At 40.1% G+C, this 133,309-nt stretch overlaps 6 protein-coding genes, 1 non-coding gene and 1 pseudogene across 11 annotated transcripts; 6 read left to right on the plus strand and 2 right to left on the minus strand.

The window, feature by feature from the left end:
• Positions 1–3,730: 3,730 nt before the first annotated feature.
• On the plus strand, positions 3,731–12,549 carry LOC120103952 (annotated as a pseudogene).
• Positions 12,550–14,984: 2,435 nt separating this feature from the next.
• On the plus strand, positions 14,985–20,543 carry LOC103701438. The gene is made up of 5 exons (XR_005512583.1): positions 14,985–15,263; positions 17,276–17,371; positions 18,002–18,135; positions 19,152–19,895; positions 20,407–20,543. It is a non-coding gene; the product is annotated as an uncharacterized LOC103701438 (transcript).
• A 2,556-nt stretch (positions 20,544–23,099) lies between these two features.
• Positions 23,100–34,215, plus strand: LOC103701439 (squamosa promoter-binding-like protein 12). 2 transcript variants are annotated; one of them, XM_026802353.2, is made up of 6 exons: positions 23,100–23,253; positions 24,380–25,179; positions 25,453–25,589; positions 31,569–31,826; positions 33,281–33,659; positions 33,828–34,215. In XM_026802353.2, exons 2-5 carry the CDS (start codon positions 24,512–24,514, stop codon positions 33,613–33,615), a joined length of 1,398 nt encoding a protein of 465 aa, XP_026658154.2. In that variant the 5' UTR covers positions 23,100–23,253; positions 24,380–24,511; the 3' UTR covers positions 33,616–33,659; positions 33,828–34,215. The 2 variants fall into 2 exon arrangements, with proteins under 2 accessions (XP_026658154.2, XP_008781704.2); XM_008783482.4 differs by lacking the exon at positions 23,100–23,253 and adding an exon at positions 23,526–24,289.
• A 4,175-nt stretch (positions 34,216–38,390) lies between these two features.
• Positions 38,391–46,670, plus strand: LOC103701440 (YTH domain-containing protein ECT2-like). Of its 2 annotated transcripts, XM_039128351.1 has the most exons (10): positions 38,393–38,666; positions 38,887–39,024; positions 41,210–41,286; positions 41,364–41,541; positions 42,060–42,136; positions 42,224–42,566; positions 42,654–42,772; positions 43,840–44,370; positions 44,497–44,709; positions 45,999–46,670. In XM_039128351.1, the coding sequence occupies exons 3-10, from the start codon at positions 41,215–41,217 to the stop codon at positions 46,353–46,355; spliced, it is 1,890 nt and encodes a 629-aa protein (XP_038984279.1). In that variant the 5' UTR covers positions 38,393–38,666; positions 38,887–39,024; positions 41,210–41,214; the 3' UTR covers positions 46,356–46,670. The 2 variants fall into 2 exon arrangements, with proteins under 2 accessions (XP_008781705.2, XP_038984279.1); XM_008783483.4 differs by lacking the exon at positions 38,887–39,024 and having other exon boundaries at positions 38,391–38,666.
• A 1,159-nt stretch (positions 46,671–47,829) lies between these two features.
• On the minus strand, positions 47,830–67,243 carry LOC103701441 (serine/threonine-protein kinase STY13). Its single transcript, XM_008783485.4, has 3 exons — positions 67,003–67,243; positions 65,566–66,556; positions 47,830–48,434 (listed from the first exon to the last, which is right to left on the minus strand). Exons 2-3 carry the CDS (start codon positions 66,471–66,473, stop codon positions 48,095–48,097), a joined length of 1,248 nt encoding a protein of 415 aa, XP_008781707.1. The 5' UTR covers positions 66,474–66,556; positions 67,003–67,243; the 3' UTR covers positions 47,830–48,094.
• A 2,647-nt stretch (positions 67,244–69,890) lies between these two features.
• LOC103701442 (protein STRUBBELIG-RECEPTOR FAMILY 5-like) lies at positions 69,891–83,415 on the plus strand. Of its 2 annotated transcripts, XR_003384560.2 has the most exons (17): positions 69,891–70,262; positions 71,973–72,105; positions 72,577–72,648; positions 72,731–72,796; positions 73,062–73,133; positions 73,221–73,292; positions 74,602–74,673; positions 74,757–74,822; positions 75,550–75,615; positions 75,718–75,980; positions 76,478–76,746; positions 79,795–80,069; positions 81,182–81,302; positions 81,390–81,526; positions 82,316–82,472; positions 82,641–82,793; positions 83,021–83,111. XR_003384560.2 is itself a non-coding variant. In XM_008783486.4 (16 exons), exons 1-16 carry the CDS (start codon positions 70,181–70,183, stop codon positions 83,156–83,158), a joined length of 2,061 nt encoding a protein of 686 aa, XP_008781708.1. In that variant the 5' UTR covers positions 69,893–70,180; the 3' UTR covers positions 83,159–83,415. The 2 variants fall into 2 exon arrangements, 1 of the variants encoding a protein (XP_008781708.1); XM_008783486.4 differs by lacking the exon at positions 82,641–82,793 and having other exon boundaries at positions 69,893–70,262; positions 83,021–83,415.
• A 4,387-nt stretch (positions 83,416–87,802) lies between these two features.
• On the plus strand, positions 87,803–97,519 carry LOC103701443 (probable serine/threonine-protein kinase PBL17). 2 transcript variants are annotated; one of them, XM_008783488.3, is made up of 7 exons: positions 87,803–88,132; positions 90,526–90,562; positions 90,685–90,980; positions 91,906–92,041; positions 92,633–92,769; positions 94,316–94,439; positions 96,785–97,519. In XM_008783488.3, the coding sequence occupies exons 3-7, from the start codon at positions 90,729–90,731 to the stop codon at positions 97,381–97,383; spliced, it is 1,248 nt and encodes a 415-aa protein (XP_008781710.1). In that variant the 5' UTR covers positions 87,803–88,132; positions 90,526–90,562; positions 90,685–90,728; the 3' UTR covers positions 97,384–97,519. The 2 variants fall into 2 exon arrangements, with proteins under 2 accessions (XP_008781710.1, XP_008781709.1); XM_008783487.3 differs by lacking the exon at positions 90,526–90,562.
• Positions 97,520–97,575: 56 nt separating this feature from the next.
• On the minus strand, positions 97,576–106,532 carry LOC103701566 (TORTIFOLIA1-like protein 2). Its single transcript, XM_039128358.1, has 6 exons — positions 105,175–106,532; positions 102,938–103,132; positions 102,754–102,856; positions 101,462–102,135; positions 99,057–100,144; positions 97,576–97,946 (listed from the first exon to the last, which is right to left on the minus strand). Exons 1-5 carry the CDS (start codon positions 105,853–105,855, stop codon positions 99,416–99,418), a joined length of 2,382 nt encoding a protein of 793 aa, XP_038984286.1. The 5' UTR covers positions 105,856–106,532; the 3' UTR covers positions 97,576–97,946; positions 99,057–99,415.
• Positions 106,533–133,309: the final 26,777 nt, after the last annotated feature.

Genomic DNA, 133,309 nt, shown 5'->3' on the forward strand with positions numbered 1-133,309 from the left:
AAAAAAAATGTGATATAGAATTCTTCGTAGATCTGTACATGGATCCTTAATTTTCTCCATTGACATTCAAATAATCTATAATTAACTTTAGCTTAGGCTTGTAATCATTTCTGTTAGAAAATATAAAATATATAAATAAATCTACTTCATTCTATCAGCTTAAGCTTTTGAGACAAGTGGTGATTTCAATATGGTATCAGAGCATTTTACATGTTGGGCTCGTCCATTAAGAAAAATCTAATCCACATATGAGGAGGAGTGTTAGAAAATATAAAAATATATAAATAAATCTACTTCATCCTATCAGTTTAAGCGTTTGGAATAAGTGGTGATTTCAACAATTTCCATAGCATTCATTTGAAGGTTATTGGCTTAATATTCAAATATTTTTAAGTCACTGGCTAAAAAAATCAAAAGCCGTCTATAGTTTATAGGCAAGTGGAGTTGATATAATAACTAATAAACTTCAAGCATGACAACCGTAGTTTGCATGGTTAGAACTTAGAACATGATAGGTGTCATTTGTTTAAAGAAAATCATGCAAGGAAAGTTAGCTAGTTGAAATAACTATAAATAAAAGTTATGCTTAAAAATAGCTGTTAAGGAAAGTTTTGCATGGAGTCGAACTAAAAGTCAAGCTTGAAGTATAATAGATTCTTTGACATAAATGTATTTTGGAGGTTGACAAAGATTGCTAGAATATTAATATACACACTTTCGGAAAAAGTCTAAAGTCTCTCTCTCTCTCTCACACACACACACACAGGCGGTTAAATACTCCTACCATATGAACCTTCTTAGGGGGTTGATAGTTTGTAAACTTTTTGCTTCTTAGTCTCGTGGTAATTTGTAGCTACATTCTTTTATTTCTTAAGAAAGGCTTTAATCTAATCCTTAATTATTTTAAAATTGGTATAATAATTATATTGAACATATAGTTACACGCATTCCAAAAAGTTGTCGTTTTTGTTGAGATGCCAACAAGGCATTATAATAGAATCAATTGTTCTCTAATTCTACTCAATCTTTTAGCAATGCCAGAATTTTGGTTTCTAAAGTCTATTAGAAAAACAACATATCAGGTATTTTTTTCAACTACCGATAATATTTTTAAGATAAAAACAATAAGCAAAGGTTGAATATGATCCTGTGTCTCTTTTGCCGCTTCCAAACACTTAAGAAAAATATTTTCTATACCCCGCGTCGACAAGCTTTTCATTTATGCATTCTAAGAGATAAATAAATTATATAAAACTCACAACATAGTTTATTTTAGATAAAATTAATAAAGTAATCTAGTATGCTCGTTTATGAATTTATGGACTATCCGATAATACCCAAATTGAGGGCGAAGCTGGCTTGATGCATCATACATGACTATCTATAATGTCCAAATTGAGGAGTAAAAATCATAAGGGATAGGCACTATAAAAAAAAAATATAGGATAGATTTTCTATTTTACCACCTTTTTTCTAGCATCCATCTTAAAGAAAAAATTTAAAAATTAAAAGGTTCCTCTAGCCAATGGAGTTGTAGGTCTCGTGCTTACAAAAAAAAAAAAAAAAAAAAACACGGCATCCTCTTTCTTCTTAGTATTACATATTACATGCCCAAGCTATACAAGCCAAATAAATTGATTATCTAGTAAGTTAATACACATATCTAGATAAATTTATATATAATTTCTAGAACATGATATTCGTCAGTACATAATATACGACTAAATGATACATATTTCGTAAAGTTGTCATGTAGTAACCAATACGTATCTCCACACAAATTGATACAGAGTTTCTGAAACATCATATTCATCAGTATATACTATATGGTTGGATGATACACTCACAACAATTTTCTGATATATACTGCAAACCTCTTTGATACACACATAGCAGTAATCCAATACATACCTTTAGGTAAATCGATACATAGTTTCTAGAACACAAGCTTTATTATTATACATTACATAGCCATATGATGTACATCAAACAAATTAGTCATTTAGCAAGCTAATACACATTTTTTTAGTAAATTGATGTATAGTTTCCAAAACATGATATTTACAGTACCAATACACAGTACATAGCTATCTAACTTCGTTTAATTTGCTACATATATATCACCTGACCGTGTACCGTGTACTAATAAACATCGTATTCTGAAAAATGTTTATCGATTTATCTAGAGATGTATATTGATCTGCTAAATAATTAATTTATTTAGTGTGTATTATCAAGTCATGTAGTATGTACCGATAAAAAATATATTCTGAAAATGAAGAAGAAAAAGGATACGGTATTTTTTTCTTAATTATAGAACTAATAACTTTGTTAGTAGGATGAGTCTTTAACTTTTAGATTTCTTTTTTAAAATAGATATTAGAGAAAATACAGCAAAGTAAAATGCCCATCTTTTTTTTCCTCCGGTGCCTGCTATATATAATTTTTATTAACAAAAATATAGCAAAGTATAATACCTGCCCTATCTTTTTTCTTTAGTATCTGTCCCATGTTCCAAATTGAGGGCCAAATTGGGCTGATGCATTACATGACTACTTTGGGGCTTCAATATCTATATTTGAACTCGGCGATCGGGGAAGAAACTCCAATCCGTGACCGTTGGATACACAAATCCATCATTCTTCAACCGGTTTTATCCACGGCCCGTGTGAATCGGCTATCCTCGACTGCGGTGACGTTGGCAGAAGCCTGAAGCCAAGCCCGTTGCCGTTACATTATCTATCTCCTCCCGCCCTCCCACGTCCTTCTGTTCCACGCTCAGCGAGAGCTCCAGGGAGAGAGCGAGAGAAATAGAGGAATCAAAGAAGAGTCTCAGATGAGGCAAGAGAACCCAAACCCCGCGTTCCCTTCTCTTTTATCTATCTCCTCGTCCATGTCCTTGTTTTCATGGCTTTTTCTAGGGTTACATGGAGTATAGAGATCCCCACCGTTGGAGGAAAAAACGGATTGCCCAAAATACGTGGGTACATTGCCGGCACATGATGACGAGTGCAGCGGCAGCAATTCTCAAAACGCCCGACCTCAATACGTCCGACCTCGAGGTACTCGATCTCAACGCGCCCGACCTCAGAGCTAGTGGCCTTGCGGCCTTGATCTCGGCTAAGCTGAGCCCAATCAACCTCAAGTCCGAAGAAGATTTAGTCAAAGGATGAAACAGACCTCTCCACTCAATAGGAAATCAAGCCCCTCTCCTCCTCATTCGAGATCCAATCCCGTGATCTCCGCCTGAGCGACTGTCAACAATTAAATGCGCACGATCTCAACAAACCTCCAGCGAGCCCAAAATCTCAGGTCATTCATGTTAACTCGTTGACTCATACGATCGCGTCCAGTCATCCACGGCAACTCATTAAGTCACACGATCATGTTCAATCATGATGTTAACTCATTAATTCGTACAGTCAGGTAACCCTGACACTCCTATAAAAAGGAGAACTTCTTCTTCTAAAAGAGAGGATTTTACGTGCAATCTCTATTTTTAAGTCAGCATCGGAGGGCCGGCGCCGGAAACTCCAACCATCGGCTTTTTGCAGGTCCCGAAGGCCGTCTGCCGATGCACCACCTGCCGGAGCTTCTGCTCCTCAGCCCGTGGTCGCCTTGGGTGGTCCAATGTCCAGCAACACCCACATTACTCTTCCCTGAAGGTACAGGATCCTCCGCTTGTTCTTTGTTGGCTTCTTGATGGGGTTAGGGTTCAAGATCAGCTGTTTTTTTTTTTTTTTGGAGGTAAAGGATTTCTGACGAGCAATCCGATTTTCCCCACGAGTTTTGGATTGCAGCAACTGCGCTCTTTGGAGATTCTTGCAGTGGAGTTCACCGGTGCCGAGTTCTAGCATGCGAATACTCTAGGAGTCTGGAAAAACTGAAGATGTGGCGTTTCGTTCATGATTTTGATGAGCACTTCAATGGTTTTGTGCCACGGGAGTGGTATCTGTTTCAAAAGGGGTGGACTTCGCCGGAAATCTTTTGTCTGTGACATGGTTGCCTTTGCTCCTGAGAGAAACCATGTTCTCCGCTTGGTTCCTTGTGCGAAACATGAACACACTAGGAAGAGAACCTGGTGGCAGAAGTTCTTTTCGGATGATGGTGATGACAGTTGGTTTGGCTGGAGCGCGGAGGATGTGCTTGGTGATGCTTATGGCTCCGATGGAGATGATGGGGAAGAAGAGATGTCAGAGGATGAAAAGTTTGAAGCGTGGAAGAGGAGAGCTGAGGCGATATCTGAGCTGCGTGAAGCACAAGGAGATGCAAGGAATGCAGAGGGACGGGCATCGGAAGTTTGGCTCGGGGGAAATGGGGCATCCAATCTAAATACATCATCTACGGATCAAGAATGGGATGCAGGAGCAGAAACATTCAGCGAGGTATCTGATGATCCAAATGTGATAATGCGGGAGAATGGTCTTGTTAAGGCCATCAAAGATTCAGTGGGTGAAAGTGATGATGAGTTGTTGTTTGAGGACATGGTCTTCCCAACATGCTTCAACAAGCTCGGTACGTAGATAAGCCATCTGAACCATGACACCTGCATTGAATTTCATTAGCACTTATTCTTAGATTAAACAGTTCTCCTCAGGTGACATTTTAATGCCCAAATAATTTAAATGGTTCCCCACATATGGGTGCTGCACTATCTTGAAGTCCTCTTTTTTGTTAGTTGAGAGGAGAAGTTAGAAATTAAGCAGGTAGAATTAGAGGGACAAATGAGTTTGCAACCATAAGATTTTTGAGATTTCATAAATCACCTTTTGAATGGATTGCGAATTTCTGTATACCAATGTGGTTGTAGACTCCCAGCTCCAACTAATTAATTATATAAACCTGATTTACCATTCTCAGATTCATTGCCCATTGATAATGATTTATTCCACACATATCTTACTCGGGCATCCAAAAGCCCCGTCTATCCACTTCATAGACTTTTCTTGATTTGTTATGCTTGAGCTGCCATTCTACAAATTATCATGGTTGTTACAAAATATTCATCTTTAAATAGGGGGATGTTACTATCTCATGTTAGCATGCGAACTAGTTAACTTCTTTTTGGGACTTTGAAAGGCTATCTTTGTTCTTTGGCAGCAATGGACTCATAATGTCTGTCTGAGCCTAATTAGCTTTTTTGCTTAACTCAAGCACCTATTGGCAACCTCATCCCTTCAACTGGTTTGATTTGATTTATTGTATATGATTCATAATTTAGGATGCGTGTAGCCATTAAATCATTCATATTTTCATGGGATGGAATTCAAACAGCAAATTACATCCTTATTGAACATCTGGATATAGTTGTTTCTTTTTTTGAAACTTGAAATGGTGAATTAGCGCTTGGCATTTCAAAATAAAGTTGCGTCTATTTTAGATGATGCAGATTAGTGTAAAGGAGTTCATTTACTTTGTTGGTCAAGTTTGGTGTTTGCAGATGTCATGCTTTGCATGAATTCTGGTCTTTGTCACTGCATGCACGAGTCTCAGCCTGCTATGATAAGCTGATACATGGTACTCTTTAGACTCATTGGGCATGCTTACACTCCCCTTCAATGTAAAGGTACATCAGTATGTCTGCCTGTGCTTGGGTTTTGCCATGTATGTCCAAACTTATATATGAAAGGGCCAGAGACATGCATTAATGACATGTCTGGGCTCTTACATATCTGAGTAGGTTCGCTCGAATATCTAGATATCTGAGCAGCTTGCTAGGGGCCCTCATAGTTGGAGCAAGTTTGCCCATTGGTCCCTGAAAGCGCAAATAGGTGGATGACTCAAGAATTTTAAATAACAAATATGATTTTCTGGTTAATGTAAGGACTGCTACATTGGTAGCTGAAATCCAAGCCTGCCTACAATGATAGATTCCTAGATATCTATCAGGCTCAGCCATTGCTTTACCGGGGGCATCTAGATATTGCCTCAGCACCATTGTTGTGAACAGTTGGCTGTGAGAACTGAGTGCAACTGTGCCTAGAGTGCAGTAACATGGATAAAAATATCAAAGACTTGTTCTCTACATAGATGCGCAGAAGAGAGAAACCTAAGAAGGAAAATAATGTGGGACAGCACAAAGTCTTTTAGATGCTTATAGCTGAACCTTTGGTTTGCATTTCAGGTTTGGACCAGAATTTTGAAAGAAGTCAATCAAGAGAGCTAATTTTTCTGCGAATCCAGTTCATGGATGTCTATTGTTTTTGTTCTAGGCTTTAAATGGGATTTGAAACTACTATTCGAGAAAAAGAAGAGGGGAACGGGGATTGTAGGTCTCCTACAATTAATTGCAATAAACTAAATTTAGATTTTAGGAAAGAAGAAGAATAAGAAAACCTCAAAGAACTAAGAGAAAAATCCAAGAACAGAAAAAATAAAGAAGAGGTATCTGGTGGCCTCAGGTCACTGTGAACCTTGGCCTTACATCCAAGGTTGCAAGCCACATGCTTATTATATGGCACCACACAGGAGAAAAGAAACTAAGAAGCTGATTTAATTTCTGCATACGACATTAACAAGCGACCATCTCCTTTACAAACTTCAAACCTATTCTTAACCTTTTAGCTTAGCTAAGTTCTTTGTGTAACAAATACAACCAAAATTTCAAAAATTCTAAAGTTCAGATTTCCATGGAATCTGAAATTTAAATATATCAATAATCTTTCGAAACATGTTGTTAATGATTTTAGACATTCCTAACCTTACTATACCTAATGTAAGGCTTGAATTCACTAATCCTATTCAAAACAAAACTTCTAAAAGAAGAAATAATCCTAAAGTTTAACGTGGAAATTACATTAAAATCAAAAATTATGTAAATTTTTTCCTAAGCTAATGCGGACTACAGTAAGAAAGACGAAATAAGAAGCATTGCTTCTTTGTTGAAATAAAACCTGTAGAATACTGGCAAAAAAAGATGCAGACCACGCACATGCATCCATACACTATGTCTCGTTTGGCACTTAATAATCATTTACTTATAAATATAACATAATTTATTAATTGGTTTCCTACCAAGAACTGTATGCATATTGTGCATTTTTCTTTAAATGAGAACAATTGCTACTTCAAAGACCGATATTTTTATCAAATTGCCATTTGGTTTGTTGTTGGACTAATTCTTCCTTCTATATATTATGCATATGAGTAGATTATTGATATGCCCATACAATTGTTGCAGTTATTCACTGATTGAAATAAACTATGTTCAGGCAAAATTTATTGTTTTGTTGATCCTTGTTCCATGGGCATTAGACTTTCTGGTGCACGACTATGTTCTCATGCCATTTTTGGACAGGTAATCGTTTACTTATTTCTTATGACTTAAATGTACCTACTTACACTATCCTCATATTCTTGCTGAATCTTCACAACATTGTAAATTATTAAGAAACGGAAAAACATTAAAACATAAAATCTAGAATCTATGATATGATCCATTTTCACAATCTTGTGTGGTATTAGATATCCTAAAAGTTTAAAAGGTCAACATTGTTCAGAACTGTGATAGAATCATTGCCACCATTCCTGAAGTGATGTTAGAAAGCACACACTGATGACATTCTAAGGTGCTATGCTCGTGAGGATGGTGCTTTCCAACATTATTGAACTGGGGATAACAAGTATGACCCTTACATGATGCTTGTAGCATATCAACAAAACCATTTATCAGACTGAGAATTATCTGCTTTTTCATGGACCCATTGAGGACCCATTTATAATCGCCAACATAGAAATGCTGGATGGTGGTTTTTATTCATGATCATTGCTTCCCTAGAATTCTTTCTTAGAAAATGATCTGATAACTGTTTGCATGGTTATCTGTTAGTCATACGAGACTCTAATGATTTTACAAGTTCTCTATTAGGAAAATAGAGCACAAGGGTAATACATTGTGCATTAGTAAAAAAATGTATTTTGATGTTCGCCGAGTCCAATACAAGTAGTTAAAATGAGGTAAAATGATAAGTTTCCGTATTTTGATAATGAAAGATAAGGAATTAATTTTTCCTTTCTTAATTCTAAAGAAAAAAGAAGTGAAATTCTGAAAGGCAAACTAAAGGACAACAAATAGATATATTGAGAAAATATTCAAAAAGATTGGTCTTTAAAAGAACCCATGGTATGCCATACCATACCAAACCGGATGGTACCGGGCATATCGTACTGCACCGGTTCGGAACCGATATCAGTACCGCTAGCATATCGACACTTGGTACGTCAAAAGAACCGCGTACCGTACCGTACCAAGACGGCGAACCTTGAAAGAACCTACTATACAATATTAGCATCATTCATATCCAAATTTCTTGTCCGCTTATCAGTTACTAAGAGATCTTGTCAAGAACCTACATCTTTCACTCTTGCCCATTGATCTTCTGATTACATTCCTTAAAGAAATCAAATGCTCAAATGTAAGATGCTGAGTTCAACCATGCACTTGCCTCTCGGTGGTATTAGATAGCTGGGAAAAATTGGGTCTCCCACTCTCCCTTTTAGTAGTTTTTGCGCCTTCAAGGATGATGTTCATCACCAGAGAGCCTCCACCACCTAGCTTCCTCAAGATCAACTCCGGTAGCAGCGTATTGGATGGTGGTGCTAATGGTGGGGTGGGGTTCGTTTTTCTGGCCGTAGCTCAAACTTAGTGGCAATTGGAGAATGTCATCTTTATGATTCCATGGTCCCTTTGGCAGAGCTGAGAGGGGCCTGGGAAGGATTTGCATTTGCCATCATGGTCCTCAAGGCACCCAACATTGTGTTAGAAGGAGATTCCGAGGTAGTAATTAATTAGTTATCTAGTCCGGTTGATATGGGTGATACTTCTCATCAAGGTTCGCCGTACCGGTACCGAACCCCGTACCGGTGCCGCATTAGTATAGGCGTACCGAGTGTCGGTACGGTACCGTACGCTCGGTACCGACCGTACCGACATTGGTGTATCGATACCGGTACCCATCGGTATGGGTACGGTACGCTCGGTACCGACCGGTACCGACCGGTACAGCGAACCTTGCTTCTCATCCTATTTTGGTGGATTTGAGGAAGATGATTTCTACGTTGGTAGCATTTGAAGCTTTTCATAATTATAGAAAAGCTAATAGCGCTGCAAATTGGATACTTCACATGTTGCCCATCATTCTGGATCGATGCTCTGGAGATATAGTGCATCCATGCCTCTTCAGCTTTGCAACATTTTGTATACCGATGCTAATGCATGTATCTATAAGGGCTATGTAATTTAGTTGTCTTACTTGAAAAGAAATTTCTACAAAATATTAGAAACAGAGGAGGCGCTACTTTCCCTGTCAATGGAAGTTCTCGCCAATATGTGAGCTGCAAATTGATTTTTGAAGGAGCATTCCATGTATCTCTAATTCTATTCAACATGGCTCGCTAAAAAAGAAAAAAAAATGAAGATTAAATAAGGGTAGTTCTGGTATGATGAGGGATGGGGTGACCTTCCAGGCCAAGCATGTATTCAGAGAAGCCAATGGGGCAGCCGACTAGGTGGCTGCCTATGTGGCCCACCACTCAGGGTACACCCTGTGGTCAGAGGAGGGGGAGCTGTCACTGGCACTCCGCGAGCTAGTGTATTTTAATTTTATTGGGTGTATTCGTACATGCACTGTATGAAGAACCCGCCTAAGCAAAAAAAATAAAAAAAATAAGGGTAGTTAAATCTCAAAGTTTATCGATGCTGATATATCTTGTAAGCTAATGCGTAGGAAATTCCAGAAAAGCTTTATGCATGTCTCTCTGTTCTCACATTCTAATATGCTCTGTTATCTACCAGAGTTGCATTTATAATGTCATGTCTCTGTTATAGCTATTTTCTCATCACACATTTGTAATCATGTCTCCATCATGGTGCAATTGTTATGTCATAGCATCTTATATGTAAGCCGGTCCACATTTTGATTTAAGTGAACATAAACTTACTCCTTGATCTTTTCTTTTTTATGAAAAAATAAGAAAATCTTTGCTCTCTTTTAGGAAAAACAGAAGAAAGTGAAATACTTGTCCAATTGTTAATTGGTGCAGCATTTCACTATGAATAGACTGCGATTTCTTTACCTTGTTCCCAAGATAGTACTTGAATTTCTATGAGCATGGTCAGCTTACGAGGATAATGTGATTGATGAACTTCTCCTTAATGCTGCAATTGGTTGATTGCATTTGGTCCATTGACAATGATGTAGATATGACCGCTGCTTTTGTTATGAGCTTTCAGATACCAATCTTTTATGTACAATAGGTATGTGAAGACTGTACTGCTTGCTGCTGAGTTGCTTGATGTACGAAGACATCAAAAACTTGAGATGAAAAATATTAAAGTAGAGAATGCAAGATTGTGCTTAGAAGTAGAGATTGGTAATTCTCCTCGACTTTCTGATGCAGAAGTCTGGTTGGAGTTGCGGCGCAAGGCGTAAGTTCCATCTTTTTTTTTTCTTTGTTCAGCTTGTCTATCATAATTTTAACATATTTCTATGTGTGCAAGCATGTGCATGAGTGCATATATGTTCCTCTATATTATGTCCTTACTCCCACCTTTGTTGTTAAAAGAATTACGTATAAGTCGTATTACTTTGCATCAGAAAATCACTCTTCTTGTTTGCATGATGGCTTTTGCTCTTTTCTTTAATTGCATAAAATTTGGATTCTTGGAATGTGTAGTCTTACAAAGTGAAAGATTTGGAGTTGGTCATATTAAGGAAATGTGAACATTTAAGTGAATGGCAATAGCATTACAGAAGCAAATAAACCTACTCATTACCAAAAGGATATTTCTACTTTTTCGTCGTTGAAGCATATGATATATAATCTAGAGTTAGTAGAAAAATTGTTGTGCTTGGCTCAACTTTTTTCTCAGAAATAATCGATAGGCAATATTATACACCTTATGGCTCTTCTATTCTTAACAAGCTCATTGTATGTCTCACCTTGAGTTGAGGGTAATTTGAGAAAGTAGTAGCCTATGGGTGATTTTGCGTGTGAGGGTGTGCATTTCAAGTTGATATTGGACCTGACTTGGTTATTGTTTACCTTTGTCTGCACACAGTAGGACTTGGTCATTTTGCCTTTGTTTGCACAGTAGGACTTGGTTAGAACTATGGATGGCGGAATCGGTGCTTGCAGGTGTGCCGGCTGGTGCTCATTACAGTATGGCACCGATAAGTGCTGTATCGAATTGTAGCGTACCAGAACCACGAGAAGGGAGAGTGAGGACCCAGAGAGGAAGGAGAGGGAGGGAGAGAGAGATTGGGGACTCATCTGTGAAGAAATCGGGGCCATCGTCCAGCTCCAGGCTCGAATTAGAGAGGCAAGGGTTTCGGGTCCATGCGGAAAAGGGAGGGGGGAGGGAGAGAGTGAGTGAGAGAGAGAGGCTAGAGGAGGCAAAGGGACCAAAAGAGCTTTCGAAGGGACATGGAGTCATGAAGAGGCTTCGATTCGGGGAGGGGGGGAGGGGGGGTGGAGGAGGAGGCAAAGGGGTCGTAGGAGTTTCCGAAACGGACAACGAGTCACAAAGAGGCTTCGATTCAAATGTGGGGCAGAGAGAGGGAGGGGAGTGGAGGAGGAGGTAAGGGAGTCGGAAGAGACAAACCCTTTAGAAGGATGTGAAGTCGTGAAGTCATGGAGGCTTTGATTCGATTGGGATTTCAGCGAATAGGGGGGGGTGATTGAACGTTTCGAAAAAGAGGCTCTGAATTGTGTTGGTAACCGATCCGTCCAGTTTGGTATCCCGAACAAGCTAGTTTGGCACATTGGTATCCCGAACTAGCCGGTTTGGCATGGTTTAGTATCCCGAACTAGCTAGTTTAGCGATCTATGGTTAGAACCTTGCAAACTATGTGTGGGACCCAACCCAGCTATAGATTTCCAAACCTGACCTGCCCTAAGTTGTTCCTCTTTATTATGTCATATGTGTTCTAACTTAGTGCAGTGTGTCAAAACCATTATAAAGGTTGACTATAACAGTTACTCTAAATTTGGTTTAAATGTCATTTGATATTCTACGATGTTAAAGCTTCCATGATTAACTCCTTCATGGATTATTCTAAAATATTTAAAATGACTTAGAAGATGGTTTTAGACAAGTTACAAAACAAAATTCTTTCCAAATCTACTATAATCTTGGTGCTTCTATTGTGCTGCTTTATCAGGATAGAATTAAGAGATGAATGGAGATTGGAGAACCGGAAAACATTTGCAAATATCTGGTCAGATATGGTGTATGGGATTGCATTATTTATTCTTATCTATTTTAATAAGTGCAAAGTGAGTTTGCTATCTAATACCTTACTAATCTATTCTTTATTTGCTTTCAGAAAATTTGTATATTCTATTATATCAATAATTTGCATTCATTGTATTTGAATTTTTATGGTCTTTAGATGATCCTATCTTATTCTTGCTTTAAATATTTAATACAATCTCATATTATAAGAAGATATTTCTTAACAAATGTTTTCTTATTGGTTTTAGGGTTTCAGTAGTTTACATGTGGATGCAAAACCTATGATGGGTTTATCCTTGTTTCTCATTATTTGACTTGGGATCACATATTTTATTAACACTTGTTTAACCTTTTTTATAATAACTAAATCATTATAATTGATGGAAGAATTCTTCTCTTATGGTGGAAAAATTGACAAAATGATGAAGAGAATCAAGTAATAGCTTTGGATGGGAAATATGGAATTAATGTGTTAAACTATGTTGCTTTGCCTAATCTTTCTGTTATGACAAATAAGTATTTAATGAATCCTTTGGCAGAAACAACTAGAATCAGGTACCAGAACAGTGCAAATTTTGTCCTGCAAAAATTTCTAATCTTATATATGATAATATATGGAGTGATGGACAAGTAAGGATCTGAGACCTAAAATTACAGATGATGTGTTCTGTGCACAGTTCAGGTCTTGACACTCTAAGCATTATGTGTTTTCTCTATGTCATGATGCTGTTGACTGCATCCTGCTACCAAAGTAAAGTAAGGTGGTAAAACTTGACATACCTTTTTAAATGCATTTTTTGTTTCGCATGTATCACTAAATGACTGTTTATTGCACCAATCATGGGTACCCTGTTAAGTTCATCACCACATGATCTTCATGTATTTGATACATGATCCCTTGTGGATGCGATAAGATAATTGCAACTACAACCTCTATGTATTCTTTGAATTCCTCACACTCAGATGCTCGATGATTGTCATGGAACTGCGGACTGTAGAGATCCTCATTGTCTATGCGATCCTCATTATCGATCTTCATTGTCCATTGGGTTGATTAGCCCTCTTCTATGTCTTGATTGACAATGAAAGAAATTTGCAATTCCCATTTTATTTGGGGGTTTTTATTGGGAAAGACATTTTCTATGATGCAATCATCATGTTAAATTTTGCTTCTTTTTGTCAAATCTCACCCTCCTCCTTCTCTCCGTGTGTGCATGTGCGCACGCAAACGTGTTCATGTGCATCATATCAAGCCCAGAATTTGTGCATGCTATTCTGTTGGTTCATGCTTGCTAATTTTTCTGCATGTGATGCCAAGTAACATGGGTCAAGTATCACATAATGTGTAGGAGTGATTAGCATGCAGGAAATATAGATTAACAGATAGGAAGAGTTAGAAAAACATTTTTGATGGAATTCATCATAAAATGATGATAACCAATAACCATGTTCATGAACTTTAATAACTCCACTTACTAACATATGAAGAAACTGGAACACAATTTAATTTTGATCATAACTCCTGAAATTGATATGGACCCTGCAGAAGGGGATTTTATAATGGATATCTGAATTATGTAAACTTCATGAACTCAAATTTGAGGAGACAGCCAAAATATATAGTGCAAGTTGAGAACCTGGTAGAGTATAGAATTCAGTTATACATCCAAACTTATTGGAATGACAAACATTATGCCCATGAAATCAGTATTCAAGTAAAGATAGTGGCTGAATCTAAAACTTTTGATCTGAATTGAACTTGACACCCTGATTGGTTGACAACCTTATGTCTTTGGCCAACAACTATCGAGCTGAGGTCACAGCAAGCTAACCCCACCCTTGCTTCAGTAATTGATCATTGGTTACTGGTATGTTGGATAACTTTGCTCTATTTCCGTGCTCTTGTAACTAGGTATAGATTAACAATAAATTTTAAACGATAATTTCTTGAGGTTACGGTGCTCTTGTAACTGGTTGGGTACATTGACTATAAGTTGTAAAAGATAATTTCTCCAGGTTCCCATGCCTTATGCCAATAGAGTTCACAATCTTCTTGATGGCAACTTTGTATGCCTATTTTTATATTGTAATGCAAGAGTTTGCAAGTAATTGTCTTAGATGCATATTTTGTGTTGACTGCTTTTTGTGTCCAAGAATCATCCTCTTCTCTAATGATACCTCAGACACTGGGAGGGCATTTCTTGTTATTCTAGTTTGCAAGTAATTGTCTTAGGTTGCATTGCTGAAGTTTACAGGATATAAGTTATTAAATGATACCTCAGACACTGGGAGGGCATTTCTTGTTATTCTAGTTACAGATATTTTCTTGGGGTAAGATATTTCAATTATCTGTACTATCTTAAATTTCACTTTTTTACATATGATTGGAAATAGAATAATGCACGTTTTGTTGCTATTGTTTTTTGTATGCTTGGAAATGATGAGACTTGTGCACCAAGAATCATCCTCTTCTCTAATGATGAGTCTGCTATCACATTCATGGTTTTTAAAAAAAACCCTGATAAGCTAGAATTGGAAATGAAAAGTTACTTTATATGTTGGAATTTTATCCCATAGATGATATCCATTAGAGATTATTTGTTATTTGATTCTTTTGTCTTCTATTTAAATACATTTATTGATTATAGAAGTTTTCTTCTATTCATGCAAGATTGCAAATTGATTGACTACTTTGGGACTTGTTACTCTGGTGTGGATTTGGTTGGTTTTCTTATTCAAATGTTACAGTCTATTTACATATTTTGCATAATGCACATTTAACTATTTATGCAAATTTCTTGGTGCAAGGTGCAAACCATGCTAACTGATAATAAGAATCTCATAGTTAATATGTCATATATTTGAGATGCTCATCATTTTATTGAAGTGCAGGTATCATTCTGAATCAGGCTGGCAGGCTTTGATAGAAATAATTCTTGAACATTATGGGCTTGAAGTTGACCAAGCTGCAATAACTATTTTTATCTGCTCCTTTCCGGTAGCTGTTGATGCTTGTGTGAAGCTTTGGGTAGGTCGCAGTGTCTATATTTTTCATACTTTTCTCTAACAGAAATGAAATTATATCATACTGTAAAGGCAATTGTTACGCCAAAACCTAAAGGATGTTAGTCCTATAGGTAACTTGCTGGACAAAAGAAATAAAATCCATCAAAGGGAGATAAAAGACTCTATAGAGAGGATACACAATGCAATGATTTTCCCTCATTGAACAGGATGCTGAAGTGATGCAAATTGCAATGCATGAAACTTACAATTTATATCCTCGAAATTGTTTACCGTATCACATTAGGGTGATTCTCCACATAGTTAAACTTTGGACAGCATCCAACATTCCACCTTCTCAATTGAAGAGAGGGACTTGCCTAAGATACTGAAATTGGATGTTTAGGTGTACATATAATGAAGCATGAGATGCAGAACATCTTTTCTAAAAGAACAGGCACCTGTTGTCAAAGCTGAGCCCCTTGTCAAGATTTGCCGCAACTAACTTGTAAAGCTTGAACATCCAAAGGGAATAAATAGGTTCAGTATTCTCTTATTCAATGCGTACAGTTTCTTATATTCAGTTGTTCTAATCCCTGCATGATTCAATTAGAGTTTCGCCTTAATTTTCTTATTATCTGCATTCCTTTTAATAGTTTGTCAACCCTTGATCATCCAATGATCACTCCTGTATTAAGCATCAAGGCTCTATATACTTGTCTCTCACTACAAATTCCCTGTCATTAGTCTTTCAAGAATCAGACTGTGGTCTTACTCTCAGCCTTATATCCATGGTGTACCTCAACAGAAGCACCAATTTCAGCAGTATTTTTTTGTAACTGCATAGACATTAGAAATCCTCTACCAATTTTCTCATCTTTTCCCTGATAGCAACTTTATTTAATAGTCTTTTTTGCAAGGCCTCAAAATTATGTTTTTTTTTTTTCTGTGCTAGCAGGCAAGTGTTTAGCCATAAGAATTATATGTCTCCTTTAACACATCCTACTTCTCTTTTGAGTCATGTAGTGATTAAACTTTTACTTCTCCCTCCCATGCCACTCCTCAACAAGAAAGCTTTTTTATATACTTTAGGATTATCTAATACAAATGTCAGAGCACTGATTACTAACATATACCTTGGAAACTTGGAAGAATTCAACAATCTCAAGCAAGGTCTGTCGTACCAACCCATACCACCCTGTACTTGACTGCACCCTACTGTGCCAGTAAGGCACTGGTACAATACCGAGGTTTGGTTTTGCATATGAGCCGAACCAATCCATACAGATTTGAAACAAGCAAAATTGCTCCGCACAGCCTGGGACCGACCCATACCACCCGGTTTCTGGCAGTACCCGGTGTATGATACCAATCCTACTGTACCAAACCAGTAACGTGTTGGTATGGTTCCCCATATCGGTTTTGCAGATCTTGATCCCAAGAAACTTCCCCCAGAGTTCTTTCTCACTTCCTCCATGCTAGGCATTCATCAAAACTCTCCTCCATGTGGAATATGAGATCTGCTCTTGTCTAATCTTAACTTAATTAGAAGAGTTCATTTGCTGGCCCTAAAAACTAACCTGCTCTCTCCAATTTTGTTTCAAGCAAATCAAATAATTAGACCTTAACTTATAAGTTGTCAAATGAATTTCGAAACTTTTCAACTTCAGTGGACTGTTCTCATAAATCAAAAGTTTGTCTACATACACTGGTGTCGTTCAGTCTGATTTTTTTTTTTTTTTGCCTTGCTCTTCTATTTGTGCCACAACTTGATCCTTGCCTTCATTGAAAGTCCCAAGTCCATATTGCAACCAAGAAATGTTATATAATAACCGTCAACTAATACAGAAAGCTAATAATTTGTAGCTTGCAGCAGCGTGAAGAAGGAATTCAGGTGTGAGAGTGGGGTAGCAGTTCTCTTGGTCACTCTGGGAAGCTAGAGTGCTAGGAAATGATCTGTAATATATAATTGAGCACCAGATCTGATGAGGTAATGAAAATATTGAAATTTTCTTCTCTTTTTTTCATGTTATACAGATGAAATATTCAGAAATCAGAACTTGATCTTGAAAGCACGCAGAAATAACAGAAGTTCCTTCGTGTGAGATGTTGCTGGAAGTATGACATAAGCAGGTATAGTAGCAGGAGAAGGATTCCTTGGGAGTTGTATGCTTTATGTAGATGGTTTGGGTTACTACCGCTGACCTTATTCCCTAGTATCTTCTTTAGCCTTTCTTTGTCAAGCCTGTTCAATTCTCAAACTTTCCAAGAACAACAAAAAAGGAAAAAAAAAAGAAGAAAGAAATGATATTCACTGATTGCCTCCCTTCCCTCCCCCACCTGCTCAACAAAAATGCATTTGCAATCATCCAGTAAAAGGATCATTTAGAGGATTTCTCTTGGTATCTCTCATTACTCTTGCACAAAATTGTACAACTCCATAGCATCAAGTTTTTGAAGTCCTAATTGCTCTCGTATTAAGTGAAAGTGCCAAAAACTCCTTGATATCAATAATTGTAACCACAATGCAATCTAGCTGGACATTTCTACTTTCACAACGGGATCCCCTTTTGTTATGATTTAAGTTTGTTAGTGACAAAATAATCCATCAAGGCTCTATGGTCAAAGACATGGTACTTTAAAATTCCTTGATACTGGTCTAGGGAGTCACTTTCTGACATTTCAGTGCTATCTGCAATATCATGATCAGTACGAGTCTTAATTATAATATTATTTATCCTCACAGTTTTCTTTGTTTTGCAGTTATTCAAATTCCTTCCAAAGCTGTCTCCAAATGTAACAAATATCTTACAGGAAATGAAGCGGCACTAGTGAAGCTTTTCATGGAACATTTTTCCTCATCTTGGGAATTACTGGATGGGGATCATGCTTCAATTGTATGATTATCTTTCCTTTGCACTTCTACTTTCTACTGCATAGGTTCTGCAAGGCTGATAAATGCAAAAAAATCATGCAACTGAGAAATCAAACTCAATCCAGATAAAACAGCCTATTGTCTTCATTAACTTTCTATGGGTGTTTAGGAATAACTTAGCTTAAGGTAAAAGTAAGGTCAAGACTGTTTGGAGAAACATGTGTTATTATCTCATGCATTGTTTGGTTAAATAATTGATAGATAGTTTCTTTGTGTGTAAAAATGACATTGTATGCTCTTCCTATTATGAGCATATCAAGTTTATCCTAGCCTACCTATGTTTTAGAGTAAATGTTAGTAAATTCTTTTTCTCTTTCTGTTAAAGAACATCTTAAATCACTTTCGTGCCAATTATTTTAGCTTTTACTACCAATCAACACTTAATCCCTTTTGTATGTGCGTGTGCCTGTATGCATATACCTACGCATGCTCAACATCTCAGTAGATCACCGAGAGCGAACCTTAGGCTGGTTGGATTAAAATGAATTTTGTGGGTTTGCAGCATTAACATTGGCAAATCCAGTCATTGTAAAATATAAATGCCTCTCTCGCAAATTCTGTAGGTCTTGAAAGAGTTTCCTTGGCAAAGGGTAGATTTAGGTGTACCTGTGTTAAAATCACCATTTGTCCTAAAAGCTTAAGCTTATAGGATGAGGTAGATTTATCTGTATATTTTATATTTTCTAACACTCTCACTCACATGTGGGCCGGACTTTTTTTTTTTTAATGGGCGAGCCCAACATGTGAAATTTTTAATAATGGGGTTAAAGAGTGCGGAGACAAGGTTCGAACTCAGGACCTCTGCTCTGATACCATGTTAAAATCACCACTTATCCTAAAAGCTTAAGCTTATAGGATGAGGTAGATTTATTTGTATATTTTATATTTTCTAACAACCTGTATCTTAGAATTCTTGATTATAATGTATTTTTTTACGGCGATAAACCCGTTCCCTTTGTGCTTGATTTGTGAGTGCAGGTCGCACCTTGAAGCCGCATTTGCCAAACACTGTACATGCTGCACCGGATTGAACCCTAAAGGCAGCGTCGCTCTGAAGTACTCAGTTCTGTAAAGTTAATGATTTTTTTTTTCCAGCCCTCTTAGCAAACCTTCTTTGGTCCTTAAAATTCATTTCAACATTGTTAATCTTTTTAACCCAGTGGTTCAAAAAACTTTTGCCCTCATTGTTGCTAGTCAGAAGAAGAGCTTTTTGTCGACCGTAAACGAGATGAGCAACCCACCAGATTTGTGCCATTTGGGTCCTACATAAAGCCAATATCTTGGAAGTGATATGCGTGCGCCATGAGCTTCACTGGTGTCAATCTGCGACAGGGGAAACTCGCAAGAATCATGTCGAAGCGAGCACCAAACACTTGCACTCTCTCTCTTGCGTTGGTTCTTCGCTTTAGTAATTATCATCATTTAATGTACTGCATCCAACAGGCTACCTATTTCAGGAAGTTAAAGAAGTCACACTTCTAAAAAGAATAGATCTCATTACGCAGAAGAGCTGCAAAATTTGGAAAAGGTTTGTGAAAGCGATCTCATGTGAGATTTACGAGTACCACGTGATGCAGGGTCTGGACTCTAGAGGACCCATCTCTCTCGTTCTCTCTCTAGTCGCTTTCACAAGGCCCCATAACGGATTTCTTTCAGCCACCATCACGCCAAATCATGAAGCATGCATGGGCGGCGAAAGGCAAGATCGACCCTCTTTTTAAGGTAAAATCCAGGATATCCTCTCCTGATTGCTCCTAATAATCATAGACACCACATGCCTTTGCGTTTGTACAGTAAGCTAGTTAAAGGTTCCCCTACTTCTGTTTGGTAGCGACAGGGTCTTCTCGAAAGTGAAGACATCTCGGGCGAGGAGCTTCACTTAAGATGAGCCCTTTTCAGCTTTTGCTTCTTGGTCCAAGCCTAATCCATTATCCCAGGAGTCGAACCATTTGAGTAGTATCCCATTTGCCCACCTTTTACTGTACTTCGAAGAGTCACATGCACGCTTGGCCTATACAGCTATGGCTTATTGAATAATTTAATTCTGGTCGTGTCATTTTTTTTTATTTTTTTTTTTTTCTGGGGAGGTGGTTCATGTTATAATACCACAAAGCAGGTTTCTTGGGATAATTTATTTGCCACGAATTTAGCATACTCTGCGCTCATTTGAAATTAAGTAGGTACAAATCTCATGCAAAGAGTTACACATATGTGATCGACTCGTTCATTGCAGCTTTTGCCGGCAACTGGAATATGGCGTCGTACAAGTTGTCATTGAGGGAAGAAACGTAAATGCTACATGTGGTACGAGATTTTTGTGTCGCATTAGTATTTCTCATCTATTCGTTGTACATAAAGTAGGCTGGTACTCTCTTTATCCTTTTTTTTTTTTTTTTTTTTGGTTGAAAAATAGAAGAGGGGGGAGAGGAGAGACTAGCCCACCCGCGTAGCAGCTTCCACTGGGCCTTCTTTCTATCAGAAAATGTTCGATACAGGTCGCAGGTTTCGCATGTCTTCCCCGACCCGTGGGCTCACCCCACTGGGCTCATCGTCTTCATGTGTGGGTACGTCATCCCAGCGCCACCTTGGTATAAGTGGAAGGAAAGTATAACCGCCAACGAGCTATTCGGGTGTGGGGCATCCGGTCCTCTAATTTAATCAACGCCCGTATTTCGAATTCGGGCAACTTGGGCGGAATTATCGCCCTCTTATCATCAGGCTACTACTTTGGTGACTACTTTTCTTATCCTTATGGAGAAGCCTCATGTGTCTGATCTCTTTGTTTGAAGCCTGCCTGAGTATAATTTTTTGCAAGCTCCGGCTTATGCAAACGACCGTTATCCACTTTATGTCACCTTGAAGCAATATCAGTCAATATCTTCTTTTGCGTGCATTGTAGATAGTAGTTTATATAAGTAATCGCACGTGTTCTCCTATGATGCACTTACATGCTACATATTTTTATGTATAAACTATAAACATATTTTGTTGGAGGAAGTTGAGTCCTAAATTGAAAATAAAAATGAAAATGGGTGACTTCATTTCAGCCATTTGGTTAAAAATAATTTCATTCATACTCCGACTTCAAAAAAAAAAAAAAAAAAAAAGAAAGAGATGGTGGTGTGGTGTCTCAGTCTTGTAAAATTTAATTCTAATTTTCTATTAGTATTTAATTTTTTTTCGATTCTGATTTCACGAACCAGATATATGATCACTTCGATTTTCATTCCAGTCATCCTATATTTTCTCTTGCGGGCTCCCATGAAAGTTCTTGGACCTATTTATGCTAACTTGAAAATTTAACATTCAATCACTTTCGTGTGTTTGACAATTACTGCTGCAAATATATATCCGTCCTCTCGTATCTTTAACTTTTTCCAAGCATACAATGAGCTCTTCATATGGCATTACTTTATAACAAAATTACATAGATAGCAGTACAAGTATGGATGGCGCGGCAAGAGCATTAGTTTCCCCTAGCGTTCAGAAACCAGAAAGGAAGGTGACATCCGATTCAGAGGTGGTAGAGACTTCGGTACCTCCTTGGTACTTAGTTAGGGGATGAACCCGGTTTTCAAAGTCTAGGGGAACGCGTAGGTGACATCCGATTCAGAGGCGGCAGAGATTTCGGCACCTCCTTGGTACTTAGTTAGGGGAGGAACCCGGTTTTCAAAAGGTAGGGGAACGGCTAGGTGACATCCGATTCAGAGGTGGTCCTTAGTACTTCGTTAGGGGATGAACCCGGTTTTCAACTTTACGGGGAATGTTTGGGGCGGCGGAGGATCGCTCTCTACTCCACAAATGCCAATCATAGGCGAGTCCACGGAAGCGAATGCAGAGTAGGAGTCCCCACTGCCTCCGCACGGCCCGCCCCGACCGCCCCGCCCCCATACGGACGAATCGAGTGGGTGGCAATTTCGCAGTTCAATCAAACGCCAGGTCGAAAGTCGAAACCCACCGAAACCCCAGCACGGCAGCACCCGGGGTAGTTCTATATACACCCCCCCTATTGCTCAGGACACCCCCCAAAAACCAAAAAAAAAATACCCAAACTAACCTTTAGTGTAATTACCATATTGCCCTTGAAATTTTCTCATACACCCCCTTCTTCCTCCTCCGTTTCGTTTTGAAAAGAAAAAAAAAAAACACCCCTCAAACCCCCCTTAAACCCCTCCTCCCCCGTTCCCCCTTCTCCCTCTCGTCGCCGGCATTCTCCCGATCTCCGACCACCTCGCCGGCTTCTCCCGAATTTTTTTTTTCACGGTTCGTGCTCCGTTCGGCACTGGATCGCCGAACAAAAGGCTTCTGTTCGGCTGAACAGTGCCGAACAGAAGCCTTCTGTTCGGCAATCCTCAACCGAACAGATCTGTTCGGCTGCACAGTGCCGAACAGAAGGCTTCTGTCCGGCACTGTTCAGTCGAACGAAGCCTTTTGTTCGGCGATCCAGTGCCGAACGGAGCACGAACCGTGAAAAAAAAAAAATTTCGGAAGAAGCCGGCGAGGTGGTTCCGGGAAAAGCCGGCGAGGTGGTCGGAGATCGGGAGAATGCCGGCGACGAGAGGGAGAAGGGGGAACGGGGGGGTTTTAGGCGTTGGCGAGGTGTTTTGGAGGGGAAGAGCGGGGTGGGGGGTTTGGGGGGTGTAGAGAGCAATTTAGGTGAGGGGGTGGGGAGGGTGGGGGGTAATTTAGGAATTTTTAATTTTTTAGGGGTGTCCTTAGCAAATGGGGGGGGGGTTGTAGAGAGTATTTAATTTTTTTTTAATTTTTGGGGGGTGTCCTGAGCAATAGGGGGGGTGTATATAGAACCACCCCAAATCAACCCCTCCCTCTCTTCCCATTCTACCCTCGACCCCTTTATATCCACTCATCGCGCGCTGGCCATTTAATCCCGGCCGTCGGATGTGTCTGCCGCGTCCCCCAGCGCTCGTCTCCCCCCAGAGAGAAAAAGGGGCTCGGAGGTAGGAGTGGAACGGAGACGGCTTTTTTACTTGTTCGGGGAAAAGTTCGGAAAGCACAAATACAGGGGACGGCCATTCTTTCCGGACCGAGCTGGGGAGCTCCCAAAAGGCAAAAGACCACGGTAAAATCGCCGCCTTCTCCGTCCTTTTTCGTCTCCTTCTAATGCATACACACTGTGATAGACCCCGCTTCCACCCCCACCTTCCCCTCCACCTCGGGGTCAAAGATTCTCCTGTCTCTTTCTTTTCGTTTTTTCTTTTGTTCCCATTTAATTTTCCGCATGAGTTTGCCTCACAGTGATGGGAAAGAAACTATTATAGTATTTATTAAAATATTTATTTGAACGATGCAAAAAAAAAAAAGAGTTTTTTTTTTTATATATATATGTTTTCGTAGGGGGATAGAGAGCTATCAATCAGTGTTCCCTGTTTTCCACTGTTTTCGTGTCAGAAATCCATGTGTTTGGTTGCTGTAACAAAGAGAGAAATTTTTTCCTTTCTTTCGGGACAGCAAAGAAACGAAGGGAAAAAAAAAGGGAAAACGCGGTTTCCTATGATTGATTGCGGATCCGGAATAACTACTGCACCGTGCTGCAGTGGTGATTTAGGAAAGGATCAGAGTTTACTCGCACATATCGAGTTCTTTCTCTAATACGCTCTCTTGGTCTGGGCGCAGATTTAGTCGATTAGGATAACATATCCAAGAAGTGGAGGGTTAGGGTTTGTAATCCTGCCCAAGTAAAACCGTAAAATCTCTTCCTGGTGAAAAGAAATAATAATATAGAGAAAAGGGTGACTTGTGGATGTGAGAGAAAGGGGGGATGATTTTATCGGAAAGTGTAGCTTGATCTCCAGTATCTCTCTCACTGTTTGGGTTCTTGGTTCACTGTCAGGAGACAGGAGGAGGAGGAGGAGGAGGAGGAGGAGAATTGGAGAGAGGTTTGGGTCTGGATAGGTTCATGGGCTTTATGGTCTTGGGATGGGATATCCCCGAATCTCGCGATCTCTTATGATTCGTGATCTAGCTAGGTTTCATCTGCTGCCCTCCTCCCATCTCCATCACTGAGTCTCTTTGCTCTCCGGCCGATCCATTGTCTGTTTAGTCTTTCCTTTGAGTTTCTTGGCTGGGAACAAGGGACTGCTGGTGTTGTTCTTGAGGTAAAGAAAAGTTCTTTTACTTTTTCTCCGTGTAAGATTTGGGGCTGGCTTTCCATGTCTCTGTGATTTTTACCTGCTCGATCTGCTTAGGTGCATCGCTCGACCACTTACAAGTCAACCGGGGGGATTTCTTATGAATTCCTCTGCGATCTCGTTGGAGGCCGGTCGTGGAGGCGAGGAGTAGGTGAAGTGCTTCATCCGAAGGAAGGGCTCTACTTTGAGATGGAGTGGAATACCAAGTCTTGCTCTCTCTGGGACTGGGATAATCTGGCGCTGTTTGGTGGGAATTCCAAGCAGGAGCTGCAGACTAACTGGAAGGTTGAAGTCAAAGCCGCTGGAGGGATTGACAACGGCTTGGTGTATTCATCTGTTGGCGGAGGCAGTGGCGGAGGTGGTGCCTGCTCTGGCTCTGATTTGGGGAATGGCTCCTCGTCTAAGAGCTCCATCTCAGCCTCCATTGATTCTTCGTCAAAGGCGGGGGTAAAAATATCGGAGTTCAACTTTGATGGAGTGAACAAGGATTCGATGAGAGTGCAGGATGGTGGATCATCTGCGGCGGTGGTGACGGCGGCCATGTCCCAGGAGTCTTTGATTGGTCTGAAGCTTGGCAAGAGGACTTACTTTGAAGATGTTTGCGCGGGGAGCAATGTTAAGAACCTGCCATCATCTTCTTCTTCAGTATCTGCGGTGCTGCCTGCAGGTGTGGTTAAGAAGCCTAGGGTGACTCAGCAGACTGTGCAAAGTACTTGCTGCCAGGTTGAAGGTTGTAACGTTGACCTGAGTGGAGCTAAAGATTATCACCGCAAGCACAGGGTCTGTGAAAACCATTCCAAATCCCCCAGGGTCATTGTTGCTGGTCAGGAGCGTCGGTTTTGTCAGCAATGTAGCAGGTGAATCTCTTGTAGAGACTCTGTGCTTAATCAACTTAACCAATTTTATAATGCAGGAATTACCATTCTCATAGGACCCTCTGCCGGGGCATTTATCTGGTCGGCAGTGGCCTAGCAAGAATGGTAGTTTTTTTTTTTTGTTGTTGCTGGTGATGAGTTATAGATACACTTGTTCCACTGATGCATATTCTTGCCTTTTTAAATTATACCAGTCATTATGCCTTTCAGTTTCATAATTTGTATTTAATAATATCCTTGTTGATGATGTTGAAGGTTCCATGATTTGTCCGAGTTTGATCAGAAGAAACGAAGCTGCCGTAGACGCCTTTCTGATCACAATGCACGTCGTCGCAAGCCACAGCCAGACACAATCTCATTTAACTCCACAAGGCTTTCTTCACCATTTTATGGTAATTTCACTTAAGAGTTTTTGTTGATTCCCTGCTCAAGTGTTCTGTCCTAGTGAGCCCTTTGATCAATCACTTATGTAGCATGCTTCTTATAGACATTTTTCATGTGAGCTAGTTATCCTGAAAATATGGTGATCTAGATTCACCTGAGGGAATTGCTTGATTTTAAATATTTATGCTTAACCAGGACAATGCATATCTTCCTAGAAACATACACTTAAGCTACTATGAGGGTTCTCCATTTTTTTCATTTGTTTTATTGGATAACTAAATTAGCCTTTCTTGGAGGAGCACATACAATTATTTATGAACCTATCAAAATGGTTCAAGTTGCAAGACTGGTGTTTCGAAGTTTCTTGCTTGTGCTATATGGCTTATATACCTTAACATGCACATTTTGGCTTTGTTCATTTTATTTTCTACTGAAAACTACTATTCTTATTTTAATTTAATCCTTTCCATGTCTTAATAAAATATGGTTGTCGCATGGCATTATTAAAGTGTCATCCAAAAAAAATTACCTAATCTTTCTCAAAAAAATCCATCTTTTAAAGCTTTAGCTGAAATAGAGAATTGCCAATTGGACCTGAAACCAACCCTAGTCTAGGAAGTTTCAGTTGTTTATGGCAATCCGGGGTCCTAAAAGGTGCAAACTGGGGACAGACCTACCCTTCGGCATTTTTGCACAAAATGGCTGCCCCAGGACTCAAACCACGTCATGGCTTGTCAGTCCAAGCTTTTTACCATTGCACCAAGTAACGGCCCCTTTCTAGTTGGCTATGGTCAAACTCATAAAGCAAGCTTTCTTTACCAAGTTTTGATTGTAATCGACTAGTTCCAATCATCATTTATCTGCTTTATGCCTGATTAGCCTTTTTAAATTATTTTTTTAGATATCATGAAGCAAAATCTTATTTATGGGTGATACATCAAGCATACATGAATTATTCACATTATCCAAGTGAGAATCTTTGAGTTTTTCTGGAGCATTTTAAGCATTTGGTTTTGAGTTGTGAAAACCTAAATGAAAGAGAAAAGTGATTTTTCAACTATTTTCTATATCTAATTTAGAGTGAAACGTCAAGATATAATACACTTGAAGACAGGCTTCTGTTCAAGATTCAACTACAATGGCATTTAGTTTCCCGCCCAAAACCATGATCAAGGTAGGCAATGGAGAACTTAGTAGAAGATGAAACAAGTTAGGGTATTTGTTTGTTTACCACCATTTATGAAAAGTTAAAATTGGAAGAGAGAGATGAATTGTAGGTATTTCTTCCTGGGCTAACTCCTGATATGGCACATCTGTAGATAGATTATTGGGAATTTTGTACTTGCAGTATTCAAAATAAAATAAAATGACTTGAAAAAAATGAATGCCATGAATAGATACTCTGGAATAGGGTGTAAATGAGCTGGACAACGAGTGAACTCAAGCCAACTTGAGTTTGGCTCAGTGTTGTAAGCAGCTAGGTCGAGCTGGAAGCACCATAGGCCAAGTTCAGCTCATGTAAAGCTGAGCTAGCATGAGCTTGGCTTACAAGGATTGAAATAAACAGAGTCCAAATCATGGAGATGCGGAGGCATGCTTCATTGTCGCTGCTAGTGAGAAGATGAGGGGGAAGAAGATAAGATGGGGCAAGGATTTCATGGTGAAGAAGGAGACGTCACAGAGAAGAAATTGATTGTTTCTTTTTTGGCTGCCATTGGTAGAGGAGAATGAGAGGAGTGGAAGGCTAGGGCAACAAAATTGGGACTTCAAGGCAAGCTTTTAGATGCTTATCTAATGATAAGTATAAAATTAGTTATTAGTAATATCTTATATTATTTATTATTTTTATTTATTTTGAGCTATATAAAGCTGAGCATGAGAAGCTGGGCTGAGTGTTCTGCTTATTTGTATATCAGGCTCAAATTTCTGGCTCGTGTTCAGCTTCTTTGCAAGTTGAGTGAGCCAAGATTGGGCTAAATTTCAAGCTAAACATGAGCTGCTTAGGGTTATCTCATTTGTTTGACAGCTTTACTTTGGAATGAAAAATCAATGTCGTGGGAGATCAGTTTGTTGTGTGGGTGTGGGTGGGGAAGCTTGTATACACCTTGGATCCTCACATGCCCAATTCCTAAGGTAACCTAGAAATCTTTGAAGTCTTCGTCTGCTATCCAGAGTTATATCATCAGCTATCACATATTTAAGCTTTTAGAGTACATTCTTGTTTGATGCACCCAGCTGGAAGCTGATAAGCCTCAACCATAACTACTCAAGGAGTGGTCAAACACAGTAGTCGGACACGTACCAATCATGTCTCCAAGGAGGCAGGGAAGTTAAAAGATGGGGATTTCTTTGCATTTATCACTTTATCTTTTTGGAGCTTATTCTCAATCTTAACTTGCAAATGGATCCTAGAATTGCAACATCATATCAAAAAGAGGAGAAAAAGAAATTTTAAACTAAATGGTTGTACAACATATTTTTGCGATAAAATGGCCTTAGTGTCTTATTGATTTATTGCTTTAGTGATCTTGCATGTTGTACAAGCAAATTGGTCAACGACCCATCCCTTTAGACATTTGTTTGGAAGGATTACAACCTTCACTGATCATTTGATGTTTATGATAGCATAGATTCCATATTCATAAGAAAAGATATTTGCATGCTTCATGATCCGATCGAGGAGAAGAAAAATTTTTCTCAACCCTCTCAGCTTGAATCTCTTAAAAGAAATTTAGAAGAAGATGGAAAAATTGCGAAAGTACAGCTTAATTTTTCTTTTGATTGATCTAAAACTGAGGTAAACACCTCTATTTATAATGGCAAGGTCCGCCCTTACACAATTCGGGTTGGATTCTTCTTTCTAATTCTAATAGGACTTTCTTTTCTAAAATAGATATAACTAGTTGAAATAGATTCGAAAAAGTTAAAATTCTTTATGAGATAGATTTTGACTTCTACATCAACTTTATGTTCTGTCACTTCATCTAATTCTTACTGGGATTGGAAGATAGGCCCAGTTAAAGCCTTACTCGAAAAGAAAACTTTTGATTTGGCCGGTCCGTTTCAGGGCCCAAATGATGGAATTTGGGTTGATTACTAGAGGTGTTGCCTCCTAAAAGGTGCGGTGTCACACGTAGATTTCGGAAAATTATCCTTTTTTTTAAAAAAAAAGATCATCTCAATTGGACATTGTATGACCAAGTTATAGGCTCCGAAAGTTTGGTTCGTGACTCGGCTTCCCGATATAGTGGATCTTGCTCCGAGACCTTGTCTAGCCAAATTTATAGTAGCCAGAGTGGTCAACGGCAAGTCTAGAGATCCTCCTGGATCGCTTCATAAGTGGACAAGTAGATAGGACGGGTTCCGCAACATAAGCCAGAATCCTTCAGAACCCTTTCCATTAGGTGCTTCATGATCATCATGAATTTAATAACCACCATAACACCATCAAGCCTTGTACCAGCTGTTTGGTAACAGCTTTATGAGTCCTTATTCACCAAACATCCTATTTAGGGCTACATGTGATGTTCTTTTTTTGCTGCTCTAGCATTGGCAAATAGTTTTGGATCCATTTAATAATTAGACATGCTTATGAAAACTGTCTGTCAACCTAACATTGACCTTCCATCTTTTTCATTGAACTTGGGACTGACATTTTCATAGAATTTCTTTTCAACTGTTAGGGAAGATTAGTTGGCATCTTTGCTATATTGTGCAGGAGGACACTAACAACTAAGATGAAGAGGAAAAGAAAGACTTACATCTTTACTACTCAATTTTGGTAGTATTAATGGTGAAGGAAGAAACATGTTAGGTGTCATCATCACATCCATCATTACATGCATTCTCACCACCTTACAATTATCTTCATGCCTTACTTTGACAGCACTAATATGACATGGAAATGTGTGGAAGTGTTCGCCATTAAAGAACTAAATTTTCAAGAAAAAAAAAAAGTATGCTGAAACTGCAATACAAGTTCGGGCATGTAGAGAAGGAAGGGTAAGGCAATAAAGAGAATGATTGAAACTGAGAACTCTTTGACTGACACCTAGGGTCCTACATTTTGGGATGCGATTTATCACCTTCAAAATGGCTTTTGACCCTAATCACTCCCCCCCCCCCCCCTCCCCCCTCCCCCCTACTGTCAAAACAAAGACAAACACACATAAACATGGTCACTAGGAAAAAAAACTTCATCTGAATCAGGAGGGATGGTCTGATTTTTACATCTTTGTAGGTGATAAGCCCGGATTATAAGGAAGAAGTAAATACATGGGGAGAGAGTGAGATATGATGACGTCCTTGGAGGAATTAAACTAAAATAAATGGTAAATTAGAATTTTCGTGTTGTGTCATCATGAACCTGTCGGTGGGCTAACCCTAATGCAAGGCCACTTGAACAAATCTTAGCAACTTGAATTCTTCAAGAACCAAGGTGCCAATGGAAGACCCATTGCGACCTTCATATCAACTCAGACCTTTAAAACCCATCCTAATTAGAATGAAGCTCTTGTAACCTATTACATGATCAAAACTACCAGTCTAATTTTGGGATAGACTTAAGGCTACTAATGTTCAACTCTCTCAAAATTTAACTATTGGGACTGGAAACTTGATAATTGTGAGGCTCACTGTTAACTTTCCAAGGAGTGCTCACGTACATTATGTATGAATGTTTGCTGGTGTCTCCAAATAATGGAAGATTGGAGAAATTTGAAATTTTCATACCAAATGTGCCTAAATTTTGTTGAGAATACCATCTGTTATGAGGCCTTGCCTATAGAAGCCATGAATTCATATATTATACATGAGAAGAAATAAGGGCTCATTCACCTTTAACTGAAGGCTCATATATATTTACTACAACCCACTCCTAAACCTGTAACTTTTACTCTATAAGTCATTTTTAATGTTCTCAATAAAAAGACATACTGATGCAGTACCCTCCAAATTAGCTCTAGTGGTGCAACAAAAGCAGCCAATTGTTACATCATTAAGATGCGTTCGACTCCACAGTATGATGCTAAATCATTGACTCCAAAAAAGGATTATGCAGATTGATGACCAATTTTCACCTTCAACCCTCCAGTTCTTGTGCCAAAATTCCATCTCAAGCTAATTAGCCAACGGGAGGTGAATTAGTTAAATAACAATATAATAAAAATGTTCTAAAATACTATGAAGGTTAATGAGTGAAACAAGTAAGATGCACCTTTGCTGCTGTATCCCCACTCCTAAACTAGTTAGGCTATCCATGTATCACATCTCTTTGCACCATATTAAAAGCATAACTGCATGCACCATTCTCCAGAGATGTGATCCCAGTCACTTGTCGAAGACGAGATCCATTATCAAATAAACTATCGATTGTTCCATCAATTCTTTCTGTACACTTGTAGAAATCAAGGGTAAACTTGCTATCGGTTTCTTTCCTCTAGGTGGATACAAGAGCTCATCATCATTTTCCTATGTTTGTATTCTTCCACAATTCCCACCACTATGCATGATGAGGGAATACTAGAGACTTATTCTCTCGGTGCTCCGCTAATTGGTATCTTTCTAAGAGGCATACTGTGTATACTTGACTGGTGGCAGAAGAGTTCACAACCTTGTCTTCAGTGTTCCTCATAGAGTCTAAGCTTTTGTAGTAAATTGGCCTTTATTGAATCTTTATAAGTGATCGACTTTTGATATATTAGTTGCCAGTTGCCTGCTTGGCCTGCAGGCCTGCCCAGTTGCCTAAGCACATATATTGGCAACTTGCCTATCTTGCAGTCTGGTGTCTCAAATTTTGGTCATTGTATCAGTCTGTAAACAAATTGGTGCTGGTTGATTTTTCTCACAACCTTACATGTCTTCGAACGAATTCTGGATTTAAGTTACAGTGTATACTCCATAAAAGACCATATGTTTTGTATTTTATGCATTGATCTTTCTGCAATTTAATAGTTTTCGTGCTTTTGGTCTTTTGATGATCTATCCAGATGATCGGCAAAATTTTCTCTGGAATCAACCTCCATTTGGTCAAATGAGGCCCACAGTAAGTTCCACATGGGAAGGCTCATGTGACTTTAAAGTGTTGCAAATGAAGGGGTCTTTGATGAAGTCGACAAAAGTAGGGGGCATTGATGGACAGCTGCATCTGCCTAACTCCCAGCGATCAAATACCTTTTCAACACTTTCTCAAGAAGTAGACAGGCTCTTGCCACTCAAGGGCACCCCTGCCGAAGTCCTCAATCATGGTAATGTTTCATGGCTGTTCTTTTATTTGAGAGGTTCCATGAATTTGCTTCCTCCACCCAATAGCTTACAAATACTACTCTTTATCGTAACATAACTTCATTGAACTTTGTATTGTTACTGTATTATGTGATTATCTCAATGTGCTCATGCACTTTTATTTATTAATTGGCAGATTGTAGATATTATTCTTCTGAGTGTAAGATTTTTAGATATTTCAGAACAATGCTTAGTTTAGGATAATGGTGGAACCAGAAGGGGGAAAATATGTGCTATGAAAATACCCCTTACATACTACTCTGGTTTCTTCTCTCGCTTTAGCATTTTAATTGATCATTTTATAAGCATCCTTATGAACATGAGTGGAAAAGATAACACCACCTTTTCGAACATAATGGATGCAAGTTACACTAGAAGTGTTTCACCTCTGACAAGATATATGGCATTAAGGAATACTCTTCAATAACTATTTATTGTAAATTTGCATGCATTACAGGTAAAACCACCCAGTGACCTTGCTTCCCTGGCTATGTTGAATCGACCTGGCTTTCCACTGTATTTCCTGAGAAGTGAGCTTAAAGTTATTGATAAATAAAACGTGTCATTCTCATTTTATTGCATAGCATAATTTTCAAAACTCAATGGCGGTCATAATAAAAAAAGTTCGAACAGTCTCTGTTTCCCTTCATGTCTCACATCAATACCTTTGAGTCAATTTTTATTTCTTCCATGTTCTCTTTTCTGAGTAGTTTCCTATTCCGCCTGATAAAAAGCATCAATAACTTGCAGGCCTAAATCTAAAATATATTGTGCAATTATATAACATGATTGCCTATTTGTTTCATGATGAAGTAGATCACTTGCATATTTTTCATCCTTTTAGTTCATAAGTTCGATTATGATTTTTTTTTTTAATTTATTGTAAATGAAGAATAGAGTGTTGTTGTGTTATAATAACGTAGTCTTTGGAAGTAATTTGCAGTACAGGCTAGTCTGAGACTAGCTAAGAAAATATTGCTACCAACGAATGCTGGTTTCTTACATACTAATATAATCTGTTAATATTGTTTATGTATGTGTGCAATACTTACTGTTGTCAAGTCGGTATTTTCTTTAAAGAGATCTCTGCATCCTTCTTATCACATCTGGTTTGCCAAGTCTGCTGCAGCATGCCTTTAGGCAAATTAGTTTTTCTTCAATAGTCCTGGCATATACTTTCCTTCAATTTTGTCATTTACCTCAAGGCAGTCATCGTTCCATATCATGGACAAAACGCAGGTGGTGGTTGGTATACATGAAAAGCCCATAACTTAGCAGATAGTTGTCAATAAGCTTTGTACCATCCTGGTTGTAGCCAAAATCAGTTTTGGAAAAGGGACGGAGTAATTATTTTTGCTGTAGAATGGTAAGAATAAAATATTCGACTATACTGGTAGATGTTTGTTATCTGTTACAGGTCCGGAAGTGTCTTTAACTGCTTCAAACTTAGATGGAGCACTGGATCTTCGGCGTGCTCTCTCTCTTCTGTCAACCAATTCGTGGGGTTCAGCTGACCCTGGAACAACATCTTCTCTCGTCCAACTTGGCCACGCTAACCACACCGGCACAGCTCAGCCTGCAGTTCATGTAATGAGTTCAACCTCAGAGTATTGGCAGGATGAACATGCCCTTGCTCAGCATGGGCGGGTGCTTCCAATTGCTGCACATAGGAGTGGTAGCCAGTTCCAGGAGTTTCAGCTGCTTAGGTCTCCCTATGAGACTACGTTCTTTGACTCTAATCAGATCCATTGATGCCCAAAATCACATTAACTGCTTTCTGGATGGTAGAACCTGAGGTATGTTTTCTTCTCCTGGCCTTGATTTTTCCTTCTTGAATTTCCATAATTCCTTGATACTAGTTCGTTTTTGCCATTGAATTATGAACGTTTAATTTGATATCAGCTCTATACTCAGACAACTCTTTATCTTTTCCTCACTGATAAATGACTTCGTTCAAATGCCAGACCTTCATCCTTTTGCATCACCAAAATTCCTGAGGCTGGAGTTCCGCATTGCAGCAGTGGAAACTGGATCTCAAAGGACGGCTTCATGTTCTAATTGTGCATCAAGAGTGGTAAATTAGAGGGCGTACAATCTGTATTGATATGTCTATTGTCAGACGATGAACCTTGATTTAAGTTTGGGTCAGGGAAGCTTTTGCAAGACTTCAAAGGGGTACACCTTTGGAAGGGAAGTAGTTCTCGAGTGCTTTTACCTTTTGTATGATAATCATAAATTGCAGGCATTTCTTGTAAAACCATTGCATTGCGTTGGTCAGTTGCCTTGGCTCTGTTTCAGATGAAACTTGATCTTTGTGCTAATAATGGTCAAACCTCAGGTATTGGTTTTTATCATGGACTAGCTTGGATGTGAGGATGGTAAGGATCCTTAAGATCCTCTTGGTTGGCAATACACTTTCTGCTCCATTCAGACTATGGACCATAAGAAAATTGGTTCAGTGCCTGAATGGTCTCTGAGTTTAATTACTTCTGCTAGCTTTCAGTGTGAAATATTGTAGTCTGTGCTCTCAGCTTATGAAACCACAGTAAATTTCCACAGTATAGAATGGAAATGGAAAAGGACCAGGGGAAAAGAAAAATACTGATCATCTATCTTCCCCGTTCCCTATCATTCTCAGCTGATGTTGTGATGCAAGTTTTCCCTGGCTTTCTCAGCATTTATGCAGGAAAAAAAAAGATTAATGGGAAAATAATGGAGGATTTACATCAATGATTTGAGTTGTTGGATATGATTTATTATATATGTAATTTGGAAACTTCTAGCTTATACATTAAGCGGTCAAAAAATTATATAATTTTATTTTATTTAGACTGCTCAAATTTTTGACCATGCATGGGTTAGAAGTTTGTAATCATACAATTTTTTTTTATATGTAAGCAGTTAAAAGTAGTAGATCACATGCAATAGTTTGGATCATCGATATGGAACTTCTATTGTCGATCTAAGTCTGATCGTATCTAAGTAGAGATTCACTTGGGTGCAGTGAAGTCTATCTTTCTCTCTCTATCTCTATATATATAGGCTATATATATATATATATATATAGGAAAAAAGTTCAGAGAGAGAGAGAGAGAGCAGCAAAGCTGGATCGGACACGCTAAGCTGGATGGTTTTTAACATCCATGTGGGTCCTAAAAGCATAGTTAGCTAGGTCAGCTAGATAGTGAGATATAATAGAACTAAACCAACCTAGACAGAAGGGTATATCCCCATATAGTAAATAAACCTTAATGTCTTGACTTCAATCACGACTTCACGATTCCACTCCCCAAATCAGAAACATATTACCAGGCACTCTTGGACCAATCAGGGAACTCTGGCTTGCTCACAAATAATGAACAATCTGTGGAGGCTTTCGATCTTCACCCACATTCTGTTTCGAGGATTGAGCCGGAACTCCTTAAAGCATTCCATTTTGTCTTCACCACCTTCCCAAGGGTGATATCCTAGCAAGATGACATGAGGTATCCATCCAATTGCAAGCATCACGTAAAGCAAGGATGTTAAAGATGCTGCAGCTAGTATTATTCCTCAGCAAAGGTCATCCCATCTTTATCTATGTCTATCTTCCTGATGCTGACTCATCACTCAAATAGGGCTTCAATTGAGCTAAGCCAAGCCGAGTAGTTAGAGGCTCGAGCTTGACTCGATTTAAAATATCCGGGCTTGAAACTCAACTTGAGATTGATCGAGCTTTAATATCCAAGCTCGAACTCGACTTGATTAAAAAAAAAAAAAAGCAATACTCGAGATCGACTTGACTTGGACATCAACCAAGCCATACTCGAGCTCGAGTTCAAGCCTTGGTCCTAGCTAAAAAAATATAGCTAAAACAAAACATAAAGGAATGGAGTAGTCTATATATTGTATTTTAAAAATATGGTTAAATTTTATATTTTCAAATAATAAATTTGAGCTTGATAATAATCGAGTCGAGCTCGAGCAGTTCGCAAGTTGCTCGGCTCATTTGCATATTTACATTAAAATCCCAGAATTCCTCCATGTTTGTGACTTGGAACAAGCTCCAGGTGTTTTCCACCATTATCAAGGAATATGCATGCTACTGTATTTAGGGCTACAATGGATTGGATTGACCCACTTTGGGTCTAGAATCAATTTGAGATAATATGATTTAACTCTTATTTGGATTAGAGTCGGATTCAAAAATATAATCTATTTCGAGTATGGGTTGGATTTGAATCACTAAATTACTAATCCGAACCGGAACCAACCTAAATCGGTCCAAAACTAGCATATTATATATTCTAAATCCTTCTCAAATGTAAGACTTAAGTTTCTTTTCATAATATAGTTTATCAACAATCTATGCTGTTGGTTATTATTATATATAGTTATCAATCAAATTTTATATATGTGTTCTTGATGATGCCTACATATTGCCTATTATTATTTTATTGTATAATATGTTTGATGTAATATATGTTTAGAGTGTTCTTGACATGATTGATTTGATTGATTGATAAAATTGTACTAAATCTAATCGGATTCAACTTGAAGCGAATCGGATTGGGTTAGGATTCAATTTTTCAATCCAGTTTAAATATGAATCGAATAAGGGTGGCGTCCATCTCTGACATAACCCGGCATGCTTGAAGCCCTTATCATTTGTAAGGGGAGCTATTTGAGGTTAACCTTTTCTTATGATTACTAGCAGTTATGATGCACGTGCAAGGATAAAAATTTTATATAAAATAATTTTTATTTTAAGAAATATATATTAATTTACATTTTCAATTCATGAATCTCTTTAATTCTATAAGCTTAGTTCTAATTAAAAAAGGACAAGTAAAGATATATCCGTAAAATTTTAAAACAGATATGCTTGTTCCATAGAAGGGTCAGGGAAGAAGAGTCCAATTAGTTTGAAATTCATGACAATTTTTTCACAATATTTTAAAATTTTTCATGAATTCAAAGGCACTTTATTTATATATATATATATAGAAAATTAGAGTTTGTCTTGTTTAAAACTACAAAAGAACAATAACAACAACAACAACAACAATAATAATAATAATCAACTCCTTTATGTGCCCAAGTCATTGACCCAAACCCATGATTTTATAGATCATCTTGAAATGCTTAATTTATATATAAATTTCTTGGGGAAAAATCAACAAAGTTTAAATTTAATCTTATTAAACCCAATAGACGGTGAGAGATGGAGTGGCTTTTTAGATTAAGTATGAATTTAGAGTGGCCAACGAGGCTACGGACTAGGTAGTTTCATATGTGGCCTGCCACTCCGGAGGCATTTTATGGATTGGGGAGGAGGAGTTCTTTAGGACACATCGAGACTTATTGTTTTCTAATTTTATTGGATATGTCCGTACTAATAATGCATGAATTGCTTATTTTAGGGGGAAAAAAAAAACCAACGACCCATAGTGCGCCCACACTAAAACAAGCAAAGTGCTTTTGCTGAAGTTCTTTGTTTCTAGCTTTGGAAAATCAGGGCAACATCAAGCACCCCCAATTGGTGCACTTTCCAACACCGAATCTAATGCGTGTTGAATCTTATCGAAATTTACAAATTTAGCATTGGGCCGACATACAACCGCATGACCTTACAAAGCATAGCCTCCCGGTCAGCGGTCAATCAATATTCTATACACATAAATTTTGAATTATTCTACTTCGCCACTAAAGAATCGGCACGAACCGGGATTTCTCCTCAGCCGGCCTCTTTCCCTCTCCACGGCAGACAGCTGGCGCGGCCACATTGGTGCGTCCAAGATCCCTATTCAGCATTCGAAAAAATCCCCCCTTATCCCCCCTTCCAATTCCACCTCTTCGATGCTATTCCGAATAATTAAATGAATATTCCGAATAATTAAATCAAGTACTTAATTTTGTCTCAGATCTCTCCCACACTTTACACGCAGAAGGATTCCACCCACCTTTACACCACGCTCCCCACCACTGCCACGTCATGATACCATTTTCACCGCCTCCGACAGGTGTGTGTGTTTTTTTTTTTTTTAAGTACATCGACTGCTCTCATACTAATTTCACATAAGCATAGAATTATTAGAAAGTAGACTATATAATAGCGGAGGAACAAAAGCATGTTCAGTAGAGTATCTCTTTAGAATGATGGATGATAAAAAAAACGATTCAATCAACAACTCTGTTGTCTCGCAAAACATATCCAGAGTCCGAAAAACATACTACTCACTCAGAAGCCGCTCATCCTTTTGGAAAGGATTAATGTCCATCCTCTGCGGCCAACATCCCGCGGGCCCTCGACCAATCAGCGCGCAGCCACACAAGTTCCGAACCCTTTTAAACCTCACATTGGAGCGAAGCTCCGCGGGCCCGACGGTCGGGTCTCGTTCCAGTAGAATATGAAGTCCATTTTAGATGTTGGACGTCCAAATCCCAACTGCGCCTTTCCTCCCCTCTTTCCCCCCTCGGGAAGGAAAAGAGGAGCTTGTATTTTTTTTTTTTTTAATTTTAACTCCCTCCGATCCCCGTTATTTATAAATAAAAGCCCATCAGTTGCCTCTCTCTCTCTCTCTCCCCTCTCTCCCGACTCGCATCTACCTCTCTATCGAGAAGAAGGAGAATAAGAAAAGACTTCTAGAACCCTCGCCGAGTCGGCCTCTGAGTTAATCGCGACAGGGGGATCGAAGGAGAACGGGAGGGGGAGAAGGGAGTAGAAGAGCGAAATCCACTACGGATTCCGATCCTTTGGAGGCGGACACTCGAGATCTAGGTCCAAATGGCGACGGCGACTCGGCAAGGGCCGGATCGAATCGGTATGACGAGTGTTTCTCTCTCTTCTTTCTCTGGTTCACTGTTCTTGAAAATATATATGACTTGCGGTTCTGGGAAATATATAATTCGTGATTACTTTGTGATGGTCGGATCGGAGGGGTGTGTTGTTTATGCGGTGTGGTTCGATTCTTTCGATCTGGGCTTTGCCTGAGTCGTGAATTCTTGGAGAAGAAACGGTCGTTATTTCTATTCTTATTCCAGGAGAGATGTATTTGATTCGGTTGGCGTGCGTCGTTCCTTTTGGATTCTTGGATCTTGGGGAAGGAATTTGATATGCTTTCTTGGTGGACTAACTTAGTGGCTCTCGTGGATTCACCATTTTGTCAGGCGTAATTGATGGTGAATTTTCTTAGATCTCCCCGTACATATATCCTATTTTTGATCAAGTAATAACTAATCAGCCCTTTCTACGTGTGAGATATCATGAAATTGTCATTACTTTGTATGTTGTATAGATTGCGACTGTTGTGTGACTTGCTTTGATCCAAAACTGCAGTACGAGTTGAGTGATGCCATGAATTCCGAGAAACCCTAGATATTTCTTTAATGCAGGCTGCATAATTTTTTTTTTTCATTTTATCTGTAGATAAGTTATTTGTCACTAGAAAGCTGGAGTTTTCTTATGCGGTCCATGTTATCTGGCTTTTTTTTAACAAAAATACCTAAATATCTTAATGTGAGAAGTCTGACCTTCAAGGAGTGCAATTTGAATTCATGTTGTGAAGTTCAGCAATATGAAGTTTCAGAGCAGAGAGATTTGACTAATGATCTGAACTGAATTTTTCTCAGTAACAGTTGGGTTCGTTCTTGGATCCTGATTACATGCTTAGTCACATGGGATTGTGCATGTTCCTTCCGAGCATCCTTTTGCTTATAAGGTTAATTGTGTCTAATAGTGTTATTTAGGGTGTAAATGATACATTGAAACCCGATAACCTGACTCGATTATTTTATAATAATTGGTATACATCCAAATTAGGTTGTTGATAACCTTATCGGATCAAAGTTGGATTCTATGTAGGATCTGGTTTCGTATTGGATTGAACTTGGATGCAGCTATGTTCGAACTGAAAAACCAGAAAACCCGAGTATATATACACAAATAAAGGAATATAAAGAGAGTTGGCTACATGTCTTGTGTCAATTCCTTTTCTTTATATTTGGATTTATGCCTTTTTTTCATGTATGTTCTCTTTCCCACTGCAATTTCAGTCTCAAAATCTCAGCTGATACTTAGAGATTCTAATTATGTTTCAATAAAACTAAACATAAACATAAATTTATATCTGTCTCAAAGTTACTGGTTTTTTTTTTTTTTTTTACAATTTAAATTTTTCAGTTGCTCTACCGTGCTCCTTTCCTGTTGCAATCTGCCACAAGGCTATGTATGGAGGACTATTGTGATAGGGATCCTTTTTAATTTTGGCCCACTAAAATCATGTCTAAACTGAACGTAAAAAAAATAACTCATCAAGGTTACTAATCGAGTTTGGCTGTGAGTTCAAATCTTACTCAATTTGATGGATCCGAACCCAAACTGAAATTCGATTTTCTTATCAAGTTCGGTTGTGAATATAGCATGAATCCAACTTGAATCCAACCCGTTTACTGCCTTAAGATTATGCTTGTTATCAATATTTCTTAAGGTCGCATATGCTGATATGAGTGCTTATTTTGTGTTAGGATTTTGCTCATTTGGCAAGAAGAGAAACATGTTTGTATATATTTTCTCTGATAGGCAAAGTTTAAAATGTTTCACTAGACATGTAACGCAAATTCCAATAATAACTATGATAGCAAGAATGTGTCTCTGTTATGATTATTCTACACACCCCAATTCTCAAAGGGTGCAATAAAGTATCATCAGGGAATAACAGATCTTACGTTGTGACTTGTGAGAATGTTAAGGCAAAAGGAAAATCAGATCTGCCTTTTTTATGGTATTGGGCTTTATAATATTTTTGCTTTTCAACCTTTAGCACTCTGATTTTGTCACCTCATGATATTTCTTCTGATGAAGGTTGTTTCTAGATCATGCCTCCATGCATTCAATTCTGGTCGTGGCTGAGGGGGCTGTGTTGGAGGAAGTTTTTGGTGGTGGATTGTTTCAGAGAACTTTGGTAGTGGTGGAATATTGTGAAGTAGAATTGGCCACTGCTGGACTGGTCTTATTTGATTATTGCAGAAATTGAAGGGGTTTTCTAACATAAGTCAAAAAGTAAAAGGGCATTATACAAAAATTTCCCCAAGCAGTTTTGTGACCCAGAAAATGTGTTAGGGTTTACAGATGTCCCACATGGAAAGCTGTTCTTTTGTTAGTAATAAACTTTGATTACAATGTCTATGTTTGAGTTCTTTTAGGTCCTTCCCTTTCTGGTTCAGAACAGACCCTACTCCCTCACGTGACTAAACTTTAAGAGATATTAACATAGAGTTTTCTTCGTACACATACAATTTTTTCTACGCCATATTTTTATTGTTTAGTGATAGCAAACTTAGTTTGTTCATTTTTCTCTCGTATTAGACTCAATGGAGCCTGTGGAATCATCAAAAGTAGAAGCTGAGCAGAAAACACTTTGTGCTGACGATTCAGATGGACAGGTAATTTCTCTATCAACATATCTTTGATTTTGATGTTAATAAATTCCATGCTGATGCTGACTATTGTTTACTGACAGCCACTCTCTGCTAAAGATGAGAAAGCAGTATCACCTAATGTTTCACATGACTCAAACACCATGAATCTATCAAAAGATGCCCCAGGCCAGCTGGGTTCTTTGGATGCAGGTGGAGACCACAGTGCTGCTTATCCAACCAATATCTATGCTCCTCAGGCACAAACATTCTTCTCTGGAGGTTAGTTTCCGTTATTAAACCCTTATTGGTATTTTTATGAAATTATATCTTTGTGTTGAGATTTATTTGTCTCAAATCTAATATTTGTACATGTCTCGATATAGAAGTATGAAGTGCATGTATAAATGGCATAAGGGGATTGCATAAGCTAGACATTGTTTAACAAATTATTGAAAATAGATACACTGTCCTTGAACATTCTCGAATCATAGCATGACATATACTATTTTACTTATTTTCACTTCTGTAATGAATTTGATGAAGCATAATATACATCTGCAATCTGCTATAATGTATGAATTTGTGAAATGTAAATAGTTAATTGGAATCAAATTTTGTATTCTTCCTCTCCTTTTTTTTTTCTTCTACTCACAAAAAATTGTATGTGGTTCTTTTGCATTCAAACAAAGCAAAATGACTTGAAAAACGGGTTAAGGTTTATGTTTTCAAGAACATTCTTTTGCCTATTGTTTCAAATTTGAGCTAACATGGAGAATTAATTCTGTGCTTGTCTTTAGCGTATGGAAATACTGCTAGTGAGTTTGAAGAATATCCTCGGTTTTTAAATGTCGAGGGCTTGGAAGTTGGACCAACTGTAAGTATAATTCTTCATTGTTGGTATTGCACCTTTTTCCTTATTTAGGTCGTACAAGATGGTTTTCTTTGTCTTATTCTCTTGAAGGGTGTCTACAATGAGAATCCCTCTCTCATGTACCATACTGGATACGGGTACAGTCCTCAGATGCCTTATGGACCGTATTCTCCGGTTACAACACCTTTACCTCCTGCCAGTGGAGATGGCCATCTCTACACTCCTCAGCATTTCCCATTCTCGGGCCCTTACTACCAGCAACCAGTTCCTCCTAGCATGCCGTTTCTTACTTCTCCTACTCCGGTTTCACAAGCTGAGTTAACAATGCCAGTTGATCAACGAGGAGCTTTTCTTGCTGATGCTTCGAATTCCAGTGGCATGCTGTTTGGACCAGGACCTCGTTATCATGTTTCATACGGCTCTTTCGGTAGAGGTAGCTTTGCTGGAAATTTTGGTAATCCTGGTTTCTTTGATTTAAGGCAAGGGCTTGATGGTTTTGGCTTTGGCGGCTTTTGGTCAGATTGGTTGAAACCTCCAGATGGGACAGGGCCGTTGACTCCATTGTTGCCAGCAGCTTCACCTCAGCCGATTGGTGCACTTGGGCCTTTTGGGCAAAGCACGATGCCTTTAGCTGGAACGGTATTGTATTTCTTCCTGTTCCTTTTCTTATTGTTATACCACTTGCTGCAAACATCTGAGACTGTGTGATATATACTTTGTTCCCCTCCCCAAAAATCTAAAAGTTACATAATTTGTATATTGTTCTAAGGCATGTGTTTGTGAAAATTATTGTCTGCTTACAGTAAGATGCCAATAAATATCATCATATCTATGATTTTGTTTTTTCATATTTTGTTAAAAAAGTTGGATTGATTATTTGGTTAGCACTGTGGACACATAATTAATGGTATTATGCCATGTAGAAGGAAAGGAAAAAGAAAGCAAATAAAGTTAATTTGAAGAAAAGAAAAGTTTACTATGCTAACATTAAGATCTCTTAGAATTACTTATTGCATTTTTGTTAAGCTGGTCATGGACTGGGTTGAAGCTAGGACTGTGATATTGGTATCTCATTCTTTTTTTTTTTTGGACGACGAGCAAGCTATATTTGTTTTCAAGATTGCAAAGTTGCTAGTGTCTCGTTGTCAATCTACTAAGCTAAAAAATTATGCCCCCACATCCTTCTGTTTTACAGAATTTATATTGGCATGCCTCCTTGTATAGTAGTGTTTTGTTGTGTTTCTTACACTTTTGCATGCAGATATCTGTAACTTTAACTAAAAAGCTTATCTTTCATCTTTTTGAAAGTTCAGTCAAAGCAAACTGTCATGGAGGGAATATAGTTGCATTTACAGGAAAAAATGATGTCATATTGTATGATTATTTCCTTTCCCTTTCAAGATGAGATCTTTTTTGGCATTGCTCTGTTTTGGCAATTTATTGTTGAATATAGGTGTCATTTGATATCTTAATTTTATAGATTAATCTATTTTAGTATTCTGTCTTACAATGAAAAATGCCAGAATTTTATACCATTGGGTTGCAAGCTATTTTTTTAAAATTTTTTTTAAAAGAATCAACTGAGTCTATCACTAAATCTATTTATTAGTTGAAACTTCGATTTGTTTGGCTGTTCTTTTGGGAATTCATCACATTACTGACTTAGCTTCTATAATGTATTCATTTTTGTTGCTAATAACGTTCAGGCTCCACAGCAACAAAAGCCCTTTTACGGTTTTGGATCCTCACTTAGCTCCCGTGACAGAGGGTACTCTCGTGGTGGGATTTATCCTCAGGGCAGTAATATTGGGGGGTCCCTTCCCAGATTGGGCATTAATGTTCGGAGTTTGAGTGCAGTTGACAATGGCAAAAGGCAAGGAAAGGGTAGTCCTTCATTGTGTAGTTGCTATGGCACTCCAGACTTTCTCTGCGAGCAAAATCGAGGGCCACGGGCCACTAGGGCAAAGAGTCCAGCAGTGGAACAGAACTCATCACAGGATGGTAAAAATGACAATTCTACTGCAAAAAATCATGAGTTATATAACAGTCCAGACTTTGTTACGGAGTACAAGGCTGCCAAGTTCTTCATAATAAAATCTTACAGTGAGGATAATGTCCATAAGAGTATCAAGTATGGTGTTTGGGCCAGTACTGTGAATGGGAACAGGAAGTTAGATTCAGCTTATCATGAGGCAAAAGAGAAGGACAATCCCAGTCCGGTTTTCTTATTTTTCTCGGTAACTTCAGAATTCTGTCCCTTTTACTGTTTCAATTTCAGGATTTTATAGAAAATATAATTATGATATATCAATGTGCATATGTCAGTTGGGTTGATGTCAGTTGTTTTGTTATACCAAGTACAGGTAAATGCCAGTGCACAGTTTTGTGGGGTTGCTGAGATGATTGGACCTGTAAATTTTGAGAAGAGTGTAGATTATTGGCAGCAAGACAAGTGGAGCGGTCAGTTCCCTGTCAAGTGGCATATTGTGAAAGATGTCCCGAACAATCTATGCCGCCATATCATCCTTGAAAACAATGACAATAAGCCAGTAACCAATAGCAGAGACACTCAGGAGGTAAGATTTTTCTTCTTGGTCTGTTATTCTTCCAATCCAGGCTTTTCTTTTGGAATTTCTTTTGTTCCTGATTTACTTCCCAAGAATGATTTCTTTAATCCTCTAAAACATGAGAAGCGGATGTAGCTGGTTGACTGTGTGAATAAATATCCTTCAGTTTAGCACTTGTGGTGATCTTCCTCCATGCATCTATCTTTTTGCTACATTTCCCCTCTCATTTTTTGGAATTAACCCATCCCAGTTTGGCCTAACTCATCAGTAATCTTATGTTTGCTTAAAGTTAGTGGCTGAACTCAGATGCTTTTTCTTTTTTAAAAACCCATTTCCCCTGTATTATTGGAAACCGTGTATTCAAATATTAGATTTGCATCTTTGCATTTTGCTTTAACATGCCTGCATTTGTATGGTGTGACCAGGAAAAGGCCAAAATAGTGAGAAAGATGCTAACATATGAATGACAACACACTGTATGTTATATAGTTACACCAAACCATTTGTTATTATTTTTGGTGGGAGTTTTCCTGTATGATCTTTTCACATATATGTCTGCACATTAAGCTGTGTGCGCATGACTTGTTCATACATACGCATATAGGTTGCAAAGGTTGTCAGTCCAGGGTATGGACCAGATTGGAGTAATTCTTTATGAAATTTGAATGCAGTTTAGAGTAGGCAGTATCCTTGCTGATTTAGGAGCCAACTTGTTGATTTCTTGGCTTGGTTCAATACAGTGCTGATGGCATAGAGGTGGCACATCTGTACTCCTATAATGTTGCATTCGTTTTTTTAATAATTTTTTTGTGATCATTTTTAGATCATGGTTGAACCTAGTGAGCATGAAACATTATTGAAACTGCTACTAACTGCTACTTGGGTTTCATGAGAGATTTGGAATTCACATTGATGCTCTCCACAGTCCAACCTTTCCTTTTTGACTATCTTGCTGACGTAATTCCTCCTATCAATAATTAGCTAAGCTTCCATTATTATGTGAGACATTAGTTGGTTTAATTCTTTGGTCACCTTTTCAATGATGTTTATTAGATAGTTTTTTTTTTTTTTTTTTTTTTTTTTTTTGCTAATACGGGTGGATCATACCTGACGGGTACGAATACACCCAATAAAGTCAAAAAACTTTATTAGATAGTTTTCAATGTTCAATTGCAGCAATCCAACTGTACAATGAATAGATATATCAGTTTTTGAACTCTCTCCTCACGTGCTCTCTTTGGGTGGGCTTACATTGTTTACTGTTTGGGGGGGGGGGGGGGGGGGGGGTGAACCTTCAGGTGAAACTGGAACAGGGTTTGGAGATACTAGGCATTTTCAAAAATCATGAGGCTGACACGTCAATTCTTGATGACTTTGACTTCTATGAGGAGCGGGAGAAAGCAATGCAGGAGAGGAAGGCTTGGCAGCTGCAGCATCAGCAGCAGCTATCGAACTCTAGAGTGACCTCTTCAGCAGTTGTCAGCAACGATCAAAGGAACCCAGCAGTCATCTCTGGTGATGTCATAAAACAAATTTCAAAGAGTTTTGCTCAAGCTGTCCAGTTGGAGGAAGGTAAGATTGCAGACCCACCTGGAGCAATTAACAGCTCCGCCAATGCTACTGCTGCTCGGATAAGCGAGCAACTGCAACTGTGACACAGCAGGTAGATTCTGCCCGGAGATCTTTCATGTCTCCTGCCAAAAGGTGTCTTTATTTGTGATCTGGCATCTAAAGCTTGGAAGCGGCAATGGATAGCTTCTCGATCATATGTACAATACATAGGCCTCACCAACAGCAATGGGTAGCTTCTCCACCTCCCTTTTCTTTTTTTTCCTCTTCATGTTATTTTCCTTTAGTTGTCTGGTGGCAAGCCTTAAGCAGGGCTGGAGTTTTCTGCAAGCCTTTGTAAAGTTTCCAGTTTGGATGCCAGATGAATAAGCTATCCTTTTCTAGTCTTACCTTATCTTTTATATTGCCTCATACCGTCAGCTGAGATTTGAATCAATCGCCTGCACAAGCATAACTTTCCCAAACAACTATTCTGTTAACTGACCAAGTGGGTTATGCTTCCTTTGGCATCGTGTGCTTAATGTTGTTCGATGGGTCCTGCATATTGTTACCAGATACAGTGCTTGGCCATATGCATTTGATTTCCCTTGCAAGCTAATTAAAATTTCATAAATTTCACGGTCGGTTGTAATCCTAAGATTCACAGATTTCCAAATTTGATGGGGGTGGTGATTTGATTCCTTAAAACCAACTTAACAGGCTATAATGCGGATTAATTAGCTGCCATTACCTTTTATGAAAGTCTATTTCCAAAACTCTATCATAGTTTGATTTTATAATCTTTATGGAAGGGGCTTGTTGGCATGGGCTGTATCATATGTCGTATGATATTAGGGTCACGCTGCGACTTAGGTATCAGATGACAAGACGGGGTTCCTGAAGAATTGATGCCTCCTGGTGGGGATCGAAATCGACCTTTTATGCACATGCCTCAAAAGCCCCTGAATTAGGCAAAGACGTACTTGAAGAGGTAGCACTTTTGACTACGGCAAATCAAACAGTAATTTGCATCAGAGTTGTGCCGGTCAAAGAGGATGTGATTATGTAATACACTGGAATTACACCGAGGCATTTCCTGGAGAGGTAGCACTTAAGACTGTCGAAGAGTGAGTCACTTGCAACAGAAAGGCATGCTGGTCAAAGAGAATCCGATCATAAAGAACGTGGCCGGGGTGGCGATGGGTTGGAGGGATTATCCCAGCACAGCATTTTCAATATGAAAGATTATCCATCGTGCCTGCTCAGGTTGGATAAACATTCGACACGTTTGCCTCCTCTTTTCTTGGCAATAACCTCTTAAGACAGCCAGAAATTCCAGTATGCCATCCCACAGTAGGCAATCACATGTTATTCATTCAGGTCTCAGAAAAAGTAACAGGCACCAATTCCTGATGATTAATCTTAGTCTGCTCAACTTGGTTGACCTACAACTTCATAAACAGCTCTCCTTCATGTCACATTTATAATTGCAAGAAGATTAAAAGGGTGTTGGGCATGTCATGCGGGGATGCCAACAGAGTTCGCACATGACAAGCAGGCAATATTATGCAGCCGTACCAATCAAACGAATCTTTCTTCCGTGTGTACCTGTAAGAAGATGGGAGCACCCAGGTTTAACCAAGACGAAATAAACTATGGAACTTAATACAACAGAGCATCCAACAAGAAAGAAACTGAAGTAAATATAAAGGGTAACCTTTTGTAAAGGTAAAACAACTAAAACCCACATACACAACAAATTTCCTACTTTCCGCGATCAGTCATTTAATATGCTAAATACACTGAGGCTGCCTCGCCTTCTCTGCCTCTCAACATCCATCCGGCTTCAGTCCATGGTCATCGGCTGGGAAATGCAGCAACGGAAGCGGGCCTTGCGGACAGAGTTGACAATCTCCATCTCGGCACTCTCCAGCATTCTGACAACCTCAGCAAAAGTGGGGCGTACGTCAGGGTTTGCATCCCAGCAGCGGGTCATTATCTCAGCGAGTGCAGGGAGGCAATCTTGCGGTATGATTGGACGCACACCCTTGTTGACAACAGCAAATGCTGCCTGAACAGCTGTCATGTTCTGGAAGGGAAGCATACCAGTTATAAGCTCCCACAGGACGATACCAAAGCTATAGACATCAACTTTTTGATTGTAAGGTCTGTGCTGGATCATTTCCCTGCGGAACAAGTGGAGAAGCCCTCACAAGCAGTCCAATTAGGCAGTAAATGGAAGTATAGAAATCGGAAGAAAAGGAACCATTACTTGGACAAACAGTGTGCCAATAATATTAGCAGACAGAAAAATAGAGAATACAATTAAGCTAGTACTGGGCAATCATTAGAAATGATTTTCTTTTCAGGGACCAGTTAAATTGCCCCAGCAAGTCAATAAACTACATATGCTAATGTGCCTTAAGCCACGGATGCATCTCTGCATCAGAAAACCCTTTTTTCAATAAAATCATGTCCTACAAATTGCAACATGCGATATGCTTAATGCCAAGCCACATTATTCAGTACCAGGGTTGAAATACAAGGTACACTATTGAACAATCACACAGCTAATTGCCCATTCTTTAAGAGTTGTATAAATCTGATTGCATTACCAAATGGATTAATGCCTATATATTCAGGTGGGGTGGGAGAGAAACCAGGTCATAATGCAGCAGCAAAGAAGGAAAGAATCCAGGAATGTTCGTTTTGCAAGACTACAAAGAGGAAGATATTCAAGCAAATCAGCTAAAATCAAATGTATCATAAAATCCTTCTAGTAGTGCTATCTCATAACAAGCATGCAGAAACTGCATTATTATTTAACAATAGCTGGATACAAGAAAATCAGACAGTAAAATGGAACAAGAAGAACTAAATTTCTCGCAAGACCATTATACAGATCCAATAATCCACAACCTCAAGACCTTGTGAATTAAATAAATGCTGCAAGGCTTATTACGCTTTATGTTGCATACCATTTCTTCAAATGTTTGGACCGAATATACAAACAAGGTCTACAAAAATTGGTATATCAAGTTTGTGCATAACATACCATCTGCAATGAGAAGTTAAAAACACACATCTTCAAGATGATTGCTTCAATTTTACAAACCATCAGTCATTTATGGACTATTTGTTAAGAAAAAATGTCAGCAAAAATATGCAAAAATAAACCCTGCGCACAACCCCAAAATAAACAGACTTCAAAACATGCAAAAATAATTTTAAACTACCAGCTATACATGCAATTTTTGTCCTATAGTTAATTCAAATCAAGACTGACTTTCATAGACATATAGAGAGAATATAAAGAGTCACTTCTTTAGAATTTGCCTTGCTAATGTCACTATGATCGATACTGAACATGAACATGCCAGAAGAAAAGCTCTTAAAGTTATTTCGTGTTGATCAGTAGGACAGGTGTTCAGTAATCAATCAATAAAGATTCCTCTGGAACCAATTCACTGCTAATGATTTTTAAGCAACAAAAAGCAAACCATGTAAAGACACAGAATGGAACTATACACAAACAAGAGGATAAGCACTTTCCGGAAATAAGCAAAGTTTGCAGGGATAGTGATGAGTAGGCAAGGCAGCAATTCTGCCACATCTGAGCTGAATCTAACAATCACACAGTCTAAATAATTAAAGAACGCACAGGAACAGTGAAGAAGAGATAAATCTTACACTGCATGTGATGCTAAATCTGACAAATAATATGATCTGGTAGGTTTCCTGAGAGGGAGTAATATGAGATTTGTGGCATTTGATGATGAATCTAATTATCATGAACCTGACAGCGTCTTTGACAAGAACTTTCTAATTAAAGAACTCGTGCATAAGAATAGAAAGTCTTTTCCAATTGCCCTTTTGCAAGCTAGCAAAATCTTATTTGCATTTAATAGCATTGAACTGTTACAAAATTAAAGCAGTTATGCCACACAGCTTCCTCGAAGTGGTACATGCAGAGTATTCTCATGTGCAGATCCAAATGTATTATAGAAGGACATTGATGTATAGATATGTTAGACCAAAGAAGGAAACAAACAGGATGAAAGCTCTCATCTTACAGATTAAAGCATAAAGAAATGTATGCAAAGGGCTTGAAAGCAATCTCCCTAATACAAGGACTAGAACCTTCCCTTCAATAAAAACATCATGGGAAAATATTTGAAAGCTATGGACATCCTGGGCCACAATTCCACCATGAAAATGAATTTTGACTTTTGTTTAAGATATCAGCTGCAAAATCCTTTTACAAAGACCATCCTTTTTCTCCGCACTCCCCACAACATAGACAACGAAAGGCTACCCAAGCAACATTCCCCCATTTAGTAGGACAGGAGCCTGCACTTTTTTTATTGTTTTTCTTTTGGATGGAGACTAGGACACAAGGAAGCCCAAGCCCAGTTGGAAATCGGGATGAGATTGGGTCCAACCCATATCACTAGGATCCAACGCCCAGTGCATTTACCAACTCAACCAGTTGGCTCCCTTGGGGCCCATATAATTGAAAGAAGAATCATTAATACTCTAGCTGAATCCAAGCATCCTATCCAAATTCATTTCATGGTTACCTTTGACTCATTCCACAAGGATACCACTTTCTAAGTCTCTTAACAAAAATGATTAATGTCTAAGTCTCTTAACAAAAATGATCAATGTCAGTTATGTATCTACACTCTTTTCTCTATGATACTCCAAGTTCCACAGCTTCCTAAGTAGATATTCATATTCTTCTGAGACCCAATGGCAGACCCTTTCTTGCAGGCAGTTCAGGCTGCCATGAGTATTAGATCCACTGAGTTTGCATTGAATGTGTGCAAGCACATTTATCTTCTACTTCTTCAGGACTAGGAATAAAAAAATCTCATGTCCAAGGTTTTTACTATAAATGAATATGCTTTCAAACCTTGCAAAAAATGACTTGTTTATTGAAGAAATATTTTATGAAAATATTTAAATATTTAATGATTTCAATCAAACACAGCCCTTTGCCTAGCTATTAACTCTTTCTTTCCCATAAAATTATTGCTATTGATGGAATGATATTGCTTTGTCTACACAAATTCCTAAGACAGCAGAAGCATAGAGATATGCAATCAAACGACTAGGCTGATTCAAGGGTCTGTGCAACTGTCTTCACTGTGTTTTAACTTATATACAACCTCAAGCCTCTTTGGGCTTGAGAAAAAGGCAAGACATCTCAAATATCTTCATTCAGTCCACAGATCATTACATCGTAAACCATCCATAAATAATAGATGCAGAATACCTGAAATACTGTTGTATTTGTGCTCTCTTATACATATTAAGCCATGTTCCAATTAGAGAGGGAAACTGTTCCCATCAAAATAACCAACACCATATGGCCTTGTCCCAATTATCTGAAATTGGCATCTTAAGAATCCTTGTTTTACATGAACTAGGGCTTGCCCCAGATGTCATACCTCTCAGCTTAGCAACGAGAGGTTTGGGGCTTCGGTGCATCCTAGACAAGGATTATTCAGTGTGGGTGGGTCCTCCTCCCTCTCTCACAAACAAGGATTCCTTATTTTACTAACTATTTACATTAATACAGTTTCTAGTGTTACTACAAGATTATTCATATCTTTTCCCACAACTTTTTCTTCTAGTTTTCGTCTTTCCTTCCTCTTTCTAGACCTCAATGCAGACTTAAACAAATCTCCTTAGTAGGGCCTCAAATTTTACAGGCACATGCCTATATGATCTCATCTACTTCTCCATAACTTTGTCCTCTATTAGCGCAACTCCTACATTTATACCTATATCCATCTCAACATTCTCATTTTTGATAGTTCATGTATACTTAGATTCTTTTCATTACTCAAAATTCTAAACTATACAAGACTGCAAGTGTTATTTCCATCTAATAAAAATCTGGTCACCATGAACATGAAGTGTATCTTTGGCCTAAAACCCTACAAATACATATCAATTTCATCCTTTGAACTCTAAATCTATCAGGTATGACATCGCATATCTCCAAAATTGCTGTATAATAGATTCAATATAGTGAAAAATAATCACTCAGTAATATTTAGCAACTTAAGTAGGGGTCCCATTTTTCTTCCTGTTTCCACTGAAATTTCACTTGGCATACCTAGTTTCCATTAAAATCTAGGTGCTCTCAATTCTCTGAAATATTTAAGTACACAAACATGAGTAAGAATGATTAATATCAAGGAAAACAAGCTTCAACCATAATGAGCTAATATCTTTAGTAGAATATCTCAAAATGAGCAGATGAGTGATCGCATTCCCTAAGAGAAGGCCGGATGATAGGGATTGATCTGGAACTTTGAAATGTGAAATATGAAGGATCATTAAATGTATAGGATTACTTGACTTTATAAAGCCAATCGGTAGCCAAAAAGGAAACCATTTGTATAGGTGGTTGTGAAGCTCCATTAGTGTAATATTTTAATCATGAATTGCATGCATAGTAGGTTAGTTCATTTATGTCACATCTAAAATAGAAATGACATATTCCACACTTCACATCACATAAACCCCTCCCAAGAAGATTGTCCTGTAAGGCTGTAACTAAGAAAATCTTTTTTGTGAGGCCCTAGGTTTAAAATTAGGGAACAAGAATAATTAGCAATATCAAGATCAGTGGACCGAGCGCTAGCAATGAAGCAGCAAGTAAAGCTCTCTGGTATGGTCTTTCTTAAGATCTTAATGATCAGGAAACGATCACCATATTGGCAGATAACTACTTCCAGACCTCTCTCTCGAACAGTTTGATTGGACCATCAAATGCTCGCTAGATTGGTTCAGGATTCAACTCTGCTGCATTACTGAAAGACCATTTATCATCATTGTCATGTAGCAATGACGATTTAGAACATTTGGTTGCAAAATTCAGATGTTATTAAAGTTCAGTGCAAGCATCTATAACAATTATCAATATCAACTTCAATTTCTTTTTCATGAGCACAATGTAATGTCTAAAGAAAATTTAAGCGGACATATGTAACAATGCAAGAAGATAGCATCCAAGAGATAGGATACTCCATGAGTATTGTTAGGATGGAAAACTAGAGAAACAACAAAGTAGGGAACAGGAAGCTTACATGGGATAAAGCTTGTTGTTTACATGAAATGCATAAACTAATTATTAGCTGCCATTGTTTTAATTATATGTTTCATATGCTCTAAGAAGACATTAGGCTATGTATATAAAATATTTATTGATTAACAAATATTCCCAGAGAGATGCAAAACATATTTATAAGGTTTCCTTCATGGCATCTTAAAACTCATAAACATTTTTGCTAAATCTTTATGGGAACAATTCTTATACATTTAAGATAGAACAAACAACACAAATTCTTCGTGTCTTCTCAAATGTCAACCCTCTAGCAATTAGTACCAGCAACTTTCAACAAGAGAAGGTCATAGCATGAAACCAAGAAGTTCCAAATGGTCTACTGGGAGACCTATCTTGATCACTGTAGTTTAAGTCCATGCAACTAGTGTGACACCTAGCCTCATTGGGCCGGCTTGTTGGCCTGGCCCGATGCCAAAAGACCCATGTTGCACTCAAGCAAGGCAGACCCCTGCTCGATCTTGGATGGAGGAGGAAGAGTCCTCCTACTTGGACTCCGTCGGAGGCTAGAAAATCCTAGCCTTCATTCTATATTAAGGCCTCCCCTCCCCCTCACGATCCTTCACCGTCGAGTAGTGCCCCTCGTTCTCCCGCTTTCCTCCTCTTTCGTCCTTCTATTTTGCCGGTCCCTAACATTGTGCTCGTTGGAAATCAGAGTCGAAGAGCTCACCGGAGCCCAAGGTAAGCCTCGATTCTTCTTCCTCTTTCATTTCCTCTAGGATAGGATCCTTTGCCAGATAGATTGTCGATAAATTGGTCGGAAATTGTCCGAGTCCACTTTTCTTGTTTTTTCGGCCCCTCTATTCCTTTTTTCCAGCCACCGATGCTGCTGACTCTTGATGCCGAACCTTTGGTCAATTCCCCCGACCTCCCATTGACTCGTCCCATCGGAGCCATGGCCGCCGGTGAAAGGCCAACGGCCAAAAACGAGGAAGAAGCTCTGGTTTCCTTGTTTTCTCGTCACCTGGTTACTATCACTGATTGTCCACCATTGTCAGCCGCTCTTCGCTGCCCGCAACCATCACCTACTGCCACCTTGCTGGACCACCACAAACACAGCCGCACTCTCACCCCTCTCTTCCCCTAATTTGCCCAAAAAGAAGGAAAAAAAGCAAGAGAAAACTTGTCCTCTTCTCTCTCTCCTATTTCTCTTTCTTTTTCCTCTTTCTCTCTAAGCAAGACTCGGGGATCTTAGTTTAGAGTTTTGTTTCCCTTTGCTTAGATCCAAGTTGACCCTAGAGTGGAGGCCTTGAACCACCTCAGTATCCGGGCGGCATGCCGACCCATTATCTCGATCCTTGCTGAGTCCCTCTGGAATTCGTTCACCATTAATCTTCATTGAGTCGCTTAAATCATGTATGATTTTTTACCCAATTGAGTTCACTTTGTTCGGACCGATCCGGATAGTTGGGCGCTGCCACCTGACCAACCTTGCCCTTCCTCCACCCTGATTTGGGTATGAAGCTACATCCTCAATAGTACCTTAATTTCTAACTTTGCTTAGCTTCTAAGACAATGATAAAATTAATCATTATTTAATGATACCAAAATAGGTGAATTTGATCCGTCTAACTAAGTGGGATTTTGAAGCAACAAGAGGTAACTTAACGCTTCAAAGTATAGTTTCTTAATAACTTTTAAAAAATTATAATTAGTTTAATTAATTTGATTATGATCTCTATTTATGTTTGATTAGACAGGTCAAGCATGCTATTATTACTGTCATAATTAATTTAAAATATGATAGTATTTTAATATTCTTATAATATGAATTTCGGAAAATATGACTGGGTAATTTATGAAATTTGTTTTATCTATGTATTCTCAGCATGGTTATAATCTAACTTCGTTAATGGGGATTATACGTTGGTTCTGTCGACTTATAATCTGGAGAAACTGGTTTTGACACCAAGCCATCAGTGATTAGAATAGCGGTATCTGTTATTTGTCACTTTGTGCACCTTTTATCTGCTATCTGAGCTATGCCACTGTGTTACATGGCCATAGCCTGATGTTGGATCTTTATCAGTTTACGAAAAATAAATTTTGAAAAGAAATATGTATTATTCGAGATTTGATTTAGCCCAGTCAGTATCAAGGTATTTGATTATTTATTTGTTTGGCATGCTTAGATCCCACTTTGATGTATTATATTACTTACCGGGATGGTGTAGCTCATTATTCTTTTTTTTTATTTTTCAGATCCTGAATCATGATTACTTGAAACTTGGGGGAGTGCGCTAGATCTTTCGAAGAATATTTGTGATAATTTGAATTTCTAGCTCAGTTTAGTTTAGATTAGTTCACTTTAGTTTGAATATTTTATTTGATTTCAAGAATAATAATTAGTTAGAATATTTTGACTTATGTTACCTTGGGATAATTGATTTTTAGAATGATTTGATTAGATCCTGATTAAAGCAATTTCCAAGGATCGAAGAATTATTATTGTTCTGATGTTATAATGATTTGATCAGTAGCCTTGTATGCTTGTATAGTTTGCACTACAAGTATGCAGTGTCTGTTATGCCCAGGGTTCGAGGCGTGACAACCAGGAAGAAACAATGTAAATTTTTTCAGACTTTTGGAAGAGGAAATATGAGATAGTTGGATAAAAGGAACTGTCTATATCTTGAACACACAAATCAGAAGCTAAAGGGTTAAATTGAAATCCATTCCCAATTGCACCGCTTACAAAAAAATATTTAATATAAATTGCACTTCTATTGCAATTATAGCACGATGAACATAGCATCAGAGAAGTGCATCACAAGTCATAATGGTTTTCAATTATAATTCTGGAAATTGCGGTTTTATGGTTTGTCATTTAGAATTTCCATTAGATAAGTTAATATAAGCCCTAATGAGGCACCTTTATCATCTTTATCTATTAGCATCGAGCAAGTGGAAAGGGATGGTGCTAGCGGTAGTACTCCATTTTGTTGGGATTTCGACACTAAGACAAGAGTTGGGTTGCTGAAACCAGCCCCAAATGGGGCGCCCCATCCAGGATAGGTTGGTACCTGCCAGTACAGATCTCAATTTGACCAGGATGAAATGATTGGTACTGACTTATACAATGTTAGTATTTTCTGTACGAGGTTGTCCTATTCCTTTAAGGGGGGGCGCAATTGGGTTTAGAGATGCCTTTAAGCATCTCGTGAGGCCCTTCCGACACCATAAAGTGAGAGAGAGTAAGAGAGGAGGGGAGAGAGAGAGAAGGGGAGGAAAAAGGGGAAAAGGAAAGGGTCTTTTTCCCTCACACTAGGAAGGGAGAGTTAGCACTGCAGCAGGGGAGTGCACTCCATTTGGGTGAGGCCTTCCAATCTCCTTTTTTTTGGCTGAAATTGGCAAAAATAAGAAAAGATGAAAACCCATACCGAATTTTTCTTATTCAAAATTTTGGATATATCTAGGGTGGTGACTTTTACTTTTTCAACCAATATCTTAATTTTTAGGAAATATATATTTGTATCAAAATGTTAACAAAAGATAGATCATATGGGAATTTTGTCTGAAAATGTAGCATGCTAGTATTCATAGTGCGCACATGTAACAATTTTCATGACTAGAATATCTAATTTAAATTATTAATAATATTTTGCCTAATCTTTTAAACAAGAAAATAATTAAAAAAAACAAAAATTCCTTTAATATCTACAAAATTATCAGCAAATGTCCTTAAGTATAAATGCAATTTTTAAATTTTATTATCATACATTCGGTAATTGATGTATTTTTTCTTACTTTTAGATTATAAAAAAATAGTTTGAAAAATGATATTCAAATGTAATAAACATGGAACATGGATAATTAACAAGATTTCTAAAATTGCCATCTTGTATTTTATTGATTAACATATAATTTTTTATTTTCAACTTATTTTTAAGGAAAATTACTAAATAATGTATAAAAATGATTTAATTGTTAAAATATGGAACATGTGTTTGAGAATAATTCTAAACTAAATATCTTACATTTTGTTCATAAATAAAAATAGCATAACTTTTATAAATTTTTAGATGAAAAGATAAACGTGAATAATATGATAAAACTCTAACAACATGAACTATGAATCAAAAAATGTTATTCGTGATTCTTGATCTGAGTTGATGATATGTAGGGAGCACAAACTTTTACGTTGGCCAAGGGCTTCTAGTAAGAAGGGATAGAAAGAGCCCCACATTAGGTGGTGTCATGGAACGATGGACTTAGAAACACCATCGGTATGCAGTTGTTGTGGCATGGACAATAAAGGAGACAGGGTCATCAAGTTGAAGCAACATTTGGCAGGCGGCTATAGTGACGTGCAAAAGTATAGCAAGTGCCTGGGGAGGTGAGATGAGGCGATGGAGACTGACCAGATACAAGCAGGCTCAACAGAATGCAAAAACAACCAAGGCCAATGATTACAATGATAGAGATGATGATGACAATAAGATTGAGCAATATAATCCATATGATATGGAGGTTGCTAAGACGCAAGAGGTCTTCTAGGCCTCAAAGTGGGCATAGTGGGAGTATGAGGATCTATGTGGCATCATAAACAATTTGGATCTTCACATTATGAGGTGTAGAGGGTTCAGTACATCCAAGGACAGCTCCACACCACGTAGGACCCGATCAACTAGAGGTTGGAGAGATCAAATCCCTATTTAGTACATTTCAAAACAGGAAAAGAAAGAATACCTGTTAGGTCCCACCATTTATGATATTGATCTAGTAGCCTACCCAGACCCAACAGCTAAACAGCCTCCGACAGATGACTACATCAAGAAAAATAAGAAGTATTCGAAACATGCTGCCATAGCCAAGTCGTTCCATGATAGTCAAATACAACCTTGGGGTACAACGAACAGTTTCTTCCTGGACAGATTCTTCCATGGACGTGAGTTATTATTATTATTTTTCAATACTACATTGTATTTGCCATTCTTCACTCACAAATGTTTTAGTTGATTGATAACTAAGTGCCTGCACCAAAATCGACATTCAATTATCATATAGCCTTTAAAAACATCCTTTAAATATTAAAAGTACAAAACAAGCTAGCCTAAACATCTCATCATGCATAAAAACCCAAAAAGTTAATAAAAAGAAAAAACAATAAAAAAATTGATTTCTAGCCATCCCACTATGGTACCATACCAATCTGGCTAGCAATTGGTAGCATGCCTGATATCGGTTTTTAAAACCTTGGTAGCAATAAAATTAATTTAGTGCAAACATATGGCGTAGCATTTATCCTCAAGAATTTGGTTCTACTATATGATTCAAGATGAGTGTGAGACTCAAAAAAGTTACAAGACTGAATTAAACCATGTATGAGAACACGATCCGGGACAAAATAGGCTGTTAGCTTGGCGTGTATAAAGAACCAAATTATATCAACCCAGCAACCAAAAAAAGATCTACCATACACCAGTAGTGAATAGGAGAATCAAGAAATGCATGTTGGATGAAGGGGCGCATCAAAATACGTTGAGATAAAAAAGATAGACTACAGGGGATAGAATTCGATGAAGATATCTTAAGGGAGGTAGAAAAATTGGCATTAAATGTTATCCTTACAAAACAAGTTTATTAAAGGACAAAATTATAGGGTTGCTCCAAGACATTCATGGGCATTCACTTTTTGCCAATGCATCTCAAGCAAGTAGAGTTAAAAAATATCCATAGATATTGTCTAATCTTGATTGGGAAAGTTCTAATTTTCACTGCAAGTGCCAGAGTTAAAGCTCTAAGAGATAACAAGCACTTAACCAAGAGTATGGTATGCTGTACCGGTCGGTACCGGACGTACTGTATCGGTATCGGTGGGTACTAATACCGGTACGGCAGTGTCGGTATGCCTAACGTACCGCATACCGTACTATACCGACACTCAGTACGCCTATCTAGTATGGCATCGGTACGGGGTCCGGTACCGGTACGGTGAACCTTGACCAATAGTCTTTTATCGGTGTAAGTCACCATACTATCCAGCTAAACAACAGCAAGCAATTTGTTGTAGATTCCTTTGAACTTGTTTTGCATGCTCCCTCTAATTTCTTCATTTATTGCCTCCCATGTGCCACTACATAACAATAAGATATCATATGGTGCGTGACAATCACATGCCAAGAGACCAAATCAAACTACAGGGATTCCAATTGTAGTTACAAGGCAAATTCTCACTCAAGAAGTACTTTCCGAGGAAACCGAATCAGGAAACCAATGCAATTCTTTTGGGAAACTTGCCCAAAAACCTGAGTTTGGAAAGAAAAGAAACTTCTACAATTGGGTTCCCAATGGATAAGCTATAAAGAAAAGGATAAATCTAAGTCAAAGATATTCCTTGATATTTTGATAAATCCATTGTGATAAATCACTGATTTATTTGTTTTGAGGAAAACAAAAATATGCAAGATTGGAGTTTTGATCAATATCCATGAATGAATTTCTAGCTATTTATCAAAATGATCCCAATTTGAGAAATCAGTGGAAATTCATTTAAAACTACTTTATCAAATGGTTTTTCCATGGTTTTTATTATTTTTGCATATGTTTTGCATAATAATTTTGCCTTCTTTATGATCATGATTCTCGTTTCCAGCATTAAGATATTTTCTTAGCCATTATTTCCCCTTTCTTGCATTTGTCCAGCACTGGTTTCCCCTAATGGCAATTATGGTTGGAATTGGTTGATACCAATTTTTGTCAATCAAAAAGAACCAGAATGAACCCAGTGCAGATCACAAAATTATGTAACCAAGCAACAAGGAACTTGTTTCATATCTTCTTACTTCTTTTACATATTTTATGTTCTTTTTTTACTTCCATGCGCTAGCGTATAACAATATGATACCATACCATCTATGCCAACCGTGGGCCAGAAGACAATTTGAGAAAATAATGTCATAATTAGCTGGTACCAGTTTGTGCCAATCAGCAAGGACAAATAAGAAGCCATGTGCATATTGCACAACAATATAGGTCATTGTACCATGCCCTTCTTTTTTTACTTCCATGCGCTAGCGTATAACAATATGATACCATACCATCTATGCCAACCATGGGCCAGAAGACAATTTGAGAAAATAATGTCATAATTAGCTGGTACCAGTTTGTGCCAATCAGCAAGGACAAATAAGAAGCCATGTGCATATTGCACAACAATATAGGTCATTGTACCATGCCCTTATTTAGCCAATATGATACATATCATCTAACAGTTACATGGAATCACACTCATGCAGTGGGTCCTAAGTGCATGTCTAAGCAAATACTCATTTTGATGCCTAAAAATTTCCTCTTGTCGAGTCTGCTGATTTCTCCAAACTCTGAGAAAGCAATAAGGAAAAAAAAACTCGCCTAGTGCAATCCATCCATCATACCAAAATGAAAGGGGAATCTCATGGATCTTGGTCTGAGAAGATACATCATTAAGACCTCTATTTTTCCATTGATGCTGAACCTAAACCTTCACGAGAGAGATAGTTGTCCATGCACTAATAAGGAATGTTCGGGTTCTTGAGAAGAGAAGAGTTGTGCCCCCCCCCCCCAAAAAAAAAACAAAAAAAAAGCGCCAATTGCTTGGTCCTATGAGTGAATGGGAAGTCAGATCTTGTAATACTTGAGCCCGGACCCACTAAACCAGGGCCCAGGACCTTCCCACGCAGAACCACCTTAAGTGGGAAGAGGGGGGCGCATGTCTTTATCATGCATATCCATGGCACCAGGAGAAATAAGGGGTAGAAAGAGGGGCACTTGTCCTTTTAACGTGCTCTGTTCTCTCGTTCCCTCCCACACGCTTTCTATTTCTCCCGCTCTCCCTCCACCGCTCACTTTCTCGTGTTCTCTCGCTGCCGCACAACCTCTCTCGTTCTCACGCACCCTCTCTCTCTCTCTCGCTCGCTCTCTGAGCTAGCCCCAAAGGGGCTTCACCGTGCCACCTCCCACTCCTGTCCTGTGACAAGAAACAGGGTAAGGTTAGTAACCCGTTTCCCCTATTATAATGGTAGTAAATTAGAAATTAAGATCTTCAAAAATTTTATAAGTTATTTTGAAATATTAGCGTACCGCTGAGTAGACACGTGTGCGTGGCTTGGATTGTTAGGTCACAAAGCATCCGTGTGACTTGATTAGATTATCTGGATCTTCGATATCTACAAGGTAAGTGACTTAACCCTTCATAGTGTGATTTCTCAAAAAATTTGGAAAAATTATAGTCTATATTGCTTGATTAAGTAATTTTATAATTCTAATCTGTTTGATTAAATGGTCGAGCATGTTGTGTTTTATCTCTGAAAATGATATAAGAATTAATTATGTATTTGAATATGAATTTTGAAATCTGACCGGATAACTTAAGAAAATTATTTTCACGATTATATGTTCAGCATGGCTATGATCTGCTCTAGCCCCACCAACGGAGATTATATGTTGGTTCTGTCGACTTGTAATCTGCAAAACTGGTTTCAACACCATATCACCGGTGATTAGAATACTGGTTATCTGAGGGCCCATTATTTGGTATTTGTCATCGATTATTTGTTTACCGATCCATGTCACTTGGTGACGTGGACATACCCAAATGTTAGAATTAGTATCATTTGGTGAAAAGTATGCTTTTGCAAAGAAATAGAAATATTATTCTTTGATAGTTAACAAGTACGAGATTTTACCGGTCAATGATCTGTTGTTTTATTTGATTTGTTAAGTGTTAACATGCTTTGACCTACTCTGAAGTGTTTTCTTGCTTACTGGGCAGGTGTAGCCCATTCTTTTTTTCTCTCTTTGTTTCAAATTCTAAACTATGATTACTTGCAGGACTGTAGGAAGCACGCTAGTTAGTTTGTGAGCATTTTGTAAATTTTTGTTGTTTCAGTTTTCTTTGTTATCTGGTATGTTGGTAGTTTAGCTTAGATCTGAAGACTTTTAGCTGGATTATGTTAATACTATTTTGAAGTTTTTGACTCTTGTCATCCCGGGTTATATGTTGAAGAAAAGGATTTATGGGATGTTATTATATCAGCTCTCGAGGATTGAAGTTATTCTAGTATGGATATTATGAAATGATTAGATTTGTTGTCCGATAGCATTGCATGTTTCTGGGGTCTGCCTTGCAGGCATGCGGTGCCTATTACGCGCTCAGTTTGGGCATGATAGATCTACTTTAGGTTTTACCTAAATCACCCCATGTTCGAAATCATGTCAATCTTGATGTCTAACCACCAAGCACAAGTACTTAAGCTAAACCGACATATCCAAGTAACATAGCATACTTTGTGGTATATACTGGCAAGGATTAAAGAACCGGCATGCCATGTCTATGCCAGTTATAGGTTGGCACGGCATGTATTGTGCTATGTCAAGCAGCGTCAAGTCATATTCCCAACCACTTGCTAAGGCTCTTGGCAAACAAAATGGGTCCATGCATGCCAATATTGGTTTGTGCCCTTATGGCCTAGAGGAACATGCTTTAGCACAAAATAATACGAATCAACATTGAGTGATACTACACAGGGGTACATGCCCCTATGGTATACCCATTTCTTGTCGGCAAAAAACCAAGCAAAATATCACACATTGATCCAAGAAAACCATTAGAAAACAATAGCTAAATCATTGACCAAGTAGACTGAACTATTTCTATTTTGAGCAACAACAATTATATTATGTGCTGGATAGGTAGTGTTTTACTTTAAAACCCTCCTTTTACTTTTCTTAGTGTTTTACTTAAAAACCCTCCTTTTTCTTTTCTTAGTGGATGCACTAACAACACATTACAAGTCCCTAGCTTGCCTAAATTTTATAGTCCATATTAACACAAGTAGAATATATAGAAAGCTAAGTGTGCCAAGTCAACCACTAAGCAACACTAGGAGCAAGTTTCTTCTCATATGCCTTCTTTACTCTCCTATCCTCTTTTCCTTGTCCTTCTTTGCTCACCTTTCTTGCCTCCCACACCTTTACCCTCTACTAGATAATTATACTTCCATCACCTTCATGGCACCCCACCATCGCACAACTCCGCTGTATTGCCACCTTGACGAAGCTTGTTGCTTGTCAAAATGTTGTAGCCCACCGCTGTTTGTTCACCTCCTCTCTTCATCCTTTCCCCTCTCATCAACTCCTTATCTGAGTTGAGTAACCAGCAAAATTGGTTTGATCACAAATGTGTAGCTTATTGGCGGGTTAAGTCGAGTTTGAATCAAGCCAGTTATGCCTTCATGGTAGAGATTGGCCAAACCTTAATCCAATCTAACCCATTACCAATCCTAATAACGAAAAAGGGGAAAATACCAAACTATGTTTACTCCGCAAAAATAGACACAACACATTTAGTCCATGTACATAAAATCAACTTCTAAAACCTAATTCACTAATAGTAACTATCAATTTATATCAATTGACATTGGGAAATGTGAATTAAATATATTTAGTAATGTAATTCAATTTAGGTTAATGGTGGTAGGAGGATGTTATTACATGAAAAGGAAATGATGGATGAAGATGGACATTCTACAACATTGGATAACTTACCAAATGCATGTTATAATTTAGTGGGATTTGCTAAAATTATGTCAATTAGGTACTATATTACTTATTTTGAATATTACAAAATTTTATGCATAACAACCAGAAACATCTATTAAACCATCTTGAATCCTGAAAGTCATAGGCCCGTTAGACCTTTTGCACAAACATATATGACATTAAGTTGGAAAAAGAGAAATAATCACCTAAAATATAAATGCAAAAAAAAGAGAATATCTTGTACTGGGAGAGAAAGCCTCTGACTCTACATTAGAAGTTCATAACAAATTTCAACTGGTTGCTATGGATGAGATTAGGACCTAAAACATTTTTGAAAGATTGATGTTCAGATAAACATTCTATAGCTACTTGTACACAAATGAGATGGTGCACGGAAAAAGAGGTATATCTAGAAGTCTTTGTGCAGTATTATCAACTTCTTGGACTAACAAATCCATTGTCCGTGGTAGTTGATCATAGAAGCTCAAGAACAAGGTTTGTCAACCTAGTGTCATCAACATCAGTTAGATTAAATTATGTAGACATTTCATATGTTGGGCCGACCTGGTTTGCTAGATGAAAGTGAAACTCAAGCTAGTATTCTACTGAAAGTTGCCCATACAAGATTTGCATGATGCATGCATATCAAGAAGTCGGTACTAGGTCCAAGAATCATCAAAACAAAACAAAGGTTAAAGAACATAGGAAAACCAGGCAATGTTTCTAAAATGAATTCTTTGATCAATAACTCCAATGGTTATTTGTCCACATCCCAAAAGTTGCAGTCCTGACACAGATATCATGGCTAGCTTGCAAGGCTTAGCTCTATCCGAACTAGAATGACTAAGTGGCAAGTTATTAGCCGAGAACCAAAATGTCTGCATGAACATTAACCTGTTAATCATCTAATCAAAGAAACATCAGATATGACCATCAAAGATTTGTTGCTAGATTACTAATAGCATATACATCTCAGCCTGGAGAATTTCAAACCCAACCAAATCAAAGGTTTACGTTTATACACATGCTTATTATTAAATGCCTGCTAATAAGTCTATAACCCCTGAGCAAACCTAGCATAACCTACACACGCAGAAAATGTTCTTATAGAGTAATGGTGTAACACAACATAACAGAATTTCTCCTATCAAGTACGTGATTGAAACAAGTGCCAGAATGGCAGTATCATCAAAGATTTGAATTAATGGTACTAAAGGTAGAAAATAAAAAGCTATGGCATGGATAGTGGTGATAGAAAGAGAAGATTGTAATGGTAAGCAAAAATCGATAATGACATTGGCAAAAATAAAACAGAATCTAATCTTCATTGCATTACAAAATCCCAGTGCTTTCCAGAATTAGAGAAGATTATCACGGTCATAAATATTTAAATAGACAAAACCAAAAGTGAGAGAATGCATATCATGTATAGAGCATAGTTAATTCAAAGATTTTACAATAAATGAAATCTCGCCACATTTAGTCATGCATGCAACAAAAAGTTGATTTTACAATGTAATTCCGCAGAAACAAGTTCTAGATAAATCATGGCAAGTTCAAATAAATGGTTGACAACAAAAGTAGACCATTTCTAGGATATAAGCATCTTAAGGGATTCCTTTGACAAAGAACAACGAGGACAAAAGTTATTTACTTACGGAGCCATCCAGCGGTAAGTTCCAGTCTCTGGAGTCATTCCCTCAGTTTGCACCTCAATCCGAGCCACTCCAAAGTCAGCAATCTTGATGGATTTGTCTGCAAAAATGAGAAGGTTGTCTGACTTGAGATCCCTGTGAATAAAGCCCAGTCCGTGCACATAGGCCATTCCCCTGGCAACATCCAGTGCTTGTTTGACAGCCAGCCTCAGTGGCACCGATCTGTTCTGCCTCTTCATCAGGAACTGCCGAACTGAGCCACCCCTTGCATACTCAGTCACGATGCACCAAACCATCGGCTTCCTGCATGCGCCTATAAACCTAACCACATTTGGATGCCTCAGGTTTGCCAGCATCATGACCTCCTGCACAAACTGCTGCTCCATCAACCTCTCTCTTTCTGGGTCATTCTCTGGCCTTTCTAGCAGCTTAATGGCAACATCTTCTCCATTGTAGGTGCCCTTGTAAAGTTTTCCAAAGGCCCCCTGCGCAAAGGGCATTCCCATGTTGAGCTTCCCCAGATCGATGGTCCACTCATCATAATCCTTGAGTGTCTCCGTCGGGGAATGGGGGTCCATCAATGCCTTGGCCAGTGCATCCTCATTGAGCGCATGAGACACCTTTCCAGGGTGTCTGCTGTGATTCACAGAATAATTAGCGGAGGGCATGGGACGAAGTCCAGGATGGTTGAGGATGCCAGTATGGGAGTCACTCGACCCCACACTGCTGTTGTCCACTGACATCGCAATGGACCCTCCACCATTGGTAGTCTGTAGGCTATTTCCACTTTCTATGGACATGTTGGAGCCCTCCCCGAGCTTTCGGTAGTATGCCATGTCATAGAAGTTGTTCCCGTTGTCGTTTCCACCGCCGCCGCCCATGAGTCCAGTAAATTTCGGGCCTTCCACCATCTCTGATCCAGCTGAACTTTCAGATGCTCACAGCTCCAAACCTCGCGCACTCTGTGGCATCTGAACTCCCGCCAGCCTCAGAGCTTAGCCACAAGAACAGAGAATCACATCAGTTCCGATCAGCAGTCAATGTTCCTTCTAAAGACATCAAAAATTCCAACTTCTTTATTTTTTTTTCCCCCTCTGGTCATCCATACATCTACCTCACCATAGATAAAACCCTAAGAATTAATCTCTACTACCCCATCCCTTCCCTCAATTAGCGATTCAAATCACCCGAAACGCACCCAATTTATTATTCGCAAACCGAAACCCCTAAAAGAACCCCCCAGAACGGTCAATCCGAGAGCAAGAATCTCAGATAAAACGTTACCATACGCACAACCAACCCCGCAGCTAAGATAGCAGATTAAGAACACAAGAAGGAGAAGAACAGCAGCGATTAAACCAAGAAACGAGCCAAGAAGCCCTAGAGGCGAACAAATTCTCCGATCGGAGCCCAAGAACCATCGGTTCCAGCTATACGTACCTCGATCGGGAGGGATTCCTTCGACGCGACGCGAGGGGCAAGGGACCCGGAGCGGGATCTCGTCGCCCAGGGCGGAAATCGGCGGGTAAAGAAGGGACGAATGGGGATCGGCGAGGGATTAGGAGAACTCCTTCTTCCCCTCTCTTGGAGACGGGAGAGACGAGGAGGAGTAAGCGGAGGAAGAGTTTAGTCGTTGCTGCTTGCCGTTCCCACCGGCGTCTTTGAGCCTCCTTAATTAACCCTCTCCCTCATTTATAATTATAATTTCCGTCTGTTTTTAGCCTAATTTAATTCCTTGTTTACTTTTATTCTTATTTAATTACTCCCGTCCTTGGACCGAGGGGTCCGCGGCCACGTTTTTTAAAGCGGCTACGAATGTTCCTTTTCTCGCGATTTGTATCGCTCGATAAATCGCGATAGAGCACGAGAAAAACGTGAGGGCCCTATATTCTCGAAGTGTTCCCTTCTATGTTGCCCCTATCCTATACTGAATTTACAATTTTGCCAGACTTCCACCAGTTTGCTCCAGCTGGTACGCTGCGGGAAGGTTGTCCGTCTGACCGCCATCCGAGCGCGTCGGCCCAGATCCGCTCACCTTCCGCTGGGCTGCACTCAAGATAATCATGGCGGGTAGGGCGTACAATGGTTTTTTTTTTTCTTCAAACAAAGAATTAATTAATGCAACACTTCAATTTTTGGAGAGAAGCTGAGGACGATATATGTCGGACTAGATCATGCTCAACAACTATAGCGGACTAACTTAGTCATACTTGAAAGTAACTCGGCCACAATAATCAAATGAATTCTAAGTGACACCAACAGTGGTGGAGGGTGCCATTCTTTGCTTCGAGACATTCAAGCTATGATCAGTAGCGGTGTGACCTTTTGGACCAAATATATGTTTAGAAAGACTAGTCGGTCGCGGATTGGATAACTTCGTATATGGTCAGTTATTCTAGAGGCACCATGTGCGTTGGAGAAGGAGAGTTATTTATAGCGCTCTGGGGCTTGTTATTTTTCGATTTTATTGGATGTATCTACATTAGAATCATCCATCCTATTAAAAAAAAATTATAAGAGGAGGATCTTTCTCTTAGGTAAGTTACGGGAGGTGACCGCATCGGAAATGGACGGTAAGAGCGACCGTTGTTGGTGGAGGGGCAGTTTGGTAATCTCGTCGAGACAAACAAGGCTGGGCGTGGCAAGTGACCGTTGGGAGGGGATAACGTAACGGACGCGCGGAGGTGACAACTGACAAGGTTAAAAGGCCGTGGGGACTGGGGAAGGGTTAACGTCGAGACTGGGAGCCGCGGCCGTGGTTTTCCGTTCCCATTGCGCGACCTGGTTTTGTGGTTTTTCTTTTACTTTTTCCGTCTCGGCCGTGTCTTGCTTTGGCCCTTCTTTTCTTCGGCACGAGGACTGACGCTGGGGCGTCGCGAGGCACGAGTCACAACTTTCTCGTTGGTAGCGCAAAATAGATGCCTCTGTTCCCCCGGGTGCACGGTCGTGCAGACCCAGTCTTGGGACCCACCCACACCAAGATGTAGGGCCCATTTCAGTCAGAGATGTGAGCCTAGTAAACTTTTGAAGACATAGACCGCCTTGGAAAGCTCGCACCGGTGAACTTCAAGTGTGATGTAAACTTTATGGCCTACCAGATCCGTTGCCATCCCCAGAAGAGGAGGATGGTTGGGAAATAAAAGAAAGAGCGATTAGGCATTATTTAGATGGATGCTTCTTCTAGCCATATTACTCTATTTTTTAAAAATATTTCTATCAAGAAAAAAAAATAAATAACCAGGATCTAAACATCTTCCCTGTAATGAGCATGTCAAAAGATGCAAGGAAGGGAAAAAAAAGAAAAGTAGTGTCAATAAAAGTTTTGCTTGACAGGTGTCAAGGTCTGCAACTTGATACATAATTTTTTTTTTTTTCATGGGTAGTGGGGTACATAGTCTCAAAGAAGAAAAGAAAAAATTATGATCCAAATATTGAAATACTGTACCAAGCTTAAACTCTTCACAGGGAGCGACAGCTTTATCTTTATTGGTCAACCAATCAGCTGTAGATTGCCTTCTCTATGAGTATGAGCAATATGCAATGATTTTAAACTATCGCGATATGATATATATCTTGCAAGTGAGAATTGAGCAAAGAATTAGCATTGAAAGTCCATCAATCCAATTAATAACAAGAAGAGAATCACCCTCTATCCATATTTGTGTGTGCACGATTTGGTCAAAGCCTAGATTGGGCCTTACTCCAAATAATATAATATAAGTTAGAATCACCATTTAATTTACCATAAGTTAGAATGGAAAAAAAAAAGCTCCAGAACTTGCTCATTGGAGAATTATTATAACAGTATGTCTAATATCATAGCCACATTATTTATAAGATTTGTTCTTTTATATGTATACCTAAAACTTGCAGATATATATTCATAAAATTACTATTTACATATATAACTGTTATAAATTATTTTTTTATATATGTACCTAAGGTAAATATGCCATCTAATGCCATAAAAAAATAGAATGTTCGGAGTTAAAAAGACTAAGATGCTTTTAATATATATAGACATGAAAAAATAATTTACAAAATTATACATGCAAATACTAAATTTACATGGGCATACATACTTTTGGATATTTACCTGCATACTTTGATTGAATACAAATTAAATTAAGATGGATATGAAAAAAATATTTTATAAAAATATGTATATATAAACAATGAATTTGTAAAAATATATAAAATTTTAAATATTTTTGAAGATGTATGTGCTGAAAAATTCAGAACAAGGATCTGATGTGAGACAAGCACTCAGGGCCAAGCCCTCGAATGGGGTTCTCGGAACCGCCTAACCGAACCAAAACCACATGGGTTTTCTACTCTTCTCGCTGCGGCAACGAACGAAACAACAAAGAAAACCAGAGGCTCGCCAACGCTCTCGGTGCTCCGCTCTCCCTCCAATGTCGCTGGCGCCCCCTGCCTCCTCCCCCAACTCCCTCCTATTCTTGGAAACGAATCGGTCCGGGAAAAATAACCGATCTTGCTATCCTCGCTGGGGCTCCCGCTTTACCCCAACCTCCGCCCTCCTCCTCCCTCCTCCTGCTCCCCCCCCATTTTTATGGCATGAATCTCCAAACCCTACCGTCTCTACTCTACTCCAGAGATGGCTCGCTATCTTGCACTGCTTCTCGCCCTGGCTCTGCGCCTAGCCTACCCGGCCTTCGCCGAGACCGACCAAGGTGATGGTAAGTGTGATTTATTGCTGCATCCAATTTGATGAGACGCCTCTTTTAGAGGTCTAGTGGTTGCATCTCTTTTAACATGTTTCTTGCATGATTGGAGTAGCAAGCTGGAAATTTTTGAGTTTTAGATGCTGCGATCATACTTTCTTCTTGGAAATCGCAAAAATGTAATTGCTTTGCAAGGAAATTTTTCTTAAAACGAAACTTTTTTTTTTTTTAAAAAAAAAGATTGTATATGCAGTAAAATTCCTGTTTCTAGACTTATGTATTGATACCTCATTTCAATTGCCATGTTAATAAGGTACCACTGCAAAGTGCAACAAGGTGGTTAATCGTGCTTTATTTTCGAATTGCTCCTCCTCCTGCTACTGTTATTATGCTAATAAGAGATTGTTGATGCTGCATGCAATTCAAGAGCTAAACAATCCAATATTTCACATATTGGTGTCTCTTTCATAGTCCTACGAAGTCAAAGATCAAGATGCAACTTTCTAGTAAAGAGAAGTAGGCGTAATTACTGAGTTAAACTGGTATATGAATTACCGGGCTTCTTTAGTAAAATGAAGACACAAAATCTATCCATCGACTTTACTGTGGAAAGAAGTAAACATACTGTTCAGTATCTTTATTCCGTGACCACACAATAAAAGAGAATTACCGAGTGTTTTCCCCCTTTAAAATATCATTTTATATTTAGATAATTCCCTTAAAAGAAACATTACCAAGTTTAACCATCACATTTTCGGGATAACCACCATGTTAACATTTTGATTGATGCATCAATTGAGTGGATTGGATTATTAGATGCATATCAAACTAGCGAACCTTGGGTTTGGGGCAATAATAGTCTTTCTCTGAAGCTGTTCTTCCTATAACAGTTGATTGCACAACTAGTGATCCAATATGGCCTTGTTTCCACTTTTTTATCTAGCATGAATCTTAACTACAAATATCTTCAAAGTAATAGTATATCACTATTTTCCATGACATGCACGATCTTCTGTTCCATTGATCTGAACACGAATCATGGGTCATACTGATTGCCATCAATTCTTGCATGCAAGATATAACTACCCTCAGATACTTATTGCTTTATGTGCTTTCATAGGATGCCATTGCTGAATCCTGACAAAATTAGATTTTTTGACACTTAATATTATCCCGTATACCAAAAGCTGCATTTACCAATCATATCAAGAATGTGCTAGTTGTAGCTTAAACTGAGAAAAGATATGGACCCATTTATAGTCTTCTTAAAGTTTTTATTTTTTATTTTTTTAAAAGAAACTTAATAGATCAGTTCAATTTCCTCATGGAATGTTGTGGAAGTTCATGCACATAGAATAGCATACACGAAGGAAGCAGAATATTTAAGATTAGCATGTGTAATGGTATGAGTAGAAACATCAAGATAAAGACATGTACTCATTATCTACGTATAAAGTAGTTGGTCATTTTTGCAATAGAGAGGGCAGAGAAGAGATTTTGATATTAATCCTTGGTGTCTAACAACTCTGCTTCAATACATATCTTGTTTTGTTTTTTGTATTTATTCTGCCCACGTCCTAATTCTTTTGAAGATTCTAAAGCATTTCTTTTATATTTTATATTCATTTCCTATTCTTGGAATACCCGGCGAATGAGGATCTATACAGAAAATAGTTGGGAAAAGGCTTGATTTATGGCTAATTATTTCCTATTTTTCTTTTGCAGTTTCAGCGGTTAATGTTCTATTTAAAAGCTTAAATGCCCCCCCACAGTTGACTGGTTGGAGTTCAACTGGTGGTGACCCCTGTGGTGATGACTGGAAAGGAGTCAAGTGCTCAGGCTCATCTGTGACAGAAATGTATTGATCTTTGTGTTATCTGATTCATCACTGGGTACCATAGTTGGGAAACTTTAGTTATTTACGTCATTTTCTTGAAAGTGTAAAAGATAGTTTTTGTTTCCTTCCCCTCATATTGACAGTTTTAAGTGTTGAATATTGATAACTGTTTATTTCCAAGGAAGGAAATGATTGTTGGTAACACTTAATGGACTCTGTGACTAATAGAGAAAGCATGACTAGAAAATTCATATAATAGGATTCGAGAAAAGAAGTAAAGAAGATATTTTCATGATACTATCACAAAAAAAAGAGACTGATTTTACTGTATAACCTATATTAATCCACATGGTTTGCTTTCTAGGTTTCAAATAGGACAGTTTCCGTCTCATGTAACATAATTTCCTGGGCATTATACTGCTGAATATCTTTTATCATGATCTTGACACGGATTATGCTAAATTGTATGTTTTCTTCTTTCCTATCGAGCAGCTCCCTGTCAGGCCTTGGTTTGACTGGCTCGTTGGGTTATCAACTGTCGAGCTTGACATCAGTAACTTACTTGTAAGAAATATCTTTGAGAATTCATATATTTACCACATTGGTGTTGGAATCTAATGCAAATTTATCCTTTGCCGTGGTACAGTGATATGAGCAAGAACAACCTTAAAGGTGATATCCCATATCAACTTCCTCCCAAAGTAGAACACCTGTAAGTCATTTCTCCAAGTTTCATTTATTTATCAAATCTAATGCTATAGTTTGCAATCTCTTTTTGTACATATACATTACTATAGAACACTGTAGGGGCATGCATATCTTACTTTTTCTAGAACAAATCAGCTTAGCATATCGATGCAGTTGCAGCCTTATTAACTAACTCTTCAAAAATCTATAGGTTACATTCTTCATGAAATAATGAGATTTGGATGCTTTTGTAGAGTTCCATCTTTACAAACTATGGATTTTGTATGCAGAAATCTTGCTGAGAACGCATTTACTGGTGGAATTCCTTATTCGATTTCTCAAATGACCGATCTTAAATATCTGTGAGAACAATTCTCTGTGTTGTATTTTGCATGCTTCTTGTTGTGCGGTTGCTCTTTAATCACGAAGCAGGTCATGTTGTAATGCAGAAATCTTCACAGAAATCAGCTGAATGGGCAGTTGAATGATATCTTTGGAAAGCTTGATAGACTCTCAGAGATGTAAGTTAGCTGTTGCTTGATTATCATATCATAATTGTGTTTAATTCTTCTGTACAAGCAGGCCGGATTTTGTTATTTGTTGCAATTATGATTCTGAAACTAGTTGCATATTTTCCTAAACATTGAGAATTTCTCAGACTCGATATTTTCTCTATCTTGCTGATTTCATTGCACCAAAAAGTTATGCCTTTAGTATACTTGGACAACTTTTATGGACAACTCATGCAACATTGTGTATTTTGCAAATATTTTTAAAATTAATTCTAGCCTTATATGGACTAGCTAAACGTTCTTCTGAATGAATTAAAATTGTAAATAAAAAATGCATGTTTATCACTAAAAACATTCCATGATGATCAAGATCAGAAGAAGAAAGATTCTTACCAAATTGTATTGAATCTCTTGAGTATTTTTGGTAGGGTTGTGCATCATTTGTTATTGGGGCATTCTAATACTGAGATCTGAGAATAACATAATGCTATATATTTGGTGGGCAAAGATATTTTATAGGGATTTTACAGGAAGCCCCTCTGATTGAACTATTGTTGTATGTATGTTGGGATGGGATAAATGATTCCACAAATATTCTAGTTAGAACATTAGCAATTGATTGACAGGAAGAAGAATTGTCCGTTTGCCCCTTAATATACCAGATAACTATAGCATTTGAATACCTTGTTTTCATCAATTGTTCTGTTATGTGTGTGCACACATACACAAGGAGAGAGGGATAAAAGGAAGGGGGGGAGACACACACACACAGACACACACACACACACACACACAGAGAGAGAGAGAGAGAGATGCATCATACACTCACTGCATTCTGTAAGAATGACAGAAGATGAGGATGGTGAAATGTACTACTCAAAAATTATTGTGTATAACTGACTGAAGATGTCTGAATTTTCAAATCCATCTATGGATCACATTACTGTTTTATTGCTCAATGTCATGATGCAATCTCAATTCTGCATCTATCCTGCAGATGCACTTAATAATCAGTTCAAAAATATTGGTCCATTTTATTTTTCCAATATCTGCTTTAACATAGATTTTCAATTTGACAATGACCGACTTTCTAACAACCAATACAAGCATTCACAATTTGCATATGCATTCATATAGCTGAGGCTAGTCCCTTTCTGGTAGCATGCTGTTTTAGCAATTCAGACATGTGCATGTGCTTAAATTGTGTGCTTGTAATTCTTGCCTATTAATGATGTCTTCGTGTGAGAATAATTCGTAATGCAAGATCATTGTGCAAGTATTATGTTCTTTTATTGATAAGCTCAGGTCATGATATCAGGTATCTCTCCTTCAACCAGCTCTCTGGTAATCTACCTCCCAGTTTGGGATCCCTAAAAAGTCTCAAAACTCTGTAAGGAACTGAAAAGTTATCCTCATTTCTACCATTTTTCTTGTGTTCTTTTGACCTAATAGTGGTTGTATTTCTTTCTACAGGCACTTACAGAACAATCAGTTCAGTGGTTCAATTAAAGGTCTTGCTAATCTTCCTCTTGAGGATCTGTAAGTGTACCATATGAGTAGCTCATGAATTATAAAATGTCCTCTTAGCTTTGCATGCAATAATTTGAGCAACCTAGTTCTAAAAACCATGACTAGTCTTACAGATAACTCTGAAGGAAGTAGCTATTTCTAGAATGGTATATCTATGCTTCCATTAATTACAAAAAAGGACAGCCAGAATTGCAGATATTCAAGCTAAATTGGGGGATTCATGTTACCGTGCTTTTCTTTTATTTAAAAATTTATGAAATTTGGCCATTAAGTTTGATTTACCACATTTCTTGGTGGAATTTTAATGGAAACTATAGGTTGAGGGTAGGAAAATGATGAAAGTTGAAGAAAAAAGAATCCTCCTTAAAGTAAAAAATGCAAGTAATTTTCTTCAAATTCAGAAATAATTATTTTCTTACTTTTAGAAAATAATCATTTGCTTACTTCTAAGTCATGAAAAGTGAAAATGTTATCATGATTTAGCAGAATGTAGGAGCACATCCTTGAATAATTTTTGAAAGGATACATGCTATTCATAACTTAAATCAGCTAAAGATTTTGGTAACCTATAAAAGCTAGTATATTTTTCAGAGAAATTTTATTTTATCCATTTACTGTTAAGTTTAATTCTTTGAACACCTTAAAAGATTGAAACAGTTCTTAGCTGTCTAATTTCGGCAGGAGTTGTTAATTATCTGTGCAACCTCTAACAACTATTGCTTTTTTGTGCTGCCAGGAATGTTGAAAACAACCAGTTCAATGGCTGGATTCCCAATAAATTGAAAAATATAGATACCCTTCAGTGAGTATGCTATTATTATTAGTGAGCTATTTCCAGTTCTCTTTTGATTGAAGTGAATTTTCAGTGGTTATTACATTTTGTGTTGCTGATTTCTTTCAAAAGGATCGGCGGCAATTCTTGGTCATCTGGAGCAGCACCTCCAGGCATGGATAAGGCTTCAAATACTAATTCTCATACTGGTGGAAAGAAGGGTGTGCGGTCAGTTGTCAATGGAGCAGTCATTGCTGGAACAGTGATTGCTGTGTTGGTCATTTCTCTGATTTTATTGGCTCTGATTAAGCGAAGATCTTTGTCATCGTCCCATTACATTGATGACCAATCCAGCCAGAACATATCATCAACACCTCTGGTTTCTCGTGAATTAGGTGGCCCCTCTTAAACTTTTATACAGTAATATTTTTTAGTTTCAACATATAAATCTATTAAATAGCTGCTCTCGTATGTGTCTATCTTTTAGGTATAGAAACACATAAATGATGCATAAATTTTTTGTCAGGTGCACCTTTTTAATAGTCTATTTTGAATAAGTCTTATCAAGCACAATTATCTGTTTCATTGTTTGGCAGTTGATAGGTTTTATCTTCTGAAGGGAAACCTTGTATCTACTTGCTAATGGCCTTGTACTGTTCCTGTTGGCAGGAAGATTGATTGGATTGAATTAGCATTCATGTTGTTCAACATCAATGTATGATCATGTTAATAAGGAACTATCCCATTCTAAAGTTTTTTATTTAATGTCTTCTTGTTCTCACTTGCAACAAATTAATTGCGTAATATTTACCTAATAAGTTTGACCAATATTATTTGTTCATGTAATCTTTGACTATTTTTGGTACTGACCAATTATGTGATCTTTTAACAGGGCTTAAAGGATATTCTTCTTCAATTGACATAAAGGCATTGGAGACACCTCCTTCCATGGACCTTAGACCCCCACCTGAGCCATACAAATTATTTAGTGATAATGAGTTTGCGGTTAAGTTAAATCCCAAACAAAGCACAAATCCTGTCAGTATCACGGCTTATTCAATAGTAGATCTGCAAGCAGCTACTGGAAGCTTTAGTGCAAGCCGGCTTCTTGGACAGGGAACCATTGGGAGTGTTTACAAAGCAAAATATGCTGATGGAAAGGTATGGTTTCTTCTGGATATGATTGTGCAGTGAGTGGTCCAATGGTGGATTCATGCAAAGGAAGGTGGATCCTTCTTTGACGCGAAAGATACTACCCCAACCCTTTCATGAGAGGGATGAGTGAGTGAGAAAACTCTATGTAAGTTCCCACAAATTATGTGGGACTTATGGCTTGATGGACCCATGGCATACATGGCCTACCGACCTTTTTTGACAAGGAAAAGTTTTCTTGCATGCCCGAAAATCTGGATATGCTGCAAGATTATAGAAGGAAAATCTAGCACAAAAATGTAGATATTATTAAAAAATTATGGTAGTCATGAAGGTATATGAGCAACAATAGGGTTAAAGTCTATATTAGCTAGAAAGGATCAAGTTAATGATAGGGAGTTGATGGAACTTTTGTTAGAATAGAGGTTTGTAACTCTGTTTTGAATTATTGCTATGCGATTACATGATAGAAATATCTGGGAGATGCTGTTTCTAGAGTCCTGGGATGGCATACAAATGAAATTTTCATTTTCTTCCTTCTACTAGTGTCATGTACAACAAGTTTTAATATTGATCTCTGACCCAAAGTTAATTTATGGATTAAGGTTCGATTATAGTACTTATTCAGTTCGTTTCTATAAAATGCCAAAGGAGTTTAGTTACCAGTTCCTAGTTTTATGATTTCATCTGTCTGCTTGTCTGTGTAAATTGAATGAGGCACTCTTATATGTATTGCAACATATAGATGATCGAACTTTTTCTATAAAATTAAACCACTTTGATCTTTCCAAGCACTTGCTGAGTATTTATGCCATGGGCGGTAAAAACATATAAAGTTTTAGTAGATTGCTTTGTCATTCATCATGCATGTTGTAGATTCTTTAATGCTCATTCTCGCCATGTGCGTTGATCATTTTTTATAGGCGAATTTGGTTGATAGTAATATGTGATGTTTATGGCGGTTAGGAACAATGTTTCGTTGCTCACTCCATCCTTCTTGTTTTTGTTTTACTATCAATGGTTCTGCTTGAGGCTGGTAGCAGCATTTCCATATCCATGTGCTTTTCCTTCTCCTTACTCCTGTGATTGTTTATCATTATTTTTCTTACTGATTTATTATTTTTTTAAATGTATTGTTCATAAGAAGAGACATTGCTGCCTTGGCAACAACAGAGACATCTGTTCATTATCGTGGTGTAAAAAATGTAGCAAACCTCAAAGAGATATATTGGTCCCAACAAAGGTTGGCAATGGCTTGGGCCTGGTCGGGTTTGGGTCAAAAAAACTCCTGATCCGTACCTACTCATTTATAAATGGGTTAGTTTCAGGTTGACCAATTGCTGACCGAAATCTAGAAATGGCCAACCTGAACCTTTTTGTTTCTGGTGGGTTCGTGTGGTTTGGAAGGTCTAGGTCAAGTGTGGGTGGCAATGGGTCAGATTCTGGTTGGGTTGAAGCAGGTTCAGGGCCAAAAACTCCCAACCCAAACCTTCCCCTTTCTAGAACAGATTGGTTTCAGGCTGGCCTTTTCCGACCCACAATTAATAATGGCCAACCGGAACCCATTCATTTTGTTGAGTTCATGCGAGTCAGCAGGTAAAGGTCAGGTTTTGCCAGCAGCAGTCCCAACAGCCAATAATGGAGAATATTAAAATAGTTTGACTGAGATGGAGATATCTTGGAGGTACACCCAAACAAGAGAATACAACAGCCACTATGTGACTGCTATTAGGTGATTATATTAAATAATAGAAGCTTCAAACAAGTATTCTTCAGAAAAATATCGAAGGATATCTCCATGCAAATGCCACTCGTGCAAATATCCACCAGTCAATTATGATCCTTGATATACTGATGTTCGGTGGTAGTGTATATTAAATTGATGATCCGCGCCTACTCTAAACAAATCTATTGTATCCTTAAATAAATAAAATAACCTAGCCGAGCCAGTGAACCACCTTTATTTTGGTATAATCCACATTAATCCAAATGGATGTCACCATATGAACTCAAAAACTAAAGCAGATACCTCAAACTCTGATTAATGCTGGACAACCTCATTTAACACAACTTGAAATGCAAGGTTTCTAGTGCTAGCAAGCACGAAGTGCGCTGGGCTGTTACCAGAATCCAGCTGAAGTTGGCACTGCCTCCATCTGTTCTTTTGAAAAAATAAAATTAAACCTTTTTTTTTTTTCAAATTTTGGCATGGTGAGGCATGTTCCAGCAGGACTCATGGACACCCATCAGCACTAATACTTTAAACCTTACTTAGATGACTGCTAAACCTTTTAAAACACTCTTAAAGAGCATTCGACAATTGGTGGTGGCTATCCATTGATGAAATTTCTGGACTTTGAGCATTCCTGCATCATTTGTTCTTTGGCTAATTTCATATTTTACTTAGGGTTTCTAATGATTGGAAACATACATAATGGTACCTGTAAAATTTTTCCACCTATGCTGGAAACTAGCATCACCTTTTTAATGAAAAAAACAGGTGAATATGTTTTTATTTTAATAGATTTGAGCAAATTGAGGCATGAACAAGGAACATGGCATACCATCGGTACCATGAGACATAATTTTGTTGAATTAAAAAAAAGAACTACTTGTCAGCAATTTGGACTGCCATTATTTAAATGCATGACATTATTGTGTTGGCAAGCCTGTAACCTATATTTCTTTACTTAATTGTTTTGTCCCTTTTTAAGTTCATACTGTTTATAGTTTCCTAAAACCTCCAATGTTCTCCATTTTTTATTTGAATAACCCCATTCCATAGAGCACACATATTTAATATGAAGTTTTTAGCATATTTGTCATTATTAAGCTTTAAGCAACTAGTATAAGGCTGGTCATTTGAGATTGTGGTTTATTGATGCTTTGCTATTAAAGCCTACTAGAACATGAAGTATTATAAGATACCAGGAACTTAAACTGCTTGTAACTTAAAAAAATATCTGCAAGCTCACACTTTGGTGAACATCTTATATTTAATGAATGTTAGCTGTTGTATATAACTGTATATATTCATCATATATTATACTTTCTCAGGTTTTGGCTGTGAAGAAGATAGATTTAATAAATCTCTCTGGAGGCACTTCTTCTTATGACTTCATGGAATTAGTTTCTGGCATTTCCAAGCTGCGCCATCCAAACATTACTGAACTTTTGGGTTATTGCTTGGAGCCTCGCTACCATCTCTTAATCTATGAGTTCCAAATGAATGGATCTCTTCATGATTTTTTACATCTGTCAGATGAATACAGCAAACCATTAACCTGGGATACTCGAGTTAGGATTGCTCTTGGGACAGCTCGTGCTCTAGAGTAAGTTGATATTTTGGACATGCTGTTCATGGACAATATATGACAATCATTGTGAGCATGTGCTTTAATGCTACTTTATTTTTTCATCATGAATTTGATCACAGATATCTCTATAGTCAAGTTAGGTTTCATGGTTATATTGGTGAGGTATTTAGAAAATGTCTAGACATTTAAAAGAGATTAGTAAAAAAGAGCACATGGATTTATGCATGGACGATTTTGACAAACTTTGGAAAAAAATTCTGAAATCGTGCTGTAATTGTAGAGCAAAACCTTTTCCCTTATGTCATGATAATATAGGAACACAACTCAGATGGCATGACTAAGAATATTTTGACAGCTTTGGAAATATATGAATAGTTTTCATATTTGCTTATTCTATTTATCATCATGGCTCTTTGCTGTTATCTTAACCAACATGATTTTTTGTGCATTCTTTTATATTAGTAAAATGATATTCTTATCATTTCTAATTATTATTATTACATGCATGCCAATGAATACTGAGTGGGCTAAAAAATAGACCAGAAATAATATGGTAAGGTTGAGAGCAAAAATAATTAAAAGTTCGACTAACTATATGTGATTATTGATAGAGTATCTTTGGAATTTTCCCTCTTGTCAATGTGAAATTAACAATTTAGGTTTTTCAGCGAATGGCTGGACTTGTTAAGAGTTTCTACAAAATTATCAAAAATCTCAAATTTGTTTTCACAAGCATCCTAAAACTCGCCAAAAGTATAAACCTTCCTATCAAAGCCAAGCTTAATTCTTAGATACAATTGTGCAAAAAAGTATATATACAGATCTTTTCTTCAAGGATGTTAGCAGAGCTTCCTACTCTCGTCCTCTTCTTTGAGAATTCAAAGTTAATGAAATGGCCACCATGTTGTGTGTTTTGTTCATCTGTATGGTTTTTGCATTCTGTGTTGTTGGATTTATGCCTTTTTTTTGGTCATTGTGAACACACATGCTAAATTTTTGATTTTAGTTAACTCCCTATAGTTTCTTATTTACATGTGCTATCAGCGAGAATCTTTCATTCGCCAGTTAATTTGAGTTCCATATCTGCCATTTTCCACTGAAATAACATGAGGATTGTCTTTGTCCAGGTACCTTCATGGCATCTGTTCCCCATCTGTTATTCATAAAAATATGAAGTCTGCCAACATCTTGCTTGATTCTGAGCTCAATCCCCACCTGTCTGACTGTGGCCTGGCTGTCTTTTATGAGGTGTCAAAAATCATTGGTTTACCACATTGTGAGGTCATTCATCTTATTCTCAAACTATAACATTGACTTTACATCCTACTGTATCAGGATACAAGCGAGAACTTGGGGCCTGGATACAATGCTCCTGAATGCACAAAACCATCTGCCTGCACAATGAAGAGCGATGTCTACAGCTTCGGGGTGGTTATGCTAGAGCTATTGACAGGTTGCAAGCCTTTTGACAGGTAATGAAAGAAATCAGTACATTGTACTTTACAATCTCAATCATCTTCTAGTCAACAACTGTACCATAGCAGTGCAACTTGCAGGTGAAAGGGAGTTGATACCATATATACCAAAAATACCCAGCTGTTGGTTCCGGCTGAAATTAGGCCCTTTACTTTTCAAGTCTGCTATGTGATTTCCAACTTGCTGGAAAGAATAGTTGCAGATCTCAAAGTATCAATATGATATATCTTTATAAGCACTCCAAATGAAAGTGATATCTGCTTTTAGCTGATGCTATGATACCTTGTAGGATACATGTTTCATCATACGTCTATTGGAGATCTCCTTGCATCCCCAGAAGATCCTAGAATTTTAAGCCAAATTTTAAGGATGCCTTTGAGATTGATGCACAACTACGAGTTGACAATTGCAAATCCTTTCTTGAAATCTTAGTACACGTACTTGTGTATTGATTGGGCAATGATACACATAGGATGTATGGTGTGTGCACCAGATGGTTTTTGGCTATTTAACTGGTGCAATAATAGCATATATTTTACCTTTTTGGCTTCATATATTGCACCAGCTGGATGACCCAATATCCCGACTTGGCTTGGTTATGATTGTAGACAGGTCATTTAACTGCCATCTAAAGAACTTCTTGTGACACCTTTCATATTTATAAACCAGCATGCGCACACATGTGCACTCCTCCAACCACCCACAGATATATGGTACAAATAGCAACACAGAGGTTTGACTTTCAGCTGGGCCTCACTTACATGACTACTTTCTGTGTTTTTCAGTTCTAAGCCAATTATGGAACGAACCTTAGTTCGTTGGGCAGCACCGCAACTCCATGACATCAATGTACTGACACAAATGGTAGACCCTGCCCTCCGTGGGCTCTACCCCCCAAAATCATTATCTCGGTTTGCTGATGTTATTGCTCTATGTATCCAGGTAAAGTGCTTCCTAAACCTTGTCATGTAGAGTGCTTGAACCAATTAAGTTTTTTTCTTCTTTTTTTTTCGGTTTGGGAGGGGAGAGGTGGTTGGGGTCCAATCAACAAAATAAAACTTGACTTTGGTAGAAAAGGTGGACTATTTCATTATTATGATATTTTTCTAGGCTAGGAGAGAGTCCGGCTGCTAGAAGTACTTGGGCTGGTCCGAGAATCAAACCCAGGATTTCACTAGGGTGAATTCCCACCCATATTTGGGGCGACCTTGAGGCATAACACTCAAGACTCAAACCTTGGACGCCCTCTTTATAAATAGAAGGGTATGACCAGTGTGCTCATGTTCAGGTCATGAAAGTATGCAAGTTTTGGAAACCATCTTTACAATATTTCTGTACGGATTAATACTTATGATAGTTTTAACCTGAAATCCGTTACACTTGCATATCACTGTTTGTATTCATATTGTTTCAATTAACTAGAATGTGGTACCTGGCACTGAATTATTTTACTAAATGTGTGTCAATCCTTTTTCATTATTTTGTTCTAGCCCGAGCCTGAGTTCCGCCCCTCCATGTCTGAAGTTGTGCAATCACTGGATCAATGTGTTCATCGGACAGGCATCGACAAGCGTTCACGCCTGAGCACCTCTTGCCGAAGTGATGACTCTGAAAGCTCCTACCATTGAGGAAATCGATCTACTTACATTTCCCATGACTTTAAGGAACAATTCTGTTTTTCTCTTCTTTCCTCGGGACTGCGCAGAACTGATATTATCCAAGGCCACTCCAGCCAATATTGTTGCAGATAATTCAGGGACCCCGTCAATTGTCATACCAAGTTGTACTCTTGAGTGGGCTTTTAAGAAGTCCACTCCTTGTGATCGCATTGTCAAATTCGATGGAAGACATCAAATTATCAAATGCAGCTTATCCGATTTTCCAATTATTGAGTGTATCAAGAATCACTAACTCAAACTGCAGGTTTCCCTGTCACAATTTGAAGAATCTGTCATCTGATCAAGGCTATCAATTACCAAACATGGTGGGGGCATTCAGAGAGCACATCCTGGTCGCTATCTACTTTGAAATTTAGTTTATCTCATCAAATAAAGATCTTATCTTTTTCCTGTTCAAAAATAAAGAGCTTGTCTGTGAACACTGTTATATAGGATGCAGCATACATGATAACAACCGTTACTTTCTTTGGCCAAAACCATCCCAAATGGTATCAAAACACTACAACAGCTTTATTTACAGTCATTGTATGAAATGAACTGTTCAAAGACCTTTTTTTTATTAAAAAAACTAAGGTATCAAGGACTTGTTCAAATAACATCGTTGGGGAAAAACGATACATGCTTTGGGATGAAGGATTTGCAAAGCGTGAGGTGGAATGGACCAAATGGATGAAATATAATCTGAACATGCTGTGGGAAAAGTGGAAGAAAAGCCTTGCACAAGCGGTCTAAATCAGTGATATAGAGATATTCTCAGTGCCAAATTGGAAAAATAAGGGAAAAACATAAACTTCTAGCAAGAAAGAACAATGTTTGGTAGAAAAAAGATGGTGATGCACGTGGAACGGAAGTGGTTTTTGTCCGGTTTAATTTACTAATCCAAGTTTCCATGGGATGCAGGGATCATGGAAACTCAAAATAATAAAAGGACATTCTCAAGTATTGCTGGCATCCACTATGTTGTTAGTGGTAATAGGTACGGTGCAAATGGGTCAACATGGAATATTTTGGTTTCCTAACAACAGGTCGAGTGGAGAAACTAGTGCCAATTTTTAAAACTACTACTTTGTTCTTTGACTCATAACTGGGTCCTACCTGGCTTACACAAATTGGACAATCCTTCTTTTTGGACACACAAGATATGGCTTGACCAATTCATAAACTACATTTAAGTGCATAACCTAAAAAATGCCGGACTATAGTTGTGCTACATTTGAAGGTATGCTTGGATGGAGAATGTTGGACTCTGAAATAGGAATGAGAATAAATGATTTCTATATCAGCTATTTTGACTGGAGCAAGTTCTATTCTCATTTCGGTTTCAAGAAAAAAAAAGACATGCCTTATTTCCTCCAAAACTTGATTCGTACTTTTTTTTTTTTTTCTCGTATTCAAATTCTATTCTGATTCCAATTTCGATTTCGATCACGAACTAAAAATATGGAGGGATATAAAGTTGTGATTTACAACGAGCCAGGCCATTCAAGGGTTCATCATCAATTTGGTACTTGATTCAACCCACCCGGCTTTCATTGCAGTTGCTTCCATTCCATCACCAGCATTACCCCCAGAGCTATCTCAGAGGGATTTATACACACGTATAGGAGGCTGGCACCCAAAAGGAGTATGCCTACGAGTCGGACTAATTTTCTTCCCACTGGATCCCAACTGGTTTGGAATGTCTATTGGGCTTCTGATGAGGTTGCTGAGAGTTCCACATCCAGGTGTCTAGTTTGAATTTTGAGCCCTAGGCCGTGGCCCACCAGTGTCAGTTTCCAACGTTCCATCCACCTCTGCAGCTGGGAACAGCCATGAAGGTCCGCGTCTTTTTGAATTTTGCTGGCTGCCGTGGGGTGGGAGGGGCCTACCGTTCCATTTCCATGAAGTTGGTGTGGTCGACATGGCTGAAATGGTTACGTAAGTACAAAACTCAAATGCATGGGAGGAGAAGGATGGGTGAGAGAGAGAGAGAGAGAGAGAGAGAGAGAGGAGAGGAGGGGAGGTGAGGGGAGGTGTTGTACCTGTTTCAAGTATGACTTCGATCAAACCGCGTTACTTGATTTGTCTTGGTACTATTTGGTCAGACTGGTGACTCCATTGTTCAACATGGCCGAAACTTAAAAGAGAGAAGACCCCAGTACCGTAGAAGATAGAACAAAAATATTGCAGGGAAACAGGAAGGTAGTTCCTAAATGAAGACAAAGAAAAAGCAAGGCCGGAATTGCCATCATGTACACAAGTGTCACATTCCTATGTGACACAAGTGCATGGCTTTCACATTAAGGTTAGATAAGCCATCATGTACGCATAGAAAAAACCTACACTTATACTTAGCTAAAATAACAACATTCTCATGTAAAAATTTTAAATTACTCTTAAGTGAGAAGAAAAATACATATGGTTTTTTATATTTTTAGATGGATGTTGTATCACTTTAAATTATTTTGGTCATTTTTAAAATTTTTCCGGCGTAGCATTTAGTTCTTATTTAAAATTAACAGTTTGAAAAAATATCCTATTAAGTTATAGATTAAAATGTTGAATAAAATTAAAACTCAGATAGATAAGCATAAGTTTTTCAAATTATTAGATATAAGTATAATTCATGTCTAATTTTAGAGATTTTTTTTTTTCTACTCTGCTTAGGGTCTATATCCTATTGACAATGACTCCTCTCCCTCCATCTCGCTCTTGTGTGCGGACGCGCTTGTCTATTGTTGCAGTATCGGTTGAGAGAACATGATTACAAGATTTGCAAACGATATCCGGAATTCGTGGCCGGCCCCTTGTTTTGCTCTCTCTCTCTCTCTCTCTCTCTCTCTCTCTCTTCGTAGTTCATGGTTTCCCAACGGTCCAGTATTACTACAAACCGGAGTCAATTACTGCCAATGGAGACAGCCCCCCAAGATTTCAAAATTTTAGATGACATGGTTGTCCTCGCAATGGGCTCCCAATATCATTGTTGACCATTCAGACGATGTTAGTCAAACTCTAACCAGGAGTTTCCACACTAACTTTTGATTGGATATTTTCTTTTTATATATATATATATATATATATGTAGAGGTTGGATGGATCATTGACTTTTAGTATGAATACATTCGATAACATTACAAAAGAAGAGTTAGGAGGTGAGGAATGATTTTGTAGTTGTCCCATAAAAAGCTAATGATGAGCGATAAAAGAGACAATTCATTCAGCCGTCCTGTTTGCTTCCTTACAGACATATTTAGATATGTTCTTCAAAGATGAACGTCGGCGGTCATAATAGCTAATATTCTCTGTTATTAATGAAAAGCAATATAGCCAACGGCAACTCATCGATGCCACTTTTGATAAAATAACACAAGGACAAGTGCAGTGAAGGTGCAGCAACAGTAGAATCGTAGTATGAAACTGAAATAGGATGTCTAGAAATAACTTGGTATTTGTGTTCAGCAAATGAGATGCAAGTAAAAATGTTTGCCGAGCACCATCTCACAGTCTGAGTTTAGAAAAAAATTTAAATTGGATGACCAATGAACAAATGATAATAATAAAATATTATGATAAGAGGATGTATAATATTAGTGGGGTTGGAGACTCCACCTCTAAGTTCCACTCAAGAAACATGGCTTTGCCTCCTACTATTGTAATTATTTGTCCTGCTTTCTTTGCAACCTATGTCTACATGGCAAACACTAATTACGATACTAAAATTTTAAGTTAAAAAAAAAATTATTTATTTATAATTAGAATGGGTGCTATGTAAGTAGGGGTGTCCACTGAGGCCACAATCCCATTAATCCAATCCAAGAACGAAATTTGAAGCCTAATAAATCATTTGATTAGATTTGCTCTCAAAATCAAACTTATAGTCCCCTCACATTAAAAAAAAAAAAATCAGACTAAATGAAATTGAAACTCAAATTTCTATATCTTTCGTTGTACCTACCTCATCCTTGCGATGCAGTGCCCTTGGCCTTGCTCTTAGGGCTCGTTTGGTTCGCAGGAAGCATTTTTTCTTCTAGGGATATGATTCCTGGAAAATAAATTCTTAGGAAGAGGATGTCTAGGAAAGTACTTTTGGCATGTTTGGTTGACCATGGAAAAGTGACAAATTTCCAAAGTGCTTATGTTTGGTTGGCCATCCACTTTCCTAGGAAAGTTATGTATAATTCTTATTATGCCTTTAATAAAAATTAGGTTTTTAATGCTTCTTTAATGCTGAAGGGACTTTTTGGAAAAAAGTAAAAATATAGTGATTTCCGCCTCATGGGAAAGACTTTCCCTTCTCTCTTCTTTGAAAACTTCAATCAAATAAGAGCCATCTCATTACTTTTCCGTTGACCATACTTCTCCCCCTTCTTTTCCCACGAACCAAATGAGCCCTTAGTGCTTTGATTCATGGTTAGACATAGAGGCTATCTAAATTTTGGGTCAACCGCTAAGCGCAAAAGGTCCATGGACGGCCGTTATCTTGGACCGCGACCCCGGCGATGAGTGGCACGTTGGTAATTGTCATTCATTTGGGTGGGCATTCTCGTAAAGGGTTTCCGGCACGGCGATTTGGGCGGCTATTCCTTTCGCAACCAACGGTAAAAACAAGAACGGAAAGAATTCTAGCTATCGATCGTCTCTTCTATTAATATCTTTGTTCGCTGAACCTTTTTTCTTGGGAAGGAATTGGGATCTTTTTCTCTTGCCGACAAACGTCGACGAGCTCTCTTTGTTTTCCGGCGATTCCTGCCGTCGTGATCTGAATCGCCGACGCGGCGCGGGGAGAGGACAAAGCTTGGATCTGGTGGCGGGGTCCAGGATCGGATCTGGTCGGAGGCCGCGAGATCGGGATGGACGGACGAGATTGAGGCTTCCTTCCCCTCCTCGCCATGGGCGGATGCTTGTCCGTCGAGGAGCCCCAGCTCCCTCCCAACAAGAAACCAGGTCTCTCTCTCTCTCTCTCTCTCTCTCTCTCTCTCTCTCTCTCTCTCTCTCTCCCCGCGCCCCCCTCCCCTCTCCCTCCCCGTCCCTCTCTCTTCTAAGAGTTCATAATCGTTTAAAAGTTCGGTTTTCTTGAAAAAATATTTTTTTTTTTACCATAATTATTTCGGCAAGGGGAGTGGATCTCTTGCAATTTTTTGAGAAATTAGAACACACAGAGAGAGAGAGGGGTTATCATGTTGTTCAATTCTTCTCTAGTCATTTTGGACAGTGGATAGAACTACTAGTCGCGAAATGTGGTATGGAATCTGGGTCAAAAATCGGATCTTTACCCGCATAGAGGCAGAGTAGCAGCCCCCTTTAATGAAGAGAATCTTGAGAGAGAGTGGGAGTGGAAATCTTTTAAAACATTCGCACATTGAGGTTGGTGATGATAATATATTTTAATTTTGGTTCCTTTGCAAAGTTTTAATGTTGTTATTCATTAAAGATTGATGGGTAAGTAATAGCAAGTGGGAAGAACATAGTGGTGATATATGAGATTTTTAGATGTGAAATTGATTACTGGGCTCCGAATGGGATTTTAATTCAGTGCTTGCGTGAAAGCATACCACATGGGTCTTGATATGGGCAGTATTAGGCTGGCTATTTGAAGAAGGTAAACAAGAAATGCTTGTAAATGTCTGCAGACTGGTTTGGAATATTGGCTCTAAAAAGTTTTCATATCTGCTGCGCACTGAAAATCTGCAAATGTGTTAAAGAGTTGTTGACATGCTTTAATTCTGTGATAGAAATATATACCAAGTTTTGCATCTTTCTATTTTAGTTTAGCAAAAGGTTCTGAACAGTGCAAGTATGTATGAGATGACCTTAGCAGCTTGTCTGGATGTCAGATAGGATATACATGGCAATAAGTAGAATCTGTATGTATATCTGGTAGGTAGTACCATTATGATAGGGTTAATAGTGGTGAACAACTAAGTTGGGTTCTGTGTTGGAGATTTTAGGCGGCCTAATGGAGGTTTTTTTTTTTTTTAAGGGATTCTCTACAGCCAAGTTGCAGGAAATTTCTATAACCTAGACACATGGCAGATTTTGATAAGTGAAAAAGAAATCCAAGGTCAGAGAGTAAAGCAAATGTGGTTTAGGTTTGCCATGGAGTGGGAATTTACTTTTGGTGGGCTTTGAGATTCTAAGCAGCTCACTCACACGGTTTTGTTACGCTGGTTAACAAATGATAGTGGACATGCGTCTCAGAGTCCGTCTGTATGGCAGACAGGCCTGAGGTGGAAACTCAGTTTCTACTTTGCAGTAGACCTAATCCACATCCAGCTAGAGGGGGCATGACGAGTGGGGGTGCTTCGATAGATGTTATCATGAAGGAAAAAAAAAAGAACATATGATTCCACCTAGCAACATTTGGAGATGTAGGGTTTATGAAGTCAATTTCAGGTTAATGACACATGGCTCTTCATAATGATTATGGTTAACTTCTCTCAGAACTTACTGCATCATCAGATAAAAGACAACTTAGATGGCAATGTAGGTTAAATAGGTATAGAACAAGATTTTAAATATATATCAGCTTTTATAAGAAGTTTCCTAGAAACAACAATTTTAGTATTAATAGCCATAACACAGTGCTTTTACATTTTAAATATAAAAAGTATACTGTAATGTGCAACCTAACTGGCCTTCATACCACATAACTTTATAGTCGATGAAAATTAACCTGAGCTACACGTTCTTACCCTAGTAGAGACTCTCTATAGAAAGGATGCACATTGGGATGGACCAATTAATGGATCACCTAACCTAGTCACGTTGACATGCTAAGCAAAGTTATCACTGGGTTGGGGTGGGCTCAAACTCGAGTATGAAAAGTGGTCCAGGTGACATTCTGATCAACATTGAGCCATTTTTTGTGCCTATAACAATCTGACCCAACCTGGCCCACATGTATGGACAACCAGACATGCATGTTGTGTCTACAATCTATATATATGTATATCACAATACTTATATTCTGATAGCACTTAAATTCCACTTGTAATAATAAAATTACTGATGTAGTATGTTAATTTCTATATACAAAATCAAGAAAAAGAAAGTCATTTTGGTAAAATCTAACACGCTGGACTTTTTTGGGGGCCTGAATTCAATTTATAAAGCTGTGGCCTTGGTCATGCTGTATTAAGCATGGATTGAGCATGGGCTGGGATGAACATGGGTCAAGTCTATTGTGGGCCAAGCCTATGGCCACCTCAAGTGCAGCCCAGGTTACCCGATGTGCACCCCATTTCTCTAGTCTAACCCACTATAAAATTGTTCAAATAAAGGCTCATCATCGAGTTACAGGGTTTCAATTATTGTCCATTTGATTATTGCTGTTGCAGGCCATCCAGAAGACTTAAGAGTGACAGACATAAGAAAGTAAGGACATTAATGTTAAGATTATGTTCTCTGGCCTCATTTTTTATTATTGTCATATTAAGCAGTGGTTATGGCTGTGTTAATTTTTTGCTTTTTCCTGATTTCTCTTATTCTGTAACCAGTTAAAATATGCAAAGGTGCATCTGATGTCAAAGGTGAGGTAAGCATGCTGGCCCCTCCCAAGGGTGTTGAAGACTTGCGTTCGATAGGTGGATATGAAAATGTCAACATATTTTCATATAATGAGTTGAGAGCAGCCACCAAGAATTTTCGACCAGATCAAATTCTCGGAGAGGGTGGATTTGGAATTGTTTATAAAGGTGTTATTGATGAAAATGTCAGGCCAGGTTTCAAATCCACTTATGTTGCTGTCAAAGAGCTCAATCCAGAAGGCTTCCAGGGAGACAAGGAATGGCTGGTAACTTTTTCTTATTTGATCTCTGTTATGTTAGTTTGAATTCAGATTATCATACTGTTTTGTTTTCCAGCATGACATTCTCTAAACAGTATAAAGTACTACGATAAAATAATGAAGAGATTATATTACTGTTTCATTTATAGTTTCTTTTAAACATAAACCAAAGAGGTGGCTAATTAGTCAGGCAAGGTTATGCCTGGTCTCTTATTCTACTTCATTGTAATGGGAATGCAGGACTCTAGTTATGGTTCTTGGGTCACCCCTACTTGATAGTTAGGAACAACTTTAACTACAAGAATCAAAAACCCATCTTGTGATGTGACATAGTATTAGTGAGAGTTATGCTAACAGAGTGCAGAAACTATGTGTGCCAGCCTTGGCCCCCTTTTTGAGGCTTTTGTTGGTTGTATGGGCCTTTACTTTTTGGCATATATCTACAGATAGGTTCATTTTGTCCAGGCATCCTAAATCATGTCAAGTCTTTAAGAAGATATTACTGTGACTCTAGCTTATTGGATCACCGAGTAGACTCAATTATGGAGAAGACACCTAAGAGTGCTCCTAATTAGTCGCTTCCTCTCAGTCTGTCTAATCTTAGATCCTTGAAACACAACAGACAGGAGTTGTTTTTTTGTGGTTTTTTAACTTTGTTGCTCCTGCATCCGGGATATACCCAACCATAATCTGCTTTGGAACCATGAACATTGATATGAAAATGAAGAACCCAAGCTTACGTACCTATCAGGATACAAGGAAGGAACTATTGTATTTTATGAGAATAGATTCTAACATCTAGATTTCCAGGTCAAACTGAAAAACAAAATGTGACCATAAATGCAATTGCTGAAGTTGCACATAGTTTTTTTTCTAATGCTTTAGTCATACATGTACAAAAGCTAATGAGATCATCTTTTCTTTTCTTCAGGCAGAAGTCAACTATCTCGGGCAGCTTAGCCATCCAAATCTTGTCAAACTTATTGGTTATTGCTGTGAAAATGAACACAGACTGCTGGTTTATGAGTACATGGCGTGTGGCAGCCTTGAAAGGCACCTTTTCCGACGTATGTTCAGTATTAAATACTTAGTAATAAATTTTTTCTGCTTTGTTTAATAAATCTGTTTTATTACTCTAACTGAAATCTGCAATTTAGCATTTGTAAGTGAAGGTTGATATCAGTAAAATATACCATCTATACTGAAACTGAAATATAAAAGAAATACGACATATTGTAAGTGAAAATTAGGCATACAAAATCTTGCAGTAAATTCTACACACAGGATTATTTCAGATAGAAAGTGCTATTCCCTAATAAATAACTAAATAAATAAGTCGAGCCTACAACCAGATGGATGGCATTTATTTTCTGAAGATTATGAGAGCGAGAGCGAGAGAGAGAGAGAGAGATTTTGTATCATGGGATGGAGTATTTTTTTTTGGGCCCCCAGGGGGGGGGGGTGTGGTGGAGTGAGAATTAAGGCATAGCTGACATCATATATATGCAGCAAACTGCTGCTTTCTGCTTGTAGGCTCAGATGCCTTAAAGTATTCTCTAGGTAAATTTAAACTTCTTGCAGAGATATAGCTTAGCAAATGCTGTGAGTGTGCACATTATACGACAATGTTTTGACGCCTATTTCTTCTTTGTTATTAGGGATTACACTTACAATGCCATGGTCTACTCGTATGAAGATTGCACTTGATGCTGCAAGGGGGCTTGCTTTTCTTCATGGACTCGAAAGACCCGTCATTTATCGTGACTTCAAGACATCAAATATCTTACTAGATGCGGTTCGTGCCTATTTTGTAGAATTGGAAGTTTTTATGTACAATTGTAATAGAGGTTTTGCAATCTCGACACTGGATCCCGTATAGGCATTGTTCTGGTGCAGTGTTGGTATTGCCTGGTATGGGATCGGTTCGGTGTAGCAATGGTCAGTATGCCTCTCGTACCACATATCATTTTTTGGTATTAGTACGGTACAGTATGCTCGATACGGACCAGTACAACATACCATGATCTAGTAATCATATGTGTAACTAATAATTTTAATTGATTCAAAATCCTCTATAATCTATTAAAGTCAAATATAGTTGTAGTAGGTGAAGTTTATCACTATGTATATGTGTATATATAATGTATATATTCGCTAACATATATGCAAACAAACCTATTAGATTATATTAGGAGGCAAAGCATCCAATGTACGATAGTTATAAGGTATTGAAATTTCAATAAACTTATTGATTCCATCATCATTAGGTGGGACTACTTTGTGTTTCCATTGTATAAATTAACATGTATAATTTGTATTTGGTAAGTATTAACTTACGGATAGTAGTTGTAACAGCTCAACTTAGTAATCTGTAGATTCTGATGTATGGCTTATGTGTCCTTCAAAAAAAGGAGAGAGAGAGAGAAACAAAGAACATAATGTAGCTCAACACTAAATCTAGGCAGCAGCCTAGACAATAATGTTTCTTGGCAGAATACGCATTTGCTGATGCACCCTGATAAAGTGCCTATTTAGCCACCTGTGGCAGCAGTTCAGCCTTTCGACAAGTATGACTCAAAGATTTGATGTCAGGGTATCAATAATTTTTTAGATGTGAAGCTTGTGATGAGATATTTAAGAACATCTAAACATTCTCAGTAAAAAAAAGAAAAAGAAACAGTGGACACGTATGAGTAGATTAACTTGAAACGAGATTTAAATTGTCAGTACCAGTACTTTACCAGTACTGTATCATACATGGTATGCTCGTTAGCGTGGGCGCAACAGCATGCATTGATATGGTATGGTATCTACCAAGGGGTGTACCAGTATTGGTATGGCCAGTATGGACCGCTATGGTACTTCAATCCATAACTTGAAATTTGTATATCTAAATCCATATACAGTTTCCAAAAGAAATATAAAACATTTGTATTATATTAAATCCATTATCTGTTTATGAATAATAAAGGATTTAGGTAGAATCTTTGATTCTGAACATTGATTATATAAAATTCAAACTACCTTATCACCTGTTATTTGTACTCATTGCCTTTACAATATGTCTTGAGGAGTGACTTCATGAGTTAATTTACCCATTTCGCTTTGGAAAAGCAAGGAGAAAAAAAGGTTTGATAGCATTTCACAGAACTGCTGGGTGTATTTGTGCACACAACTTGTGAATTTTTCTGAGTATTTGCCTACCTTATTGTTTAACTGTAACTTTAGCTAAAATTATTTTCCTGAATGACTATTGAATGGATGACAATTTGCTGAAATTTATGGATAATATTTAAATTGCAATCTCATTCTGTTGTCTAATGTCAATTCTTACCTTGCAGGATTATAATGCTAAACTTTCAGATTTTGGCCTTGCCAAGGAGGGACCTATGGGAGACCAAACACATGTCTCCACTAGGGTCATGGGTACCTATGGTTATGCGGCCCCTGAGTATGTAATGACTGGTGAGTCTGCTAAAAGTACAGCATGTTTGCAATATATACATCTGTTTAGGGAAACTTCTATGATATTGTTAGATACGATGAGTCACTCACTAAAACTCTTATTACCATATTCAATTCATGACTTGAGAACTTTTGAATTTTGATGCTTGCATTTGTGTGGGAGGGTCTGATATTTTTCTATCAGAATAAAGCCGTAGGCAAATCTTGGAATATTCTTCAGCCAGGTGGCAAATTCTTAGGCAGAACTTTCTATTCCAAAATTACCCTTCTTTTCTTTAATTCCTTTCCTCTCACCTCCCAGTCCGCAGCCACTAGGACACCCCGTGTTGAACTGGACAGGTCCCCCTGTGGGTCATGGCCATCCATGCATCACATTGTGGCCCATATCACATTGGCCCTACACAGCAGATGTACTTCGTTCCTAGTGTGATGCCCAAGTGCAGCCATAATCCCCGGGGAGACTCCAGTTCAAGTGTGAAATGGAGATGATTTGGCTCCTGTGTTATTTTTTTTTCAAAAAAAAGTCCCATGTGACTATTATAAGTATTAAAATCAAAATAAAAACTGTTACAATAATATTTAACAGAAAATAATAGGCATTAATGGAATAATAATGTATTATTTTCTAAATTACTATTTATTCAATGAAAAAATATTTTCTAATTATATTTTTGTGAGTAAAATAGAAAAAAAATTAAATTTAAAAAAAAATTTATAAATGACAAATAGTGACAATTTTATATAAATTGCCATTATAACAAGCTAGGTAAAATAGTGATTGTTAATTAAATATATATGGCTAAGATGTATAATATTGTGGGTTCTCTTGAACTGTTCTAATGGCCATTATAGTGTTACAATGGTCATTCATTAAAACCATGGGTGGAATACATATACCGACACTGAGAGCTTATATATAATAATGATCATTAAACAGTCCTTTCTTTTGTTATATGTATGTATGCACATGAATGTATGTATATATGTATGTTTGTCATATGATGGAGAGGACCCAGATTTATTATAATGTTTATAAGGAAATACATAGTTTGTTTATTTATCATTACATAACTTTTGTCTTGACAAGTATTAACACATTACATGGATAACTTATGTTCTATATTGAAATCACAAAGTTAATTAGTTATTCTAAATCTTCTATGTTACTTATACCTTCACTTGCAAGCATGATTAACTGATTGATAGGTAAAATTACTCTATCTTCATCTAACTATTTATAATTTAAATATATTTAGGGATTTTGGAACTACCGTATTAGCTTTTAGATTTTTATATATTTTATTTAAATGAGATTTATAATTTTTTTGTCTTTTTCAGATGTAAATATTAGAACAACAATTCAACTTTATTTATATGAACTTTAGTATTTTTATTTGTTGCTTTGTTATTTGAGATACAGATATGAAGAGTGCTACAGATTCTTGTTGTCAATTTTTCAATGGATTGACGGTTTCTCTAATTTGGTGATATGGACTAAAGGCAATGTATGTTTAATTATATTGTGAGGATTTGTTGTTCTTGGTATTACTTGCTGTAAATTTAGTACTTTCAGTGACATATGTAAATAAAACAAGAAAACAGTAATATGTGTATCAATATATCTCTTTTTAGCAATATTCAAGTAGCAAAATTTTTGTAAGAAGTATGAAACCCATAGGTTTTTTTGCTTCTTATACCTTTTGTATTAAAATTTCATTTATAAGTAATGTTGGTCTATTGTTGTATATGTGTAGCTAATCAAGTAGGTCTACAGACCCCCCCCCTCCTCTTCAGGCAATGCCTACAACCTTTTGGTCTTTTTGGGTTTTGTGAGTCCTACATAGTGAGCAGGGATTTTTGCTAATTCATTGGTTTTTATCTATTCCAAATAGGTTTACAGTAATCTTCAGAATTAGCAACGCATCTCTAGTACCTTTGTTAGCATTATGTTTAATTTTGTTTTTAAGTTTGGTGGTTGGTCTCTCCATTGTAGGTTCTTTTTATGAAAAAAATAATCTTTATTCTGAAACAAAAATCACTTTTTTCCATACCCCTAAAGGAACATGGATATTTTCTTGCTTTTCCTCGTCATCCCCTAAAGACACTGTTTCTGATGGAGAGCTGCTTTATCTTTTTAGTCAATTGTCTGTTGATCAAATTATTATCAGCTGCATTCTTTTTAAGTCTGTACATAGGTAAAATATATTGGAACTGCAAGGAAATGTGTGTTCTTTTCTGGTCTAGCATTGAACTCTTTTTTCCCCTTATGTTCTGTAGCAAGCGTACCTTATACTTCTCAGACAAGCGGCTTTTAAACTAATCCCTGTAGTTTTCATTTGCCACAGGCCATTTAACTGCCAGGAGTGATGTTTATGGTTTTGGAGTTGTGCTTCTCGAGATGCTCATAGGAAGAAAGGCAATGGACAAGAGCAGGCCTAGCCGAGAACACAACCTAGTCGTGTGGGCTCGTCCACTCTTGATCCATAACAGGAAGTTGCTGAAGATCATAGATCCAAGAATGGAAGGGCAATACTCTACCAAGGTGGCAGCAGAGGTTGCCGGTTTAGCATATCGGTGCCTCAGCCAGAACCCTAAAGGGAGGCCCATCATGAGCCAGGTAGTCGAAACCCTCGAAGGCATTCGGGACCTACCTGAGAGCAGGGAAGGCATCCTGCTCCAGAGCTGTGGCAGTGCTGTGACCCTCTATGAGGTTCCTAAAGAAACAGTAGATAGCAGCACTGATAAGAAACACTCCAGCGAAAATGCAGGTGAAAATGAACAGAAGGAACATAGCAGAAAAACAAAGCCTAATAGTTGCAGGAGCAAAAGTGAACCCCCTATGGAATATAATCTGGATAGTCCCTCGCCAGATTATGATGGCCTGCCACCAAAATCTTCTTGTGATGGCGGTGCAAAGCCATCTTTTGATGAGGTCGATATGTAAATGATGTGATGATTGTTAAACTCGTCCAGTACATCATTATTTTTGTACTAGATGTCACCATTTCAGGTGCTGTACCATATGAAAGCAGAGGAAATAAAATTTTTGAATGGAGAATATCACCCTAAAGCATATATGTCAGAACCTTATCCCTTTGCATCCCAGCAAAAGAGGTTAGCTAGTGATAATATTATCAACAGGCATTGTACATCTTACGGAAAGATTTGAAGTTATTTAGATGAGTACAATTTGCCAAATTAAACATATTACATAATCCTCAGCACTAGTGTTCTGCATGTCTGCTCCTGGATATGCAGTTCAGACATTTACCATCACAGAGGTTTCAGGATTGCATTCCTTGCAGAATGAGCTGCTATAATGCATCAGGTGGCACATGTTTTAACCCATGATTTCATGCATTACCAAAATAGATTAAAAATTAAATATCAGAAAGCTTCATCAGATACCTAGGATACTGCAGGCTGGAGTTTCTGCTTGGCAACTATCATCCCCTTGCATTGGCTACCGCATTTTAGTTTCCTTGGACCCTAGTTGGAAGCACTTCCCTGTGACAGGAACAAAATTTGTATAAGCACAAGCCTCAAATCCAAAGATACCAAGCTCCAACGATGTGCAGCAAAAGTCAAATTCCTCAACATGGAAAATGATTGAAATTGAAGGCACTACTAATGCGAATGCATATATTTGTCTTCTAGTCAGGTAAGATTTTAATTGTTACATAATATGTGCAAAGATAGCTCAGCATTTTGTGACTGTGATCACAACTCTCCACCACATGAATATTTATGCCTCCAAACAGCCTGGATCGACAACACATCAAAAGCAGAGATAATAATGCCAAATTATGAGAATATGTTGGTATCCTTCCAGAGCATCAAGTTCTCTAGTAACCTAATACTCTTGACAGCATGAGATGATTGCTCCCATTTCTGTGTTCTTTCCATTTTCCACTCTTTGGATCAGTTTCACCCACTTAAACGACTCTTACTATGGTAAGCTAAATTACAAACACTCTAATATATCCATTAGCAATAAGCAACTGAAAAGCATTTTCTCATGCACATGAAGTTCAATTGATTTTTGTTTCTTCTACTTTAGAAAGAAGGAAAAAAAAGAGAGAGAAACCTAAGAAGCATAATAATACACCTCCTAGAAACTGTATGATTTTTCCCTCAAAAGTGTTGGATGAAAAGCGACAAGGCAATATTGCAAAGGGATGGGGTGCAGTGACATCACTGGCATGACTTCTTATGCACATAATAACACGAACTCAACCTGAGGGTGTTCCGATCATTATCGGTCAATGAAGTGATGCAGGATAGAGGGAGAAAAGATAGAGAGAGAAGAGAGAAAAAGAAGAGGGGCGAGAAGAAAAGGAGAGGAAGAAGAGGAGAGAGGAAGACTGGGAGAGAGAGGGGATATCTCAATAATTCAAGCTGTATTCTCAATTAACATAGCAATGGGTTTATATAGATAACCCAAAACCCTAATAAGAATATGCATAAAAATAAAATATTAGAGTCCACATAAAATTATAATGCTAAAGTCTGCAAAATTCTAGTTCCAGAGTCCACATAAAAATAAAATTCCCTAGATCTATATCTGCACCTAACAGGAGCATTCAGAAATTTTGGGACTAAAGTTATGGCAAGTACCTGCATGGGGCTTCACCCCATACTTGGCTCAAATTTGCCAGAAGTTGTGTTACAGAGATTCTGTCTACTGGATCAGAGAATCCCACAGCCGCCAGTTCCCGTAATGCTAACAGGAATTCCATCTGCACTTTTGAAGACATAAAAACGTGCCTTGGTTCATTAGCAGTACTTAAATCCACCACCTAGAACAAAATAATAGATAGAAATATGGTTATCTTGGACTGAATTGCATCGCTTGTTAAAAATATAAAAATGACAGCTAGAGCAGATCTAAAATACAAGGTGGTGCCATGATCCATTTTGCACAATTTACAAGGCATGTAGCATCCAAAACTACAGACATCTGCAGTCATGAAGGGTCAACAACTTGCCTGTTGCAACCAAGATATTGTGGAATCCAGAAACCTTTGATCCAGAAAGCACGTAGTCAGAATGCTCAGAACTGCACTTGCCGTCTCACATGACAGTCTGTCCAGAACAGGCCCGGTTCGATCCATAAGCTCGATTAGATAGAGATCATCACCAGAATACAGAGCTTCAACATATGCAGACTCCAGATCTCCAACACTAATAAACTCCTTAACCCGTTGCCAGAAGCCAGTCACATCTTCCAAGTTACTTTGCCTGACACTAACATTACAAGCTGAAACAGAATGTAAAGCCTTCACATCTCTTGCTTGACTGCTGCCTGAGCTGTGAGCGTTTCTTCCTGAGTTCTTCTGTCTGCAGTTTGCTACAGGATTTCTGATTATGTTCAGTGTAGGATCCCTCCAGAGTGCCACTCCATCTTTGACCGAAGTGCTTGACCTGCTTTTCAAAGATGCATTTTCATGCCACAGTTCCTTGTTTTTCATAGACAATAATGGTGGTTGTTTGTAATTAGAATCCGTCAATGGCCTAGGCATGCACATAGAGAACTGAGGAGATGAAAAAAGACTTTGAATTTTCTTCAAAAATCTTAAGCTAGTGAAGTTAGAATATTTTTCATTCTGAGTAATGCCTTGTGATATTTTATCTACAGCACGTTCCAAATTATGCACCCTCAACTTGAAGGTTGACAGGTCATCTATTGCTTTTCCCATAAACACCTGAACAATGTAAAAGAGACAAAATCAGGATGGATGGAGACAAACACACGCAAAGGTGCACATAGGTAGAAATACATCCACACACACACACACATGCATGCACAAGCATACAAACACATACATAGACAGGCACACATGCAGCGAGCGGGAGAGAGAGAGAGATCCAACCTACATGTCATACTTAAAGAAACATATAATTACTTGCATGTTATAAAACAGCGCCAAAAAGTAAATGACGTGCTAAATAAATTAGCTAAACATGGGTGCAAAAACAGATTGCAACTGGATCGGCTTGTCAAGGAACAAGGCAGGCCTGGATAGGAGCCCCGCCATGAGATAAGTTTGGACTTGCATGCTGGGTCAAGGTTTAAAAGTTCTGATCCCCAGAACTCTGGGATTATGCTACCTCGCCACATCCAACATGCCTAGGTCAAAATGGTACACAAGATCCAACATAAACTATGACCTCTATAAGAGTTAAAGCACAAAAGAACATGAATAATCCGGCCTAATATATCACCAAACAAGGTATACTTTCGACTTTGTTTGGCTTCCTCTCTAAATCATGTCTTGATTGTACCTTAGTCAAATTCAACTTATTCATAGTGCATAAAAAAATGATAAAAGAATTTAGAATGTTGAGCAGGCGACACCTATATGGTATCACACTTTAGACCATGCAGGGTCCGAAGATGCAGGCACTTAATAATAGCAAAGGCCATGTCAACAAGTAAAAAGGTAAGATCATGCAAATTTGGGCTAGCATATGATCCAAATATGTCTCAAAACTCAGTCAGTTTAGGTATAAAAAAGTCAAAGGAGAATAGGGTGCTAATGAACCAGAACAATTAAAAGCTTTGAGGTGTAAGGAAATTGAAGTCACTTTGCATGCCAATAAAGAATATGATATATCAAGAACTTGAGAAAAAAATGAGAACTGAATAAGGACAAAACTTCACAATTCTTGGGGCAAATTCGAGGCTACATCATATCTGTATATCTTTAATGAAGGATAGCAGAGATTTGAGAGAGTATGTGGTATAGGCATCAACAACATAACCTTAAGTCTTTAATAAGATGGGCCTGATACATGATCATTCTGGCAACTTTATTTAGTAAGAAACTAAGATCCAGCAGATGACATTAGAATTATAACAAGAAGCCCCACCCCGTGTATCTCCAGTCCTCTGTATAGGTATCTCTTCACCATTCATCCCTCTTAAGGGCCAATATCATTAAAAATCATCTAATCAAATATAGAATAAAAAGATTTATGTCTGATTATTCTATAATAATCAGAGTTAATTAACAAAATACCTGTAACAGATCCAATAAGTTTGATTGCTTGGTCTCAATCTCCAGGAGTTGCTTTCTGATGAAGGCCAATTCATTTGCAGCATGCAGACAGCATCCATGCATAGTCTGTGAACAGAAGTCTGTAACAGTTGAATCCAAACTCTGGCTCTCCTGAGTTCTAAGGAGTTCAGGTTCTATCTCCCCAGTGACATGCTTGTGATTTGGCCCAATTAGGTTCGCTGAATCACAATCCTCAAGACACTGATGAGAAACAGTTACATGCGTTGTCTCATAGGTACCACTAACTAAATCTGACATGGAAAAGCATTCTGGTTTATCATCCAGCGGGTCATAATCACACTTGATATCTTGCTCTCCAGTTACATCTGCTGCTATTCCGTCATGAGCCTTTGCAATGCAATGTCCCCCAGATTCTTTCTGGTCAGCACCAGGCAAAGGCATAGCATGACATTTTGGAACTGATATCTCAATGTGCCAATCATTTGACTTTATATGTTGGTGATTCTGCACATAATTGGTACAGTCTTTCCTGACAGATAAAGGAACCCTTTTCTTTGTTGAACCGGTGGACTTGCCACTTAGAGCAGAAACAGGATCAACTTTCCTGAAAGATGTGTCCCTCCTTTCACGATCGGTAGCACTGGTAACATCATGGTAGCCCCTGCCAAAATTTTCTATGGCCAGGACATGATAAACAAGTACACAATTTGTTAACTTATATAATCTAACATAACATACAAGGCTATTGCTCAAAAAAAAAAAAAAAAAAAAAAAAAAAAAAAAAAACATACAAGGTTAAGTAATCATACACAAAATTAATGTATCATTTAGTTATTCCCATAAATGGATATCAGGAATACTGATGCAATCAAGAAAACTAAATTACATCTATGCATCATGATATTATCAAAGGTAACAACTAGTGCCCAGGTAGCACATTAAATATTAAAACAGGCCAAGAACAATGATCTTCACCATACTGTCTTTAGATTCCATGCCGCTTGCGCTGCAGGTTCATAACACCATCCTTTTGCACAAATGCATGTAACATAACGCATGTAAAAATCATGGAAATATTACACTACTATATACATAGTCAAAATCATCATGATTCACTTGTCCAATGTTGTGACAAGTCAATGTCTACCGCAAAAATGCTATACACTCTGAATACGATGCCGACTAATTGATGGTGTTCAAAAAAAGTATTTTAGGTACTTTGATCAGATATTTTGATTTAATATCAAGCATACTGCATCATAGTTGATCAGAAACTAAGAATGCTATCAGACCTTTTGTGGATGACCCAGCTTCTGAAAGTTCAGGAGAACCAGTCTCCAGAAGGGTTTTCCAGCAATGCATTGCATGCAAAATTGCATCCCGCACCGGTTTCACCTAAAAGAAAATATATAAAATCAATGTATAAAAGAATATGATATGCGATAGAATTTCAACTAGTCTAAAGTGCAAACTAACCTTGTCAAATCGACAGCCTTCAAGTGAGAGCATGCAGGAACTTTTGAAGGTCCCCAGCAAAGCTCCAGCACTGACAGCAATACCTGCTAATGCCACAGAAGCAGCTATGCGTGTCGCCCAGTCACTACTTTTAAGGGAATCCAGAATGCTGGTCAGTGCTACAGACAGAGCATGCTCTGTGGAAGCACCTCCTGCCTGAGAGAATGAGACAAAAAATTCATGCAAAATTTAAACCAGGGGGAGTGGGTTGGGGTGGTCATATGTCATGGCCATCAAACAGGGCATCCAACATAACAGAATTCTATCAAGCAGTGAAGAAATTAGAATGGGAATCTGCTTCTTTATCTAGATAAAATAGAACTTTAAATGGACAGCAAGAAAGCATCTAGCACTCCTTCACGAAACAGGAAAAAGTGTCTTCAGCATATAGATGTCAATTTGGTCCAACGTACTGATAAGAGGACTATTTCACTGGACAGTACGGTAAGACACTTTACATGATCTAGTTCTCTGCATATCTTGGAGTGCTGAGGGGTTATGGATTAAAGTAGTGGCATATACTGAATCTTTCTGTTTCAAAATCTTCCCTTATACATTATTATTTTTCATAGAAAAAAAGTTGTACATCTTTATGATGAATCATTTACAATCAGTATTAAGTATTCTTACAATAGAAGTAAGTCACAAAAGTGCCATAAGATACGATACAATTTCTTGTTCTCACTTCCATTTTCATTGAAGTCCATAGATCTCACTTACCTCGAATGATTTCTACTAAGTATTTGCTATAAATATGTCAAGTAGCTTTCAGCATTGGCAATGTTGTCCACAAGACCAGGTGAACAAAGATGGAGATTTGATGCTAGTTCGATAACCAGTTGCAAGAAGCATGTCAAACTATGAAATTAATCCCAATACAATAATTTGGCACACAAGGACTCACAAAACCAGCCCAAACAATGGGGACAGGGTTTGGTTATAGTGGTTATGGTTATATCGTGCTAGCTTTCTGCACTTGCTGACTCAATTTGGCATCAAGCTGTAAAAGGTTAAGAGGCAAATAAGACACTTTTAGAACACAAAAAGGATTTTTAATAGGTAAGGTCGACTTCAATTGAAATTACGATCACTAGACTGCCAATTGAGAGTAGGAAACCACATAAACAATTAAAAGAAGAAACCATTTTGTTAGATGTCAAGATCACAGACTCAATTAAGGCCAAAAGAAAGAGAGAAAAGAATGAACTGAGTAGTGGGATCTGGAATATCTGTCCTTAGGCATGATTTTAGATATAACATAAATAAAAGTAACACTTCCTCGTATTGGTTACACAGAACTAACTTATCAGAAACAAAAGTGCTGGAAAGAAGCATGAATAAATTTAAGTATCCTTTTGAGGAATTTATTGTCTGGTCCTGTGGTGACTCAAGCATTATAAGAGAACTGTTGCCGTAAAAGAAGACCAAAAGCCAATATGCCATCTTAAAACATATTACTCAAGTCATAATAAGCCTACTTCATAAGTTTATGTCTTCTTGGAAGCTATACATTTCATGCAATTCTAAGTTGCTTAAAGAAGGGCCGGAGGAGCTGCCTCAAGTGCTAGTGTGAGAAGCAGACCTCTTGAAGGAAACACTTAGGATGCAGGTCTTGGGACTTTTCAAGACAAATTCTAAAGTTGGTGCTGCACCCTAGGTATAAGTTCCCCACTACTGAGATACACTCCAGGTAAAAGACAATCCTTCTTGGGGCCTATTAAACGTCAAGCATCAACAGTCACTTTCTGTACTGGAACAAAGAAGTTGCCAGGAGGTGTATTTCCAAGAAAAAATTCTCAATTGATTACATCACAAAAATAACTGGGAGAACGAATAAGCAATTGATCTTTAAAGTTTAAAGAACCTACGAGTAAAGCTTGTACAGTACATTTCTTCTACTATCTGAACTCTACGGATCCATTCAAGCAATATTGCTAAAATAATGTATATTACTAAATCAAACAGGGTAGGATAACATATTAAGCCTAACGATAAATAAGTGTTTAAAGGTCAGGCAAGAAATTGTGCCAAAATAAAGGTAAGGCAAGAAAAGGAAAAAAATAAAAAAAAGTTGCAACCAATTATAAGTTTCTTACATGACAACAAATTCATATAAAGAAAAGAATAAGATGACATACAAACTATAGATATAAGCCGTAGTATGAAAGTTCCATGGGCTAAAAAGCAAGAAATTTAACCTGAACAATGCTTCTGATCAACTCGATGATCGCTGGCTTTGCCATAAAGTGTGGATTTATGAGCAACTTAACGGCACGAGCCAGCATCTGTGGCAGAATCGACATAGGGGGGTCGTTTGCCTCATCAACAACCCTGGTTAAACACAATGCGGAGCCAGCCTGCGCGTGTTTGTTCTGCTCTCCCAAAGCTTCAAAAAGAGGCCTGACCAGTGCCACAAAAGCAGAGCCTCCGCCTTCGCCACCTACAGAGCTCGTTATGCTTGTAGCCAGAACACCGCATGTTTCCACACAGGCATCCCTGACGACAGAATCCGAATCTTTGAGGCGCTTAAGTATACCGGCCACCATCCTTGGAAGGTGGGGAGCCAAAAGGCTTCCATGAGCCCTGGCCAAGGTGCCCATTACTCGCACACATTCCCTCCGAACGGCAATCTTCTGCCCGGAGTCGGTATCGGTAATGCACGAGAGAAATGGCGCGATCATGTCGCGAGCCAAGCTCTCAGCAATCTTCTCGAGCTCCTCGACCCCAATCTGGTGGGTGTCCCTGTCGGCGAGCTTGTTCAGCGAGAGGACCGTTCGGTGCTTCAGCTCGAAGACCGCCTTCTGCGAAGCGACCATCCTGCCACCTGCCCTAACCTTCGCCTGAGCTGGATTGGACTTCATATTGATCAATCTTCCCATTGCAATGGATGATTGATCTCTTACTTCCGACCTTCCGCCTGTAATCGACCTGCTCAAAGCTCGCAACTCGATGTGCGATCTCGAGCCGCGGTAGCCGGGCTTCCTTCGAGAAGTAGAGAATGGGGAATGCCCAGGTTGATGGGAGCGGTGTCCATCAAATTTTCGAAGATCTCTCCCATTATTGCTGCTCTAATAGAATCACAATTATGACTAAAAAACTATATTTGGTGAAACTAAAGCAAATAAAGCTGGGTTTTCTCAAGGAAGAAGTCAGATCGAGCCGAGAAAAGCCCAAAAGAGAAGTAACCAAATAATGGAAAGAGAAAAGACGAGCTCATAAATTTTCGAAATGGACAAAGTTTTGGATGGGATTCGAAGAATAAAGACGCTTACAAATCCTTATTCTACTAATTGAAAGCAGTTTGAAGAGAGAAAAAAAACACAAAGAAAAAGGAACGAGGGAGCTGGAGAGGGGATCCTCCATTCCAGATTACAGAAGAGAGGGAGATAATGCAATTAAAGAAGTTCAAAAAGATAATGGCAGCAGACAAAAGAACCCTAAAAATAAGCGCAGTACCCCAGAAAGTGTTGGGGAAAAAAAAGCAAGAGAGAGACGGATAGCACAGAAAGCGAGGGACAACTGCGAAACGGAGGGGCGGGAGGAGGGAGGGAGGGAGAGAGAGAGAGGCGTAGGGGATGGTGCGAAGGAAAAACGGAAGGGAGCGATTCGGAGGGGGAGGGAAGGAGGTGGTGCGTGTTTTCTTTCGTTTTCGAGCGATGAACAGGATTTCGCGCGTCGAGGGCGGGCGATTCGAAATAACGGATGAAGTGCTGCTAAGGCGTCCCAACCAACGTACCATGGTGATTACAGGGCTTGCAAAATACGATCCGATCCGCCAATTCGATATGTATTCGATCCATCATAAATAAATTTAGGTTTGGCCTAAACAGACTTAGGTCGTAAACAAATCGATCCGTTTAACCTATTTATTAATTGAATCGGATATGGATTTTAGATGTCTGGCACGTCTAACATGTTTAACTTGTTTAATATATATATGGGTCGGATTCAGAGTTATGGCTACGGAATATGGGCCTATGGCTCCAGTGGAGTAAAAGCTATAGGTGGTTACTAATTATGGCTATGGCTACCTAATGCTACCGGCACAGCGAATCGCATCAGAGATAAATGCCGAGTTATATAGTTTAAAAGGGTTGCGCCGAGTTATATAGTTTAAAGGGGAAACTAATGTCCGGTCCATTTTTTGACCGGACTGTAATGTTTAATCCCTGTTGAACATAACTTTAACAACCGGTCCATACCCATTTCCAGTGCATAATAAATTTTCATGAAAAGACCATAATGCCCTTCACCGCCTTCATCTTCATTTTCCCTTTTTTCCCCTATTCTGAATCCTATTCCTTCCAACTTTTAAGCCAACCCGCAAGATCCGCGAGTGCCCGTTCCGCTTCCGCATCATCGGCTCGGCCTCCAGGCCAAGTGCGACTCCCTCTCCGCCGCCGCCTTACTTGCCCTCGACCTCCACCTGTGCTTCTTCCCCACCATCGCCGCCGTGAGAGGATCCAGAGGAGAAAGGGTCTCAACCGCGCTCCACCGGCCACGTCGCCGAGCCACCGCCGGCCTCGGCACTCTTCCGGCGCCGCCAGCCTCGCGGGAGGAGGAGGGAGGAGAAGAAAGAAGAAAGAAGAAGGGGCATCGGGAAGAAGAGAAGAAAAAAGAAAAGAAAGAGAAAAGAAACAAAAAAGAAAATAAAAGAAAAAGGAAAGAAAAATAAATAAATAAATGTATAAATAAGTGTGTGTATATGAATGAATGAATAAATAAATAAAATAATAAATAAATATATTCCAATAAAATAAAATAATAAATAATAAACAACTAAATAAATAAATAACAATCCGACACTCTTCTGGCGCTACCGGCCTCGCAGGAGGAGAAGAAAGGAGGGAGGAGGAGAAGGAAGAAAGAAGAAGAAGCTTTGGGAAGAAGAGAAGAAAAAAGAAAAAAAAAGAAAAGGAAAGAAAAAGAAGAAAAGAAAAGAAAAATAAAAAAGAAAAGTAAAAAATAAAAAAATAAAGAAAAATAAAGTTAACTCGCTATTGCAATTAAGTTAGTAAGCTTGAACATAGTGCACACAGTAAAACTATCTCTGCGTGCCATTTTTCTCCATCTTAGAAATTCAGTTAGAAAACAATAACATATACTTAAATCTTGTATCACAGTTAGTACCTTATCTCAAACCTTTTTTGCTCCGTTTTTGCTCCATATTGGGAATTCAGTGTATACGACGTTGTAGTACCTCACCTCAAACCTTATATATCAATGTCGACATAACACCTTATTGTGTACAGTGTTAATTAAACTGTGTGTGCAGATAATTTATCTATATGCCAAAATAATTAAATTGTGTACAGAGTAGAATTTACTGTGTGCACGGTTAATATAACAAATAACAGTCTTAAAACATTTGTTTTAAATCTTATGCAATCTTCAGAAGGGTACAATAGCGAGGGAAATAAGAACATATGCATACGGCACATAAATATAAAATGAGTGCATTTGCATTTGATAAGTTTTGATCAATGTTTGGATTGAAGTCAAGTAGAAATAGATCTTAGACTAATGTGTTGTAAAAGATGAATGTAAATATGTGCATTTTTATTTTTTGTGTAATAAAATAACAGATAATGTGATTATGTTGATTATGTTCAGATGATTGGCTTCCTTTTCTGCTTCTTGTCGTGCTCATTGTTGAAATGTCTATCATGATGACTTATTATAGGTTCTGAAAGAGTTTCATAAACTGTGCCAGCACAATTGTAATATGGTTATGAGGCCATGAACAGAAACATAAACAGGATATGCTTAAATATCTATCACACTTTCAGAAAATCAGTGTGCCAATTGAATCTGTGTTCCTCCAATTTGGTAATTCTGTTTGGAAATTTGTTTAAAATCGAAGGCTGTACTCCAAATGGTTGATAATCGAAAGTAGGTACATAACTTTTCATTATCAACAGGCACTAAACTGACGATAAAGAGTACCGACAAATCTAACAACTAAAACGTATCGGAGTTTGAGAAAATTTAGCTTGCCATTTTGCTCCATCTCCACATTTCAATTAGGAAACATAAACATAGGCTTAAATCTTGTGCCAAAATAGTTCAAGTGCTTAAAAGCGTATCAGAGTTTTAGAAAAATGAGCGTGCCATTTTGGGAATTTAGTTAGGTCCCATTATCATTTTGGAAATCAACAATTATAGTTCCAGAATTTCAGAAATTGCAGCTTGCCATTTTCCTTAAAAGCGTACTGGAGTTTCAAAATCCTCTGTGTGCCATTTTTGGGAATTATTCCATGGAAGCAATAACAAATGCTTAAATCTTGTATTACAGTTTCAGATACTATTGTTCCTATGCTTAAACGTGTATCGGAGTTTCATAAAATTCAGCGTGCCATCTTATGTTACATTTTCTGCATATCACTTAACTGGGTGCACAGTTTAATTAACTATGTTCGCAGTTAATTTACCTGTGTTTGGAAACAAAGAAACTGTGTGCAGAGTAGAACTTATTGTGTGCATAATTGAAGTAACTGTGTTCCGAGGTAGAATAACAGTCTTCAAACTTTGCCAAACCTTCTATTCATCAAAATTAGGTGTTCACTGCTTCATTAAGAGATGTAGCAATGTAGATTTAGTATTTACTCCATTTTATTACCCCATTCAAACCACTTTCAACAATTTTAGAATAATACTTAACTATGTGTGCAGTTTTATTAACTGTGTTCGCAGTTAATTTAACTGTGTTTTCCAACAAATAAACTGTGTGCATAGTTGAAATATCTATGTTCCGGGATAGAATAACGATGTTCAAATATTACTAAACCTTCTACTCATCAAAAATAGGAGTTCACTGCTTCATTTTGGGATGTGCCAATCTAGATTGAGTGTTTATTCCCTTTTACTACCTTATCCCAACCACTTCTACAACAATTTTCTAATAACACTTAATTGTGTGCACAGTTCTATTTACCATGTTCGCAGACAAAATAACTGTGTTCTGAAACAAATAAACTGTGTACAGTATCATAAATTGTGTGCACAGTTGAAATAACTGTGTTCCGGGGTAGAATAACGGTGATTAAACTTTGCCAAACCTTCTACTCATCAAAAATAGGAGTTCACTACTTCATTTTGGGATGTGCCAATCTAGATTTTGGCACGCTGCAATTTCTAAAATTCTGGAACTAACTGAATTTCCAAAATGACACGCTGCACACATTAAAGTTTACCGCAATAGTATTGTAAGTGTGTGCCGGCACATAGTTTAGTCACTTTTTGAGAACCTATAAGTTACATTTCAGCATCTGAGCAATGAGCATGATAGCAAGTAGAAAATTTGGCCAATCATCTCAACATAATCAACATAATCTAATTTTCTGTATAAATGTTATATGACACAAAAAAATGCAAATGCACTCATCTTACAATCAACTTTTACAACACATAGAAAACTATCTCTTCCTACTTGACTACATTCCGTACATAGATATTTTCTTATTCTTGCTATTCTTGTTGGCAAGAAGCCATAAAATTTAGAGATCTTTGAGATCGGTTTGAAGTGGATGTGTCTTATGCATATGTTCTTGTTTCCCTCGCTATTGTACCCTTGTGAAGATTGCATTGGATTTAAAACAAATGTTTCAAGACTGTTATTTTACCCCGAAACACGGTTATATTAACCATGCAAACAGTAAATTCTACTCTGTACACAATTTAATTATTTTGGCATACAAATAAATTGTCTGCGCACACAGTTAAATTAATTGTGCACACAGTAAGGTGTTATGCCGACATTGATGTAAAGGTTTGAGGTGAGATACTAAAACGTCGTACACACTGAATTTCTAATATGGAGAAGGTTTGAGATGAGGTACTAACTGTGATATAAGATTTAAACATATGTTATTGTTTTCTAATTGAATTTCCAAGATGGAGGAAAATGGCACGCAGAGATAGTTTTACTGTGTGCACTGTATTCAAGCTTACTAACTTAATTGCAATAGTGAGTTAACTTTATTTTTCTTATCTTTTTTTTCTTTTCTTCTTTTTCTTTCCTTTTCTTTTTTTCTTTTTTCTCTTTTTTCTTCTCTTCTTCCCGAAGCTTCTTCTTCTTTCTTTTCTCTTCTCTTCCCTCCTTTCTTCTCCTCCCGCGAGGCTGGCGACGCCAGAAAGAGTGCTGGATCGTTATTTCTTTATTTAGTTATTTATTATTTTATTTTATTGGAATATATTTATTTATTATCTTAATTATTTATTTATTTATTCATTCATTCATATATATATATATATATTTCTTTTTTTTCTTTTTTTTCCTTTTTCCCTTTTTTTCTTCTCTTTTCTTCTCTTTTTCTTTTCTTTTTCTTTTCTTTTTTCTTCTCTTCTTCCCGATGCCTTTTCTTCTTTCTTCTTTCTTCTCCTCCTTCCTTTCTTCTCCTCCCGCGAGGCCGGCGGTGGCTCGGTGACATGGCCGGTGGAGCACGACCGAGATCCTTTCTCCTCCGGATCATCTCGCGGGCGGCGATGGTGGAGAAGAAGCGCGGGTGGAGGTCGAGTTCAAGGGAGGCGGCGGCGGAGATGGTGGCGGAGAGGGAGTCGAACTTGGCCTGGAGGTCGAAGATCTGGTAGGCGGCGGCCGAGTGGGCGGAGGTTGCGGAGAGGAGGGCAAAGACGAGGGAAGCGAGGAGGTCGGGAGTGAGGGGGTGCAGGAGGAGGAGGGCGGCAGCGATGAGGAGGAAGATTAGGAGTGAGGTGGCGAACTAGAGGACGCCGAGGCGGTGGACGGGGGAGCGGCTGTCGGCCACGGCGGGGGATAGGAAGGTGTAATGGGGGAAGAAGAAGGTGAGTTTCAGTTTGGGGAGAAAAACTGGGTACGTTGAGGAGGGGTATTTTCGTCTCATAAAAATACTCTCAAGGATCGGGAATTAAACATACTAAAATTATTGGACTGGTTGTTATAAGACTAGTCAATAGGGATTTATTATTATACTGGAGTCTTTTGAAGGGTGGGGAATTAATTTCTCCTAGTTAAAAAGGGTGGGTGAGAGTAGGTCATAAATACATGCAACCCATAGTATAGTACGATCTTCTCCTGCCATGCTTTCTCGATAAGGCACTGCCATGCTCTCTCACTGGATTTTTTTTAAGCTCTCCACTGGCAGCCTATATTCAACCAAAAAAAAAAACAGGCAGCCTATGGGAGGTTAATGTGACTGAAACGTAAGCCCCTGCAGCCTGCAGGCCTACGACTGGTTCCTCCCGCGCCACCCATCTCGTCGCCTCGCATCACTCACCTACCACGCCTTGTTGTGTGTTAAGCTTAGCCTGCTGCCCGCCGCTCGCAATCAATCCAACTCCCCCTTCCGCGCAAGACACCGTATCCGGGGCTGACCAAGAAGACGAGCACCTCCGCATGGTAGAGCACTGTTGCGGGCAGTGGTGCGAGCTGCGGCTATGACGATTTGGACCACATCAACACAGCCGGCCTTTTCTACACCCGTTTCCAATCGCCGGCCGTCCTCGTCCACCCCATCCACGCGCACTGCCTCCCCCCGTCCTCCTCCGCCACCCTCGTCCGCGTCCCCCCTCCCTCGCCGCTGCCCTCTATGCCCGCCTCCTACCCCCCTCCTCCGCCGAGTTCCTCCCCTCCCTCCTCTCCCACCCCTTTACCCTCGGCTCCTTCCTCACCCTCCCTTCTTTTTCCTCCTCCTTCTTTCTACTCTCTCTCCCACGCACTTCCCGAATACTTTGTGTTATGGGGGAATTGAGCCGCCATGCCCCACGTGATCGGCACGCGTATCCAGGAAAGCTACAGCTGCCCTATGATCCAGCACTCCGACCCCGAGTCGGACCTCCTCGGCTCCGCAGCCCGACCCCGGGTCGGCTGCCCTATGATCCAGCACTCCGACCCCGAGTCGGACCTCCTCGGCTTCGCAGCCCGACCCCGGGTCGGCTGCCCTATGATCCAGCATTCCGACCCCGAGTCGGAGATCTTTTGATAACGACAGGCTATTCTCCAGAGGCACGCCGCGGCCTCCTGCTCCACTACTCCCTGCAACGGCTGTACCCGATGCTGCCCACGATCTCCTGTATCAACCGTACAAAGCGGAGCTCCACTACGCCCTGCCATGACCGTACCCAGCGCTGCTCCACGACGCCCCGTAACGGCCATGTCAGTGGCCATTCTATCGTGCCCCACGACGACAAACCCCCCTGAGAGACCTCCCAGCCAGGTATATATGCGGCTGGGGGGAGAAGGGGGGGGGGTAAGCAATACCTCCCAGAGCACTCTCTCCCACTTGTGATTATCATCTCTCCTCCTCCAATCTCCTCTGACTTGACCGTCGGAGGGCCATCACCACCCTGGTGGTGGTGCAAGGCTTGTTTGCAGGTTCCTTGGCGGAAGGTGGAGCGCAACCAGCACCAACCAAGACAACTCAGGCGGAACCCCGTTCACACCGTCGTGTCAATCGTTCTCGGTTTGGACCACCAGCAACAGTTGGCGCTAAAGGAAGGGCCGAATCTCAGAACGATCGTAATGGCACGGCGAGGTGGTCGCGGAGCTTCCAATGCTTCCGGTCGCGGAGCCTCTCGCGCCTCTGGCCGGGAGGCTGCTGCGTCCCCAACACACTCTCAGCAGCATTCCACCGCTTCTCCTCCCATTCAGACGGTCGAACCTGCTCAGTTCGACCAGCTAGCCCAGCAGGTTCGCACCCTCGCGGAGGCAGTGCAGAATCTGCAGGGTGTGATCTCTCGGGTGCCGCAGCGGGCTCAGGAGCCGCTGCTCCCCGAGCACTCGCCTCTTCCTCACAACCCGCGCTCCTTCCTCTCCCATGGAGAGGAGCGCCGGCGCGGGGAGGATTCTCGAGTGCGGTCCATTCTGCCAGGACCTTCTCATCGGAGCTGCGCGGGGTACGAGAGGCGGACCCGGGCGCGTTCTCAGACACCCCAGTCCTCGAGGGGCCCGCACTCCAGTCGGTCCCCCTCGCGCCGCTCCTTGTCTCCCACCCACTGGTCGCGCTCCCTGGACCGGCGGGTGGACGATCTCCACAGACAGCTCCAGGTCCTGAAGGGCCACTCCAAAGATCCCTTCGCCGACTTGGAAATCTCCTCCCAGCCGGCGCTTGCCTCAAGGATCCTGCGAACCCTAAACCCGCCGGGGTTCAAAATGCCGGCGATCGAACCCTACGACGGGGCGGCGGACCCACGGGACCACGTGGAGAGTTTCAGGACTCTTATGCTCCTCCATGGAGCATCGGATCCTCTCCTCTGCAAGGCCTTCCCGGCGACCCTCCACGGCCCGGCAAGGGCGTGGTTCGCCGGCCTGGAGGCTAATTCCATCCAGTCCTTCCACCAGTTCACCCGTCTCTTCATCAGCCATTTCGCCGTCAGTAGCCGGCGAAGACTGGTCTCCGACTCCCTCTTCGATGTCCGGCAGAACGAGGGAGAGAGCCTGCGGGATTATCTCACCCGCTTCAACAAGGCAACACTGGAGGTCCGGAATTTGAGCCAGGAGGTGGCTCTCTCAGCCCTGAAGCGAGGCTTCCGGAAGGGCAGACTCACCTTCTCCCTGGACAAACGCCTGCCGCGGAGCTTTCCGGAGCTGTTGTCTCGGGCAAACCAGTATGCAGACGCCGAGGAGGCAGCCTCCCACCGGAACAAGGAGGCCGCCGAGGCCCCTCTAAAGCCCGGGAAGAAAAGGCGAAAAGAGGCACCCCAGAGGAGGAGCCCGACGCCTCAACGCCGGCGCAGAAGCCCGTCACCAGCAAGGAACCACGGCGCCACACGCCCTCGTTCTCCGCACCGACGCTTCAACCGGTACACCCCACTCCTGGCCCCCCGGGCCCAGATCCTCATGGAGGTCAAGGGGCGGGAGGACCTCCCGGTCCCGAGGCAGATGAAGAAGATCCCTGGGAGGAAGCCTTCTCGGGCGTACTGTGAGTACCACCGAGACCACGGCCACGATACCGAAGACTGCTTCCAGCTTCGGGACGAGATCGAGGCTCTCATTCGCCGAGGGCGTCTCGGTCGATATGTAAACGACCGACGTCCCCCCGCAGACCCGCGTCCAGCCGACCCGGCCCCTCAGGAGCCTCGGAAGCAGAATCGACCCGTTGCGGGAGTGATCCACACCATCACTGGGGGCTGCTCTCGGCCCGTGAGGAACGCAGGGGGCTCGGCGGAAGTATCAGGAGTGGCCGTCGCGAAGAGGCAGCGGGTCGGAAATGTAATCACTTTTTGTGATGAAGATGTAAAGGGGGTTCAGACTCCCCACGATGACGCCATGGTGATCTCTCTCACTATGGCGGACTATGATGTAAGGCGTGTTCTTGTGGATAGTGGAAGCTCAGCTGATATTTTGTATTACGAGGCCTTCCAAAAGATGGGCTTTTCCCGACAATTGTTGCACAAAACATCCACCCCCCTCATAGGATTCACTGGAGACGCTATCTCGGCCGAAGGTGTCATCGAGCTGCCTGTGACTGCGGGCATTGCACCCGCAGAAGCCACGGTGCGGCTCGGGTTCTTGGTCGTCCGTGTCCCCTCGGCCTACAACGCTATCCTCGGACGACCCGGACTGAACGCCCTTCGCGCGGTGGTTTCTACCTACCATTTGCTCATGCGGTTCCCCACAGCGGCCGGGATTGGAGAGGTCCGAGGTGACCAGCCGACCGCACGGCAGTGTTTCCTAGCAACTCTCAAAGGGAAGAAGCCCATGGAGGCCCTAAGCGTCGAGTCACTTGACGCCAGAGACGAAGTGGCCTTGCGGCACGGGGAGCCGGCCGAGGGCGTAATCGAAGTTCCCCTCGAAGAAGGCCGCCCGGACCGCACGGTCCGGGTCGGTGTCAACCTCGACTTGGAAGCTCGGCTCCGGTTAGTGGAATTCCTCCGAGCCAATGCAGATGTGTTTGCCTGGTCGGCGGCCGATGTACCTGGGATCGACCCGGAGGTCGTTTCTCACGCCCTCAACGTCGACCCGACCCACCGACCAGTAAAGCAAAAGAAGAGACACTGTGCCCCGGATCGGATCCGGGTGGTCGACCAGGAGGTAGACAAACTCTTGGAGGCAGGTTTCATAAGAGAGGTGAGCTACCCCGAGTGGCTGGCAAACGTCGTACTTGTCCGGAAGGCGAGCGGGAAGTGGAGGATGTGCGTCGACTACACCGACCTGAACAAGGCGTGCCCCAAGGATAGCTTTCCGCTTCCACGGATAGACCAACTGGTCGACGCGACTTCCGGATATCAGCTATTGTCTTTTATGGACGCCTTCTCCGGCTACAACCAAATAATGATGGCTCCACAGGACGAGGAGAAAACTGCCTTCATAACAGACCGGGGGCTGTACTGTTACAAGATAATGCCCTTCGGTCTGAAGAACGCTGGCGCCACTTACCAGCGCCTCGTCAATAAAATCTTCAAGGAGCAGATCGGCCGGAATATGGAGGTGTACGTGGACGATATGCTGGTAAAAAGCCGCCATGCAGACCAGCACATTGCAGATCTGGAGGAGACTTTCACCACCTTGCGAAAGTTTCGCATGAAGCTAAACCCAGCGAAGTGCGCTTTTGGTGCTTCGGCCGGGAGGTTCCTCGGTTTCATTGTCAACCAGCGCGGGATCGAGGCCAACCCGGACAAGATCAAAGCCATCCAAGATATGTCCCCTCCGACCAAAGTGAAGGAGGTTCAGGAGCTCGCTGGAAGGGTCGCCGCGCTCGGACGATTTGTGGCAAAGTCGGCCGAACGCTGCCAACCATTCTTCAAGGTGTTGAAGCGCCCAAAAGACTTCCTCTGGACGGCCGAATGTCATGCGGCGTTCGACCAGCTCAAGGAGTACATGGCGTCTCCTCCCCTGCTGTCCAAGCCGCAAGAGGGGGAGATGCTCTACCTTTACCTGGCGGTCTCCCCAACCGCAGTCAGCGCAGTACTGGTTCGGGAAGAGGCAAGACTTCAGAAGCCTGTATACTACATCAGCCGAGTCCTCCGGGATGCCGAGACGCGGTACACGAAGGCTGAGAAGATCGCCTTCGCGCTGCTGACTGCGACCAGGAGGCTTCGCCCCTATTTCCAGGCTCATTCTGTCACCCTTTTGACCGATCAACCACTGCGGCAGATTCTCAGCAATCCAGAGAATGCGGGACGGCTGGTGAAGTGGGCAGTAGAACTTGGACGATCCGGGTGACGTATACCCCTAGGTCCACGTGTCTCCGCTCGCGCCCAGGCCGCATCCTCCTCGAAGAACCCGCGTATCGCGGCCGCTCAACTAACACTCCTCACCAGCAGCAACTGGCGATCCGATTTTCCAGGTAACGCATTAATTAGCGTTTAATACCCTTCTCGTGTTCCCCCCAGGCAACGCTTGGAGGAGAGGAGAAACACGGTCGCGGCTGGGCACAGAGAAACCCCGATGGGCGGCGAGCGACAAGTGGCCGACCAACGAGTGGAATGTCCCGAGGCTCGGCCCTCGGATGCCTGGCTAACCCGATGATCATCCCGGGAGCAGACTAGCCGGAAGCCCCGACCGGTCGCCTCGGCTTGCGCCAGCCTAGGCCGACCAACGAGTGGAATCTCCCGAGGCTCGGCCCTCGGATGCCTGGCTAACCCGATGATCATCCCGGGAGCAGACTAGCCGGAAGCCCCGACCGGTCGCCTCGGCTTGCGCCAGCCTTGGCCGACCAACGAGCGGAATTTCCCTGAGGCTTGACAACCCTCAGATGCCTGGCTAACCCGATGATCATCCCGGGAGCAGACTAGCCGAAAGCCCCGACCGGTCGCCTCGGCTTGCGCCAGCCTTGGCCGACCAACGAGCGGAATTTCCCTGAGGCTTGACAACCCTCAGATGCCTGGCTAACCCGATGATCATCCCGGGAGCAGACTAGCCGGAAGCCCCGACCGGTCGCCTCGGCTTGCGCCAGCCTAGGCCGACCAACGAGTGGAATCTCCCGAGGCTCGGCCCTCGGATGCCTGGCTAACCCGATGATCATCCCGGGAGCAGACTAGCCGGAAGCCCCGACCGGTCGCCTCGGCTTGCGCCAGCCTAGGCCGACCAACGAGTGGAATCTCCCGAGGCTCGGCCCTCGGATGCCTGGCTAACCCGATGATCATCCCGGGAGCAGACTAGCCGGAAGCCCCGACCGGTCGCCTCGGCTTGCGCCAGCCTTGGCCGACCAACGAGCGGAATTTTCCTGAGGCTTGACAACCCTCAGATGCCTGGCTAACCCGATGATCATCCCGGGAGCAGACTAGCCGGAAGCCCCGACCGGTCGCCTCGGCTTGCGCCAGCCTAGGCCGACCAACGAGTGGAATCTCCCGAGGCTCGGCCCTCGGATGCCTGGCTAACCCGATGATCATCCCGGGAGCAGACTAGCCGGAAGCCCCGACCGGTCGCCTCGGCTTGCGCCAGCCTTGGCCGACCAACGAGCGGAATTTCCCTGAGGCTTGACAACCCTCAGATGCCTGGCTAACCCGATGATCATCCCGGGAGCAGACTAGCCGGAAGCCCCGACCGGTCGCTTCGGCTTGCGCCAGCCTTGGCCGACCAGCGAGCGGAAGAATTTTCTGAGGCCTAACCCTCGGATGCCTGGCTTAGCGCCGGAAGAATTTCCTGAGGCCTAACCCTCGGATGCCTGGCTTAGCGCCGGAAGAATTTCCTGAGGCCTAACCCTCGGATGCCTGGCCTAGCGCCGGAAGAATTTTCTGAGGCCTAACTCTCGGATGCCTGGCTTAGCGCCGGAAGAATTTCCTGAGGACTAACCCTCGGATGCCTGGCTTAGCGCCGGAAGAATTTTCTGAGGCCTAACCCTCGGATGCCTGGCCTAGCGCCGGAAGAATTTCCTGAGGCCTAACCCTCGGATGCCTGGCTTAGCGCCGGAAGAATTTCCTGAGGACTAACCCTCGGATGCCTGGCCTAGCGCCGGAAGAGTTTCCTGAGGCCTAACCCTCGGATGCCTGGCTCAGCGCCGGAAGAGTTTCCTGAGGCCTAACCCTCGGATGCCTGGCTTAGCGCCGGAAGAATTTTCTGAGGCCTAACCCTCGGATGCCTGGCTTAGCGCCGGAAGAGTTTCCTGAGGCCTAACCCTCGGATGCCTGGCCTAGCGCCGGAAGAGTTTCCTGAGGCCTAACCCTCGGATGCCTGGCTCAGCGCCGGAAGAGTTTCCTGAGGCCTAACCCTCGGATGCCTGGCTTAGCGCCGGAAGAATTTCCTGAGGCCTAACCCTCGGATGCCTGGCCTAGCGCCGGAAGAATTTCCTGAGGCCTAACCCTCGGATGCCTGGCTTAGCGCCGGAAGAATTTCCTGAGGACTAACCCTCGGATGCCTGGCTTAGCGCCGGAAGAATTTCCTGAGGCCTAACCCTCGGATGCCTGGCCTAGCGCCGGAAGAATTTTCTGAGGCCTAACCCTCGGATGCCTGGCTTAGCGCCGGAAGAATTTCCTGAGGACTAACCCTCGGATGCCTGGCCTAGCGCCGGAAGAGTTTCCTGAGGCCTAACCCTCGGATGCCTGGCTCAGCGCCGGAAGAGTTTCCTGAGGCCTAACCCTCAGATGCCTGGCTTAGCGCCGGAAGAATTTCCTGAGGCCTAACCCTCGGATGCCTGGCTTAGCGCCGGAAGAGTTTCCTGAGGCCTAACCCTCGGATGCCTGGCCTAGCGCCGGAAGAGTTTCCTGAGGCCTAACCCTCCGATGCCTGGCTCAGCGCCGGAAGAGTTTCCTGAGGCCTAACCCTCGGATGCCTGGCTTAGCGCCGGAAGAATTTCCTGAGGCCTAACCCTCGGATGCCTGGCTTAGCGCCGGAAGAATTTCCTGAGGCCTAACCCTCGGATGCCTGGCTTAGCGCCGGAAGAGTTTCCTGAGGTTTAACCCTCGGATGCCTGGCCTAGCGCCGGAAGAACTTCGGGAATCAAAAGTCAGCAAGAAGCAACCAAGAGCTAAAAAAAAAAAAAAAAAAAAGAGGACGAGGGCGAGATGAAGAAATATTCAACGTGCATTAATTTTCAGGGCCGAGGCCCATACAATTGGGCAAAACACCGACATACAAAAATAAAAAAGACAATGAAAGGTACAAGAGGTCAGCTTGGAGGAACTCCCGGGTCGGGAACGCCGGGCTCGTCCGCGGGAGGTAGGGAAGCAGCAGGAGAACCAGCAGGCGATGGCGCCGGAGAGGAGTCCAGGAGGGAGATCTCGCTCAGGTCAACTTCGGGATACTTAGCCGACACCCTTGCCAGGCCCTCCTCGAAGCCCAAGGTGAAGGCTTCGGCCCCCGCGTCCGACGCGTCATGGACAAACTCGTCAGACTGGCGATAGGTCCGCACTGCCTCCGACATATCATGGGCGAACTCGGCGGACTGGCGATAAGCCTCTACCGCCTGACGCCCGATTTCCGCCCTCTTCTCGGCCAGCTCCGCCTCAGCTCGCTCCATAATCTGAGCCTTGGCCTCCAAGACCTTCGCCACAATCCGGCCTTCGGCCTCAGAGGAGACCCTCAGCAGATCAGCCTGAGCCTCTTTATGCTTCGCCTCGGTAGCAACCCGAGCGGCCTCGGCTTCCTTCAGGCGCGAACGGAGCTCTTGGACGTCCGTGCATGACTTCTCCAGGGCCGACTCCAGTTCGCCTAGTTTGGCTTCAAAAGAGCGGATTCGGTCGCAGGCGTTGTCGGCAGACCGCTGGGCCTTCTCCCACCGCTCTCGATAGTCCGCGATCTTCCGGGACTGCTTTTCAGCCCGTTCCTCCGCCTTCTTGACCCTGCTTTCGAGGCCCGAGGCGGCTTTGAGTTGCTCCCGAGCCTCTGACAGTTGCTCCTCCAGGGCGGCGAAGCCGAGTGCCCGCTCTTCGGCCTCCCGGAGCCTCGCCTCGAGGTCCCCGGTCGTCCTGCCTGCCGCAGCCCGGCCTCCCTCTTCCATTGCTTTCAGCCGGTCCTCGGCCTTCGCCAAAAGCCCCGCCTGTTCCTTGTAGCACTCCTCCAGACGGATCATGTACTGGGCGAGCTAAGAAATAGGAAAAATAAGGGAGTCAGGCGGAGAACAACAGAGCCAATAAATGGTGAAAGACGGCCAGAAGAACACTCACCGACATGAGACAGACGCAGCTGGCGGCCCCAACGTCAGAGACATCCAACTCCCGGACCCGCCGACGGTCCTTCTCCAGCAACACTGTTTCGATGAGATTTCGGGCGCCATCGGTAGTGAAGGCAGACCCCGATTTCTCCCCGGAGCCGGATGGTGGTTCTGCAGCCTTACCCTTATCCGTCGCCTGGGGAAGAGTCCGGCTGATCGCGCTCGGGGCGGGGGTCGCCCCAGGAATTGATAGGGTCCCGCTCGGCCGGGGCCTCGGCGCGTCCCTCCTCGAGTCATCAGGAGCCGACCGAGTCGAAGGCCGGGTCGGGGACCGATCACGTCCGACCCGTCCGTCTTGAGCAGGCTCAGGTGGCACCTCCGGAGTAGCGGCAACCTTACCACCGGAGGGCTGATACAGCGTCAGCTGCCGGTCGGTGCCCACGACATCTCCCTGACCGGTGGGCCCGGACTCGTCGGTCGGCATCGGAGGTATCTCCTTACGGGACTTCTTCGCCGGTGGGGCCCCGCTCGGAAGAGCTCGTTTCCTCCTCCGGACTGCTTCCAGCAGGGACGCCCTACCAACAGCCTTCGACTTCACCGACCGCATGACGTCGTCGACCTCTGCAAGAAGGACGGGATGGTCAGGGACTGAGAAACCGAAAGGAAGAAGGAACAAAAGAGAAGAAAAGAGCTAAAGAAACGATGGCGGACTCACGGTCGGTGGGGACCGAGCTCAAACCGACGTTCACCAAGGTATCCTCAGAAATAAGGCGGCCCACCGGGGGAAGCTGGCCCTCGGCGACCAACCCCTTCAAGGCGGCGACGCCCTCGGATTCCTCCCTCGACAACTTCGACAGGCCAATTGGGGACTTCACCGGCGTCCCCCAGATTGCCCTGATTTCCCAGGAGGGGTCTGCATCAACGAAAAAGAAGCGCTCCTTCCAGTGGTGAATGGAGGTAGGACCCTCCTTGACAAGGCCGCACCCTCGCCGCGCTGCGAAGCACCACCACCCTTTGTCCTGGGGGTGGCCGCTCAGGCCGTAGAGCTCCCAGAAAACGTTCAAGGTGGCGGGAATCGCATGCAAGCGACAGAGAACCTGGAAGACCGTCAGAGCACGCCACGAGTTCGGCACCAGTTGCGTCGGTGCCATTCCTAAACCCCGGAGCACCTGTAAGACTAGGTCTGAAGGGGGAAAGCGGAACCCGGCCTGGAGGATGCCCTCATTGATGGCGATCTTCCCTCGAGGAGGATGAGACATCCTCTCCTCAGGCCCTGGGAGCGTGACATTGCAGGCCTCGGGAAGGTGGTACCGAGCCACAAATCCGTCTAAGTCCTCGGCGACCAGTTTTGACTTGATGCTATCTGCTCCCACTTCGCCCATCCCTAATGGCCAATCTACGGTCAGGACGGGGTCAAGAAGGAGGGAAAGGCCGGAACGACTGGGGTGCACTAGTACAAAAAGAAAAAGTATGAAGAGCTCAAAGTAGAAGAGTGGGAAACTCACTTGAAGAGGAGGAAGAACGGCTCCGAGAGCGTCAAAGGAAAAGCAAGCGAACGTTTCGGCGGCAACAATGGTAGCGCAAAGGAGAAACTCGAAAATGTCCGTAAAGAAGAAGACGGACGGGGGAGGGCCCCCGATTAAATAGGCGAAAGGGCAAGTGACACCTCGATGACGCCAGAAGACGCCTGGCCGCCGAAGGGTCGCTCGCACCCCAAAGGCGAATCGACACCATTAAGGAAGGATGTCCGCCGAAATCCTCAGGTTGCCAGGTCAGCAGCAACCGCCATACGCCATAAAGAAGGCGGGAAGCTTGAAGCGCGCGCGCCTCTCCGAAGGATGGCGGCAATCTCGAAACATCACTCCCTTCACCTGTTCCCCTTCTGGTTCCAGGCTCGGAAGTGGGGGGCTACTGTTATGGGGGAATTGAGCCGCCATGCCCCACGTGATCGGCACGCGTATCCAGGAAAGCTACAGCTGCCCTATGATCCAGCACTCCGACCCCGAGTCGGACCTCCTCGGCTCCGCAGCCCAACCCCGGGTCGGCTGCCCTATGATCCAGCACTCCGACCCCGAGTCGGACCTCCTCGGCTTCGCAGCCCGACCCCGGGTCGGCTGCCCTATGATCCAGCATTCCGACCCCGAGTCGGAGATCTTTTGATAACGACAGGCTATTCTCCAGAGGCACGCCGCGGCCTCCTGCTCCACTACTCCCTGCAACGGCTGTACCCGATGCTGCCCACGATCTCCTGTATCAACTGTACAAAGCGGAGCTCCACTACGCCCTGCCATGACCGTACCCAGCGCTGCTCCACGACGCCCCGTAACGGCCATGTCAGTGGCCATTCTATCGTGCCCCACGACGACAAACCCCCCTGAGAGACCTCCCAGCCAGGTATATATGCGGCTGGGGGGAGAAGGGGGGGTAAGCAATACCTCCCAGAGCACTCTCTCCCACTTGTGATTATCATCTCTCCTCCTCCAATCTCCTCTGACTTGACCGTCGGAGGGCCATCACCACCCTGGTGGTGGTGCAAGGCTTGTTTGCAGGTTCCTTGGCGGAAGGTGGAGCGCAACCAGCACCAACCAAGACAACTCAGGCGGAACCCCGTTCACACCGTCGTGTCAATCATTCTCGGTTTGGACCACCAGCAACACTTTGCTTTGCTTTCCCTCTAGGACTGCACTAGGGTCTTCCGCCTCCGCGTCATCGGCGCCCCTGCCGCCACGTGCTGCCCTCGCCCTCCTCCGCTCCCTCGACGAAAGGGTTCCTTGGATGTGACTCCCCTCCAGGCGCGACTTCTTCCGTTCGACGTCTACAGTCTATTTCATGTAGGGGCTAAATGGGTTAAACGGGTTGGGTCGGGTTACCTGTTTCATAAATGGGTTAGGTTCAGGTTGTAATTCCTGACCTGTTTAATAAACAGGTCGGGTTTAGATTTATAATTTTCTGATCCGACTTGTATCTATCCCGATCCGTTTATATCCGACCCGACCCGATTGCCACCCCTAATGGTGAAACGAAGTGAGGAGGCAGTGTTGTTTTCTTGGTCCATGGATGAGACTGTTGAGTGGGCCGGGTTGACCCGATATTCGATTCAAACCGATTAATTTAGACCTAACCCAATCTATTTTATAGGACCCATGAGGTCAGGTTGGATTCTAAATTTAGATTTGTTCCATTTTTTAGATCGGGTCTGGATTTACTAAATTCAAACCCGACCCGATCCATTTAAAATTTGAAATTTGGATAATTTTAGGTTTTCAATCCTACGATCCGATCCGAATGTATAAAATTATTTGGGCCTGCAGGTTGTAGCTCGCGGAGGTGCAAACATAAGTTATGAAGCCAATGAATGGGTTGACCCGAATCGAACTCGACATGGACCCGCCTTGGACTCGAATTGGATCCAAATTTTTTGGGTTGGGTCCGAATTATATCTGGACCCGACCTAACCCGAATGACCCGTTGGGTCAAAATTTGTAGTAGTGGACCTGACTCGACTTCTATTGGTTCGGGTCTGAGTCCAAAATTAGAATCCAAACAAGAAACTGAATTGGGTTGGGGTCACTCATAACCCGACCCGACCCATTTGCACCCCTAGCCATTGATGCTCTTTCCACTCCCATCTCTTCCCTCCGCCCCGCCCACTCATCCTCCCATCTTCCCCTTCGTTTTTCTTCTTTATCCTATTGAAAAATGCTAATGAGCTTGTTTGTCGACAGAAAGAATAACAAATCTAATAACAAGAGATAGATAGGTGCATAGAAATACCACTGAGAAAGAGCTTATCCTCACTATTATGTGCCACATACTATTGTTATGATAAGTAATCCTACCCCATCTCTCAACGTCATGGGCAATGGAAAGATGCTGATAAATATCCTTGCCACTGCATGCCACATAGCCTACTATTACCATGAAATATCCCGCCCACTCATCCCATTCTTGAACTCCTCCATTAATAGTCTCGCCTTAGGTCGATAACTCTTACCTCCTTCAGTCTATATATTAATTATTTGGTCTTGTACCTTTGGTTTTTGGCTTGTGTTCTTAATATTTCGGCCTGCATCTCTCCTGTTGTATTGATCTTTAGATCACAATCAGTCTGGATGTGGTGTACACAATGCCTCTTATATCTTATCAATCGACAGATAGAAGGTTGATGGGATGTATTTGATACCACAATTATTGGCCTAATTTTGGACTTGGATAATATTCAACTTGGTCGATTTAGAGACTATGGATACTCAAATTTGAGTAACAGGTACAGACCATGAAGGATCTGGTGAAGGTAAAATCCATTATCGTGTTTGCCCCCTGATAAATGGGTATGGTAGATACAATTGAATAAGTTACTCTTTGGTAAAGAAATTTGGCGTGTATGGCTGTTGATGTTAAAGAGGCGGTGATATATCCACTACAATGGTTGCCTCTCAACCTTCGGAGTAGGAATAAGCTACACCGTTGGCAGTTTGAACTGCTAGCCTCCATCCATCACCTTAGGAGGACGATTAGTTCCAATATAGGGCTTTATATCGGCATGATTCTATCGACATTTCCTCGATACCCATTTGTGAACTAGGATAGCTTAAGCCCATCTCAACTCGAATATTGGCTTAATATTCACTAAAGCTTCATTGATTGCCTATTCAGCGTGATCTGCTTATGAACTCGCTTGCAAAATCTTTTCCTCATTGCCTCGATCTGTAAATTTTGAGGACTCCACAAAATAAGGTTCGACCTCTTCCTTCTAATAGACCGAAACTTGATAACCAGGTTTCTTGCAAATGTTAATATTTCCATAATGTAATAATCGATGAACCAATTCATCTACTACGAAGACAAGATCGGTTGATTTCACTATAGTGTATGCCGGAACATGCTATAGCTTATAATACTCGCTCTCAACAACAGAAATAAGTCTTTCAACCTATTCTATCATCAAAATGAAGATGTCATATAGCACTCTATATGGAGCCTTAACATGATGGTCACTTTACTTGCAATTGCTTTATTGATCCCTTTTTGTAGCGATATGACTTGCTTCATTGATTTCCTTTTGTAGCGATATGATGGGATCTATGTGACTATCCTACAGAGCATACCAAATAACTTATTTGCACTTTCGATCCTATCTAGGAATGTTAAAGAACTTGTTGGCTAACGAAAAGTATAACAAGCCTAATGATAATAAGTAGATAGGTGCACAGGCATACCACCAACATTAATATAGTTGGAAAGAGAGGATACGAGATTATCGTTGGTCCAGATATCTTGATCTACAAAGACTTTTGCCATCGTTACACTACTATTCGAGGAAGACGGATTGGGATGGGTTGTTGCCTGGACTACAGTAGAAGAATTTTAAGTTAACACTACTCCTAAAGTACTGAAAAATAAAGTGCAGGATAAAATAAAGTTAAAATAAAAATAGAATTCATTGATGTAGATGTCAAAGTGTTTTCTTTTTAGTTCGGATTATAATCTAGTACTTATGAATGGCTTTCATTAACCACTAAGATAGATATCATTAGTCATCTTGGACATTTGTTCTCACTATTATGTACCACATGCCTTATTATTGCCATGATCAGTAGTGCCGCCCCACCTTATATGTTATGTGTAGTGGGAAGATGGGTCCTACTACTTGGTTTTGATAAATATTCTTGTCATTGCAAGCCACATGGCCTACTATTACCATGTATGGTAGGTAGTATTACTGCTCTTCTCACTTTTTAGGTAGTATGCCTATTCCTTCCATGTCATGAGTAGTAGACCACCATCCTCAAGACTCTTTCATTAACAGTCTCACCATAAGTTAATAGCCCTTACCTTCGTCAATCTATAGATTAATTTCTTAGTATTGCACCCATAGTGTATTGGCCTGTACTTTTAATATTTTGGTCTGCATCTCTCTTCATGTATTGACGTTTATATTACAGTCAGTCTGGATGTGGTGTAAACACCTTTCAATCCCTCTCTCACACCTCCTTCACCCCTCCAAACCCCTCTCCCACCTCTCCCTCATCCCCACCCCCATCCCCTCTCCAAATCCTCCCTTGCGACCTCTCTTTTGCTCTCTTATCCACATTCCATGAGCCAAAGGCAAAGCGAGAAGAAGAGCAGGTGAGTGAAGGATCGAGAGAGCTCTGTCACATGGGTTCCTTCGTTCCGTCCATCATCTCCTTGAACCCTATGGTTTTTCCTTCCAAACTCTTGGCTCCCACAATGTATTTGCCTCTCACACTGAGGTGTCTCTCCAAAAACCTAGCTATCTTGAAGAGCTTCCACAGTCTCTGGAAGAGCTTCCATCCTCTCTCTCCACCATCCTCTTGTCGCCACTAGCTATGCTACTGCCCTTGTTGACATCGCCCCCATTAATGCCACAATTAAAGTCCTCTTCCAATCCTCGAATCCTAGCATCCCGATTGAGAAGAAGAGGCAGGTGAGCCTCTTTGACATGGTGGACAAGTTTAGATATTCCATGTTCGATGCTGGAGATTTGGTTCAGGAAGGAGTGGGCCAGTAGGAAGCCTAAAACTCCAGCACAAAGATTGAAGCCCGAGTAAGTACTGAGCATAGGCCTAGAAAATAGACTTGAAGGTCAAGCCGGGTTAGGCTCAAGCCTGACTAATTTTAGTTATTCCTTGGGTAGACCAGTACAGCTCAACCCACTTGTTGAATAGATCTACACGTGTTTTAATTATAATGTATATATAAATATTACTCTAGCGACCTGTATATAAAAAAGATCACAAAATATATTATGCATATATCTATTTTTCCTTTATCCATTTCTTAAGTTGATTTTATATATAAAATAATTATGTTCATTGTTACGTTGGTAAACAATTGGTTTCCCTCCATCCATCCCCACCACTCTGCAAATAAACTTTTAAAAGAAAATCGAGCACTGCCATAACCTAACTGTAGGAATACAAAAGATGTATATTAGAGGCAACGGAAACATGGTTGGCAGTAAATTTTGAAGTATGGAGAGGAGAATTGGCATACAAAGGAATTAATTTATCTCTAATCATGAACCAAGCATAATTCAGCAAACTAGCTCAATCTCTCCTAGCCACTGCATTATGCAAAGTCTGCACTAATGAATAATCTATATCGCATTCATGGGATTGTAGGCTAGTCTATCTCATGGATCTTGGATCTTTAATTGTATGATATAAACCATGCAAATTAATTGAAATCATTTGCAAAAATTATTTTTCTTACTAAGGTTAAAGAATTGTCAAAGAAAATAATTATTACAGAGAGAAGGTGAACCAAGATGGTCTGGCATTGTCCTCCTAGATGATGTGGATTGAGATAATGGAAAGCAAGTTTAGGAGGAGAAGGATGATGGAAAGAAATATAGCAGTTTTGTTGAATCATGTCAGCAACACTCTCTAAATGATTAATCTATGGACATTTTCACCCTTCTATCTTAATGCAACTGCAATATATAACAATGATATTGCTCCAATCATCGTATTAAACTAGACGTTATAATAATATTCTCATGGATTACAATGGCTAAGCCATGTCTTTACCAACTAACCCAAGGGCATGAATGGCTCTGACTTAATAGGAAATATTTTCTTGTTTATTTTCTTGTTTCGAAAGGTGAAGCTCATCCTACTATTAACTTTTGCATAATTGAATGGTTTCTATTAGATCAAATTTCCCAACGTTATTAACTTTTGATCCACCTTCTTGGAAGAACTTGGAGGAAAGGTTTAGAAAGATTGAAGAGGACTTAGATCTAATCTAAAGACTCTTATCAGGGATCCCTAACAGCTATGGCAACATGAACTCAGTAGATTAACTAATGGCGAGTGGAAGGCTGATTTTTCTTTACATGCATTAGGCTTCTTCCCTTTTTTTTTCTTCTTTTTTTTTTCTTTTTTTCTTTAATTCGACCACCAGCTGATGGAGGTCCTTTTAATGTTGCTCTCCCCTCTAACTTCACATCAATCATCCCATATTTGGAAAGAATTTTGTGGGGTTTTGAATTTTGAATTCAAAATTCAAGTTCATGCGCCATCACATGATGAAGCTTGATCTAATCTAAACCATTCAACATGTCGTCACTTCCCTCTTTCAATTTTGAATTCCCATGCCCACAACCAGATTAGAGAGTCATGTGGTGATTTTGTGGTGTTTAAATTCGAAATTCAAACTTAATTAGAAGTGAGATAAAGATAAAGATGACATATGCCATGAAGAGAGAGAATTTGATCTTATCCAATTCTTTTTATGAATTTATCTCTCCATGTCAACCCATCTGATGATGAAGGAGGTCCCTGATGTGTGCCACATGTCCCATGGCATCATTAAATAAATTAAATTAATTTTTAATCATATTAAAAAATCAATTTATGGTGCCATGCATGGATATTGACATGTGGATTTCAAGATCCGAACAGTTTCAGATCAAACCCATTTAATTAAATTAAATCCTAACAATTAAGATGGTCCAATTATCTTGGGTTGAACCTAATCCAATTAGGTCAATCCCTAATTACGCACAAATTTAATCTAATTTAATTTGGTCAACCTAAGTCCTCTTGATTCAGACCTAATCCAATTAGGTCAAAAATCCTGATTGAGCCCAGAATTGAATCCAATTCAATTTGGCTCATTCTTAGTCCAATTACTGAATCAAATTGAGTTTATTAGTAATCTAATTACTAATTAATCCTTCAATCATTACTTTAATTATTTTATAGGATAATTTGTCAATCGAATTGACCAAATTACCCCTGAATGATTCTCAATCATCTATCAGTCATTTTGATCAATCAGAAAACTTCTATGCATGTGACCTCATAGGTTCGAACCTAAGCCGGTAGTATAGGAACGCCTTCCTACACTAATCAATGTGACCATCTAACAACGGTACCCGACGTCTGGATAGACCGAATATATGCGAAGCAAATATTCTGGAATCCTGAACTATGGTTACTTATAATTCAATTCCTTTGACTCCTAATGCCGGGATGACTTAGAGCTCACTGTCAACCCTATAATTAATACATCCATTATGTGATTAACTTTAGATATCCCGTGACTCCTCACTGGGATTATCCTGGCTAAGGTTTTGCTAAATTAATCACAAGACATTATCTCCTGTTTTCAGTGTTGGAAAAGTATCCTAAATGTCAATCGTCAGCATGTTGATGATTGAATTTTATAAAATAAATTAATAAATTAATAAAGTGTTATTTGGCATTATTTATCATTTCATTATATATCTTCAAATGAACTCTTATATGATGAAGTCCTTAGGACTTAATTTATGATAAATGAGGATTTATCTTCCGATCCTTAAACCTGTTCGTGACCAAATAATATGCTGTTAATAAGACGACAGCATTATCGAGATTAGGTCATTGTGTGACATATACGTTGGTTGTTCTCTTAACCCAGAAGTGTGGAGATACTGATATTTTACATAGGTGAAATGTAGGAGTACATTTTACTGAACATGACCAATTTTGGAACGCTTTACTGTCAAGAGTTGTTCCGAGTGGGTATGGGTATAAGTATCCCTCAGACGTGAGATCACAGTAATTAGCAAGCAACTCACTATACTTTGGTACCGGACTAGCAGAATTTCTAATTCTGGAATGGAAGGTCACTGGGTACAGTCAAGTACTTGCGAAGTTGGTGCGTGAGTCAAGATGGAATTGACTCCTCCTGAAAAATAGGAGATAATGTTTTGTGTTCAATTTAGCAAAACTATGGTAATCCTTGTGATGAGTTGTAAGATTTTTAAAGTTGATCACATAGTGGATGTACTGATTAGAGAATTGACAGAACTCTGAGGTCATCCTAGCATTAGGAGTCAAAGGGATGAATTATACATTAACCATAGTTCAGATTCCAGAATATTTGCTTCACATATATTCGGCCTATCCGGACATCGGGTACCATTGCTAGATGGTCACATCTATTAGTGCAAGAAGCTGTTCCTGTACTACCGGCTTAGGTTCGAACCTATGAGGTCATACGCATAGAAGTTTCCTGATTGATCAAGATAGCTGATGGATGATTGATAATCATTTTGGGATAATTTGGTCAATTCGATTGGCAAAGTATTCTATAAAATAATTAAGGTAATTATTGGAGAATTAATTAGTAATTGGATTACTAATAAACTCAATTTGATTGAGTATTTGGACTAATGATTAGCCAAATTGAATTGGATTCAATTTTGAGTTCAATCAGAGTTTTTGACCTGATTGGAGCTGACTCGAGTTTCCTTGGAGTCGACTTGAAATGGGCTGGGGTCGACTCTCTCAGAATCTATAGAAAACGTCTTCTATTTTTCCAAGTGGAGTCGACTCGAATTTTCTTAGAGTCGACTCGAGCAAGTTGGGGTCGACTCGAGCTATGAAGGGGTCGACTCGCTGGGCGTATCGAAGAAATTGTTCTCTGTCGTCTCAGCCGGAGTCGACCCATGAAGCTTTGGAGTCGACTCGAAGGGGAAGGAGTCGACTCGAGACGACTTGGAGTCGACTTGAAGATCGGAAAGGTCGACTCCTTCCGGAAAATCTGGAGTTCGGAGATGTTCTGAACTTCCGAAATTCGATCCAGAAGTGGTTTTTCAATGAAATCTCATGGGATTTGGATCGTGGAACATGTGGAAGAATGGGTAGATGATGATGGAAGATCATCACCACACATTTTGATCCTATCTTATCCGCATGAACCATATTTTGAATTCAAGCAGGATAAGATCTATCTTATTGCAACCATCCCCTTATACGCCAACAAGATACCAGATTTCACCTGAATTTCAAATTTAAAGAATTAGATGGCATGGCTATAAAAGGAAGAGTTTCTTGTGTCGCCAAAATCATGAAAAATTGTAGAAGGGAAAAACCAAAGGAAGAGAAAGAAAAGAAAAAGAGTTTTCAACCTTTCCATTCCGCCCATTCTGAATCCCTTTTAAGTTCATTTTGAAATAGCTAGTAAGGGTCCCTTAAAGAGCCTTTAGATTAGATCTAAGTCTTCTTCAATCCTTACTAGCTATTCCTCCAAGTTCTTTCAAGAAGGCGGATCAAAGGTTGATCGCGATCAGAAAGATCAATATTCAGCAACAAGGAAGATTCTGCGCAAGCTAGCACTTCCGCGGGATTGGATCATTCCAGAAGCTTCGCGTAGATCACTCGTAGAGGCTAGACAAGTGTAGCTACGAAGCTGTAGCATCAGATCCAATATTTTTTGATTTCATAGAGGTATGAAACTAAATCCAAAGATATCTCTTATAGGTTCCAATCCCCGAGGGTTAAACCTCTTTTGGGGCTCTTCACAGAGTAATCTTCAGAGCCTATTCGATGGGCATTCGAAGATCAGTTGGGTGATTAGATTAATTAAGTTTAGAACTTAATTTATAATCTCATTTCAGATCTGAATTTAATCATGCAATGATTTTAGCATAATCGTTTAAACGATCCTGGCATATTGATCATGAATACTTGTAGTGGTAAATTGAAATTTGATTTCTTATGCATGCTGGAATTAAAATGTTTAATTCGGTTTTCCGCTGCATTTTTCAAAATTAAAAAAACTACGTGTGGCTTGATCCCCTTTGTGAAGGAGTACGTAGGCAACCCGAATAGGTACAGCCATTAATTTTTGAAAAAGTTATTAAATTTCAGCATGCTATCACTGCTAGTATCTTCGATCCCTTTCATCGAGGAGGGGTCAATTCCATCTCGACTCACAACTGACTATGCAAGTACTTGACTGCACCCAGTGACCTTCCGTCACTAGATTAGAAATTTAGGTAGCATGGAACCAAAGTACAGTGAGTTGCTTGCTAGTCACAGGTTGCGGTCTCAGGTCAGAGGGCCAAACTTATACCTATATCCACTCGGAACATCTCTTGACAGTAGAGCGTTCCGAAATTGGTCACGTTCAATAAAATATAATTTTGCACTTCACCTGTGTGGCATACCAGTATCTCCACACTCCTTGGTTAAGAGGACAACCAACGTATATGTCACACAACGACCCAATCTCGATAATGTTGTCGTTCTAGTAATAACATATCATTTGGTCGCGAACAAGTTTAAGGACTCAAAGATAAATCCTCCTTTATCATAACATAATTCCTAAGGACTTCATTATATAAGAGTTCATTTGAAGATGAAATGATGAATAATGCCAAATAACACTTTATTAATATGTCAATTTATTTACAAAATTCAATCATCAACATGCTGACAATTGACATTTAGGATACAATTCCCAACAGTGACATATATTACAAGTCCACCTCACCAATCAAATTACAATGCTCTTCTATTTCAAT

The sequence above is a fragment of the Phoenix dactylifera genome, chromosome 1 (assembly GCF_009389715.1).
Source record: "Phoenix dactylifera cultivar Barhee BC4 chromosome 1, palm_55x_up_171113_PBpolish2nd_filt_p, whole genome shotgun sequence".
In the NCBI taxonomy this organism is placed as follows: domain Eukaryota; kingdom Viridiplantae; phylum Streptophyta; class Magnoliopsida; order Arecales; family Arecaceae; genus Phoenix; species Phoenix dactylifera.

Bases quoted from the DNA above. Each gene is read 5' to 3' on its own strand.
- LOC103701439 (XM_026802353.2), top strand. From the start codon at position 24,512: ATGGAGTGGAATACCAAGTCTTGCTCTCTCTGGGACTGGGATAATCTG. The intron at 25,180-25,452 runs GTGAATCTCTTG...ATGATGTTGAAG, and splicing joins TTTTGTCAGCAATGTAGCAG to GTTCCATGATTTGTCCGAGT. The intron at 31,827-33,280 runs GTAATGTTTCAT...TATCTGTTACAG, and splicing joins TGCCGAAGTCCTCAATCATG to GTCCGGAAGTGTCTTTAACT.
- LOC103701440 (XM_008783483.4), top strand. From the start codon at position 38,630: ATGGCGACGGCGACTCGGCAAGGGCCGGATCGAATCG. The intron at 41,542-42,059 runs GTTAGTTTCCGT...GCTTGTCTTTAG, and splicing joins ACAAACATTCTTCTCTGGAG to CGTATGGAAATACTGCTAGT. The intron at 44,371-44,496 runs GTAACTTCAGAA...TACCAAGTACAG, and splicing joins CGGTTTTCTTATTTTTCTCG to GTAAATGCCAGTGCACAGTT.
- LOC103701441 (XM_008783485.4), bottom strand. From the start codon at position 66,473: ATGGTGGAAGGCCCGAAATTTACTGGACTCATGGGCGGCGGCGGTGGA. The intron at 48,435-65,565 runs GTAAGTAAATAA...CTTGTTCCGCAG, and splicing joins ACTTACCGCTGGATGGCTCC to GGAAATGATCCAGCACAGAC.
- LOC103701442 (XM_008783486.4), top strand. From the start codon at position 70,181: ATGGCTCGCTATCTTGCACTGCTTCTCGCCCTGGCTCTGCGCCTAGCC. The intron at 73,134-73,220 runs GTGAGAACAATT...GTTGTAATGCAG, and splicing joins ATGACCGATCTTAAATATCT to AAATCTTCACAGAAATCAGC. The intron at 75,616-75,717 runs GTGAGTATGCTA...TTCTTTCAAAAG, and splicing joins AAAAATATAGATACCCTTCA to GATCGGCGGCAATTCTTGGT.
- LOC103701443 (XM_008783487.3), top strand. From the start codon at position 88,078: ATGGGCGGATGCTTGTCCGTCGAGGAGCCCCAGCTCCCTCCCAACAAG. The intron at 90,981-91,905 runs GTAACTTTTTCT...TCTTTTCTTCAG, and splicing joins AGGGAGACAAGGAATGGCTG to GCAGAAGTCAACTATCTCGG. The intron at 92,042-92,632 runs GTATGTTCAGTA...CTTTGTTATTAG, and splicing joins TGAAAGGCACCTTTTCCGAC to GGATTACACTTACAATGCCA.
- LOC103701566 (XM_039128358.1), bottom strand. From the start codon at position 105,855: ATGGGAAGATTGATCAATATGAAGTCCAATCCAGCTCAGGCGAAGGTT. The intron at 103,133-105,174 runs GTTAAATTTCTT...TCATTCTCTCAG, and splicing joins TGATCAGAAGCATTGTTCAG to GCAGGAGGTGCTTCCACAGA. The intron at 102,857-102,937 runs GTTAGTTTGCAC...ATTTTCTTTTAG, and splicing joins AAGGCTGTCGATTTGACAAG to GTGAAACCGGTGCGGGATGC.